Source organism: Argiope bruennichi, chromosome 10 (genome assembly GCF_947563725.1).
Source record: "Argiope bruennichi chromosome 10, qqArgBrue1.1, whole genome shotgun sequence".
Classification (NCBI taxonomy): Eukaryota; Metazoa; Arthropoda; class Arachnida; order Araneae; family Araneidae; genus Argiope; species Argiope bruennichi.
Genome location: NC_079160.1, coordinates 58,666,561 through 58,773,481, shown reverse-complemented (window position 1 = coordinate 58,773,481; position 106,921 = coordinate 58,666,561). Strand labels below are relative to the sequence as shown.

Here is a 106,921-nt window from a genome sequence, read left to right as displayed (position 1 = left end):
AAGCCTCAAGTCATTCTGTTCATTGTATTATGTATGACTAATTTCCTATTTGATAGTGAACTTTAAATTATAGTGAAAGAAATCAATTAATACAGATATTTTTTTTCTGAAACTCGCTAAAAAAAATGAGTACAGGAAACAGAATAATTCAGCATTGATGTTTAATATGCACTACAGAGTAATTTTCATAATATATGTAACATTTCAAAAAAATTATTCAATAAAAATTTCTCTGATTCATCTTAAACTTCAGTTTTACTTTCAATCGAATTTAAACGATGTAAATTTTTTTTTCAGTTAATAAATATACTTAAAAAAAATTATAAAGTATAAATTTTATGCAGTTCTTTGATTTTAAGGAATTATATTCTGCAAAATATTCTTGATACACCAACTTTTTAATAAAAAGTTTGTATCTCTCTCTGATTGAAAAATAAAGTTCTGAATATTTTAAAACAATTAACATTTTCAGAATTTTAAGCTAATTATCTTTGCAGAAACTTGGGTGGAGGATAATTGGCATATCTTCTTTAAGATGATCTATGGCGTGGTTAAAATCACTTCTTTTTTATAAGATAGTAATATTCAAATTTTCATAACACTCAATTTTAGTTGCCATTGAGTGTACCTTTCTTTTTGTTTAAAACTATTCACCTTTAATAACCATTTGGTTCATTGGAATATTGGTTATATTTAATTTTCTTTAAATTGAATAAATATAACATGTCTGTAATCTTGCCAATTTATAAGACATTAAAGCTATGTTATTTTGTCTTTTACATCTGCTTTTTTCATAATATATATGTATATTTCTATGGAGATGTTCCGTAACATCATGGTGCAATTAAAAATGTTAAAAATTATCTACTAAATTCCATGATATTTTAAGTTATTTCAGTAGGTTAACTCGGGTATAAACATCAGATAGTTAATAAAACTATGAAAATGATTTGAACTTCATGAACAATAATGCAATCTATTGTTGGAAATTGGGGAAAAATATTTTTTAAAATACTGCTGAAATTCATCAAAAATTTGAATGACTATTAAATCGGTATTATGAAATGGTGTAAAATTTATTTTTGTGTAATAATACTTTTGAAGTTATTGTAAAAAAAAGACAAAGTTCAGCTTAATTTTGAATTAATTAAAATTCCCAAAATATCGCTCCAAGGTATACATGTTGTTTTCAAATGTTATCGTAGAGTACAAACACATTCATCTTTACTATTAGTATAGATATACACATATATAATTAAATTTTTTTTTATATTATTGAATTTTTTTAAGAAGTAGATTATGTTTGGGAGGAAAGGTAAAAGTGTGCATATCTTCAAAAATTATTGAAGACAATTATTTTGTAAATTTTAAATCTTATTGTCTTATTTTATTATTAAATCTTATTGTTGTAAATAATCCAGATACATTTACATAGCTTGAGATTTCATTTATTATCTGCTTAGACAGAAATATTTTTAACTCTTATATAGTCGGAAAAATAATTAAATCCTTAACTGTATACTAAATGCACTGGTTTGTTTTTAAAATTACTATTGAACTAAAAGTGAAATTGATGAATGATCTTAATATGCAAATGGTTAGGTTTATCAACAAGTTCGACAGTAAAAGGGTGTATAATAAAATTCATATGTAATTTGTTCTTATTCAACACATAATAAATCATAAATTATATATAAAATTTATTTATTCTAAGATAGCTTTGCAAATTGAATACACATATATACATCATGCATAGCATGTAAAAGCACATTTTACAAATCAAACATCTATCACAGCTTATTTCATCTAAAAACAGTAGAGAAAAAATAAATATAACATTTGATCTCAAAATCAGTCAATTTTCATTTTCTGAAGTCACAACGATAAAATTATCTTTGGTCAGTCATAATCTCAAAAAACAACAATTAAAAAAAAATCACAAAAAATAAAATAACACAATTTGTAAGATTTCTGTAGCAACAAGGCAATGTTCTTTTATTAATGAAAATATGACAAGAGAAAAAAATAAGAACATTTCAATATATTTCAGCAATTTTCTGGTGTTCTAAATTTTTATAAGTTGCAAAAATTATAGATATGAAATCCTGTTATTTTAAACTTTCAAATCAAACTGGATATGAATGACTTTTCATAGTTGAAGAATTTTATTTCATGTTTCTTCCCCAACCGAACTCTTAATGTTATTAAAGAATGGGAAGTTGTACATAGAATGTGCAGTAAGATATATTTAACACCTGAAATTTATTTACATAATGGCACTTAAGTTTTATCACTTGACTATTTCTGACAAGATCCTTTATTTAAATAAATACAAAAAGATCTCTTCAAACATTTGAAACTTATCATCCAAATCTTATCAATGATCTGAAATTATGCTCTTAAATATTTTAAAAATGAAATATTTCTTTGAAAATATGCTTTAAATATCTTTTAAACTTAACAGATTTAAGATTTTGGTCAGGAAATTTATTCAATAGCTTTCACCATTTTAAGATAGAAATAGTTAATATTTGTCAACAATCATAATTTTAAAATGATGAAATATCTTCTATCTCTATAATGTAATTCAAGTAAACAGAGATGGAAAGAATAAGCTTATCTACTTTCTTACCATGCATATAAATAAAAGGTACTATTTGAAAATTTTCATGAAGTGTGTATGCTTATTTAAATATACATTACTTTAAAAATAATTTCCCACTTTTAAGTCAATTTTAATATATCAATCCAAAGATACTTGATATTTTTGTCAAGAGATTATATCCATTTATAAAAAAAATAAATGCTAATTTAGGAAATACACAATATTCAAATATACCTTTTCCTTTCACAATGCATTTTAAATGCTTTTGTAAATGTTTTGATTCATGCTTTTTATTCAACACATAAGTGTTTCTTTAGTATTTTTAAGTATATTATTTTTTTAGCACTTTGACTTCAATACATACTAATTATAATAATATACATTCATACATTTATCAAGAAAAAAATTCCTCATCATTTAATATAGAGTGGGTATATTTGAAATGTCAGCCTTTTACTACCCAGCAGATTTTTCCTTAAGAAATAGTAATTTATTCTTCCTTTATTTATCTTCCACATAAAAGGCATAGATTCATAAGTTGTCAATGGAATTAATTTTGGATAATACATATTCGGATCAAGAGTTCATATAGAAAAAGCTAAATAAAAAAAAAAATTACAAAAAATTTGTATTTTCTTTTACATTTTATCTCTACTATTTAAATTTTCAGTTTAAATATTGAAATAAAAATATTAATGCATAATATAAAGTTCTTTATCTAAGACGCAAGAAAAACAAAACAAAATTATTCTTTCCTTTAGTATAAATTAATTTTATAAAATCATTTCAAGATAATATCAAGGAATTCACTTAAAAAATGACTTTACAAAATTTATTCAAAATTAAACCAAGAATTATATTTTTACTCCAACTGAAAAAAAAAAAAAAAAAAAAAAACTGAAATGAAGTAAAGTTCATTTTTTTAATTAAATAATCTACATTTTTAATATCATGATACTATATCTTTTTTGGCCAAATTAGCATTCTGCTCCATATTTTTCAGCACACATTCAACCTTTCATAAATAAGAAAAATATAAATCACAAAAATTAAAAAAAAGAACAAAATAAAATGACTGACTATTAAGTAGATAGTAACTATATCAAAAAGCATAAGTTTGTAGAAGTATTGCAGTCATTTTTTACTGATGAAGCACTGATTTGCAGAAATAAATGACTAGATGAGATGACACATGAATTTTCAAAATATAATGGGTAATCAGTTAATAAACATTTTGGACAGTGAACAAATGGAACAACCAACACCTTTGTGAAAAATTCATATATTTGGTCAACAAAAGTATGCTTGGTTAAGAAAAGAAAAAAATTGCACGGAACATAAGAATTGATAAATTTCAGATAAGTTACCAGAAGCAATAAAAAAAATGGCAGGTTACAAAAGATATGAAAATATGAGAATGGAATGTTATTATGTTGCTAGAAGAGAAAGAAGGTAGGGGAACAATGAGAATGGAAATAAAAGTGAGGAATATGAACTTTTATAAAATCAATGAATAAGTCCATGTGTAAGATTTTGACAACTACATATATAACTTATTTTAGTACTGTTTAAATGATAGGCCTAAAAAAAAGATAATGTCAAGAATTGTGCACACCAGACAAACTAAGCTGATGATATACATTTTATTACAAGTAATGAACTATAAATTTATTTGACCCCCAAGACTAATGAATCACATTCCTATAAAAATTTAAGTATGACTGATTATTGCTGTTTGATCAATTAAGCTGAGAAACATGAACTTAGAACAAATTATGCTCATTAACTAATTACCCACTGTAATGAATAAGACAACTGAATAGCGTTTCACATAACTTTAAGAGCTTTGTTCTACTTTTAAAAACTGCTTTACAATAGTGTAGCAATGGAACAGGCATTTATGATTTTCATTCATAAACATTAAATAAGTCCTTATGTCAGGTCGATTCCTCTTATCCAAGAGGACATATCTTTATCTGTACATTGTCCACTTTTATCATGCTTATGATTTGGATCTGAGTCTGGCTCTAGCAAGAGCTCGGCACATTTTTTACCGGATAAGAAAGCACCATGGGTAGTGGAATAGAAAGAAGAATGTGTGGCTTCCCCAGCAAACATCAAAGCTGGCTGAAAAATGATCATATAAATGATGTAATCACATACATGTAGTGAATAATTTCTAATCTAAATTATTTTATATAATTATAAATATTTTATTTAATTAACTTACACAAAGATATAAATCTCTGTTGGGATTTACATTAAGTATAAAATATAAAGATGTTCCTATCAATTAAAAAAAATGCTTATCACTTCGAAATAAGAAATTCATTCAACATTCACTGTGTAGGAGACACTTTGAATTGGAGTATGAGATGCCAACAACTCAAAAATTGGCATTTAATAGAGAGATAAATTATGATGAAGACTTCAGTAAAAAGATAAATGATATTTTTCTGTATTGATGCATAGAACCTTTATTTGGAGGATCAATTGTATGAGTCAAACCACATCGAATCCATTTTCACTTGAATCTGTCTGATGACATACAAAACTTGCTTTTGTGAAAAATAATGTCTAGTCATACAAACTACAACATATGACCATGACAAAATTTCCTTGATAATAAGACACAATGCTAATGCTTCAAATAACAATACTGAGTTTAAGTAAAAATGTTTGTACTTTTATTCATTAATTTTTCAAGGAATGACATGGATTCATAGCACAAATATTAAGATGCAATTAATTATAAGACTTTGGATCTGAATAAATCAAATTATTGAAAATAAATTCTAAATATTTCTTAAACATTTGATCATATGTCTAGATTTCTACAGAAATAGTTCTTAGTTATACTATAGTTCTTCTCTTTCTGACATTTTTTCAATAAGTTCCAAAAAAAGTACAATTTTGTTTACTATTAATTATAATGTCTAATTTTAAACAAATTTTGCTAATTATTATGACAAACTTTTGTGGCATCTTAAGCTAATGGAATTAAACTTTTTGTGATACATTAGGAAAAATCAAGCTTTCAAATCCCTTGTTCATCTAATATGACTGTATGTTACAATTTTAAAAATTGCAGAACAGATTAATTATTTAAACTTTGCCTTAATTAACAAAGGGATAAAATAGTGCTAAAATAAAAAGTAAAAGAATTTTGTTTAAATAATAAATAAAACATCCAATGACTTTGATTTTCAACATGTTAACATATTTTCTGGAAAAAGTAATCCACATTAAGAATATATATTATTTCAGAATAGGCAAATTTTAAATGACAAATCTTGAAATAAATTAGATGCAGAATTATCATTTTCAGATTTATTATGACACTCAAAATCTTCTCATAATAATTCTACAGAGATCTCATATAAATCCAAAAGATAAAATACTATTTCTATCATAAAATAACCCATATAACAAATGTAAATAATAATAATAATAATAGAATGATTATTGAAATTTCAAAAGTTAATTATTTGTTAAAATTGATCTTATTCATTTTATAGAAATATATGTTGATTAATAAAGAAGATAAATTCAATTAAATAAGGAAGAAAATAATTATGTTGTTGGTATACAGACAGACAATTTAAAATTTCTTACCTTACTATGGTATGGATCAGCATAAATAGGTGTTGCTAATAAATCAATGTCTCTTTGAGATCCTTTTACTCCAATATATGTGTATGATCCTCTACTAAATGGATGGTTTTTCCAGGAAGTACTATAATATGAAGAAAATTTGGAAACACATTTATATGAGGACCAAAAAAATGAATTAATTTCAGAGCAGTTTTTTTTTTTTTCATTTAAAACTACAAATGAAAAAAGTAAGTAATAATATTTCTCATATTTTTAAAATTACATCTGGAAAAAAATAATTCTCAGAAAAGCAAACAGGTATGCACGCACACAAATATCAATATATGGAAGATTACACAACATAAAATAAAATAACTATGTTAAAAAAACTGATTTAAAAAAATGATGTAACTATAGATGCATTCTAAATAAATCAGTTTTAGAAATCCCTTAATAAAACTATAAAAATAAAAAAATCACACATTTTCAATTTCCTAGTATGAAATAAATCATTAGCTGGAAATCTGTTGCAATACCATCAGTTTAATCATAATAGTTACATATAGTTTAATAGCAAGACACGATAAAACAAATTTCATTGAGACATGTTAGTTAAATAGGTGTGTATGTGAAATAATTTCCTTTTAGTAACCATTTTAAAATAATTTAGTAGTTAATTTTTTCGATGGAGTATTTCTAATTAAATAATTTTATATTTCAAAGATTTAAAAACAAATATATAATTACATATCACAGTATGATACAGAAAACAAGATAGGTAAATCATAAATTTCCTAATAATTAATTGGCTTTTCATACAAAACAATTTTAACATGAAAAAATGAATTCTATAAACATTAATAAAGCAAAAATACCAATTGCTTTTCAACTGTATTACTGTTAATTAAACAAAACTATTGAAAAATACAGTGATTCACTCAATGATTTACAGTGAATTTTAATTGAATGTATGTAATTAGAATAATTAAAGTAGTAACTAGTAACTGATGCAATCCAATTAAGTTATTCTGTTAATAAAAGTTTTGCCATTTGATTAAAAAAAAAAGTGGATTGATATCAGGGACATCTCTTGTGTGTAATAAAGCTAAATAGAACAGACTTAATTAAAAATATATTTACAGATTTAGTTGCTTGTAGGTGATGAAGCTTGCTGCCATGTCTAGATGCTGAATTTTAAAATATATAGGACAAACTTGATTAGAAAAATATTTTGTACTTAGATTTTATGACAAAGCTACATCAAATAATTAATAAAAGATCTTGTTTAAACAAATACTGTCTACTTTCTTTTATTCTCATACTAAGTAATATTATTAATTATTATGCTATATTTAAAAGTAACATAAGAATTCTGAATATATTATATAGATTATACAACCATATTTGCTATGTTTCTTTATTATAGCAATAGTTATGTATAGAGATGCAGAACCATCAAGTTTAAACACTTTATTAATCCATTACAGAATGATTAATACTTTCTTGATTATATACATATATTCTTACAGTGTAAGGAGAAGAATTTAAAAGTCTTTTAAGAGTAAAAATCTTTAAAAAAAAATTCTCAATAGCTTGAATATCAAATTTGTTTTAAAACTTGAAAATTTAAACTTCTATAAGCATTAACACTCAAATTGATATTTAAAGATATGTTGCTAAGAAGAAAAAAAAACCTTAGTTAAAAAAGTTAAAATGCATTAAAGAGTAATAAATATATATTTTTTTAAATTAGCTTTACACAGGAACAATCAAAAATATGTATAATAAAAAAATATGTTTAAATTAAAAGTGTTCTATCTATAACCCTCAACCTTTTGATTAAGAATTTTTAAAATCTTTTTTCCTTCATTTTCCATACAAGAGAGAGAATAGGTTTTGACGGAGAATAGATAAATTTTTTAGAAATTTTTATTCAAAATTATTTTTAAGGCAGATGCTCTGATAGGATGATCACCCCCCCCCCAAAAAAAAATATTACTACTAAGAACTATCCAATTAATTTTAAAAGGTTAATGGGATGTGTATGTATCATCTGTAATCAAAAGATTAAGAAAGTAGACACATAACAGCATACACCACGAGCAAAGCAGGTTCTTGTTACATTGTATGTAATGTTAATTTTTATGATTGACTACATATACAATGATATCCAGACGTAATCCTATAAGCCCAAAATCTCAACATGGCCTAGGGATATGAGTGTTTTTCCCTCTCATTCAACATAATCAATGTTAAAATTTTGCCATTTCTTCTTTATGCTCTTTTGTCACTTATGGTACAAAACTAAAATTCCTTCCCAATCCTTCATTTAAATAACATTTTCCTATCCATTTCTCAAATACGGACCAGTAAAAGAAGCAGCAAAGTACTGGTCAGAAATAATAAACTTTATTTTTCATAAAAAAATTGATAATTTGAAAATTACCTTCTTTTTTAATAGAATGAATTTCCTAAATCGTCATGTCAATCTTGTCAAAAATTATTTAAAAATTAGCATAATTTTTAGTATTAAGTGGTGAAAATTATAAATTAATAATACACAATATTTAGTTAGATATGATATTTATTGAGCATTTGGATTTAGATATGATATGTTGAGATGTTGGGCATAGGGATTAAAATCCATTCATCTTCTATTTACGATAAATAATTTTTCTACTTAAAAGTATGGTTGAATTAAATGTGAAATACAATAGTTTTGAAAGAATAACAATCCAGTTTTTTAAAAACAGATTAATGAAACATAGTATTTTCCTTACCAAACAACTTTACATGGTTTTGGAATGTATGGGTCATTTAAAAACTTCCTTAAAATATCAGTGCAGGTATTGCTGACTTGTTCTTCAGACAATGTTTCCAGATACTCAGCTTCATGACCTGAAACCCAAGCTAAAAGGATATTTTCAGTACACCTACGAAAAGAATAAATTTTTCTAAACCAAATTTTACTCATATCTGTCTCTTCTGTCCTTGACCATAAAGTAATAACTTCTGAAATTTCAGCATTTAAAAAAGGTCTATCATATTCTAAATATATCTTATTTACCACACCAAAACTTAAATTTTTTATGCATTCCAACTTGTATTCAGGCAGTTTAGGTTCAAACAGTTCTTCTGCTTTGCATTTTAACACACCTAAAGGAAGAGTAACAATAACATGCTTTGCCAGCCATTTTGAGCCATCATTACATTCTATAGTGATTTGATTACAAACAGTTCCATTACTGCTTGGCTCTGATTCTTTGGTATTTTCATTATCTTTATCTTTCGTTTTCATTTTCCATTTTATCCGTGTTACTTCACAAGGTAGTTTTATGCTTTCTTTTGGCAAAATATCAGCTAAAAAATTGATTATTTGTTGAAAACCACCAGGTACACTAACATTGCCCCCTGGTAGTTCAGAATAGCTACCAAATTCACTAAGACTTGTTTCATCCATTGAATGGCAACCAGTTATGCAGGTTTCACGACATAAAAGGTGATCAAAAACTTTTCTGCGCATGATGGCATCTTCACCTTGGTATTGCTGTAAATAAGCAGATATATCCATCTCTAGATGTTTACCAACACTGTCTATTTCAGGTGGAGTCTGTAAATGAAGTAGAAAATATTCCTCACACCTTTTACTAAACCAAAAATATGCACTATATACTTCATCTACAACAGATATTGGCACTCTTTTCCCATCTTCAGTTGTTGCAACTATTGTATGAGGATCTTGATCATTTGTAAGGCTTATCAGTCCATTTGAAACAGCTAATTCATAAATAGGATTACCAAGAACTCCATGAATCCAAGTAGCACCCAAATCAAGCTGATCTTCTCCTAGATGAAGAGAAATGCTTTCAGTATCTTAATATTCATTGGTTAGACTTGAGAACATAGCACTATCACCAAAAGTTTGTATTTTTTCAAGGAATAATTTGCCAAATTAACAACATCAGCCATCATAATGAATGGCAAATGAAGGAAAAAGATGCCAATGTGATCACAGGGCAGTACAGTGTTCTCAAGTTTCATTGCTGGTTTTTAAGGTATGCTCTAAATTGGTAATTTTCCTGATAATTAAATTAAATATAGGTATTTTGATATTATATGAGCAAACATAAAATTGTCATATTTACTTGTATATTACTTAGATGTTTTTTAAAGTTACATTTGTGTATTTCACATTATTGTCAATAATTAAATATAATAATTATTAACCTTATTAAAAATACAATCTGACAGATTGATTTCTTCAAAATTTAAAATAAGCAGGAAAAAGTGTTATATATATATATATATATATATATATATATATATATATATATATAATAGAATTTTGCCAAATTCTATAAAAAGAACTGACATATTAAAGAAGAATTTCGGAATAAAAATTTGAAACTTACATTATATTTTATTGACAAAATTTTTTAAATATGAATATGTAAATATTTGATAATACAAATAAAGACAAATTTAGTGGGTACAATCAAAGTTTTCTAAAATAATTTTTACATGTAAAAATCTATCTAATACACTAATTAATTTTAAAATCTCAGGAAGAATCTCAGCATAGCTCATTTATTTATTTATAGATAGATTTATTTATAGATAGGCGTGGAATGATACAAGAACAGAAATAAGTAATAATACGGTTTTATAATCAACTCACCCAAAGGTATAGAAATAATTCTGCCGCCTATTCTATTTCTGGCTTCTAGAATTATAAAGTCCGTTTCTCCGTTTTTCACGAGATGATGAGCAGCAGATATTCCTGCAATACCGGCTCCAATTATAATTATCTTATAGCAAGTTGTCGATTGAGTTTTAGTTTCTGATTCATTTTCTTCTGCTACAGCTGCCATCATAACAACAAACAAATTTCTTAGTATTCCTTTGTTGAGTAGAAAAGTAGCTGCTTCCATGTGGAATATATATTTCATAAGTGGAGAAAAGCCAAGGAAAAGTTTAAAATTCTACTTTTTGTATAAAAATATTGATCTTTAAAATTTATGCTATTAAAAATAATTTTATACATTTTACTTGTGTATTTATTGAAGATACTGGAAAATAGACAATTTTATTTAAGAAAGTTTCAGATTTTTTTTTTTTTTTGTACTACTCAACAAACAAATCGGAAATACCATCTGTTCGCCGAAAAATCTTCGTCTGCTGTAAATATGTGAATCATTTGAATGTTATTTAAACAGTTAATAACTCTTAAAACAACTGCATTTCTTGATAGCATTTAAAGTGTGGATGCTAAGTTTTAACTCTGAAAATTCATTACATTTTTAAACTAGTTTAATCTGTTTTTAATAAATTTCTCTTCCAATACAATGTATAACAAAAGTTTCATAACAACTATATTATGTGTAATTTAATTCAGAATTTTTAGTTACATTTATATAATTATGACCCTGAAGTTTCAGAAACTTGAAGAAGATTACCTTTCTTTGTTAGCCGAGGTAGTTTTTAAAATGAATTCACTGCTTATCATAAATATATGTTTGTAATGACATAATTGTTTATGCAGCTATTTATATATAAATATTGACCTGTTATGTTAATGTATAATAATGTCAAATGAATATAATTGGGAACAGTGCGGTACCCGTCTCTAGAATTTAGCCTGTATTAATTTATAATTTATTCTTTCTTCAGAAATATAAGAACTTATATTTTTCGAATTCAGTTCAACACATAACTGTAAGCGTTTCAAATATATGCATTGCAATATCTATTTTTCACATTTGTGTTTTATAATATATGATGTATTTTGTCAAAAAGCTTTAGCCAAAGTTTAAGATTTTAAGACTGTTTGGAATTTTAGAAAATTATTTTTATAAAGTGGCAGGAATTTTATCAAGTAATGACTGTTGCTGAGAGAAATAACAAATGAATACAAGTGATTCTCCTCATTAACATGAAAACATATTTTGGATTTCTACATGCAATATGTCTTGAAGATCTCTTTTTATAAAATTTAAGTATTCCATAGAAAAGTTTAACTTATTTTTATAAATAGTTGAATTTATAGCTGAATAGAATTAGAATAATTCTATTATATATGCTGGTGAAGGAGTAAAATTTAACAATATTTACTATTATTTTAAAAACATGAATAAAAGTAATTACTTTATATTTTTCATAAATAAAACTAATCAGCCATCTTTTCATTGTGTTGAGATATATTTAATTATGCATAGTTTTTATCTTATTTTTCTACTTAATACTGTTACCAATTTTTTTATCACTAATATATATTGTATTTTTATATCAAAAATACTGCATGAAAAACATATAATTTTCTGCTAGCTGTGTTCCAATTATAACCAAGCAAGAATAGGGGCTATTATATTAATCCTAATATTTATATCTTATGCACCTTTTATCAATATGTTAATATGTATATGAACATAGCATCCCTTGTTTGGGCTGGACAGAAATGAAAGATGGATTTGCAATTTTGGGTTTCAATGTAAAGATTTTCTGATGTCAGATTATTATCATGTATACTAAAGAGCCACATGTTTGTTGATTTGAAGGCATAAATTCCTGTGATAATAAAGTTAAAACTGAACTAGATATTTAGAATAATCTTTAAATATTTGATAAACTTTGGAATCTTTATTTTTATGGCTTTAATTGAATTTTAGGTAATTAAATATTATTGTCAATCATTAATTATGAAAAAACCTATCAGCTTGTGAACTGTGGCATTTTTTTTATGCTAATCACTTTAATGCAGTTAGTTTCAAGTATCAATTCTTCTCTTCAGATTTTTCCTGTACTTATTATTTAAAAATTTTTGCATTTTGAAATTTTTTACTTTTTTAACATATTCTGTCTAAAAAAATGTAGAGAAGACATTTTTGTACTAATACTAAAACTCACCTTCTGCGAATTATTATATATTGTTTACTACATTAAAAAATTTACAACAATCATGTAATAATATGCATTTAATTATATAAATGTTATTATGCATTTAAAACAATAAATGGTTTTGAAATATTTGTCATATTTCTGATTTTTCTTATTCTTTTCTTTCCCGTCTTGCCTGTGTTTAGTTTAATACTGTCAAGTGTAAATTGGAATGCAAGACTGATTCTTTGTTGATACTGAGCCAAGAATTAGAAAAATGTCGCATAGAAAGAGATCAGTACAAGCTGATGGCAGATCAATTGCGAACAAGATACAGTGCCTTGAAAAGAAGAGTAGAGGGTTGGGTATGTGAGTTTATTAACAAATAATTACTATTGCCTATGAATTGTTTATAATGAGATTAAAATTGTTTTAGAAGTTTTATTTCTTATCTATAATTTTTTTACTGGTATTTTTGAATTTTTACTGAATTTCTTTTATAAAGAGTAATTAAAAAGTTAAAGATCAATATTGAGTAAAATTACATATTTCTCTCTAGGTTTGCAAGAAATTGAAAAGGAATAAAATATCAATAAAAGCTTAATAATAATTTTATATTCATATTATATGAAAATATATATATATATTACACCATGTCTTCATAAATTTTTTTTCATTGACTTTTTTTCAAATAGGGGAAAAAAAAAAAAAAAAAAACCAATCATTGAATTGCATTGTTTTGCATTCCTAGTAAAATGAATTGGGAAATAATACATTGCATGGAAGAAATTCCAGATCTTAATATTCCTGTTTAAGAAGTGTCTGTGAACTCATACTTTGTTTATTTAACCATTTACTGTATTGGGTACATTGACAAATAAATTTAAAGATGTACCATAATTTAAATCTTTGGGCAAATAATGACTATTGAATTGAAAAATAATTCTGAAATTTATTTAATTGTCAAATTATATTTATTCATTTTTGCTTTTATCTTTTATATAACAATATATGTTGACTTCTACAGGAAATGCAAGTACTTTGTAATTTCTTTTTAATTTCTATGTATGTTAGTTAGATTTATAATGATGCATTTTATTAAAGTAAATAATACAATAACAATTCTGCATAGAAATGTGTCATATATTTTAATGAATTTCTCTATCTCATATATATATATATATATATAAACTCAGTATGTATATTTGTGTATGGAATCTCATATTTATTTTTAGATGATTATGAAAATTTTTATGAAACCTAGTAATATGTTTTGCATTGGCCAACTAAAAATTCTGCAGTCATTTAAATACATGTAATAAATAGAACCACTGACATAAAATTTTATTGAAAAATTCAATATATCAATTAAAAATATAGCAGGTATCAAATTTATTTTAATCAATCTTAGAATAATGGCCACCTTTCAGGCATGTTGAAATACATGAAATGACCAGGGAAAGTTTAATAAAACATCTGCATGTTCCTTATCTTTTAACTAAAAATAATGTAATTAAAAAAAATCCCTTCCTTCTGGTTGGATTAGGACACGTTATTAAAAGCTTTTTAAAAGATAAATGATCAATGTAAAAAAGTATGAAATATAATGTATGCTTTGAAATGCAGAAAAATTATTTTAATTTGGAAATTATCATATTAGTTATTACATACTTTTTTTGCCTTCATAAAAGTGGTCAACAACAAATACTTTGCTAGTTGTTAACACAAACTGAAATGTTGCATTAAATCAGCACGAAATAAAAACAGGTCTGTACATTCAAAGAAATCATCTACTTGACAGGCTTCTAATATATTGATAACATGAAGGCTTATGTCTTCTTTTGTTAAACATGCTTTTTTTTAAAAATCCATTTAATATTTATTTAAAACTATATCATATTGGTCCACAATAATAAGCTGTTTATTAAATAATAAAAAGAAATCTTAGTAATAATTTATTTCATTTAATACTGCCTTATAAATCATGACAATTTTTCTCATCTGCTTTTCTTGAGAAATAAAGATAAACTTAAGAGGGAACCCTTATTTACAATCCTTTTATTTCTAATTGAACCATTATTTATAATCCTTTTATTTCTCATGCGATCACATTAATGATCATCTAAAGTAGTTTAAATATATGTTTTCCCAGTTATATAAATATTATGATTGATTAAAAATCAAACACTTATATATTTAGAATATATTTATGTTTAATTGTAATCATTGATTATCAGTTTATTTTAATATCAATATTAAAATAATTTTACAAACCCTTAATTTTTTTTAATAAAATTAGTATGAATTTTCATTTTATTCTAATTAAATATTTGAATTCAGTTGAAATGAAAGATTTTTTTCCCCTCTTTTCTTAAGGGTCCTTCACTGATGGGTGTATATGATGTTGATGGGTTAAAATGTGAAAGAGAAAAAGTAAGTACTTATTCTTTGTTCTTACGTGGAAGAAACTATGAGGTCAATTTAATTTGGTATGTATAGTTTATTTAATAAATATTAATTTTTCCTTTGTTCATTTCAATTAAATATAGTTTTTATCTTGACATATTAATTAAATGAATAATTTTTTATATAATTAAAGCCCTTTATTCCATCTCTTTGTATATTTACAGGCACTGCAAAATCCTTTTGTAAGTTTAAAATTAATTTAAAAGTTTTTAGTTTCTGTATTTAGTAGAATTAAATGGAAACAGTTGAAAAATAAGAATTCACTGATTTTATTGTTGAATTGCATTGAATTAAAATGACTGATATTATGCTTGTTTTTTTTTATCAAGCAATTTTAATTTGTTTTTAAAATATATTAAAATACCATTTGAAATTTTTAATAAAAAGATTAATAACTGTAACTATAAAATTTAAAATGTCAGTTTTTTTGTAATCAGCTAAACACTGAATTCTGAAGATTTACAACAATTTGCCTTTTTTTAAAAGAGAATTTTAAATAACTGTTTGAAATCTCATATTTAATTTTCTAAATATAAGAACTCAAAAGTGCTGTTGTATTTTTAAAAATTTCTTGTTCATGATGATTTATAATTTTTGTTCTAGAGTTTAGTTCAGCTTTTGGTTGAATTGAAAGACCAAAATAAATTTCTAAAGTATGAAGTAGAAGATTTGAAGCAAAAGTTAGAAGATGCATCTGGAGACATGAAGGTACTGGTGAAATAAAATAACTTTTATTGCTGACTAATTTATACTCAAATTTCACTTTTAATGAAATTGCTTATAAATTTTCATCACTTATGTGGTTTGATTACAAAATCTTTCTTTTCTTTTTTTTTCTTTGGAGATATTATTAAGTAAAATTGAATTTCTGAATTTTGCTTGTATTTCAGTTGATTAATTTTTACACACTGTGTTTTTATCCTGTTATTTTTCTAGTTCCGAATAGTTTCAAACTTGTCCAATAAGGCTATTAAATGAATAATTTTGTTAGTTGTAATATTCTTTAAGCCATTTTAGTACAGCTGAGTTTTTATGTAAATTCAAACAAGCATCAATGATTCATTCTGCATTACTGCACAAATCGGATTTTTATTTCTTAGAATCTAAACATTAGCTTCTTCAAAAGAAACCCATTGAGATGCTATCTCATGTATGAGAAAATCTGTGGTATTGAAGAAGAAGGTAGATGTGTATATCTAGAAAATACATGTTATTGAACTTATGTTATAACATTTAATTTGGCTAGCTTAGAAAAAATTTGTGAAATGCTTCTTCTATTTTGATGTTATATGTTTAAACTATTAAATTTGTAGAAAAAATTTCTATATAAAATCCATAAAAATTATATATATATATATATATATATATATATATATATATATATACACACACACACATTATTTCTGAATACTTTTAGAAAGAAATGTATATGTAATTTTTTTTAAAGGAAAGTTATTTAGAATTATAAGATATTATATAAATATTTGATTTCACTGAAATTATGAAAAGGAATTGTCATTTTTTGTAAGACATTTCGAGAGATATTATTTAATTATATGATATCTTTATTTGTTTGGGGAATAGCATTTATATTAGTAACAATAATCTTCGACTGAATATGATATTACGGAAATATTATTTGGATTCTTTTTCTTATGTGTGTGTGTGACCTGAAAGTACTAAAATTAAATAAGAAAACTAGCTACAATTTTTTTACTAGTTTTTACTAAAGAATGCAAATACATATCTACACAAAGAAAACTAAATTAAAGATTTATTGAATATTTAAGGAATAATAATGCATTGAATTTAATCAAAATATCTTTTCTTCGTTTCAAACCATGTTTGTTTATACATTATTTATTAACAAAAGCATAAAAGAATTTCAAACTGCATTGCATCATAAATGTTGTATGAACTTTCTAAATGATTATATAATGAACATTTTATGTGTAATTTTGGATGTCCTTTGTTTTCCATTAAGCATTCTTTCTGAAATAAAACAAGTATTTTTCTTTTTTGATTAAAGTTTTTATATACATTTTTTTATTAATTATTTATTTTTATGTTTTTAAATTTTTGTTTAATTCCCTTTTCTGAGACAAATTGTGTGAAAATATAATCTATTAGATATTTTTATTACTGAGAAAATCATAATTAATCAAATAGTATTTCTTTTAGAATTAACATTTGGAGTATTATTAAATTTTGTGACCTCATTATTTATAATCTTTGTTTATGTTTTAAATGCTATAATTGTATTTTAATTCTATATATCATATGTTTTATATTCTTTTGAAAAACTGATAACTAATTGATGCTATTATTTAATTATTTCTTTTTCATTATGCAGATTCTTCGTGAAGAACTTAACAAAAAGAACACAGATTGTTTCCAAGAATATTTGTCGCCAAATTTTGTTCCATTTTCTGAGAAAGAAGCTTTAGTAAAACAATTGGAAATTCAGAAAATAAAGGTCGTTAAAATGATTATTTTCTAATATTTTTAAAACCTTGTGATATAGCTTCCTGAATATAATTATTTTTTTAGTTATTAGATAATGATAAATTAATTTGCTGTTTATACTTTAAAAAATACATGTCAAATTTTGTAATTGCAACATCTAGAAAAAGACAATTAATGATATCCAAGGCTCAAAGAGCCATGTGTTTTATATATCACCACTCTTGGGAGAATTGAATAAATGCTGTAAATTTCATAAAAGGAATCAATGAACTGCACACATTCACTTTATCAGTTTTGTCAATTTAGTTATAACACTATCATCCTAATTGAAAGATTTTAAATAAAAGAGCTTGCAACAGTAGAACATATTTATACTGTAGAACTTGTTTATTTTGATGCTGATGAGATTACAGTAATATTATCTTTTCATAGGATAGTTGAATTACTGAATTGTTCTTATGTTACGAAATTTGGCTCATACAGCCTTTCATAAAGATAGAATCTTATCTCTTAGAATAGGTGTCTCTATTATTAGACTGAAGATGTATCTGTAAGAAATAATTACTTTCCAACTTTCTTGAATTAATTTATGCTTAAAGGGTTCACAAATTGCTTTTGGTTTTGTTTGTATTATGAGAAAGTTTCTTAGATGGAAAACCTTATGCAATGAGAAGTTAGAAATTATTTTCTCTGTAACATTCTTCTATTATCTCTTCAACCAACACTTCTTTGCCAGAAAAAAAGTCTTTAAAAAGAAAATGATGTGCTGATATATACTTAAATACATGATAGAATTCCGCTTATTTGATTTTTTCATTTCAGACAGATTATACACACTTTGTTTTTACTTTTTGCTTCTAACATTTGTGAAACTACATTCAGTTTCAATCTAAAGTCTTTACAAGACTATTATCAAGTATTGAAAAATGTCTTGCCCTCAGAAATCTTGAAGTCAAGCAGAAATAAACACAATTTTATTTCAAGACACTATCAATCAGATTTTTAAAACTCTGATGATGTGTTTAATACACACCTGTCATCTTTATTCAGCAATATTTGGGGAATTAGAGTTTTGAATTCTGATGGTAAATCCAGCTAAATGTTGGAAACTTAAGAATGAAAAATAAAAACAAAATATGACTATATGAAACTCATAATATTTTTAATTCATGTTTGTTAATTTTAAATTAATTTCATAAAGTACTGAAATGAATATAATCTGAAAATCTTTTTTCACCTGTGCTTTTAAAAATTAGATTAATGAAAAAAGAAATGAGTTTCTATGATAAAGTAAGCAATTAATCTCTTTTTAGGAAAGGAATGTCATGGCTCTTACTGAAACTAGACAATAGAATTCAATAAGCGAACAATAAGATATTCATTCTAGTTAAAAATACCTACTTAATACTAATAAATATTGAAATGTCTTTTGCTCCTGAAATTCTGTGTCAATTTTAACACAGAAAAGATGTTCTACTAAATTTCCATTTTTGAAAGAAATAATGCAAATATATATTTTTTCAAAAATATATTTTAGATTCTAATACATGTATTTTATATTTCCTGTTCTCAAAAGCTAGTGAGGTCAATACCAAGAAAAATAATTAGATTTATATGTGTTTATAACTTTTCAAACTCAAAATTATCATTCAAATGCATTGCAAATTTTATTTTCAAAATATGCTCTCACTTTTGGAGGACTGATGCTTTTAATCCATCCTATTGTGGCTGTTAGCTATTGTTTTCATTGATTTAAATGGATTTTTTCCCATATAGAATATACGTCAGTTTTTCTAAAATGCATCCTTTTTATTGTATCCAATGTTTAAGAAACATTTATAAATAGCACAATATTTCAATTTTAGACAGAAAAAAAAGTTGTTGCATGCAGTTGCGATTCTGATTTTTTTATTTTTATTTCCATGTTCCTCTAAAAATCTGAATACTAATAAGGTTGAGAAAATATATTTTATAAACAATTAAACAAATTATACAGATAATTTCATTTTGACTTTTGTTTTAAATCTTCATTTGTGATTTTGCACCAAATTTAATAAATTTAGATGTAAAGAGTAGATTAGTATTTGGAGCCTTTTAATCTTGTTCATTTTTCTGCAAGTAAAATGAAAATTCTTCCCTGACTGACCATACCTAAAAATCACAAAATTGATTAGGTCCAGAGTAGCTCATTTTTATAGTGTGAGTCTCTTATCACTCTGATTTCAAAAATAGTTATCAGTGGAGAGGTCTTTTTATTAAGTGGTAAAGAAGAATGGGAAAACAACAGAATGAATTTTGGATTGCCTTTCAAGAGTTTAAGAAATATATAGGTCTCATATGGAAGAGACAGCAGAATCTTGGTCAAGTTTGTCTGCTTTCCATAACCAGAATGTCAAAAATTTATTTATTTATTTGAAAATTAGAATTTAAGGGGAAAAAATTACACTTAAAATAAGTATACGAAAAAAAAATGACAATTTTTAAATGCCATTCAAGATTTATTTTTCATGTTTAAAACTTTTAATAAATAATGCACAGTTAAAAAACAAAAAGCTTTTTGATTTCATTAAATAAATTGTAATAATTATGATTAAAATTTTAATAATTTTTTAAATAATGATTTTATGAATAATGAATTTTAATGAATAAATTATATATGGTATTTTGAATCAAAGTATTATGCAATAAAACTTTGAAATTTGTTGTAATGCTGTCATTTTATGTGTTCAAAGTTCCTTTTTTAAAGTGAGAATGTATTTATTGCTTTATTGATAAAATACATTGTAAGGCAGCAAGTCCTTAAATGAATCATGGATCTTTATAAATTATTCAGTTATGATCATTAAAGGCACCAGTGCACATAATATTTAATTAATACAATTCAGAAATACAAATAATTTTGATAGTTTTTATTTTTACTATCAAATAGACCAAAATAAATTTGAATTATACATAATATTTTAACAAAATAATGATAGGAGATTCATAGGATCAGAGAAGAAATTCAAATTGCTAATGAATTCAAATTAAAGGATTAAAATTTACCAAGTTCTATGTACCAGTATAGCCTTTTCTTCATTATAATTGCTATATAGTTATAAAACAGATTTTTTTTAATACCACAAAATTCTTTTTTATATCTCTGTATTGGTTATATAATTAAATGACATTATTGTTTATATAATTAAAAATCTCTCAAAATTTTTATTTCAAATGGCACAACTGATTAGTATCCTTAAAATTTTCATTGCTTGTTTACAGTGATATTTTTTATTGGCAGTGCATGCAGTTAACTCAGGATTTGGAAGCAGTTCTTGATGAAAAAGAAGAACTAATAACTTCAAGAGACCAATATATTCATAAATACGAAAGGCTAAATCAACAGATGAATTACATATTAAGAGGTGATCAACAGAAACCTGTTGATATTGATGGTGTACTAATGGAAAACAAGTAAGTTCTGATCTTAATACAGATTAAATTTTACTTAAAGATATATAAAGCTAATGTTCTGAATATTCTGCTTTTTCAAATACAAAATTTCTGCCTTTATGAAACTGAGGTTCACTGTATTTCTTGAATTTTGTTTTAGAATCGATATATTTTTAAAGAATTTTATAATGTTAAAATTATATATTTATTTAAAGTTCAAAAGAGAAGCCAAGCTTCTTTTTGTAATTATCACTCTACATTTTCAATACAATATAATTTATTTTTAATTAACAAAAATGCATGTGAAGTTTTGGGTCATTTGATTTAATTTGATTGGCATTTATTGATACTAGATCTTTTAGATTACCCTAAACTTATAATAATAATAGACTTTATTTTTTTAAAAATTAAATGTTAAAATAATGTTTTTATTGTTGACTTATAGTTTGTTTTCTCCCTTTAAATTAAATAGTTTTTTTTAATGAAACAATTTGAGATTTGTTCCTTAAAAATACATTTTTTTATAGAAAGATTCATTATCCTGTTTAATTCAAATTCTTAAGTTGTTGATACACTTTTTTTTTTTTTTTATCTCTCTAGATATCTTCAGGAAAGAATAAAACAAGCAGAAGAGGAAAAAGCTGTCACTGCATCAGCTCTTGCAAAATGCAGAGTGAGAAATTTTATTTTGAAACTAAATTAATCTGTTTTTTTTATATTTATTTTACAATAGGCACTTTTGACAAAATATTTAAGAAATAAATTAAAATTATCAAAAAACTATCCTTAAATAATACAAAGGGAATTTTAATTAGGAATTCAAAAAAAGGTAAAGAATTATTGGAAGGAAAATCACATGTTTAAATCAGATTTATTTTTTAGCATAGATATTTTTTTAGTTGATTTTCCAATGATTAGTTTAAAAGCTAAAACAAACTTTTAAAAAAGTATGTTGGCTAAAGACAAAGTTAATCCAACATTTCCCCCCAGAAAATATTGTGTTTATATTTAAATTAATGCAGAACATTATTAATATTTTTTATTCATTATATTTTATTACTATATTCCTTGTACATTCGCCAAATATCAAAGACAGGAACAAAATATTATTTGTTCTTACCATATGAATTTTAGAGATTTTCTTTTTTCTTAAATGTGAATTTTCAATAAATTTTGTGCTTTATAAAAATAACGAATCTTCAAAATGCCTTAGTTCTAGAGCTTAATAGTGTCTATTTCAAAAATTACTTGCTGTCCATGCATTTTTATATTTTGTCTGTATGCAACAAAAACTTATATTCTTTGTGAGAATTGCTGATCTGCATGATCTTTTAAGAATATTTCTTGCTGGCATTCTGAAAACATCCATCAAGTTCTAACTTTCAGTTGATATGAATACTAGCAATGTGTCCAATATTCAGATTTGTTTAAATCTTTACTTTTAGATTATCCTAAACTAATAGTAATAATAGACTTTTTTTTGTTAGTAGTTCTATAATTTGTGTAAATATATTGATATAAAGGATTACAGAAATAAATAATAAATTATTTTTATTTACTGCTGCTAAATTAATTTCTAAATTTTATTTTGAAGTTTTGCCATTGTCATAATACATTTATGATAGTTTCCCAAACCTAGTATTAGACAAAGATTTTATAATAAAAATATATAAAAATATGAGTTAAATATATCCGATGTTAAGAATTGCTATGTTTATAGTTTGATTAATTTTATACAGGCATTGCTTGAAAAGAAACGTACCAAAGGTGGTATGAGAAGCACTATTGCATCTGGATTGGCTATAAGTGCCAAACAAGGTTTGTTAAATTTATTTTCTTATGTTTCAGAATTAAAAATAAGTGTTTAATAGTTTAATGATAGTTCAAAAGAACATTTGGAAGAAAGTTCACAAATAAATTTAATTCTTTGCAAAAATTAATTTTAAAATAAAAAAGAATGTATTAATGAAATAGTTTAACTAAATTAAGAAAAAATAATTCAAAATTTTCACAAGATATTGTTATTTATGTTTATAAATTTTGGAATAGAGATGAGATTATTGAAAAGAACTTTTTTAATTTGTTGTATTACAAATTATATGCCTAAAATAACACTCTTTTTTTTTACACCAATAGAATATTATATTTCATTCCTTAAATGCTATTCTTATATTAAATCCACTTATAAATTTCAGAATTCGTTTAAAAACCATAAATGTATTCTGTTTTTATAATTAAATTTTTAGATTCCTCATTGATAAATGCTAGAATAAAAATATTAAAAAGCTTAATGTTTGTGGGAAATATATTGGTTTTATATAATTTTTAATACTTGTACAATTACATTATTTTTCTGGGTAATTGGTGATGAAGTTATTTTATTTCAGTTGAGCAGTTGCTGCAGAGTAGTCCTTTCCTTGATCTTACCAGTAAATCATCAAATGTTGCTGAATTTCGTAATCTAGTAATAACATTATTGGAAAATTTAAGTGATAAAAGTATTGCCCTGTCTCATCAAAAGAAAACTAACAAGTAAGAATGAAATTTCTGTTGATTGTTTTTCTAGTTTCTGAGAATTTTCATATTTTTACCTGGATATGTTTTAAAAAATGCTTTTAATCTATAGCTGTTATTCATACTATATGTTATGAAACTAGTAATTTTTAAAAATTGTTGATGGTAACTTTAAGAGGTAATAACCTTATTAGGAAACATATTATATATCTATACAATATTGTTTGATTTTCTGAATATTATGTAATATTGTGAAGACATTGTAACAGATTTATTGGCTATGTTGTGCTAATAGAAAAAATATACCCAGAAAATGCATAGTCATAACTCAAGTAGTGAAGTATAAGAAATGTTTCCTATAAAAGTAGTGGTTTCGTTAAGTTGCTAGCTATTTGGGTGTAAAGGTTTGAAGATAATGTGTCTGCTGGAGTATCATCCTCATCCTTTGACTGCACTTCAAAATTAGAATGCCATCTTAAATAGACTTTGTCATGCTTCAAAACAGAACGTTCATGCTTATCTTACCATTCATCATTCAGCTTACCCTGATATCTCATGTCTGATATTTTCTTTTTAATGATTATGGAAAATCTCTTATTAAAGTGTTGATGACAGTGATGGTTATTTAGGAATTTTGTGACCTTGCACAATATGTATTTTGGGGCCCCTCTTTTTATGAATTGGTTAATTTAATTTTACATTTTAATTTAACAAAATATTATTATTTTTTTAAAATTGGTTAAAATGTGCATTTTATTTATTTGCTTATTTATTATGACTCATGATAGCAAAGCATTTGGGTACATAAAAAATATTTTTTAAATAGACTCTCAGTATATATGTTACCTGCAATAATTAAATGAATGTAATGAAACATATATGTATGAATAATTACACTTGAAAGGGTATTTATAATATACTATCATATAATTCATTGAATTTGCATTTTTTTACAAATTTATTTAGTAAGTAAGCTAATAATTTTTTTCCATCAACCTTGCTGTTGTGGTCCCTGTCAGACCAGCAACCCTAGGAAGGTACATAATCTGCTTAATTGCAAATCTGTGACTTATTGTGATGACAAACTTGTTGCCAGTATTATTGAAACCACCATTTAGGAAATATTTGGTATATTTATTATATTATTTAGTATATTAATGTCCATTGTAGGGTGGATTAATTTTTTTAAAAAATTTTCTTATAAAATTTGTTTTTTAAATTTATCAGTTTTCTTTTAATCTTTCTATCTCCATGTTACATGTATAGAACTCTTTAAGTCAAGACCTCATTGTTCATTTATAGGGCAAAGATAAATTTATTGTTTCAGTCATCAACACTACACTTCAGTCATCATCTTATTTAATCGCTAAAATTGATACATTTATTATTATTATTTAAAAAAAATATTATTTTGTTTTTTTTTTAAATGTTTAGCACATTTTACTATTACTTATTTATAAAATAAATAAAAACAGCCTCAAAAAGAAAGATTTTTTTCCCTTTACAGAATATTAGGTAATCGAGTTTCAGAACTGGAAGAAAGAATAAAATCATTAGAAGTTTCAAATGTGTGCCATCATACTGATCCAAGTAATATATTTTTATATTTTTGATTCATGTATTCACTGTCATTTATTCACTCATAAGGGATGTAAGAGCTTTTATTTTCCCCTCAAAGAAGATTTAAAAAAAGTACAAATAACATAGAATATATATTGAGAATTAGAATAATCAAAAATACAAAAATAGCTTAGACTTTGCAGTCATTGTGACTATACATGTACATCTCCTTTTAAGCAATCAGTCAAATGCAACGAAATTTGTTATTTAAGATGGGGGAAAGGGATGTCAATTTTCTAGAATGCAAAACAATTAAATATTCTATTAATTAAAAACCAATCAAAATTTGCATTTTTTTCCCTCATTGTAAGTTTGAAGTTAATTATCTCTTCTTTTCTGTATTATCTTAACATTCAGTTACCATTCCAATAATACTAGTGTCATTTCTGTACAGTTTTTCTACAATTTTTATTACTTGACCAAAATCTGCTAAACAATGGATAGTTGCCAATGATTTTGAAATAATTAAATTATTAATATTTCATTGCTAGACAATGGGGGTATTTTTATTTTATTTTTTGATATTTCTTTATTATTTTCAAAAATATTTTTGGCAGCAATTTTTATTGGTGTCAAAAATCAATTTGCACAATATTCATATAATAATAATAACAATAATATATACTTAGAAAAATAGAGGATTAACAACAGAGGATACACAGAGGATAACATCAGGAGAAACTTTTGATTTGCTATATTCGAACAGAAAATTAATTATCAGTAATTTTTAAAAACTGTCTGATTCCATTGATATTCACATTAAAATTTTTTTTTAAATTGCAGATAATAAAAGGATTTTGTGTGTTATAATATTATATAATATTTTATACAATTGCAGCTTTATTTACATTAATATATTAGGCAGGAAAACCTGTTACTATGTTAACCATAAGCAATGTCAGATATATCAGTTAGAGTTGACTAAAATGTAATAGTAATTCAAATAAATATTTCTAATAGTTAACATGAAGGACAAAGAACATAGTATAGAATTCAGAATAATGTAGAAAAGACTTTTAAATATAATTTTATATTTGCTTAATGCATACAAATATGAAAGTAATAAAAAATACATCATCATATATATATAAGTATGTATCAAGAATTAGTCTTGCTACAAGCTCTACTGGAATTTTGAAATGCATTTTTTAAGTTTAAGAAGTGTGGGCATGTACTTTTTAATTATTAATCTTAGTTTATTCTGTTTGCTCTTATTTTTAGTACATATGCATTCTTAATAATTTTCATATTCAGTTGCTCAGGATATGCACTTTTGAGATTTGAAAACTTGTTTGATACAAATATAATAAAACGAACTATGTCCAGCACTAAAATGAATTATTAGTTACAAATTAAGAGCATTGGGATTTGTTTGTATCTTTTTTTAAACCTTAGGGATTCTTGTATAAGTAATGTACACAAAAAATAAATATGTGTTTTACAATAATTGTTACATTGCAAGGTTTTACGAATTATTAAATCTTATTTAACTGCAAAAATTCTTTAATATCCATTTACTTTTTATATCCATTTTATTTTTTATAATATTTTACCAATATTTTTTATCTTCCCCTCAAATTAAACATTGGATATCATGTAACTTAAATAAAATATACTGAGAAAATTGAACTTTCATTAGCATAAAAAAACAATTATTATTATTTTCAGACCTTTATCCTTTCAAATATTATTGATAAAAAATAATTTTCATACATCATAATTAGGTGTTAATTCTGGTTAGAGTTGTCTTTATGAATTCGAAATTTTTTTCTATGGTTTATTTTGCTGTTATCTGAATTTCACAAGCATTGAACTGCATAGAATTTTCTTTTTTATATTTGTACCATTATGGAAGTTTACTCAAGATTTGAAATTTTGAGAGATTGTTTACAGTTTGATATTTTTATTCTGGAAAAAATATTATAGTCTTACTGATTTTATATTTAAAATTTATTATTTTATATTTTTTTTTAGAAATTAAAAAAAAATATCTTTTTTTAAAAATATTATAAGGAGGAATTTATTCTTAGATAGTTTTCTTCATTTTGTAATCATCTTAGAAATATTTACATAATGTATTTATCTAAATATCATATTTTTGAAATATTTATAACTCATTCGTTAGTTTTTCAAGGTTTATTATGATTAATATTGTAAATTTTCAGTATTGTGGAACAATGATTTAAACTGATGCATACATTTTTGGAACCATGAACTCAAATATTCAACAAAATAGGGACAAATTAGCAAATTTACAACTGCTTAGTGACCCATAGATTTGAGGAACTTCAATATCTCCAGTTTTTTTTACAGTAATTTTAATGAAATTTAATTTATTAGAATTGTGCATTCCAATTTACTCAAGTATAGTTTAAATTTTGAAACATTCTAAAGTAATTCCTAGAGAATTCCTGTATATAACTTTTTTTATTATATTATTTTATAATTCTTACAAGATATGTTGTTTTGTAATTTTAGAGCTGTCCATTCAGCTAATTGAATAACATTTAAATTGTGTTGAAAAAAGTTTGTCATTTTAAAAACATTTTTATCTACTTTAAATTTTGAATTTTTATTATAAGCTCAAGATACCAAAAAACCAATTTTCTTGAAAATAACCCAAAATTAAATACAGTATTATTTAAGTTTGCTAAAATGCATTATTTTAAAATTTGTGTAGAGGTAAAAAAGAACTAGTAACATAGAAGTGAAAGGTTGTGGAGGAGGGCCTTGCAACTTTCGTTACTTTCTAGAGATCCCTAGATAGGTTGACCTGAACAGAATTCTGAATCCGACCCGGAACAGAATTCTGAATTTTAATTTTAATTTTTAATTACATTTGAGAATCATATTATTTTCAGAACTAGTGTCATTTACATAGTATGAATATTTTTTAATATATATTTTTAGGTAAATTTTCTTTTTTGATACATGCTTCAAAAACTGATGAGTTGCATTTACCTTCAAAATCCTTGCACGATCCCACTCTTGAATCTTCTCTTAGTAATATTGAGAAAAACGACGATTTGACGCAAAATATCTTAGACGATCAAAGTTTAAGGAGTGATGATCAATTTTCAATTTCTGAATCAAGTACTGACATCAGAACTAATTCTGGTTTCAGTGATTTGGATATTCTTCCAACCAAAGATTATCCTTCTGCAGGTTGGTTTATCTTGATTATTTAATCTTATTCTTTATATTTATTATTTAAACTTATTCTTTGTTTATGAAATAAATATTGTTGTGTATTAAAGGCTTTTTATATTGAAGAATTTATTATGTAGCAAACAGATCTGAAATATTTTTTCTGAATATTTTATTTGTAGATTTTCTTTTTTACTTCTTATTCTGATTGAAGAAGGCTTGTTGCTTATCTTTTTTTTTTCTCATACATGAATTATACAAAAAAAAATTCTGTAATTGCTAAAAAATTCAAAATCGAGATTTTGAAAGATAGTATATATTTCAGGCCTCCCTGAATCCAAAAGACATTTTTTGAGTTATGTATCCCTGTTGACATGATGACTAAAAAACGTTTTAAGTTAGATGGGTGAAATTTGGTATATGGTATTTACACCAAATTTGTAAATTTTTTAAAAATCAAATTTGGAAAGAAATCCATTTATGAAAATCTATCTGAGTACAAAAGAATGCAATATCTACTAAAAGTAAAGAGCTACATGGATAAAATTTTGTGCATAATTTTAGCATCTAATGTGCTTAGTTTGCCAAATTTTGAATAAAATTCGTTTAGGGTTGGACCTCCATTCACATATGTATAAACATATAACAAAAATGCAACAGCTTAGATAAAGGATATTTTGTATATGATCTCGTTATTACAATTATATTCTGTATAAATTTTGATTTTAGTTGATAAAAAAGAAAGACTTCAAATCTTCAATTCTTTGGCCATCAACTCTGAAATAGGGTTTTCAGTTATGTGTTTATATGCCGAGATGGGTATCCACTGTAATTTGTAACAGATTGATTCAATTACATTCATTGTTTTAGTCATGTCAAAGAACAAGGTAAAAGTTTAAAAAGTGCTTTTTGTATTAATCGGTGCTAGCCTAAAAACATAATAATGTGGGTGAAAAAGCAGGTAGCCCAAAATGGCTAACTCTGATAAAATAGAGTTTGAAAATTTATGATATGTTCATATACTCTGTATGTTTCATCTTTTTCATGCAAACCGGTGCCCAACATATAAGCATTCTATTGCAGAAATCCAAGATCAGCAGATCCAATCTATTTTATTGATGCTGCTGGCTACTTTGTTTATCATTCTCTAGATAATTCTAAAAACGGATACACTGAGTTTGTGGAAATTATTAATACCGAAATTATGCTAATAAATTTGGATCAATAATTAAAAAAACAACAACAATTTGCTGTTTTCTTAATATATCGCCTAAAAAAGTGGACTTAATTCAAAACTTGCCGTCAAAACCGATCAATAGGATCAACCTGGAGTATTAGTTATATTTAATTTTAGAGAAATTTTTTTTATACCTTTATGTTTACGATTCCATCAAATTGTCTGACATCATAGCCGTGTTATTCTAATTTTCTTAGTCTTAGCACCTGAAACCTTCTAGTGGAGATCAGTTCCATGATATTATGGTACTATTAAAAACATAAATGTGTAATTCATGTTTTTCGTGATATTGTAACTTCACTTTTTTATCCGTTTCGTAAATTACACAGATGCCAAAAAATTTAAAAATTTAGTTTCGCAACAATATTAGAAAATCATGCTATCAATTAGCTGATGGCAACGGCGTGATGTTTTGGAGTTCTGCAGTGTGACAAAATGGTCACAAGCACCTCCAAGCACAAACAGGGCAACAATTTAATGTATTGGTGAAATTTAGGCAATTTTTTTTTAATTGCCAAAATTTAGCAAAAATTCGCATAACTATTATATTGGTACCATTAAACAGACAATTTTTAATATCTCGAAAATATGTAAAATTTATTTCTGTGCAATAATATTTTCAGATGTTATTGCGGAAAAACGCCAAAATTCAACTTAATTTACAACTAAAATTCTCATTAAATTTTTAAAAAATCGCACTGAGGTGCACATTTCCACCTTTTAAAGCATACATGTTATAAATTTGGTAATTGTAAGTTAGATGAGTTGACCTGTAGAGTGTTAATATACGCACGCACACACACACATACATACACACACACATTCGTCTTTATTATTAGTATAGATTAGTTGAAGTAGTTGTCCTGCTTGCATAAAATATTATTACGAATTTGTAATATTTCTTCAATACGCAGTTCATTTTCTGATAAGAAAGATAGTTTTACAGATAACTCTAAAGACTATAGGATGTATTTCATGTCTCTGGCTCCCGGCCTTGATGACATTCTAATAATTTACCGATAAAAATGAATCCAGAATATTTGAGAATATTGATGATAGCTCCATTAGGAATCGGAATTTCTAACTTTATTGTATAGCATTCTAAACCTTATCAGGGTATCTAAGAGGTAATAAAAAGCATAATTCTTTTTACTGGAGACATCTTTAATGAGTTCTCTTTGCGTGTTCCGAGTTATGCGATTATTTAATAACAATTTACTGCTTGTGAGTTGTGGATTTCAGCAAGTGTTATTTTATGTAGGTTTGATCTGTGTTTTATTACTTGTGTTTCGTGCTTTCGTATAGAATAAAGTGCTCTTATTCGTTTCCGAACCTGACGGACTTCTCAGTGTACACCCAAAGAGGGGATTTGATTTCCCGCACAATACCAATTTGTCATTCTGAAATTTATTGCAAGGGTAACAAAACACAAGTATAAGACAGTGCTCTAACCTTGACTTTCCTACGTTTACGAAACATAGTGCACTTTTCTGCTAGCTAAATCCGTGCATTATGGAACTTACTGATTTTTCCAGCTTTTCAATTAGGCCTAAAACCTGATCTATATTACATTTTTGGTCAAAAGATCACATATCAGATATTATTTATCTAAAATTGAGGTTTTGAGTTATCGCATGCTCATACATGAGAATATTGATGGCATTTAGTCCAATATTTCATATGTATTTATAATTTTGTTGATAAAATCATGTATTCAATTTTTATCAATTTAGTTTTGCATTTTGTATTGTGTCCAAAAGCATTTATATGGATAGACAGGCAGATTTCCCTTCGAAGGATTTCGTCTAAAATTTGATAGAAATCGACAGTTTTGGTGTAAAAACCACGCACCAAATTTCATCCATCAGGTCCATTGCTTTTAGAATTAACGTGTTCACAGATAAGCCACCAAACATCTCTAATTAAAAAATATATATAGAGAGAGAGGCCATCGTTTTGGAGGATTCTCTCAAGATCGAATCTTTTGCTGACTACAGTTCTTTTTCCTTTTCGTATACAAGAAAGTAAAAAAAAAAAAAAAAAGAATTAAAATAATTTTATTCTTAGTTTGGTTTCTGTAGTTCGTTGGAAGGCTTTTTAGATCGATTTTGATCACAAAATGTCACTGATCCCTACTCAACTAAAGGGATTTGTTTATGTTAAAAAAATTTGTTATTCCTACATTGCAGTGGTGGGAATGAAGTTATATTATAAGCATGAGCTTGAAGGTATTTCTAATCTTGTATTTATAAATGCCAGCAGTAATGTTAGAACAGCAATAATGCATATTACTGTTTCAGTATTCTGAGACGACCTTTTTTCAACGGTTCTATTACACTAAGGAAGAATTCCGGAATTTACTTTATTGTTAACTGTAAACATCTCCTCCTTTCCTTTCACCCCTATTTTACTGAATTAAACCCATCCTAACGCATGCGCAAAAGCACGGAGGGTTTTAGAATCCGTTAGCAAACAATACATGTTATCGTGTAGAATATTATAATTGTATAAGGATGATTTCGTCTTCACTTGAATGCGTTTTCTATTGTAGTAAACTTAATGTTCTTTTGCACAGAAAATAATATCAGGCTGTTTGACATTTAACAAGAAGTCAAATCATTTCATACCCTACGACGGGAACTATAAAAGGCAGAGTAGTGAGTTAGTAGTTGAATTCATCTGAAGCAAATAGTTGAGTGAATTCTCTCTTTGGAGTTTTGATATCCTGCAAGTTCTTTCTTTGTATTTCGTGCTGTTGCGATTGTTTAGTAACGATTTGTTGCGTGTGTGTTGTTTATTTCTACAAGCGTTATTTTATGTATCTTGTTATTTTTCTTTTGTATTTTTATGTAGAATAAAGTGCCTTCGTCCGTTACCTTGTTAGAATTTTTTACGTGTGCCCACTGGATTATATTTTTTTCGTAACAATATTTTATGGTATTTCCATTCTGTTATTCAACATTTTGAATGTCAGGCAATATCGTGAAGATATCGTAACAATATTATTGAGCACTTTGGGCTAATAGGCTGCTGTTCCAAGGTTAGATTCACACAGAGTGCAGCAGGCAACAGAAACTTAACAATCAGTTGGTAAAGGAATCGTTCCAAAAAGCAGTGTTATGATTGCTGCCAATTTTTCAAGCGAGATATTATGAAAATAACTAAGTTTTTCGATCAAAATTGATTGTTCAATGTTAGTAATTAACACAGTTATATTTTTACTTGTTGGTATAAACTGCATCCTATATATTTGCGAAGTGCGTACATCATGTACCTGTAATTAACATAGAGATTCAATTAAGAAATTTCAACCTTCTGATACTGAACGCTTGTCCATTGGGACACGAATTATTTAAACAGTGAATTAAAACAGTGAAACATACAATATATAAACACGTCTGAATTTTCCAAACTTGCTTTTTCTCGGAATTTTTTAAAGAGTGTGCTTCACAAATTATACTTATTGAAGTCTTTGTCATACCTTGTGAAGGGTTGGGGTATTAATAATTAAAGCACATAACTTTGAATACAACAATAAAAAATACAAAGAATGACAATCAGAAACGGAAATGAAAGTATGATCAATGTACCATTTTTTTCACATAACTGCCATTCATGTTGAGACATTTGTTCCAGTTCTGAATCATTTTGAAAATCCACGTTGTATAGATTGCCGTCGACTGCGAGTAGAGCCGTTGTCACACAGCTCATCAGATTCAAATTTTTGATCGCCGAAAAAGCTGTTCACAGATAGAAACAGATAACGAAATTATATACATTACCGATTGATATCCCCCCCCCATAGACAAAGAAATGATTCTTTGAAGAAATGTAAATAGATTCTCCCTTGTTAACCGTTATTTATTGGTTAATCGCGACTATTGGTACTTAAATGTGTCGAATATTTTTATTCAAGCATAATTTTTGAAGCAGAAGGCAGTTTCGAAGACAGTGAAGAGACTTTCGATTTTTTTTAACTTCGCTTTATTGCATCCTGGGAGGCACGAGTTATGAACAAGCAGAAGCGACGAGCACAACACAGAATGACACAACACGAAATGCGGAAAAACTAATGGAAATTTTATCCCTGTGAATATATACTGTGAGATTTTAATAGGGATTTCTGACACATGTCAATCACAAGTAAGGGAAACACAGGGATCTTTTAATGAAATTTATTTATATCAACAATATTTTATCCCTTCACTCGGAGTGTGGGAACGCGTCGGCTTTTAGCAGATTCAGCAGTTTTAGAATTCATGTTAAATTAATTAAATAGAAAAAGTGTAATGGGATCAGGAAATAAGAGAATATTTTAGAACGAAGTTAATATGGGCTAAATTAAGCTAAAAATTAGGAAATTAATTTAGTTTAGTTTAAATTTTAAAACATCATTACATATATATATGTATATTTAGGTTTGTTTGACCGTCAAGGAAGTATGAGTAGCTGTAGCCATTATAGCGATTCCAAAATTAGCTCAGAATCCTTTTCTCCTGTACATGATTCAAGAACTTTGCACAGCGATTCAGAAGTTACTCCAAGAAAATTTCTGAATAATTCAGTGGCGCCATCTACTGCAGATGATCGTCACGAGTGGTCATCATTGGATGTTGACGATTTGCCTCCTAAACTTCAGAAATTTGTGGCATCAGCTCTTGCAGAAGTGGATAAAAATTCTGAGAATGACACTGTTGTTAAAAGTCCTCTTCACAAGCAAAAAACGTCATTAGCTTCTGTTTTGAAATATGACCCTGGATGTTGATCCAAGGTGAAGTTCTTTCAAATGATGGTATTGTTAATTACATAATGTGATATTTATAAATCAAATTGTAATTATTCATTGTATTAGCTTAATAATCATTATCAAATCATGCCATTATTATTTTAACTTTTGAGAATAATTGATTTATTCCAAATATTTATAATTTTTTAAAAGTATACTTTTTTGAAAAATTGGATGTGTTAACAACAATGTATATATTTCCTTACTGTTAGAAAAACAGTTATGATTAATTCATTGAAAAAAAAATATTTACAATACTTACTAATGATAAACAGAATATGTATATTCAAGTGTCCTTTCTAATAGTTAATTTGACTGAAAGTTAATTTTTAAATCTGTAGAGATAACTTGGAAAAATGCTTTAAATGACATTAAGAATTATATTTTTATGTTTTTCAAGTCCATAAATTTACTAATGAAAATGCACTCTAGAATACAAACTATTTGATTTAAAGTTATGAAATTGAGCACAGATATCTGTATGTTGGAAAAGGATCTCGATTTGATTTATTTTTTGAAATTTTAATTAGTTTGGTAAATTAAAAATTTGTGATAGTTTGGCTCCCCCCTCCCCAAAGTAATCCCCGAAAATGTTACTAAATAATATTAGACAAAACTGATTTTTTACACAATTTAAAATTTGAACATTAGTTTTTCTAATGATGTCAGTTTATTTATAGTGGAAATTTTTGAAAAGAAATTTTAATTTTCTACAATATCTTTCATTGTTGCGATGAAATCCAAACCGTTTTTACTGTTTCTTGAAAAATTTCATCGCATGATTTTCATCCATTATTAGTAGCATTCATTCTATCAAGAAGAAAGATTTTATTTGATATCTGTATAGTTTATATAAGAAATAAGAAAGTGAAGCTATAATTTTGAGATAGTTAAAAGATAAACGAACCAGTCACAAAATGTTTTTATAGCATTATGATATTATAGGAATCGAATTCTTTAGGAAGGTTCATCTACATAATAAACAGAACAGGTGTAAGGCTATATAGATATGCTTAAAAATTTTGACTCATGGGATCATGAACTTCAAATTATGCATGATTGATTTAATTAAAATTAACCTCAAGCAATGAACCAGCTGATCACCAAAGATGACTGGTAATAAAATATTCTTAATATAGTAGCATTTTTAACAACAACAAAAGGAAAAGTTCCAATCTTCTGTGACTAAAACTGACCAAGTTAAGAAACTTTGAATATCAGCTGTAAGCTGATTCAAAATGTATAAAATATAATTCTTTATGCCATTTAAAGCACTTTTCACGTGAAATTGTCTCTTCTAGAACTGGAAATTAATTTTTTGAAAAGTAAAGTTTTAGCTATTGGGTATAGTTAGTGTGTGCATTTGCATTGCATTCTGCAGGTGTAATAACAGGGGACTAGGTATAGATGCCCCAATTGTCAGTCACAGAGAAATGGCTTTAAAAATAAGCAGTTAGTGTCTTCCTGTCATATTCTAAATCAAGTACATTCAAGGGTTAAAAAAAAGTTCTGTATGCTATTTGTATTTACATTGATGCTGAATGGAGGAAGAAAAGATATTATGCCCAAGATGTCACCATTCCTCACTACACCACAGACTGTATAATAATCCATGAGTAACAGACACGTCTATGTCTCTAGTCATTTTACTATGGCCTTGTATCACGTTCATTGATGTCATTGGTTTGTTAAAAGAAATAGATGTTTATACTATCTACTTGTTATGTATTATTGATATTATTATCATTGTTAAATGAGCTTTCTATTACAATATCTATGCAAATAAAATGAGATAAATATGCATGGTAGTAACGGATGAAAATGCATGTTGGAATGTTGCTCAAGAAAATTTAAGATATGGGTTTTGACAATTGTGAAAAGCATGTAGAAATTTAAGTAATGTATACTTATATTATTTCATTTTGTGAGATTTTACCATGCATTTTTTTTGTGTTTGTGACTTTGAAATTTTTTATTATTATTATTATTTTAACTTTCTATCAGCAAAAATGTTTACCCCTGAAGTTTTAACGTCTGTTATTATTTATTTCAAATTACTAGAAATCTAAAAATATTATATTCAGAAAATATTGGGAGTAAATTATTTAATTATATGAAAGTCTCCAAATATGGTAGGATTTTTATATTTATTTATCAAACTTTTGAAATATTTTTAATGAATTTTGAATTTTATTCTCTGCATTTAGTAATTGCATTTTATTTAAAGAGAGGAATTTTACGTTTTTTCAAACATTGGTTCAATACTAGTTTTATGTTGTTTATTTTGCTTGGAATGTGTGTGCGTGCGTTTTTGATATATATTTTTAAAAATTTTCAGTGTGTTTTCATTTTGCCAATTTCAAATTAATCTAGTCATTTATTGTTGAACTTTTAAAAAACATTGCCTATTTTTATGGCCCAATTTCTGCATTCCAGGATTTCGCCGTTTAAAACAAACAACACCATCTATCTCAATTTTTTAAAATTATACCAGAGGACCAGGAAATAGAATTTTTTTAACCAATCTCTCCTAATAATAAAGATGAATGAGTGTGTATTTCGTTTTTGTATTGGTGGACACAGTTAATTGAATCTAATTTGGCACACATCTACCTTAGAAAACGAGAATGTGCACATCGGAGCTGTATTTTTTAAAATAAACTTTAAGGAAAGAATTCCTTAATTTTAAACTTAAGGAATTAGTTAAAAATTAAGCTGATTTGGGTCATTTTCCATGATATGATATTATTACGCAAAAAAGGAATTTTACACCCTTCCAAAGCTTAAAAAACTATCTTTTTAATGATGTTAATTTAATAGTCATCCAAAATTTACCTGAGTTTCGGCATTTTTTAAAAAATTGCACTGAATTTCAATCTATTTTCATTGTTTCATGATCTAATTAATCGCATTGTTCTCTTCAGTCGCTGTAATCTAAAGATGAAGGATTCTGTTTAATATCTGTATAGTTTAGAAGATGAATAAAAAAGAAATGGCAGTCTACCGAAATTTAGAAGATAGATGAATCGCACATTTACATCTTCAAAAATACCGTGATATCATGGGACTGGTTCACATTGGATATAATCATGTACACAGTGAACATAATATATCTGAGTCAAATAAACATGTCTGAGAGTTTGACATAATCTTAATAATTTAATAGATGGAAATAAATATAATCGATATAAACAGCTAGTCGCCAAAGGCGACGGACAACAGATATTTCAGCTCAAAAAATTAGAAATATTCGTTTTTGAATGTGGATAGTTCAGTTTCTTGTAAAATTTGGAAAATTCAAATAGATGGTGTTGCTTGTTTCAATTAGAGAAGATTCTTATATACTATTAGAATGCATATTTAAAGCTTTGCAATATAATCTAGTCTCATGAAGTTCATATACAAGATGCCTCTTATTGCCTTTGTTTTTAATGCTTTTGCCAAGATGCCTTTATCAAATGCCTCTTTTTATATTTTTGTGACTTTAATGTATGCAATTCGAAAATGGAACTGATAATATTATAAATGACTATTATTCAATCAAATGTTAACGATTTTTGTGAGGACGACAGTAGAATTTTGATAATGCATTCAGGGTTGTTGTTTTTATATGTTTTATGTTGTATTATTCATTTCTTACTTTTTGATTTTTCGAATTCCTATTTGACAGGATTATAGATTTTACTACAATTTAATTTCCTTTGCAGCAACAGGCTACATTAATTATAACTTTCTCCTCTGTGTATATCCATAACAAAGTACAAGGTTTCATATGTTAATGATAATAATATGCGAACGACGCAACGAAATTGTGTTACGATGATAGTTAACACAACAAAAACAGATTTTGCTTTGTAGCAAATATGCAACATTTTGAATCAGGTACAATCTGAATCCTTCTGAGAATTTTATGGTCAGCAGGATTATGGTGGCATGGAGATAGATTCTCAGATTCGAGTTCAAAAGATCCTACTCTCCGATTTGTAGCAATGATACGTTGTATATAAGGTTGATTGTCATCGTGTTATTTTGGTTTGGATGATGAAATGCTTGCGTTGATATCATCATCATCGTATTAGGAGGGTTTTTGCCGAATATTTTTCTAAACAGAATGTTAATCTTTAATGTTCAGTAACAAATGCGGTTGATTATGGACTGACTCGTTTTATAATTTAATATTATTTCGAAAGTGTTCAACAGACTTTGATTAAATAAATTCATAATTATGCTAGCAATAAATTAATAGAAGTCGTTCATTTACGTTTACGTTCATTAAAATTGAGTCGTTGTATTATAGATAAATTTTCTTTTTTACTTTCTCGTATACGTAGTATAGAGAAAGTATAATAATCGTCAAAAAAAATTCGAACTCGAGATTTTGACGAATCTCCATGTTTCGGAGCTCCCTGAGTTCGGAAAACACATTTTTTGAAAATATCCACCTGTCTGTGACAAAGATAACTCAAAAACGCGTTGAGCTAGACGGTCGAAATTTGGTATACAGCCTTTATAGAAAATTTCTTCCAAATTTTGAGTAATATCTCTTTTGAGTAATATCTGCTGATCAAATATAAATTAACTCGGTAATTGCAAAATGAAGAGAGTTGGATAGATAAATTTCGATGCACCGATTTAACAGATTAAATCTATGGTGTAGACACCTGTCTAATTCTGAGCCATATCCAACAACGAGTTGATTGTCTGTCGGTCTGTACTTTCAGAAATATGTAAACGCGATAATTCAAAAACAAATAATTTAAATATATGAAATTTGGTATGTGTTATTGCGACTACAAGTACACTTTCATGTCAAATCGGTTGAGAAAAAACCGCGTCTGAAATTCAAGTTTAATTTTCGGATATTTTTAACCGCATGCAAAACACTCTTCAATGGTGACACGATAGATTCAATAAAAATGTTAAATTCGCACAAAAAGTTAATATTTAGTAACTGTTGTCCAACAATGCCATGTAAGTTGTTCTCTGGCATCATAAATTTATTAGAAAGTACGCGAGAAAGTTTTCGGAGACCATTGCTGCTGGTCATATATAGAGAATTTCGTTGCTTCTCTGCTCGAAGGTGTTAATGAACATTTAAGGTCATTTTGTTTCATTATTATAGCTTAATTATTATAATTATGTATATTTCTATTATTCTGGATACTTAAAAAAAATATCAAATTTCGGGGATTTGTAGATTTAATTTTTTTAATGCAAAATATGAGCTTCATTTTATTGGATGAATGACCTAATGGCCTTTATTCCTCTTCAAATTATAAAATAAGATATAAAACTCTCCAGTGAATATCGAAGCTGGATGCTATTGGTTTATTATATTTTAACAGATTGATCAAAGAAATGAATGTGCGAAAAGAATTGGCAAGAAAAAAAATTGAATGAGTTTTATCATTCATGTAAACAAGACAAAACTGTTTTGATCCTGGTACTCAAAATAGAAGCCAACGGATATTGCCATTGCTTAAATTAGAATTGTTATTCAGAGATGATAGCATACTGGAAAACTAATGAAGCCAATAATTACGCCAACTAATGAAGCATCACGCCGTCTGATAGGCCTTTTAAGTGTAATCCATCGATAGTACAAGATGGCTTATTGAAATTTGAAAAAAAGGTTTTTCCTTCTCGAATGGGAATTTTTATGATAATTGAAATAGATTATCTTAATAAAATTTTGTCTGTGGCATTATTTGGAAAATATAAATGTGCTTAAATTTTAGCAAGTTTTATGTATTACTAATTTATTCAATTGAGAGTGGAGTGTTAAGGATTTCTAGGTTAATCTGTCTGTTTTTCCAAATTATGAATCGGCAAACGATATTTTTGAAAGCAGATTTCGAATGACGATCGAAGGAATCTGTCTAAAAATTGTATTAGTAATTGTAAAAATTGTATTCCATTTTCGGATTGTTATATTCTATGCATTTAAAATTCTTATTTATTATTTACTTTTACTCTTATGTTTTTTTTTTTTTTTTTGTTTTTTTTAATTTCATCAAGGTATGCACTTTTAGTCATGTATATATTCCAGATAATAACTGTTGTTTATTTCAGGATTCATGATATTTTTAAATAGTTGAAGATATGGAGTTTTATAAATAAAAGTCTTTAATTATCAAGTTCCAGTAAGTTCTTTTTTTGAATGTTTCTGTTTCATATGTTTCTGATAACATTGTCTGCTATAATTCTGCTGACGTTAATTTAGAATCAGACTAAAATAGGCACTGATTAGGTTGTGTCACAATTCAATTCTACGATGTCCACCATCAATGTTCTACAAATAACTTCAAATGACATTTTTCGAGCAAATAATGTCAAACCAGCCGCTTTTGGCGACCAGCGTGTTCTTTCAGATTATTCACTTTTTAGCTTTGAAATGATTAATATGGAATGTATTTTTTTTTTTAATTTCAACGTGTTGTTTGATAAAACTGAAAAACATGAATTTAATTGAATCCGTCTGCTATAAATTATCAGAGAGCAAGTTAAATATTGTATATCTTGCAAATAAAATCGGAAGTAAAAAAATCTTAATTTGTAGGTAGCGACCGAAGAAGGTAACTTTTTCATCTTAATTTTAACATTGCAAAGATATACGATTGAATGTTTTAATGGAAGAGTTTCAATTCCATCATAATTTTGTTTCTTATTGAAGCCAAACTAACTTTAAAAAGAAGATATTGAAAATAAAGAAAAAAAAAATTGTTTGGAAATGAAACAGATATCATTAAAAAAAGGTAATTTTTTAAATTTTAAAGTGATGCAAAAAGCATTTCTGCGAGGCAATACTTTCGAAAGGTATGAACATCAGTTTCCATAATAAAGTCATAACGATTATCCATCTACGACGATTAAGCCTAGTTTCGCATTCGATTAAACTTTTGACGCTTACTTCGATAATCTTGATCTCTTTGCATCTTCTTTCCTTCTACTGCATAGTGCATAGCACAGCAAGTCCACAAATGGGAATTTATAGTAGTAATTTGTAGCTCCATTAGTTAAGTGTTGGATTAAGTACAATTTTAAGGACGTTCAATAAAGCAATCAACAAATTGTATGACATTTTGTTCACATTTGACTGTTGTCAATCAACAATAAATAAGAGCATTTCTGTGCTACGTACTTTTGCATTTTATAAATAGAGATTATCTACTTTCATTTTAAAAGGGATTTAACTTTTAACACGTTGATTGCCTCATGGTTCGCCTGTGGTTTACACCAACTCTATAACTGTGCCGAATCAAATTAAATGACTCCTTTTTTACTTTCTCGTAATTATTTTTGGTATTATGTTTGTCTGCCCGTGAACATGACAACTCAAAAACACTTTGAGCTAGATGTTTGAATTTTAGTGTAAGGAGTTACGGCCAAACTTGTAGATTTCTGTTAAGTCCATTCTCAGGATGTCGGTTGTTCGAGTGCAACTTCACTCCATAATTACAAAACGCAAATAGCTGGGCAGATGAAATTCGTTACACAGGTTTAGCATCTAAAACATAAATTCTTCTCAAATTTAAAACTAAATCCTTCTATTGGTCTGTATTTTCGTATGCATGTAAATGTGATGACTCATAAATGCAATGACTTCAGTCAGTGAGATTTGGCATGTCATCTTGCGATTACAATCATTGTTTTGATCAAATTTTAGTGTTTGACCCAAACAACAAACGGCCGGCAGAAAGACGCCAGGAAAACTTTTCTCGTAATAAATTTATTAAAAATGCTAGATTGTACACCGGAGATCTATATTTCATTACCAGTTCGCGAATGCCATTTATATTTCATTACCAGTTCGTTATTTATGGCCTTATCCAAAGGGAGAAAGATAAAACCTTTATTTGAAAGTTTGCGAGTGTTTCGGGGATAGAACTCCCACTGATTCGGTATTGTAAATATAGATAATATATATATATAGATATAGATATGAGCCATATATGAAATATAATATAGATATGAGCCAAATATAATAATGAGCCTTAATCAATACAATAGTATTGTATTGTATTGATCTGTATGTCTGCTGGTCTATGAATACATGCAACAGGCTTAGAAATCAAACGTCAAAAATGCAACAAATTCTGTTGGCTTTCGGTTTGTGCGTGGAAATTGTTGCAGAATTTTTTTTCAATTGTTGAGAGAAGTCTGTATCTGTGCATGTGAACATAATTGTGCAATAATCTAGATAGATGAAATTTTGTTATGGAATTATCATCAGCAATTTATTCCTGCAGACCAAATCTGCTGAAGGAATTTGTGGTGTGTCGGCTTGTATATTCATGTTAGGTAAACGTGTTTAATTCGAAAATGCAATGATATAGATAAATGAAATTTGTTATACGGCCTTTACTGCTAAGCATATAGATATGAGCCAAATTTTGGACAAATTGGTAAAAAAGAAAAGAAAAAAAAAGTGTCCACATCGTGTGTGTATATATATATATTTCTCTCCCCCTCCCTTTTTACGCATGAAGCACGAAAGGCGCCATTTTGTGCTTATAAACAAGAAGCTGAAGAAAAGATGGCTTCTTATTTATTAAAATTTATTACAGTTGAGATATTAAATATGTAATATTTTTGAATGTAACTAAATTATGTTTGGAGAGTAATTTTTTTAGCAGTACTGGGTGAAAATACTTTCACCTTATAAAATTATTAATTAAAATTTGCCCCACTGAAGTTTAAAGGAGAAAGACATATCACTTAAATTGGCGACAACATGTAAGAGAATTGCATTCGAATATACAGTTACAGGATTGAATTGGAAATAATTTTGAATAATGGAATGGTTGATAACTAGTTGACAGCATGATTTCAAATGTTTCAAAATAAATTGAACTTTGAATTCATAAATAGAAAATAACATCTGAGGAAATATTGTTATAAAGATGAAAGAAATAAGTAAACACTGATTGAATTCAAAGAATTTTTATTTCTTGCTTTTGATTTTTTAATGAAAATGTATCCAATTGAGTATCTTAAAAAATAATACTTATTGAAAAAATATTAATAAAGTTCAAAAATATAGTTGAATTACATTTTTTTCACTTAAAAAAATACATAATCAAATAACTGTAAAAAAAAATAAGAATAACATTTCCGCCATTTTTTGATTTGCCATTCAAAAATAACTTTTTACTTAAACTTTTATCCACCACCATGAATCATTTATGTAAAATTATAATTGCAAAATAAGTATAAATTTGAATTCACAAGTTAAAAATAAAAGATTTAATGAAATATTATTATTGTAAAAGTAAAAGAATAAGTACACACTGATAGAATTCTAATAAATTTATTTATTGCTTTTGATTTTTTTAAATGAAAAATCGATTTTGCAATCAATTATCTTAAAAAGAACATTTACTGAAAAATTGTTAATAAAGTGCAAAAATACAGTTGGATTAGATTTTGTTTCATTTCATTTAAAAAACATATAATCAAATAACTGTAAAAAAGAATAATAAAAAAAAACATTTCCGCCATTTTTTGATGCACCGTTCAAAGATAATTCTTTGAGTAGACATTTTTTTTATCACCAGGAATCAATCAACTATGTAAGATTATAGTTATGGTTATGATTACGACATTCACTCATAGAATTCGTATGCAGAATTCGATGTCTTTGGCAAAAAATGGCAGCAAAACTACTCGGAGTGTACGAAATTCGCCGAGAACAACCAATGATTCTTAACACACCAAATTGGTCCACCACAGAGTTTGAATAGAATGCGAGTATATCCAAAGGACGGATTTCTGAGATCAACCGCAACAATAAAGTACATGAGAAGAAGGTTGTCCCAATCACTGCGCCATTTCTTTCATAGTCAGTATGAATGGATAACAGTAGATAACCAGAATGAATACAGGAAAGTAAGAAAATTCTTTCGGAAATCTTGATTGGAAATTATTTTTTTGTAACTCATAATCTAAAAATAAAGGTAAGTTCGTTCACTTTACTTGTTGATTATTATCGCCTATTATTTTAGACGTTAATTGCAAACATCAAGAAAAAGGAAGACACAATGACGGTGTGTGCATTTGACCCATAAGTTTTTCTGCGACGTTAATTACTTTCCTCTTTCATTATGATCGTTTTCTGTTTCCGTTTTCTAAATTCGATTTACTTGTGATAATTCATCTGTTTGATTAAAATTCTTTTTTCAAAATGGTATTTGATTTTTATTTAGCCTTTTATTTTTTTCCCTTTCTTCTTTTTCAAGGTTTGCAATTCAGTCTTTTGAAAACTTTACTGATGCCATTCAATACATTCATCATATTTATCTGATTATTATATGAATTTATCAGAATATGTTGTTAAAAAACACATAAATATACCAATAATTTTTCCATTGGAGTCCTTCTAAAAATGCTCCAATTTTTTTTTATTTTGAAAAGAATTTTGGGAGATATAAAATTGCAAACTCAAATATGAATACATATAAATATATTTAATTTTGAGTAAAAACCTAGACTTTTAACTTGATCAGGATTCCTTTTTTTTTTTTTTTTTTTTGCTTCTTTAAACACAATTCAAACCAAATCGATTGTTAGTTATGTTCGGAACTTTTAAAAAAAATCATTTCATTCTGAAATAATTCAGAAGTGGTACACAAAAAAAGAAAAATTGTTTTTCATCCATTCAAAAATTGTTCATTCCAAGAGTTTGATGCATCTTTTCATTCGTAAGCCACACACATTTTTTTTTCCACATTTTTCATAAATAACAGCACTCTTGCAAAGTCAGCAGCACCAACAACAAAAACATAAATACGTATCGAAGCTTAAATGAAAAAAATAAGGATTATAGCTTCTGATTCGACTATCATCACTTAATTTTGACACATATGATATCACTTTCATAAATACAACGCTGAATTTGGTTCAGTGAATAGGGAACAGTTTGCCAATAGGGCTGGTACATTCCAGGCCCTTTGTACTCGTGCTGCTACGTGGGAACTCAGACAGTTGCTGCAGTTCAGACGCAAATGTTCAGTGAGTCTTAAGTTCATTTTTCAGTCAGTAATGCTGTGTTCCCGCCTTAACTGACGGGTTATTAAATTCCGGTTAGGATCCTTGATGTGTTGGGATATCTTAAGGTCTTCCAAGTGTGCAGTTGTAGACTTGTGCAGAGACGTAATCGAAGTGAACGATGCAGGTGGCGGCGTTGTTGTCATAGGAAAGTTCTGAAACTTTCAATTCAGGGTTTACGGATACCTGCAAAAGAAAATCGAAATAAGTTCCGTTCGTGTCATAAAAATTGTTTAATTTACAAAACAAAAGGAAGAATAGAAGAAAAAAAAAGACTTAAAAATTATTTATTGAAATTGGACTAAGAAAAAATATATACGATTTTATGGGATTGTAAAATAAAATGCAGGTACACTCCCGAGTATCCGGCTTAATGTGGCGGAAGGGCAGACTGGGTAACAAAAAAGCCGGATAGCCCGGGGTTTTATGAACTTACTTCTTACCCACCAATACCAGAAGACAAAGTTTTTATACCAAAATTTACTGTTATAATACGTATTTCCTCACTTCATATTGAGTACTAAGGCCTCCATTTAACTCAAGTCACGTAGAATGTGAACGCGGCCCGGTAAATCATAGAAGCAATTGCCTGTAACGTGTCGAGTTAAAATAGAAGGCTCTGTACGGGTAGTTTATATATGTTTATAAACATATATAACATATAAACACGTTTATAAACATATATAACATATATAATTTATAAACATATAAACACGTTTCAAAAATTTAAGAGAGAAAAAGTAAGTTAAAGGATATAAACTGTTCACATTTTAACATAAATTTAGGAATGCCTGACTTAAATACAGGAAACATAAACAAAACGTTAAAGTAAATCGTAGGCCTAGTTCTTAAAAAAAATTGACTCAAATTGATTTTATTTTTCACTGATAAATGATTACACCGATATGGAAATATAACCCTAAGATAAAAGTCAAAACTTACAGTTTTTAGTTTTTGAAAATATCCTAAATCCTCCTTTAATGTCATTTCTTTTCTCAAAATAATGTGTGAAAAGATGCGTAAGAGAAAACAAAAAAAGAAAAGGAAACTTTTCAAATTATTTCTGATTTTATGTTGGTGATCCTTGTTTCTGTCCTTCTGGGTTGTATTTATTTCAATTAAAATTTCTTGACATCATTTTTCTACATAGAATAAAGCGAAAACTAAAAAAATAATTTATGTTTTGTTAAAACATTAAGATAATAATAATATATTTATCATGTTTTAATCAAAAATGCTAAGTGAAATAATTTACTGATTCTTAATAATCATACACTTCTTTAGCATGAAAAATAGAGAAATAAAATAGAAAAAAATAGAAAATTATCACTTTGTTGTGGCAAAGATAAAGCATTAAAATAGACGCCTAATTGAATAAAATTACTATTATTTTCAATATTGATACATCTGATTTCAATCGTGAACTATAGATAGAGAAAAAAAACTGCAAAATATAGTCAATCTTGCTCTAAAATGTTGCATATTAAATTATTAAAATTTCAACTTTGCTTTTAAAAAATTACTCGATATGCTATTTGGTTTTCCAGAGTTATTTTAACAATTCAATCTGGATATTAAAAAGAAGATTGCAATAAATTCTTTCTATTGTAATATTATTTATTTGAAACGGAACTTAATAATGCAGTTTAAATAGCGAAATATTTCATTTCTTTTGATAATGACTGATAAATTTGGGCGTATTATCTGACAAAGAATTTTTGAAAGGTAAGTGACCTGTTTAAAAAAGCACAAAAGCATTACATTTTCCGAAAAGGAATGAAAAGAAAAATAGTATTTTATATCAAAAATCTGAATTATCTTCCATTGGGAAAGTCCGCGCACGATTATTATATTATCCTCAATCTTCCCAATGCCGGAAAAACTTCGAAACTGCATTAATTGTTTTCGACTAAACGGTCATTCCAATTTCCCTTTTCGCCTAACCAGCCAGAATCATATCCTTTCCTTATAGATGAAACTTTCACCTTTAACAATTTTTATTGTATTCTTGCATACCATCTGTTGAAAATTCTAACTTTCACCTTTTCTCATCATTTATTCTACCTTTGATGATAGTTCTGTCAACGAAATTAAGCTCTAGCGAACAATAGCTGCATTTTCATGACCCAGATCCCTTGTTAGATTATACTCGTTGCCAACTTGGAGTACAAATTGTTGCTGCGGTTTTGTGAACGATTAAACACAGATCGATGAAGCTTAGTGATGTCGCTCTTCTTCGTGATTCATTGTTATGCTCGGAGTTGTTAGTTTTGCATACTGATTTTTGATGCGCTCTTTTGTCAGTAGGGCACGATTTTATTCTTCTTTTTAATTACCTAAAATGCGGTAACCGTGTTTCTAATGACATCGGCAAAAACTTCCGGGTATTAGAAATTTCTTTCAAAAGAAATATCGTCTGCACAACTGTCATGGAATCAACTTCAAATGAATGAATTTAAAAATAATAAGTATTCCGTAATCTATTACACTGAAGTTATGTTATCCATAACATTTGATCACATTTTCTTTTTTGAATATGTATCTTCATCACGTTTCGCTTGTTACGACTTAACAAAATGTCATAGTTTATCTATTTCATTACTATTGGTTTTAATAAGTATAAATTAGGATTGATTGAATTGAATTGCAAGCTATCCATTAGTGATTTACCATTCAGGTTTTGAAAGTATCTATTTTGAATTTTCAATTATTTTTTTCCGTATTTATGGCAGTAACATAACCGCAGAATAACTCATTGTTTTTGAACAAAAACTGATTAAATTTACTAAACTTTTCCGTGATGAATTTTGAATTGAGTAAGTCTCTCGTAGAAATTACCGAGGTGTCATTATGATTTATATGGATTTTTTTTCTTCAAAATTTTATATTCGTTTTTTCATATATTCATACGACACGGAATTTGAACTGATAAAACATTTAGAATATTGACTCCAGTTTTTGGAATAAATTACTGTCATTGATGTGGAATGTTTTCGCACATATGTTGATTCATATGTTTGAGGCTTTGTGTTTTTTATTGAAGTTTAAATGCTCATTAGAAAACTTAAATTCGAAGAATAACTTAAAACTTTACCAGTGTATTTTTTAATGAAATTTTGACAAAACTTATTTAATTCATCTTTGAATAATAATAAAAAAATGATAAATCGAAAGTAAAATGTTTTGTTGTGATATTTTTAATCTACTGTTATATTTTTTATTGTAATTTTTTAATTTTTAATCATTAAATCTGTTTGGTTCTATTACATTCCAAATATTTTTATAATACTATATAATGCACTAATTTAAAAATTAAGTAGTATTTAAAAAATTTCATGAAACCAAAAATATAATGAGATGATTGTTCTTTTATTATAAAAATATACTTTTCTAAAAATGGAAATGTCATTTTGAAAATTCAATCCACGAGTTAAGAGTACATTTCTGATCGTGCATTGAGCAACGTTAAGTAAACAACCAAAGAGAAATAATGTATGTAAACTGATAACTTGCTTCTGTTGAAGAAACAAAGGTTAACGAATCCATGTTGAGGTGAAAGAGCGGAGAAAGGTAAGCATCATTAAGTACTATTCGAACTTAAATATATTTCAATCCATTCCACAGGTCAGAGAAAACTAATCGGTATCCAGACTAGCATTAGGCAAGAAAAAAAATAGGAAAAAGATCAAACCGAAACAAAAGAAAGGAATCATTATTATAGCTGTCAGAAGCAAAAAAGAAGACAATGAAAAGAACCGAAAGAAATAAGAATAATAAAATAAATAAAACCGCTAAAAAGATTTCTGACTTTGACAATGAAAAGAAAATGCTTAGTAATCAACAATCTCAACTTTCCCTTTTAGCTGGTGAAATACGAAACAAATAAAAACATCAGATAGAGTAGTTCTTTGTTAATATTTGGTAAAATGGCCTCGTATTTGGCCTTGGCATATTGTGAAACATTTGAGATAGAAAGTATCTAAGATCTTACTGAGGGATTCTTTTAATTCTATGGGAGTACGCGAAAGAATAAAAATTCTATTTCCTTTTTTTTAATAAAATGGGTTTTTTCACGTCCTCGCTTTTGCAGGGTTTTTTTATTCCATTGTTTACCTTTGTTAAAATTTGATTAAGAGATTAAACTCTCTCACATATTTGTTGGAATATGGTAATAGTTCTTTTTTCTCCTCACCAATGTCATTGACTTTAGAATAAAGAGTTTACCAGAATGAAAAAATATAATACATTTTCCGCAGCGGTTGGCTATTTAAAATAGGTTAGTAAGTCTAGTTCAAATGTCTATAAAATACCTGTAGAAATTTTTTTATTATACCATGAAATATTTGTAAATCCAAAGACAATGGAAATATGAATTGGTTTGCATTTAATTGAAAGAGAAAAGAAAAAAATGAATCTAATTCAATACAAATCTAATTTAAAATTAATCAATCTACTGCAAATTGTTCTTTTCTTTAGATTATAAAAAAATTATATGAGTTTTAAAAGATGGAATTTGAACAATAGTTTTTTTTTTCTATCATAAAATTTCTATAATTTTTACCACTTTCTATTTTTGTTAATAAGTAGTGACAGTGATGATGCGTGCTCAATAACATTAATGTTTCGAAACGGAATCAGTACAACTTATTTTATGATTTCATTTGAAGTATATGAATTATTCTAATTTTCAGCATCTGATTGTTTAATTTAGTCTTAGAGAAAGTGTAATAATGTACTTCAAATCAGTTATCCTTTATACTTCTGTATATTTTATACTTCTTTAATCAAATATTTTATAGTCCTATTTAAAAAAAAAACACGCTGAAATGACCTATGGCTTTCAATGTTTTTTTGTATAACAGATTGCAATGTGCAACAAAACTGTTTCTCAAATATGTTGCAACTTTTCAAGAAGTACGCGTACTCTAGTATCAGAACCATTAATATACATAATTAAAGAGAAACCTCCCAAAGGAATATCTGTGGATATTTACTCATCGTATAAAATCGTTATTTGCATGCCATGCTTTTAAACTAATAGTAATAAAAAAATTTGCAATTTATAAAAATACTGAATTGAAATTATTCTAGATGTTACGCTTCCTCGAGATCTTTAAATTACCAAAAAGTTTCTAAATACTCAGTTAGCTATACATTTGAGCAAATGTTCTGTTCTGTTTTTCTACTATCAGGATCAGCTGAAATTCATAAAAAGTTTAGAACTTCTAGGACCACATCATTATTTACGATGTAATACATATTCCTACAAGTTTTAATGCCACAGAAAAACACAATTTATTTTTAATTTTATTAGAATAATATTTAGTGTTATTTTCTTAGGCTTTATGATACATATATCGGTATAGTTTTTCCTTTACTCTTTACTGATAACTGCCATAGTCAACAATTATAATGCTGATAATAAATATATTTTCCTGGCATAGGGTTAGCGCGTCTTCCCCGTGATCTGGGCGTCCCGGGTTCGAGTCCCGGTTTGGGCATGGTTGTTCTTCTGTTGTTCTATCTGTGAGATGTGTGAATGTGCCCTCCTGTAAAATGGGGTTGTGCAAGCGAATGAATGATGCGTGAGTGGCAAAGTCGTACTCTTGGCCCTAGTTGGCGCTGCTATAAAAAATAAGAGACGTTCCCCCTCAGGCTTAAATCGCTGTCTTCGTAACAGCGGTTTAAGCCTGAGCCTGAGTTAAGCCTCGCTTGTCAGTGGCAAGTGCCATAAGAAACAAACAAACAAACAAACTAAAACCAAACGATAAAATTTTACATCTTGTGAAAAAACATTTCCTCAGCGAAGGAAATTTCAAAATTAATATGATTTCCTTATCATCGACATCTGATATATTTCGAGGACAGCGGAGAGTTTCTTTTGTTGGAATATGGAGGCGTTCAATTTCCTTCCATCTAGATAAAAGAGAAATGAAAAGTGGACAAAAACTGACCTTGAAGTAGTAGGTTCCTGGTCGAAGGTCCGTGATGTCTACCCACTGGCAGTCGATATTATGATGGTAGGTGTCCACACATCCCACAGAGATGCCCTGATCTCCGTAGTTGGCGCAGGCGTACTTCTTCGGGATGTTAGTGTGGCACTCATTGTCTTCCAAGCAGAAGCTGGCCTTGTGTCCTTCAGCCACTTTTGTGCCACGGGAATCAATGATATCAAAATGTGCGAAGACTTCCATGCTGTGGTAGTGCCTGGGGAAAAGGAATGTATCATATTAGACTGGAACTGTAGTCCAATATATTCTTTCAATTTTTATTGCAAATTGCTAGATAGTGATGATTTTTTTAAAAAAATTTCCATATTGATTGCTATCTTTATAAATCATTGTTTTCCTAATTACACAAGATGCTCTACAACACTGTATAACATTCAGAATACCGAATAACGTCTGGAAATATATAATATCTTAAATTAATAGTTTCACCAGTATTTAATTCTATATATTAAACATCATATTGAGCTATTTTATACTCTCATAACACACGTCACACTATTATACAGAGTAGATTTAATTTTGTAGTCAGCTGCGCGTTTGATTATGTATGTGACTTAGCATAAAATAATTCCAAATTAGATTTTAGATGATATGACTTTTACTAATCGTTTCTTGAATTTATTGCACTGATATTTTGTTTATGAGTATCCTTGAGAACTAATGGAGAAACTTAAAGCTGTTGTATTTTATAGAAACAGTAATGCTCAAATTAATTCAAATACATACCATATATTCATTAAATTTCTTCAAAATGAAATAAAGGTTAGTGTTAGAAAAGACCTTACTATGTTGATTAAGATTTTTTTAAAAATATTATAAAAATGCGACCGGCTATTAATTATTTCTTTAAATACTGAATATCAAATATCATTATTTAAATGAATAAGTTAATGAATTTTTATTTTTAAAATCTTTAATAGTTTAAACAAATAATTTTAAATTTGCTGATAATTAAATTGCGAAGCACAATAACAGTTGCAAGAAATTGATAAATGTCGGTTTTTAACAAATGGCATACATTTATTAGTAATTAATAATAAATTTTCATTCATTTTAAGTTTAATTTTTAGTGAGGAACATATTTAAGAAAAGATATGTGTCAAACAAAGAATTCCCATATGTGATGTGAAATAATTGCTTGTTTGTATGCAATTTTTTTATATCCTCCCTCCATAAATTTCAGAACTTTTACATAATTCAGTACTTTTTAAGAAAAATTTATTATTACTGATTTTCAAATCATCATTTTATAAGCTAAGTACGATTATTTTATAAATCATTCAAATAATTTTAAAATGATGCATAATATATTCATTATTTAAAATGTTATTCTTTTCAGTTTAGATAAAAATAAATTTAAAAAGAATATAAATATTTTAAATGTATGAATAGAAATAAATAAATCAAACTTACAAATGGCAAGCATGCCATTGCCAAGATTGTTTGGGCAAAAATGGTCGGAAATCAGTAGTTCCAAAGTTTCCAATCCTGGCGGTGAAACGGAGAACTCTTCTTTGAAGGAATTGCCATCCTACAATAAAAGCATTTGTTTGTAAATGAAGTGAAACAATACGAGTTCAAAGAATATCTCAGAATGAAAATAACAAAAGAAGAATCAAACAATGTGAACCATTGCTTTAGAGATTTAAACAAAGTGACTTTTTTTTCCATGCAGTTTTATTTGACCAAAGACTAAATAGAACAAAGAACATTTGTAGAATTAAATAATACGATGTTTTTTCAGCTGCTTTGCAATGGTGAATGAATGGTGAAATAAACGATGCAGTGCTTAACACAGACAAATCATTTGTGCGAAACAGAAATAGAATTGGAATTGTTTTGAATATTCCCACTGATAAATTTAGTTGAATAAATAAATGCAACTTTCTCTTGGGAAAATCAGATGGGAAATTTTACTGGCCATTGATTCTTTTTTGTTCTTTTATTCTTAAATGTAGCATCTTTCATACAAATGAAATTCTCACAATTCATTTGTTTCTAAATTTTATATTCTGTAAATCAATATTATTTTTTTAAAGTATTATTCTAAATAAGGATAATTTATTTTTTTAAAAAAGAATATATTATATGTTGAATTCACCATAGAATATTTATGATTTTTTTTTTATTTAAGTTGCATTTATACAAGTAAAATAAAATTTTGTTTGAAAAAGAATTTACTGGCGAAATTATTATTCGATAATACAAATCAATTTATCGTTTTCAAAAAATGCATGAAGCGCTATTTTAATTAGGTTGAAAAGTTATGTAGAAGCCAATTCAATCTCTATTTAGTAAATATAATTTCGTCGGAATATACCCTGTGTAAATATTATTTTTGGTACTTTTGCATTTGTTGTTATATTCATTATACTATTTTAAATTTAATGGTTGTTCCAATAAATATTGTAGAAGATAGGGTCAGAACGGTTACTATGTTGTCTGGCTATTAGAATTATAAATCATAACGTTTTATTGATATATATTTATCCACATTAGGGCGCAGTTCTTTTTATCTAAAGTTTCAGTATTTTCTGCATTTTTTTTTTTTTTTTTTTTTTTTTTGCGTTTGAACTTATTATTTATAAAGAAGATATTTATTTTTACACTTTCATTAAATGCCTTAATAATAACATGAAATTTTAAAATTGAATGAGTGAAAACTTTAACCACAGTAGTTTTCAGATACTGCACAGTATAAAATGATATCGTACAATATTTATTATATGATATTGTATAATATTATGTTATATAGTACAGTATCGAGCAATATAGTATAATATCGTACAATGTTTTCGATATTGTGCATTAAATATATGCTGCTTGAAAAAACAAAAATAAATTATGTATTTAAAGATTATGAGTGACTTAAGCCGAAAAATTAATTGCAGTGCTATGAATACTGTTCAGTAGTTCTTCAATATTTAAAAAAAAAAAAAAGAAATGTCATGACATTTCATTATTGCAATCTTCATAAATCACATTCTTAATTCATACTAAAGTATCCATAATTTACAAAACTGGAGAAATAGTTTTAAACGTTAGTCATAACTTAATTCAAGATATTTACATTTATTCAATAAAAGTTCATTTTACTGAACTTGAGTTAATTATTTAATATTTTAATGCATTTAATGGAATAAAAAAATTGATTTGCGCTTTTATCAGCAACATTAAGAGTTTAACTAAGATAAACTGTTTGAAACTGCATAGTTAACAGCAGATAAATATTTACTAAACTCTTAAGGGCTTTATTAATGTTTTACTATTTTAAAGATAATTATTTATCTACATTTGTAAAAATTTAATGTAGTGTATAAAATGACGGTATTTGAAGTTCAGAACATTTTATAATAAACAAAATTTACCTGGTCGAGTTCTATCGTAGGCGCTAGAAGATAAACAGTTTTCTTCCAAAGCACATTGCAAATTGGCCATTGGAATGTTATCGATGTAAGATGTCCTTTCGATTTCCTTTTCATCCACAACTAAATCAGGCAAAGCTGCAAAATGAAAAGATGTTAACATTTTTTCCCTCTAGTTCAAAAAACTTATTGAATTATTTTGAAAAAAAAGTATATAGAAAAATGCAAATTATTAAAAAATAATCGGCATGTATGCTAAAATGATAATCTAATATATTATCTCAAAAAAACAGTGAACGTTAACTCTTTCAATACTAAAACATTCGAAACGCCCGCTCAAGAAAAATACGACAGGCGTCCAAATATCCGAAAATTTTAATATTCTTTTACTGAGAAACTGAGATGTGTATTTTTCTTATTAGAGTAACACACTTAAAAAAATGGAAGAGTTAAACTCATTTCCTTATACATATTCTTGTAATAAGAATCGATTAAGTTAAATCCTTTTATATACCTATCCTTAAGAATTTGATCTGTCATTGCAGTTTTTGAGGCAATAGGGAATGTATTAGGAGTTCCTTTCAATATTTTGAAGTTCAATGGCTCTAGATCTTTTAGGAATCTGAGGGTTAAACTGATAATCGAGTAAAAGAAAACTTGTTGTACCCGATTACTATCAAAAACTTCACAATGCAATGGCAGTAATATTCTAGTATTAATTAGATAAATGAAATTCAATCACGTTCACGTGAAACATGTCAAAAATGCATTTAGGGTTAGGTGTCAGAGAAGGAAAATGGGCATTTCTTCAAAGCAAATCTTAAAACAATATGCAATCAGAAGGCATGCGCAGTGGCTTTTGTATTGCTAATCGAACTGATTCGGTTTTTTAAAATTTACATCATGAAAATTAATTGCGAATCATATCGAACATCAAATTAGCAAAACCTTTTATAAATAATATTCGTATTATTCATTGAATAGGAATTCGGAATTACGCGAGAGTAACTACTTAAAATTTATTAAGTTTATTATAACAAAGATTCTTGATATCAACTGAAGTTAATTGGAAGGCATATCTATTTTATGCCTTTGAATCACAATTATTCGTAGAATTAAAAAGAAATTTAAAATGAAGAAACAAAATATGACAAAAAAAAATTGACTGAAATGTCATAGAATTCTTAAAATATTATTTCCTTGTTTCCTGCTTGTTTCTTTAAGTATCAGTAAGATATTTATAATTTTAGTTTGTTAAATATATTAATTTAATTTTACTAGGGAAAGTATGTTTCTATGCCAAGAGTTCATAAACAATTTCCGCTGGAACTTTCACCCTCAATATTAGTGTACAGCATAAGCGATTCAAAATTCTTATTATTCGGTTCAAAGTGCAAAATATGGATCATTATCAGTATGTAGAATCAGTATCAGAAACAATGAGGACGTTAAAAAATAAAAATTAATGATTTGTGGACAGGTATACGATTAATTTGTTTATTCAGTAACAAGTTTTTTTTTTTTTTTTTTTGCAAGCAGCGTAGATTAATCAAACCAGATCATTGGACAAAAATAAGATAGCATCATCTGCAATATTTCATATTCATAATTCATTTTTTTTCTCTTTTTCTATGGGTATCCATAATGGGTTTTATAAAATCGATAAAGATTTCCTCTTTGAAAGTTAATAAATCTTTTTATATTCATCCTAAGGAAACGATTATTATTCTTTTTTTATTTTAGTTCTTGCCTTTCTTTGTAAAAATAGAATTTCTTAATCAAATTTTCATTCATTTCTCGATGTTCTAGAATTTTAAAGTTTGGAACATTTATGTATTCTTAATAATAATACACTATTTAAATATTTTCAGAAATTAACTGCCAATTCATTGATTAATTTAATTTAATTTCAAATGAATTACGAATAGCACCGCTTTGTAACGGTCCTAAGATTACTGATTCCAAGATTTCAGATTATTGATAATAATGAATTATAAATTAAAGATTAAAATTATAAAATTTAATTAAAATAAATTATTTTAAGTTTCTACACATTAAAAAAACGCGCCTCTGAAAAACAATTCTATTAAATTAGTTTTTATAATTAGATCCTAGTGTGTATGAGGACTTAATAGCTCAATAAGCTGGATACATGAACTTTGGAATACAGTATTATACCAAATTTGTAGATATGTAAAAAATAGACAAAAATCCATTAAATATTTATCTAAAATAACTACATGATTTTCTTCAATACACTTTACTCTCCAATATCCTAATTTTCTTTAATATACTATACTCTCCAATATTCTATATCCTATCATATGTTTACAAAGATGTTTTTTAGAATTAATTATTAAGGGCAACACACGTTGCCACTATCATTTAACAAAATTATTTTAAAGATTTAAAAATTGCATTTATTTATTATTGCGCTTATTTATTATTCACGCATTTATTCTTTGCTTATTGAAAATATCTGATACAGGTATTGTTGTATGTATCACTTGATTCACATTGCAGTAGTTAAATATGGTCTATAAAAATTTCAAAATTAGCAAAAGAGCAAAGTTTTTCAATTGACCTAACTAAATAGACACATTTTTCATTTTAAAATAAGGGCATTTATTGTCAAATAATAATTTCCAAAATTATAATTAATTATTATAATTATAATTTCCAAAAATACAAAATCGGAAAAAAATTTTGTTTTATAAAAATAGAGTTTCTTGAATAAACAATCATTTTACAAATCGGTTTGTAAATGAATTCATTTGTCAAATATTTTGATGACAAAACGTCAACAACATGGTAGCCTCATTGCTGTTGCAAGCAGATCTTTTAAAAAGCAGACGATTTGCATAAATTGAAAGTTCTTCGTTCGGTGAAAAGCTTCAATTACTTTTTTTTTAAATTTTAAATTAGCGTTTCTTTCAAAAATGCAATCCTTTAAAAATAAGAAAAAAAAGTATAAAATCCATCTTGTTTTGAACTTTGGAATGAAGATCGGTTGCAAACTATTCCATTCTGTCGCTTCCTTTATTGTTCAACTTATTTCAGACTAGTTTTAGCATCCTGTTTAGGCTAAAAGCCATCATGAATAAAACATGTTTTTTCCTAAAACAAAAACGAATTTTTCAACGTGTAGAATTAACCTGACCTCAAACATTTTTTATTTTTATTGGTTTGATTGATTGATTTTGTGTTCTAGATATTTCATTTATTTGGAAATTCTCCACATTTTATGTTTATTTTCAAATTTGTTCCGATTTCATGGCCATATTTTGTTACACAGCTGATGAGGAAGCTGAAAATATATTTCGAGAGTTCTTGAACTTTTTAACTCTAATTTAAATAGTCTGAAATTGTAGAATATATAATTTACAATTATATAATTTATCTTATATATTTCAATTCTGAAACGTTTTTATTTCACATTTACTATTTGCATCGGTTTTTGTCTTATTTTTACTATATATTGACAAACGATAATCTGATGTTTTTTTTTATACTTGTTTACTTTTTGTGATATTTGTTTTTTTGTGAATGGCAGTAACGTAAAATTTTCCATTAGTCTAATAGAAAAATAAAATCAGAATGCTTTTGTTTAAATTATTTTCAAGATTCTGTGTATTGCTGATATGAAAACAACCAGATAATTTATTAATAGTGTAATCTTTGAAAGAGAAAATGAAGTTTACTTTCTAAATTAACTTGAATAATAACCTGGTAAAAAGAAATTCCCGATAGTTTGTTTTTATTTTTGCTTGGAGAAAACAATTCTATTTTCATACATTATGCGGTATTGGGTAAAGAAAATGTGCACCATATATTTTTGTTTTATAAATAATAGCATTACAAATTTAAGTTGAAAAAAGAAAAAGTTATATTGTCTAAAAGAAGGTGATTTTTTTTTTTTTTTTTTTTTTTTTTTTGCTATTAAAATCGTAAAACCGTTTTGGCATTTTGCAACATTTCAAAATTATTTAATAATTATTGTTCATTTCATATTTCATATTTTGCATTTCAAAATTATTTCTGAAACGGTCCGCTATAGGGTTGATTTTATATTTTTTTTTACTTCAAGCTAATGTAGATCAATCAAATTATCAACAATGTTATACATAGCGGCGACTTAGAATTTCAATAACTAGAATTCATTTAATAACACGAATTAAAAACTTCCGAACAATACACATCCGTGCTCCTTTTCTGTGACTTCATCATTTAATTTCCTTTTCTTTGTTATTTTTCTTTTAATTCCCTGACATAATCAGGTTGATATCGATTCTTCCATGATGTAAAACACAACAACGTCCGTGTTTCTCAATTGTGTTGTAACAGCACTCTCTTGACACCTACCCATTACGAATTTCCATTTGGGCAAAATAATAACAACAAAACACCCCAACTAACGCTGTGGAATTTCTCACCGGCGGGTTGGTTCGAAAACAATTTCACGTAACAAAAACAGCACTTCCCAACCCTTTTGCCCTACTTGAAAGGCAGGGATCAGGGAATTATCGCGAGTGAAATTGTTTTTTGGAGACGCTGGCCAAACAGCCACAGTAGAAACAAAACAAGTGAAAATGTCCGAAACTGGTTTCTCCTTATAAGAAGTACTTATTAATTAGAATATTCTTTGAAGCTGAAGGGCTTTTCGGCAACCGGAGCGCAACCACACCCAGCTCGTGTCAATGTTGGGTATGTCATGCGCTGGTCACTCAGATTTTGGTGGAAAAAGTGTTAGGGACGCTATTTATTTCAGGGTTACTTTCACAGATTTTTTTTTCCATGTGGAAGCGTAAACATAAAGTTCATATTAGAAATTTAAAAAGTGCTAATTGTTGAAAAAGTGTTAAATTTTGTTTGAAACGCTTTAAAGATTAATTATTTCAGGATTATAGTTTAAATATTTTTTCCACGTGGTGTTTGTCTTTCATATTAAAGAGACATCAAAAAGGTAATAATCAAATTTGCTGGGAAAATATTATGAAGAGTATTTATTTCAAAATTATTCTTCACATGTTTGCTTCCCATGTGGTGGTATCAACGTGTCGTTCTTAGAAAAATGTGCTTTGATGAATTTGTTGGAAAAATAATTGCGTTATATATTTCAGGCTTATTGATTTCAAATATTATCATCTCTGCTATTATTATTAGTGGTGGTGTGAACATAGCGTTCTGGCTAGAGAAGTGATATTGTTCTACAAGGTGTTCTGATATATAAATCTCTGATTTTGTTGATAAAAGAATGCCATTGATTTCACCTTTATTATTCACAGATTTTTTTCCCTCGTTGGTAGTATAAACACAGAGTTCATCAAAAACTCTTCACCAAGGTTTTATTGGGAAAAATGATTTTTATATTTCAAAGTAATTTTTTGTAAATTATTTTCCATATGATGATGATTTGGAAAAAACGCACAATATAATAATCGCGATGCCTTTCAAGATTATTTGGGTCATAAACGGGGATGGAGCATTTATTACACTTTGCTATCTCGCGTTACGTATCTGAAGGACTGACACCCTAAAATGCTATAATCGTAATCATCATTTGGTAAGGAAAATATTATTAATGTCATTTATTTTAGAATTTCTAAAGTTTAAAATGTCAAATAAATTTCATTCTTTAAATTTGTGTAATGCAGTTAAGGTGTATTTGCGAAAATTTCCTTTTCATGTAAATTATCGTAGTAAGGTCCCAAATAATTTATATTAAATAATTGTTCAAAATTTAGGTTTGAAAATTTTGACAAAATAATAAAGAGGATTTACAAATCATTTTATCTAGGGAAAAATATTATGATGTTTGTTTAAAATATTCTTCAAAATTCACCGGCAGTAAAATTGAAAAATTGTTCACACTATTAATTTATTATTCGTCACTTTAAATAAAAAATAAGTAAAAGCAAATATTAAATTTATGATCTAGTTTCAATATTTACTTTTTTTATGAACAAAATACAATTCATTATTAACATCCATAAAATCTTGTCAGCTTATTCAAATCATGTTAGAAGATTATAACTTCTCTTCATCAAAGACTTCACTTCACTTCAGTCATGTTACGCATGTAAATATTAGATAATATTTAGTTGAGTGCTAACATAACGCATGTAGAAATACATCAAAACAGCTGTTTTTACTAAAATGTAGTTCAGAAATAATGTAGGTTTGGGTACCTTATTAATATCATGTCTGAATATTATAACATCTTTTTCATAAAATTAAATGTTAATTTGACAACTATTTAATCGTAGGGAAATTTTATAATCAAGCACCTGGTTTGAATTCCATAAAAGTATTTCTGAAAAGATTGTTTTTGGAAACACTCACCTGCTGAGCAAACAACTCCAGCTATATTTTCTTCGCCTGGGCAGAACACTTGTCCCATCTTGTCATGTACGCAATCTGCAACATTGTGTTCACTACCCTTGCATTTCACACCACTCAAGAACATATTCTTGTGGTGACCACCGTAGGTTCCGCTCTGAAATAATATAAAAATAATTTGAAATAATTTGAAATAAATATAAAATTATGCATTAATTTCTCATATATAATATTGAATTGCAGCTACTAATTTGTCTTACTGAATTCGAATTTTTTAAATAATTAATACGTTGATGGACAGTACAACCTTGGTGGCAGTGCCTGCCGAGACACTACTAAATTTCATACATTGCCTCTAGGCATAACGCATAATTATAAAATTATGTGATATGATAGAACGGATTAAGCAGTTTACGTCGTAATTCGTTCGATCATATCATTTTCATGAGCTTGACGCCTGAGGACATACTGTCCATCAACATATTAAAGCTCCATTATGTTGTTTTTCAGTGGTAAGCCTGTTTAAAATGATAGAGTGGATGGTGAACTTTGGGAAAGATAATAAACATCCATTATATCGTATAATAAATTAAAAATATATTAATCGATTTCTTTTAATACTTTGAATGCACATAGCTACCAGAGCAAAAAATCGATTAAAAATTTGAGAATTGTTTTTCAATTTAAAAAGCAAATGGATATTATCGTAACTAGGTTTTAAATGAAATTCCAGTCAATTAACATTAAAATTTCTTCTTAATGAATCATAATATCAATTATTTTATCATTAAAACTAGAAAAAAATGGAATAAATTAGAAATGACATGAATTCGCCAACTCACCTGTACTGAGGCTTTGGCATGGCCCAGTCTTAACTGGTTGCAAACAACATTAGCTTCCATAATGCTCCAGCCGTCACCACAAATGAGACCCCAACCTTGGGGCATGCGCACTTCGACTCGGCCTTCTGTTGTCGTTCTGCCACCAACTAATCGAATAGTCAAATCTTTTTCAGTTACCAGCTAAAAAAAAAAGAAGAAATTTCAATTACTTAAATGATAATTTTGGAAAATTATGAGGTAATCAATCAAATGTCTGAATTTTACTCCGAATTCAATAGCAATACTTGAATTAAGTTAAAATTAAATTTGCTATGCATATGAATAGAAGACAATGTTTAATTAAGTGCTAACATAATGCATTTAGCATTACATCAAAACAGCTGATGTTACTAGTATGTATTTAGAAATATCGTAGGTTTGGATGATACTGTATCAGCCTGGTACTTTATATCAGGCACGCGAAAGGATCAAATACACATAACTGATACAGACTAAGAGAATCAAGTACTCGGTATCAATTTTTAGATTCGATTGATAATCCGATCATATTCGTTTCGATCTGGTCATACTATATCAATCTGTTACAAAGTATCAGGTTGATATAGCATAGTTTGCAGACCTACCTTGGCAAAGCTCTTGCCATGCAGGATTTTTTTAACTGCATATTCTACCATTTTACCCATGTAACATAGCACATCATTGAGCTATTCTATTTTAACTATATAAACAAAACCTTTCCTTTTCTCTTTTCACATTCGTTAATCGCTGTCAAAACAAAGATCCCGACACATCATCATTGTTACCTCTTTCGAAGAAACGAAATTCGAATTTGGTAGATTAATATGCCTATCAGTACTGCTACCAGTTTCCTCAAGTGCGAGAACTGATATCCACAGAGTACCCGATTTCAATTCGACGGGAAGAGGATCGATTACTGGCTATATCAAGTACAATAAAATGTCGGTATCTTCCTCAATTTTGCTCATTCGCTATTTGATACATTAATACCATCATATCTTAAAATATCGATTATATCGCGTCAACTAATGGATTAGAGAGTTTTAATTTATAAATACGAATCATCGGAACAAAGCTTTGAATTCTATTCAATTTCTGTTTTTCATAAGAATTATTCCAAAACTGGCAGATTGATGTGCGTATTAACATTTATTCCACTTATTTTTTTCTTTACTTTAAAATTGCGAAATCAGATGTGCCTATACTAGCTTTCTGCTTCATTTAATTAGAGATTTAAAGGAAATGCCGTGTAAAATTATTTGTCTTAGAAAGTTCCAGAAGCTACTGCATAATGTATAAATTTGAGCTTGTGCTTGAATATCTTTGAATATATTTTATTATGGTATTTATGTCTGAAGCTATTTTTGTTTTCTCTTTATTTCGCATTTTAAAATAAATTAAATTCTCTTATGAGATTAATTTTCCTTTTTGACGATATTTAAAATAATCAATGGAGAATTTTTGTCCTAATATAATGAAAAGCATCATAGAATTGTTAAAACATAAGTTATATAAGAAAAATAGCAAAATAAGTGCTTCGTTTTACAATTGCTTTTGTTCGGTGTTATATAGTGCTATTTCCATGATAGCTTTGTAATCAAAGGACAACAACTGAGTTGCCATCTCATAAACAAAATTCTACAAGAGCATCAGTGTCTTATTCATTGCCAGATGTCTGTTGATTTAATCCAAGTTCACGTTTCTCTTAACATTGCTAAAAAGGCCTTTCTAATAATACAACATTTTGAGAGGGCGAGGGCAGAATTTTACATATGAGTTAACAAAATAATATAGTCATAAAATGATTTATTAATTCACCATAATAATTGCACTGTTTTCAGAATTTTTAATAACTGCAGCATAATGTCATAATGCATGAAAATGTTAACTATCCCTTTAACATTTAAATTCAAGAAAAATATCTTTTTAGAATAGAATTTTAGGTGATAAAATATGGAAATTATTTCTTTCATTTTGAATCAATTTGAAGATGAAATAGTTTCTCCTTTTTATAACGTGAGATGAGAATTATTTCCTTCGCCAAATAGCAATGAATCTTACCGTAATACACGAGATTATATGTAAGATAGAAGAGTAAAATTATCAGCGAAATAATTAAAGTTGAAACAGTTTAATTTCGTTTGGGTATTTAATTACATTTTAGCCACTAATTTATTGCGGTGTTCTCTTCTGGTAACTTATTTAAAATACTTTATTATTTATTCAAAAATGTACAGAAATCTGATCTTTTGAAGAAAAAAAATTCGTTTGGCACAATATGAGCTATTTGAAAACTCTTGAATGTAAAGATATTCCTTTTCTGGAGTTGTTTACATTCTAGACTAAAAAAAACTGACCAATGCCTGGTTCTTTATTTAAGTTGTAAAATATTGTTTTCTTATCATGTCCAAGTTCAACACCATGATCCTACGCAAAACAACTTTTTTACAAAAATGAGAGAAAAAAATAAACAAAGCTGTTCCATTTTGTCTAAATTCCATTTTAAGCAATGGGTAGCAAGGACATTTTTGCCAGCTATTCACAAATTTTTATTCCAAAATTAATGAGTGCTGACGGAATGACAAATGGAAGCAAAATAATGAGTTTTCAGATTATTGCGATTTCTTTACCTGCCTTTTATATCAGAGGCCAGAGGGCGCGGTTTTCTATGATTCAGTACGTGCAACAACAATAGTGGGCTGATTTATTTGTTAATATGTCATGACAGAAAATGCAATTGCACTCTTTTTTCCACACAGCAGTATGGCAATGCCTTTTAAATGCTATTGTGTAAATGCTTTTAGTGAAAAACATAGCTTTCATTGTAATTTTGATATACTGATAAAGATATTTTTGTAATTTTGAAAGGAAAATGATTGCTCCCAAATTTGATTTTGATCTGATAAAAGCACCACTGATCTAATTACCTTGACACGTTGTATGGGGGTATATATTACATGTCAAGGATTATATTGTAGTCAATTGTGTTAAATGCTTGTCATATAACAAATAGATGATTAATGTCTTGATAAACGCTTTCTTGTGATATCAAACGTTTCGGAATTAAACCGTTTTTAAATAGATTGTTCTGAAATCAAACCCCATTCTCTTTCGCAACATATTTATAAATTTTTCTTTTGAATCGAAAAGGTGAAATTCAACAATAATTATCATCTGAAATATGAAAGAAGTGAGGTTTACTTTATGTATTTGCTGAGTGCTCAGAAAGTCAGTTATTGCACCATATCCCGTGTTAAAAAGTCCTTTGCAAAATATACATTCTGTAGTATTTAATTATTTTTATTAGCTATACTGAGTGTATTTTTTTCTGGCCATTCATTGGAATCAAGTAATGTATGATGTATAAAGTTCGTTATGGATAAAATATTTTTCAATATTATATAATATTATTGCTATTGACGATACTTTATAATATTTTATAATACCTATGTACTTGTGTACAGTTGATCACTCCACCACACTGATGTACTTACTATGCCCTAACTATGTACTTATAAACTAACGGGGAAGTAAAAAATATTTATTTTAATATCTGAATCTTTTCAAATGTTATCATAGTTGTTTTAAAATTTTTGTATAATATCTAATATTTTTCAAGCTTATTGAATGATATCTAGTATTGTCCACTTTTATGTTCAGTTTTCTCAAATCGATTTCTGCGTAGAAAATACGAAAAATATTTACTCAGTAACTACTAGTATGAAAATAAATATGATTATTGAGGATCACCCTTGAAAACTTCAGTCACTTTAAATTAGACTAAATTAAAGAATTTTTCATTGGTGGAAGCATCATTTGATCTTTTATTCATCCCAATAGAAAAAAAAATCAAGGGGAAAAGTGATTAAGAACAGGTCTAAAAACCTTCTCGAGATCCGTTCTGTAACCATATCAATAACATATATGTGTAAGAATTTCCATAAACAAGGAGCCAAATAATGTAGCAAATATTTTTCGTTGGATATAATAAATGAAACTCCAGAACATCTTCCTCAAACTTTCAATTATTTACTTGCAGATTTATGACTCTTCAAATTAGAGTATTATTTCTTAACAGTTCCGCTATTTAAGAAAAGTATATATAGTAATAATGAAGGACCCATGAATATGGCTATCTCATTTATTATCGTTTTTCTCAAAATTTTACGATCGCATTTTAGACATTTTTTAACGAAATTGTTGATTAAAAGAGAAATAGCATGAAAAGTAGCCGCTAAATATTGCAAAAGGAATTTGATCTATACAAACTGTCAAAAAAAGAAAAAAAAAAAAAAAAAAAAAAACTCCCAGATCTAAATACTGCTTTCTTTGGATTTGCGGACATCCGCTTTAATATAATATTTGTTCCTATACAGATCTCTATTTCTTCTGCTTCTCAACAAACAATTTTCGAACTATTCATTTCATGGGGGAGGGGGGACCTCATAAGTGAGGATGAGAAGCTTCCGGTCTCGTGGTTGGTTTTCGCCCCCCTGGTGGATATACGAAAAGTTGGGAATCTGACTCCTTCCATCGAGGACAGGACGTACTTCCCAAAGGTAGAGTTGTACAGTGGTCGCTGATGGTCCTTAGGACTCGACCACAATTCCTGCCAGTGTTGCTGTTGTGGCGGTCCGGTCATGCAGATTTTCCGTGTGCCTTCGGGCTGGTTGGAGTAGTCAATATAAGGTTACATACCCCTTACCATCATTCCTTAGCTATAATTTTTTTAGAAATACAAAATAAAGTAAAGATTTTGAAAAAGATTTATTCAAGATATATTGCCTCACCCTGATAACTGTCTTCTCTGCTGCTGCCGGTATAGCATTTGGTGACACTTCCGGTGTACCTTGCGCAATAGCTCTAGCCCTCTGTCCATCACATACAACACCTGCTGCTTCAGCGTGATTACAGTCGTGTACACCCCAGCCGTCAAACCTGCACCTGTCAAGTCTGAACTCCCTGCCAGTGCAGAACATGTTGTCCATCCAAATAAGATCTATAAGGAAGAAAAAAAATTTTTTAAAACAGATTCATTATGAATTAAAACATTTCTTAAGCATCAATGTAATTTAGTGTATATTCAAACTATTAAAATACCTTAGATCTCAAAACTTATACCTATGCAGGTAAAAAATTCAATATAGAAAGATAATTTTGAGTTGCTGATTAAAAACTACTTAATTTTAAAAAAGAATCGATAGCCAGCACTCATGTATTTTCAAAATACCGTTGCTTATGTAATAAATTATGCAATCATAGGTTCAAATTTTGAAGAAATATGCATATCAGTATGAGATAATTAAATCGTTTTCCTCTTCAAATCACTCTAATTCAAGTCACTCTATGCAGAACTCAATCGAAGCTATTAAAAATTTCTTAGCTTCTGAGGCTTTCATAAAGTCCTCCTCTTTTCTTTAGCACACAGGTTACAGAAAAACGCGTTGACACTGTTACTCAAACGAATATCTACTTTAGAAAGATTGAAAACCGTATTATATATGTAGTGGGAATTTAATTGATTCATTCTTGTTTTAAATTTAAACTGGTGACAATTTTGATTTTAAAAAATGATAAATAAAGCAGATCATGGGCACAAAAAAAGTTTAGGTTTTGAAATTGACAAGAGGGAATGCGGAAATAAATGGATTCTGATGTGCAAATATTAGCATATAGCCTTAAAAAAATTAACAAATGTTTGCAGTAAAAAATGTTATTTTTTTCCTTTGCTCTTAGAAAGTTGAGAATGAATGTCCAAACAAAAGTTTCAGACTCTGGAATAAGTACCATATTATTTTTTCCCCTGTAACACATCATGTTTTACGATATTTTACAACATTGTTTGTTTAATATTACATATTATATAAAATTATTTAATACTGTAAATATTATTTAATGTAATAATATACAATTTTTTGTGCAACTGGGGATTGAACAAATCAAAATTTTGCCCTCTATGAAAATTTTAGCTATATACAGCGCAACCGATGTTTGCCTCCTTCTCAAGTATGTTGCTTTTGCTAATAAGATTTCTGTAATAATGGATCTTAATATAAGCTGTTATTGAATGCATTATTCATCAAAAAACCATTGAATATATTATTCATCAAAAAAATATTGAACATATTATTCATCAAAAAACTGTTAAATACAACATTATTTGTAAGCCTGGCAATTATTAAAATTTTTCTCTTATGTTTATGCCTGAATTCTGAATATGTCTTCAAAGGTTTTGATTGCATTTTTTTTACAAAATGCAGACCATTTTTCTTTCTTTTAAGTTTCAAAGTCATAATTAAATAACAACTATTACTATTTGAAATTATCAGAAATCGATGGCAATTTAACTTATGGATAGTTTTAAGTTGTTGTCAAATTCATCATTCTTCAACAAGCTATTAAATACATCGTTCTTTTTATTTAAAAAGAATAAAAAAATATTTGGCATATGCTTGTTCCTCAATTCTAACGTGGTTTAAAAACGTTTCAGTTGTATTTCTACAAAAAAGAAGTTATTCATTCCTTTCAGCTTCAAAAAGTCAGAAGTTGCGAGACACTTCTGCTTTCAAGTATAATCAAAATATATAAGCTTTCCACTTGAGATTCAGACAGATATTCTCTGTGTCATTTACGCCAATCAATTCGATGATTATGGAGATGAATTCATAGGTGAAAGTTCTTATCATACGTCCTTTACCATTTACATATATTCATAAATTCATAAATCTTCGGAGCAGCGTAAAAATTGGCCTCAACACATTTTCCAGAGAAAGTGTAAATAAATGTCATTTTTACTTCTGCATATTTCTTATCTGTTAATCAATTCGAATTTTAAAAGATTTCCAATATGTATTTTTTTAAAAGAGGAATAAATATGTTACTTAATCCATGAAACTGACATTACTTTTACTCTTTTTATTGCCATTTGAATGAAGCATTTTCATCGTTACAAAACATCCTGAAAACAAATAAGAAATGTTTTGTGAAGATAATAAAACACCCTATCCTTGCGAACCGGAAACGATTAATACTAAGTCATGTTGGCATCATTTTATTCTTACATAAGCTAGCAGTTACAGTTTGTCACTTAACGATTGGATGCCATTCGGATTACGAAAAAAAGCCTTCTTTGCTTATTGGCTCTTTGACCTTAGGTTACGGTTTGAGAGATATTTTGTTTTGGGTTTTGACATAAACTTCGAACGGGGGTGATAGCGGCCTAGTTTTTTTTATTTTTTTATATAGAGTTGACGATGATTGAGATGCAGTGGGAACTGGTAAGATTAACTCTTAGAACCTAAGGCCATGGAAAACTGCTTCTCTTTTCACTTGTAGAATGAAAGAAAATTTTACGACGTTCCGTGTCATAACCCTGAAGGTTACTACACCCAAGCTGATCTATTAGGAATTTCAACACGGTGTGTTTCGTGTTGCCAAATTGTTGTATAGAAGTTTTATGACTCTTAGGTGTTTGGTTGCGATGCATTGTGGAATCCTAGATTTTACAAGGACTGCCAGTAGGATTTGTGTCTTGTTTGAAACCAGGGCAGTAAGTCAGTAAATCTCAATATAAAAGATGAAAGAGAAAGGATTTCTCTTGCATAAAATTAATTTGAACATAATATGAAAAAAATTTATTTATATGTTGTTGTCATTGTTGTACGTAAAACGGAAAAAGAAATAGATTATTAACAATCTAAATAAATCAGCTGGTAATAGCCTCTAAAAATTTCATTTTAGTAGATGATTTTTTTTTTCATTTCTTTTGGGTGAATGGATAATATTCAATTTATTGACCTAAAAGTATAGGCATTAAAAAAATATAAATCATATTTAAAAAAAATTGAAGCAATATTAGATTATTTTTTTCCGAAAACGATTGCGATAAGTCTTATACATATAAGATACATATGGAACTCCTTTTTTTATCATTTAATGAATAGCGCAATTAAATGAAGAGAAACTTATTATTACTGAATAATATAGTTAAAGAACCTCTGTTAAAGAGGACAATTGAAGATAAAATTAGCATAATTATTTTTATAGGGAAAAAAATTGTTTCAAATGACAAAATTACATCACCACTAGACTAGGTTTCTCCTCATTCGTATATGTTAATATCATGTTAAAAATGAAATATCTACAAAATAATATTTGGATTAACATGACATGTAGGGTGTTCTGTATACACGAGAAATATAAGACAGGTAAGCGAAAGTAATACTTTGAGATGTGAAAACTGCTTATAACTACGTGATCAACCTCATAATTAGCATCTGCAACGTATATTAAGTTGAGATAATTGCATTCGATAACCCGAAGCTGATTTTTTCCTTTCAACCTTCACATTTTTCAGCTTGCAGACTCTGATTGCTACAGAAACATTATTAATCACCGAACCACGTGCTGGATAGGCTCTAACTACGCTTGAATCGGTGTTAAACCAAAACAACAAAAAATAACGGACAGTAAACACTTCAACTCAACATCAAATATCCACAAATGAAACAGAAAATTCCATAAATAACCAGAATTGAACTGTAATTGTATTTAAGTTCCGCAGAAAAAAGAATTCTCGGAAAAAGTAAATTCTTCTTTTGAAGCATGTCTTCGAACAGAACAATGCATTTTTTATCTCCGTTTACTGACCTAAAAAGGTACACATTCTCTTCCTCATGTTCTCTTCCAGCAACATTCGCAGACTTCGAATGTCAAATCAATTTTCATTGAGCACTTTTTCCCTCCGCCGTTGCGGAAAAACCGTTAAAGAAAAAAGCTATTTTCTTCCGAGAGGTTGAAGTTGAAGTTCTTTTCCTGACCTCTGTCACATTTGCGTCAACGCCGGTCACGTGTTAGAGGTATTTATTGCCGTAATAATTTCGATTTCAGCTCCGTCTGAGAGATTTTTTTTTCTCTCTCCCTTTATTTAAATTACTGTTTATTCCTACATATTCAAGTATTGTGCTTACGAACTGCCCTCGCAGCTTGAAAGATTTCACATAGTAAATGAAATTCTTTCAACCCACGTTTTGTGGCTAAAGATATTTATTTATTTATTAAGTAATCGGAATATCTCTTATCATGAAGTTAATTATATATTTTCGAATAATTCGATGATTCATTAAAAATTTCAAAATTTACACATTTTTATTAAAAAATTTTATAATAAATTGTTAATTGTGCAATGACCATTACAGGTTAACGAATTAAGGTCGGAATTTAAATCATATTTGAAATATGTTGTGACCAAGTTTCATTTGTCTTGAAAAGACGTTTCTTCAAGTATTCCAAAAGAAACAATATATAAATGTGTAAATTAATCCAACAGAAAAAAAATATCTACAATATTTTTCCATTCGTTGATCTTAGGCATACACATAATTTAGAAATACGTCTATGAATTATAAATTACTGGTTAGCAATACGAACGAGAATTATTTCTCCTTTGAAATGTTGAAGAATCAGAATAACTTTGCAAATGTCTTATCTAGAATTCTAGAACAATGAATTATCTAGAAGTTATCCAGAATTCATGCACACAGTTAAAATAAGATTTGTTTTTATATAAAAAGGAAGTAATACTTACTTTTTAATTTGAAACATTTTGAGGTAATATTTCAAGTTAAAGAAAGTGATTTTGTTAAAAGTTATTCTGAAGTTTTACAAAAGAGATATTGATAATCAAAACTGTTTCTATAACAGATTGAAAACAACAATGTCGCAATGAGAATAATAATACTACGCACTCAATGGAAATTACTTAAATAAATAAAAAGCAGTAAAATTTATTTCTTTGATAAACTACTGTGCTTATGAAAAGTGTTTTAATTAGATTGTAATGAGAATTTTTTATAAGAAACAAAAAGAATCTAATTTTATATATGTGGAAAATATACAAATAAATAGCAAGGATACATTAGAATTATTGGTTAAAAAAAAGCACAGCCTACAAAGTAATGAGAAGCTAAAAGAATGAGCAAGCGATAACACGATGTCTGTTACATGAGAAGCTACTGGAGAAGAGAACTGATCTATATTCTGCAGATACATTCATTAAAACAATGAGTAAAAACAAAAGAGAAGCATAGGTCCACATTCAATCACTAGCTACTTCTCACCTTCTAAAATGTCGAAAAACTTGTTTCGAAAATGAAGTCGCAAGCCGAAACTGGTAAATTGGCCACCACCGCATCGATTATTAAGTGGTTTCCTCCTCTCTCCCCAACCCCTTACCAATCTATATAGGTCAAGACTGCCTTGTCCATGAGATGCTTCTCGGAGCTTATTCTTTGGGGCGAAAAAGTCAGTAGAATTTTTTAAATAATTTTTTTTTTTTACTGAAAATATAAATTATTACGATTTTACGCATTCCTTAACTTCTTGAGTTTTAAGAAATTGCCCCTAATATAAGAATGTTAGCTGGTTACAGTCCTTTTTTTTTTTCTTTCTTTTTTTTTTTTCATAAAAGCTACTGAAGAAGTTACTGCTTCAATAAAGTAAACAGAAAATTATCATCTTAAATAGGAATGGCATGTGATTTAAGTAGCTCAAGGAATTTGCGAAATTAATTGGCAGTCATCATTATGCATTTATTCTACATTATTTTGTTTTATTTGATGACATATTTTATTCTTTAATTTTTTTAACCATATATTTTGTTAATCATGTGTCCTGCAATGGATGATATTTTAATGAGATAAAATCAGATGCTTTGCGTTTAAAAAAATCATATTATAATCTAGAGTAATAATAATCAAATTTTTCTTCAATTATACAGTCTAATAGTTTCTGAATAGTTATCTTTTTGATGTAAAAATGTTCACCACGATTCTATACTGAATGATTATAAATAGTGCTTAACTGGAAAAAGTAAAAAAAGATGACTTATAAGTTATTTTATTGGTATTAATTACAATTTGTAATTATGAGCAAGAAATTTGCATTTTTATTTACTACATTTGTAAAACTACATTTTATTTTTTTTTAAATATGACTTGTAATTTAATTTTTACATGACATATTTTTTTATCATTCAATAAAATAAGCATTATGAGTTTTTTGCTTAACACTTGATTTAAAATAATATATGAAAAATACGATGTAATCATATACGTTTTTAAAATTAAAACTAATCAATGCATCATCAAAGGTCGAAATACAATAAGATAAGGGAGTTTGTAATTTGATAATACAGAATTTTGTCGAATTATAAAAATTTTTTTGTTCTAATAGTAATCTTTCTTTCAAGTTTTATTTTTGAAAATTAAAAAAAATATATATACTAAATGAAAAGATGGCTTACATTAGTACGTAGAATATTCTTTCATATTAATATCAGATCAATATTAAACATTTTTCTAATCCTGAGAATTAAAAAAAATATTTATGGATTTTTTTTGTATGATGTTCAGCTCTGAATGGATCTTATAAAACAGATTTATCGCATTGTCTAACAATGAACAAAAGAGAAGTTTAGTTGTATTTATTGTCTTTTTTTTATATACTTTCGTATTTCTGCGCTTTATAGTACTTTCCAGGAAACGATATTTACTTCCATAATTGTTACTCACTTTTTCAAGAGATTATTGATAGCATTTTTTATGAATGCTGAAATCAAATTATACTGCTGCCAGCAAGTAGTACTGGTCTATAAAAACCTATTTTCTAAACGTTTTCGTGAGTTGCTGTTCTGTTTCGTGAAAAATAACAACAAATGTTTATTCGAAAGACAGATTTGCGGTATAGATATATCAATTCGGTCACAGTTAAATTTACTTTTTGAGAAATGCATTCAGTAAAATGGAGTTTATAGGTCAATGGTTTATTTTTAAAGAAAAAAAATATTTGATTTACGTAGTAAATAAATACGATTATTTTGAAGTTAGCTTGATGAGTTTAAAATTTATAACGTCTTCATAATGTTGATGAAGGCTGGCATTATTTTTTGTATAAAAAAATTCTAATCTATTACATGATTAAAGTTTGCATTTCATCATTTTGCTTTTGTTTTATCGAAAGCAAAATCAATTTTAGAACAAGATTGTACGAAAAATTTCTCTTGCTGAATAATTGTTCTTTAAGGTATTTGCTTCTATTTTAATTTTAGAGCATTCGAACCATTTGAAGAGATTTGCAACATTTTAGATGAAATTACCTTAAAAAGAAAGAAAAGCCTTTTACTATTATTAATATACAAAAAGTAAAGTAAATAATGCCGAAAACAAATCTATAAATTATTTCGATAACATTAGCATTGAGAATATTGAAGGTAAATGCCATTATTATAAATCCGTAAATGGAAACATCTTCATTCTTCGTCTGGTCTGAACAAACCAATATAGTGATGAATTTTTAATTACTAATGGAACTATGCATTAACATTTACGCATCAAAGGTCATGATCGAAAACATCTTTCTTGTAGTTTTATTTTCATAAATGATTGTACATCTTATATAAAAGGCTAAAATGACCTCTTCGAGTAAATTAGCTTTTGCTTTGAACTATAGCTCTTCGCTGTAGATACAATATATCTTCCTTGTATATTTATGCAAATTGATCATCAAATATCAATTGCTATTAATACAATTCACAACCATTAAACTCATGAGGAAGTTCATTTATACCGTATCTTCTCTACCGCCTTTAAAAACACAAACAACCAGAATGGTTAAGGTCACAGATATCATTAATTTAAGTAGTTCCACTGAAACAAAAGTTGGAATTTTTCGTACACAAACAAAGATTCCATCATTTGTGAAAACCGGAAAACACCTTGAATCCAGTATTGGAAGCAAAACATAAACAAAGGATTCGACTAATTGCTGGTTGAAGAAGACCTTCTTCAGACAACATTCTTGGATCTCCTCCCTGCTGTTGGCTTTTTGCAAGGTCGTCAACAGTGGGATGGAGAACCTTGGGAATCATTAGATGCTCCAGAATTTTATCCATTTCTTACTGTTGTGCCATCATAAGAATAAAAAGAATCTGATTTTAACGCGGATTTCATCGAAGGTTAGTTTATTTTTTTTTCCTTATTGGGGGAGAATGATTATTTATCTTCAGACGACATTGAAGTACATTAAGAAGGAAATTCTAATTTCTTCTGAAATATGTACTTTGATATAAAAACAGTGGCAATCTGAAGGTCACTATGATTACTTTATATTTCAATGATTTTTCAAAAATAACTACAAAAATATGTAGGTTTTAAAAATAATTTATTTAAACATGCGGATTTCCAGAAGAAATGATTTATTTGCATGTATTATTTGAAAGAAAAGTTATCAGCAATGTAATTTTATGAATCTATTGAGAAATTAATTCAACTTCAACTCTATTTTAAATATATAATTATTTTGAACTCTTTTCTATGACTTTAATTTAAAATTGACGGTTTAGGATAATTAAGTTATATATACAAAACAAATTTGTAAAAAAAAAAAAAAAATCGATAGTAACAGTATAAAATAATGGGAAGCTCTTCAAAAAATGCAAAAGCAGATAAAACCCCCATAAGCCAGAATTCTTCTTATACTACCCTTAACTTTAACCACTAACAATTAATTTATTATAAACAGTCAATGGAATAGCAATTTGGATTTTAATTTAACAAATTAAGAGAATCGAAATTCTTCTCCTTTCAGGTTTAATATAAAAATAAATATAAATCAATTCGACGTTGAAAGAATTCCGATTAAAAAAATAAAAATGAAAGAATGAAAAACATAGAAAATATTTTTTAATTAATCGTCTGTTTTACGTTGAAATTTATCGTCTTCTTATTTAAATTTATTTTAGTGGGTCACATTCTTTTTCGGAGAATGGCAATCAAAAATAAATATAGTTTTCCCTTCTTTACTTTTTATTAGATAGAATTGTTGTTTCTCTCTATTTTGTTCTCTTTTAGTTATCAGATTTTAGACAGATAAGTAAGTTATTTTTGCAAAATTTCCAATTGTTTTAAAATTATATTTATCTAGACTGTAAAATACTAAAAGAATCTAGTATACTATTTTTATATCTTATCCATGACAAATTTTGTAGTAATTCTAAAACTATTTTATTTATAAAAATTATTGCATTTTTTGAAATATTGAAATAGTAAAACAAATTTATACAATGTAATGACTTTTTAGCCTTCTCTATTTGAATTATTATCGCAAAAGTTTTAATTCCATATCATATATTTTCATTTTCTTGTTATTGTGACCTCAGTAATTGGTCAAGTTGAGGTTTTGTTAATATCAAGATATTCAGATTAGATCTGTATAACAGTCTACATGTTATAATTAAAATTCACGGAAAAAATTCCCCGTTTTGAAGTATTAGAACCTAAAAAGCCATCATGAAAAATTCGTGATAACTGTAGGCGTGTTTGGAATTTTCTTTATCTTCTTATAAGAACGAAAGAATCTTGTCTCAGTATTGTTCTCATCGGATTCATCAGGAAGTTGAAAGGCTATTTATAAAAATTATGGACAAAAGAGAAAGAATCTGGTTATACGTTTTCGTTATCGTTTTTTTTTTTTTTTTTTGAGCGTGCGTTTTGTGATTAAAGAAACAGGTTTTTCCTTTCTAAAAGAATTCATTATAAGAAAGACTAGTATAGAAAAGGGATGAATTAGTTGCTATTTTAGACTCAAGCGGGAAAATAGTTGTGCAATCGTTCTTTTATACTAAAAAAAGGAAAATTTGCGAAATAAAAAAAAAAGTTTAGAAACATTTTTAGTAATATATTTTACGTACCATACATTTTTCAAATTAAATTTTAATCCATAAGCTTAAGCACATTTAGTTTTAAAGAAATACTTAATAAAAAATGGGTCATGGCGTAACAAAATTCACTCGAAATTCCGAAATGTTAGAAAAAAAATTAGATGCATAGTTATGCTTAAAAGTTTTTATTAACTTTAAAGGCACAGATAAAAAAATATGCTAAACAGCAAACACAGATAGATATTATCACTATGGCGTATAGCAATATCAACAAATTGATATCTCAGAAACATTATTGGTAATTCCTAATCATATTCGTATGGAATGCACTCAATTTAAAAATGACTGAATTTTAATTACTTTAAAATCTTTCATTGATAATTAAATTTTAAATATTTAAATTTGAGATTCATTATATAAAGATCATTATTATTTAAGCATTTTAGAGGGCTTTACTTATTTATTATTTTCTTCTTTTGTAAAAGATAATAAATTTTTAAACAATTACACTTTTCTTCGAATTATATTCCTTGTAGTATTTATAAAAAAATTGTTAGTTGCTTAAAATATTTTTAAAAGCTATTTGGTTTAAGTAAAGATATTATGAATCTGAAATTATTATTACATATCTAAACTTAGGTGTATTTGTATTGCAAGAAGCGTATCTAGTTAAATATTTAAAAATATTCTTTTTTTCAAATTTACTATAAAAATATTTTAGATCAAGAAATAATTATTTCAGCTTTATCTAAAAACTCATTATTTGTAGCATCAAAAGTTACATTTTCATGTAAAAGTTTCGGAAAAAATAATAACTTTCTTCCCTGTGATGCTTTATAAAAGCAGTAATGATTTGGAATATTTAAATCAATTAAAAATTATAATATAATATTTTAAGCTTGAGACTAGTTTTATTTATTTCATTTAAATATAATTCATACGTTTAATGTTGGAATACTGACCATTGTGATAAATTTAAATAATTTTTTTAAAAATTTCTTATAAAAGTTTTGTGAAATGAAAAATGTTAAACTGCGTACTGATAATAGAAATTAAAAGATATCCAGGATAGTCTGGAATGTTTCTAATACTTGATTTCCAAATTATCAATTATTTTTTTCTTTTAACGTGCGAAACTAGGTTAAGTAGGTAACTTATTTATGTGAAACCGTTAATCAATCCAACCATGTTTACATAACTTACGTGATATAGAATTTCATAATTTGCTCATATCAAGAAAATAATATTTGCTAATTTTCCTCAAGTTTGTTTATTTTACACCAAATACACGGAAGGGCCAAAAAGCATTTCCTATCTGTCGGCGGAACTGACAAATATATTAATAACTAGTTATATTTCGTTTACTTCACGAACCTTCTGTAAAAATCATGAAGTTTCATCAAGCGTGTCAATAATGCACGCTTCTATGTCAAACATACTATGTCAAGCGTTAAATAGATGTAAGACATTAATTTGGAGTATTGTAACTTTAAACGATTGCTTCAAGGCATTTAGATTTTTAGCACGAGTTGCACAGCTTGAGTTAGGTGTCAAATTTCCAAAAGGAGACGTAGTTTACTTTTAATCCTTGATAAGACACATCTCTGAGGAAAATGATTATACCTTTTTATCTTCCGCCTGGTCGAAAAAATTATCCGTCTGTCTTAATATGGAGAAATTTTCCTCCTGCATGCTAAGCACGCAATTTTTTAATTACATTACCGAGTTGTAACGAGTTAAATGTACAATGTATGGCATGGAATCTAAAGTAAAAGCAAAAAATGATTCTGAAACTGTGTCAGCCTGCTTACATTTTATTATCAAGGAATTGCTCTTGTATGCGAAGATTAAGATAACTTTTTTTTTTATTTGAGAAGTAGTCAAAATAACTGAAGAATTTCATGTTTATGTTTGTATTTAAAGAGAAAGCTTATATCAAATGTTTACTTTTAATAGTGTGCCGAATTTGAAAATGTTTAAGTCTTTGAATGCATTCTTGAAAATTAAATATAGATAGTTTCAAAGAGTCTGAAAAATACTGAAAATTAAAATCCCATTTTATGATGATTGAAATTGAAAGAAAATCTTTTCATTCGTCAGTTTTTTTTTAAGGAAATAAAATTGATTATTATTTCAAAAGAGAAAAATTTAAAAGTTTATAAAGATAAACATAAAATTAAAATCAATTTTTGTAAGTTGATTTCAAATAATCAATGTTTTATCTAATGTGCAAATAAAAAAAAACGTATAGCAATTGATTGCTACGACTCTAAATGGTTTTGTAAAATAATTAGCATTTAACCTTTAGTAGAATAATGTATACATGGGCTGGTGTTTCTGAAATTTGATTATTTTTTTTACTTTGCTGTACTTTGGATGTTAATGCACTGTTTAGTAGTAAAATACGAAAATAATATTTATTAATAGTTTACACACAGAAGGGAAGATTTATAATTTTATTAATTTAAAATTATTGTAATTAAGCATTTACAAAACACTGAAAGAATGAGTGAAGCTGGAACTGTAATAATACTGAGAAATTAATTGTACATAAAATATTAAAAAAATTATGCTAGTTTCATTCAGTAATTGTAAAATAGATTGGGAAATATACTTTGCATTACATATTAATTAATTTATTTCAAAAGTGAAAGATTTGATATTTCAATCATCCGTAATTTCTTTTGGTAAATTTGGTCATTTCTTTTTTTTATTTATAAAAAATATGATTAACACTTAAATAGTGACATAATAATATTTATTAATGATAGTAATTTTAATACATTATTTGCCGTCTATAGTGAAAGAGGTTGAAAAAAAAAAAAAAAAAAACCTTCCAGATGTTTTAAGCATAGTTTTTAGATTTCTCGCTTATAAATATTACCTATCAAAATTCTTAAGTTAATTTAGGACAAGCGGGGACCTGTCATAATCATTACTTATATAATGACTGTGGTAAGAATAACCTAATCCAAACTACAATAGCAATAAGACCTTTTTATATTAATATAGCTTTTATTCTCAAAATAAGGAAAAATGCTTATCTATTAATCACTTTTAAAAACTAAAAGTCTGTCATTTCCTTTCGATTAACGTTATGTAGAGAGGTGTGTCAATCTTAAAAAAAAATAATAATCTAAAATTATTCTTCTCTGTGTTTTCAAAAACAAACCCACACCTACCACACCTGTGGCGTAATCGCTATCTAGCGCAAAACCTACTTTGCTATTGCAGCGGCGAAATTTTTGGATCCGTTAGTTCCCTTAGGCGCTGTTGCACAAACCCCTAATGAATTCAACGCATCATATGGCCTAAAAACGGCATCTTCAGAAGCAGCGTATTTCCTGTAGAAAAATATTCTAGGTTATTCCCCGAGATGTTACGTCATCGTTACGTCACAACCAGCTGAGCGAGTGAAGGGACGTTCACATTGGACAATCACGTGGACCTCCAACGTGTAGGAGCTGCTTGGAAATGCCCATGAAAGGGGAACTGACACCTCACCTTTGGACAGTTATTTTTAGATTTAACGTGCGAGACAGGTGACGGAATGAGAACTTGCTCCTCGATTCCTCTTCGGTTTGGAAACTATTCAGCTGCAAACATTTAACTGTCTGGTTTTAGATGCATTTATGTGTGGGTGTAAAACATCTGCATGTTTATTGATTATATTTGTAAGAAACTGAAACCAATAACAAGATGTGAAATCATGTTTATCTAATGCTACATGAAGTTCCAGTTTTGATTTTATGTGTTAGCATTCCTTCTTTGATGTTGGAATGCAAAAACCTATTACATAATTGTAGGATGGTGTTTATAATTCTTAAAAAATTCCATGTATCATTAATAATTCTGAAGGATAACTTACGATCTATCCTCTATCTGGCCGATTATCGAAATCTTGTACGTAAGTAACCTATTAAAAAGGGTTGTATTTTAAACAGAAACTACCTACTTAAATTTCGGTCCTATTTTTTATTTTTATTCTATAATGCATTCATCAGTAGTGAAATTATTTCATTAATCGTTGATGCATTTGTATTTGATGATGTATGAAAGAATAACAGACTTTTTTTTCTTGTAAGGAGGTATTAAAAAAAATGGAAAAAATAATAGTTTTTTTTCTTTATAAGTTGAAAAAAATAAGTTAATCAACAAAACTGTGCATATCAAATATTTCTGACAAATTCTTTGGAGCGATCTTGTAAAAATATGATATAATTTTCGCAATTTTTTTCACCATGCATCTGAAGAAAATGACTCAATAAGAATAGAGTAATAAAATACTCGATGAACTAAAATAAAAGAAAATCAGTATCATTTAAGAAATAATATTATTACTTGAGAGCGATTTTCCCCCCCCAGTAAACGAGTAAGTTGTTTTTTAGTGCCTTTATTTGAATTATTTTTGCATTATTTTCCTACAGACATTTGCATTCATTAAAACTAATGATGTCGGAAGTTGGGAGAGAATTTTATAGGGCAACATTACGTAATAGAACACTTACAGTTAGTGAAGAAATTGAATGCGTTTCCGATGGTAGGCAGGTATTATGGAGCAAATAGTCGTTAAAGGATAAAGAATGTCTGTCTCATCCAACTCCTGCTGTGAAATCGCCTACATTTGTTGTTATCATTAATAAGCATCTAGATGTGCGCAAAGGATAGCAGCTTGATATGCGATATTGAAAGGCACAAATTATCTTAAAAGCATCATTTCTATTCCATTCATTCCCATAGTGAATCTATTAGACCTAATTTTTTAGAGGAATTAAAACTGGATGATTCCAGCGTCATCAACAGGAAACGGCAATCATGGTTTAAGCGTCTCGTTGAGTTAATTCAATGATTTTTTTTTTATCATTTGCTTTAAAACGTAATGTTTGAAAATATATACTTAGTTGTTTTATTACTGTAGTTAAGTTGACAACTTGAAAAATACAAAATATCAGTTGATCATTTTTTACTGGTAATTCTGGATAGTTCCATCCCCTATTTTCAAAGTGAGCAAAAACGCAAGAAGGAAAGGGAACTATTTAGCAAATAAAAAGTTTCTCTAAATGATTTCATTGTCATTGTTTTTGCAATTACCTGAAATAAAATGTCGTCAATATAAAAATGTCCATTAAAGAGTTTTTACTTATTACATACAAATTATTATCATGAAATATTTAAGCAATTGACTTTATTGAATAAATAAATAAATGAACTTAAATAAAAAAAAGTCATCAAATAAATCATCAATAATTAAATTAATAAATAAAAATCCTTAAATTATTATTAATTATAATTGCTAAATATTGCTTATATTCACGGATTACTAATCTTTTCAAGTAGTATTTATGCATTCTTGAAAACGGTGGTATTTCTCAGTCGAGTCAATTTTAAAATAATACCTCCCCCCCCCCCCAAAAAAAAATAGAATCGATGTAAAAGTTACCCTTGACAAAATCAGTAAAATCACTTAAAGATTCAGAATTATGAAACCACAAGCTCAAATGAGTAAAAATAAATTTTTCCAATGCTTCAAATAGTTTAACAACGGTGTATTTACCTAAATGATTGTATTCTTATTGAAAACAGACGACTCTTTTAAATCAAGTTTAATACAATCTTTAAGAAAATTAATTACAATCCAAAACTTTTTTAAATGAATACAGTAACCTTAAATTCGTGCTAATTTTTAATAAAATAGCATAATGATAAAAAGTGTGTGCTACTGTGGCTTCAATGTGTCACTGGGTACTGAATCAGTAATTTGCAATTCTTGCAACAAAGTTACTCGCTACTATCTCCATTCTTTTACTATTGCATAAAAACCTTCATTTACCATTCACAATAGATCTCAATTTCACTTAGTTTCACTTCTTTTAAAATTCTGTTTTTCTCCCCATCACCCATAGCACTGTTCTGAATTGGAATTGTGTAACAGGTGATGTAACCGGAGATCCTGCAGAGTAGTAATGTTTCTTGATGTAGGCGTGATATTATTTCTAAGTTTTAACGTCTTTCCCACAAGATTAAAACTACAAATTCGTTTCTCCAGTCCGTTTTCGATGGTTTTCTTTTTTGTTCTTTGGCGAATATATGTTACTATGTCAAGAACGGGTTTCGTGCAGAATAGCAAGTGATAGTTATAGGTGGCACAATGCGTCTTGCTGATGGTCCAGAAAGCTTGACAAACGCAGAGTATGAATAAGTATGCAGGAAAACAACGTACAAGAGAATTTTTCTGCGGTTTTTTACAAATTAGGTCTATGACCGAACAAAGCACTTCTTAGAGGGGATTAAAAGTTATTTTAAGATTGTTTATTTACTTGTAACATGAAATCATTCTTTTATTTTAGTGCATGTGATTATGCAAAATATCATGATGCTATTTCGGATGATCAAATATGATGTCAAAAACGTTAAATACTTTTTAAGCAATCGTGAATAAATCTGTGGCAGATTTTATTCAACAACTCTCAATTTCATAAAAAAAAAATTCCTTTATCTTTTATTTTTAATTTTTGACTCCGTAAATTTTCCTAAATTATGACCTATTGCACATTCTTATCGAATATCTAATTGAAAAAAAAAGTTTAAAATAAGGTTAAAAAACCCTTGAAGATCCTCCCCCCGTATTTTTAGCTTATTATTTCTCATTCACAAAAGAGATTATATTTATTCCAGAATGTTCTTTTCTTTTAATTGAAATAATAAATAATTTATAAGAATGAAATTTTTGAAGAATTCCGAAGTGAACAAGTCACCAGCAAGTGATAAATGATCATTTTTATATGAAGTTCAGTGGTTCCTTATGGGAAAATTATAAAAAAAGTGATGATGAATGTAATTTAAATTAAAATGATAGTTAATATTTTGTTATAATTCAGTGATCAAGGTTTTGAACAATGATAACCTAGCATGTAACATAAGTTATAAATTTATATTACTTTAAAGGCACATGTCTATAAATTTTTATAAGTATGAAAGTGATCAATTTAATTTTTGGAATATAATTAAATATTATTATTTGCATAATTTTCATGAAATATTTCAAATCAAAATGATTCTTTGAATTGTTTTTTGATACTAATGCTGAAGAACTTGACAAATCTATTTTTCTAATTTAGTTTTCAGTCATTTGTCCTTAAAATGTTTTTAAGGTTTTTTGTTTGTTTGTTTGTTTTGTTTTGTTTTGCACATTTTTGCATTGCTTTCTGTTTTTCGGGAACCGATAATTTCATAATTCATTGATGCCAAACCATTGAATTGAATTTATTTTCATAGTTACATAATTTCACAAAGCTAATTGATACGATATTTGCTATGAGATCATAAAACGTTTGAAAAAGAATAAACAACTATTTTAAACTTTTTCAAATATTTTAATATTTTTCTCTGAATATTAAATTTAGAGAAACTGTTCCTCGTCAGAGTTTCTCTGAATTTAAAACAGAAACTCTTACGAGATCTGTTAATAAATTATGGTAATGATGAGTCTTTTAGGAATCTAACAACACCAAAATCATCCACTATAAGAAAGTTTCTTTGTTTTGTATTCATTTGGGAACTTCAGATTGGTAAACTCTTTACTTAAACCAGTTTGATTACTTTTCATTTAATACTTTTTAAGAAGTTGAGATTGCAATTGATTGCACAAATCTTCTTCTTGCCAGCCAATCATTACCCTAAACACAACCACGAAATTAAAGTGGGTGTTAATGCGCAAAGGATTGCTTTCGAAGCGTTTTCGTTGCGGATGCCGCAAGCCGAGTTCATTGCTAAGGTTACTAGGATACAGACAAACGTAAACGAGATTTTACGAGTTGTCCTTACCTACATAATTGGAAGGTTTACATGTCCCTCCCAGATCTCCTCTTTTCGTCCTGCACTTTGCTCCTGAAAATTGTGTTTCTGCGGAATCGGAAGACGACAGCTCGGTTGTATGGAACGATTACTTGTCCTTATTATTTTATTGACCTAATTGTTGATTTCGGCAAGGTGTGGATAGGAAGTAGAAACTATAAATTTGTTTTGTACGTGAAAGGCTATTGTAAAGTAGGTTGGTATTTTAGAACGACGCATACATATTGCTGGTAATTGAACCTCATTTATTTAATAAAATAAAAGAAGTTCATCAGTACAATTAAGACTTAAATCCGTTTTATAATTGAACAGTGAAAAAGTTTAAGAATTATATTTATTTTATAAATTTTGGGGATCATCTTTATCTTGAATCATCTTTTTTCCCTTAAAATGTACCAAATTTTTGACCTGTGTCATTTTGTTAGGGAAATCTCAAATTCTACAGCTTGTGCTATTTGATTCATATTTGTCATTTACAACTGCTTACTAATTAGATGATTCTTTCTTTTCAATCTTTAAGAGCTAGTAAAGAAGGGGGGAACGTTTTTTTATATATGTAGATGAAATTTAAATCCCTAAGGTCATGGCTAATGAAGCAAAAGAAAGTTAATATTTGGTATAAAAAATTCAAAATCAGATTATATTCGTCGTAACCATGTGTCTTATGAAATAGTTTCGGATAAAGAAGATGAAAATAGGCGGTATTTTACTGAAAGACAAAGAATGGTAAAATAATACCCTATTGTGATATTAAAAAAATTCGCTTTCGTGACATAACTGCGCAATAAAGGATCAAAAATCATTAAAGAAACATTACAAATATTTTATTTTTATTTTAACTTTAATAATTGTTAGCTATTAGCTGAATAAATAACCAACTCATATTGTCTTTGCATGCGAAATAATAGTTTGAGAATTGCAGATTTCGCCCTATTAGTCGCAATTGTCACAAAACATTGTGTTCTTGACCAAACTATTTGTTTTATTATTTATAATAGTGTCCTTTCCCTCATTAGTTAATATGTTTTTCTTAGAACATTTATTTTCCTTCCACGCAATGAAAATAATTGTTGAATAATTCATTGTATTTATATTGAGTAAAGAGCTAGAACATTCTGTTTTATTAATGATTAATTTACGTGGGAGAAGGATGGTTTAAAAACCTTGCATGCTTTGAATTATTATGCTGTCGATAATTTAAACTTCTGTAAAAATAAATAAAGAAATAAATATAAAAAGAATTAATGTATTCACGTAGAGTTATGAAGAATTTCAAGTAAGATAGGACATGAACTAGAGTATTTCGAACAGTACTGAGTACTGCTCGAATGAAATGAGTACTGAGCAAAGAGTAATGAAGGACATTTTCAATACAATAAATACATATTGTTATATTAGTAATATATTATTTAAGACCTATATCGCAGTAGTTCTGTGCAAATTTATATAAAAGATTTTTATATAAACTTGTAAAGCTCAAATTATGGATTATAGATTCAAAAGTATATAAAGAGAAAAAAATTAGCATTGAAAATTTTTCACTCACACCAGGATTTTGGTTAAATTTATAGATCCAAAAAAAGAGGAAAAAATCTTGATTAGTTGAATTATTTAATGCTAAAATTTCTTTTGCAGAGGGTTAAAGGAGTTTTACACGTATTGGGAAAAAAAACCCTGATAAAACGCTAAAATTTTTGCATTCAAGACTCCGAAAGTAACTAACTGCACTTCAATCTCTATTTTTAATAGCCAAAAAATAAATTTATAATTTATAATTTAAAATTAATAAATTTTAAATTTATAATTTGTTTCATCAATTTTTCGTACAATAGTTGGAAATACATCCTGTATTCGATGGATGAATTGCGATGTGAATAATTACTTTAATTCTTCCTGCTCTTTAAAAGGTCGCAGCCTATAATGGCAACCATAACCAAAAACAAATCATACAGAAAAACGTCTAATGAAAAAAACACACACTACTATTTGTCAAATTCTCAGAACAAGCTTTGGCTTTAAATGCGTTTTATATCTATATAAAGTCTTGGACAATTTTTGAATAACTTGATGGGACATTCATAATTTATGCTACTATAAAACGATTTATTTTAAGAAACCAGAAACCGAAGGCAATTTTGAATAATTTTTAGAAAAGGACAAACGAAAAGAAAACGCTGTGCCATAAATCACGAAAAACGGAAGCCCTTTCAATAATTCCCATCAGTTGATTTATCGAAGGCATTTCACCTAGATAGTGTAATCCACGGAGTGTGAAATAAATACGGAACGGTTGATGCGAAAGGGGTTTTTGGAAGTATCTTCCTGTCCACACTTCCGCGAATTGTTCCTTTCATTCGAATTCAGATCAAGGATGATTCACAAACCATGGACAGTAAACTGTTTGTCATTTGCATAATGAATGGGAAGAGATAACGTAATCGTGTTCTGCAAATAAATTTACAAAAGTACAGGGTTGTTCGAAAGTCTTTCGATGTTATTTGAATGTATAGCTAGAGACATAAATTGGATACAGGATATTTTTGATTTGTTGTCTATCTTTTAGTAATCCTAATTTCTCTCTGAAAAATATGTTTCTTTAGTAGAAATATTACGGAATGGAGATTATAGGCCCTGCAGCTCAGGCTCACCCCATGCATGTTTTATTTGAAGTGTCTCTTTCATTCGAATTCAGATTAAGGATGAAACACAAAAATTAAATAGTGAATAAACTGTTCGTTATTTGCATAATGAAGAGAGATAAATAACGTAACCATGTTCTGTAAATAAAATTGCGAAAAATAAAGGCTATTCGAAACTTTTTCTATGTCATTTTTTAAAAATAACCAAAAACAGATTATAAATTGGAGGAATATTTTTGATTTACTATCATAATTTTTTCCGGCTCCAATTTTCCTCAGTGCAATATATATTATACTATGCCCTTTCTGCAGATAATATATGGAATAGAGATTACAAATCTTACAATTTATGCTTTTCTCATAAATGTTTCAATAATAACTTGTTTCTTAGTTCGAATAAGTTCAAATTTATCAAATTTCGTGACGTTAAATAAAGGTATATTTTATTATTTTTTTCTGATGAAATTCTGTCTTAAATTTTTGATATAAATATTTACAGAGTTTAATTATTAAAAATTAAAATGCGTTGATTCTTTTATCCATAGTGCAATAATTAAATTCACAATTTAACCCTTTTTATTGAAAATAAAATTGTTCTTTTTATATTTTCCCTTCTGTTTTTGGAAAATGAGTCAAATTTAAAATTGCTGTAACTTAAAGAATCGTTGTAATTTTGTCGTCGTAAAGAATTTTATATACTCTGAAATAATTATTTCCATCTTATATTAACTTCTCTGGTCAAACATATTGCATCATTTCTAACTCCTTAATTTTTTCCTTCCTTTTTTAATTAACTCCTTAATTAATTATACGCGGTAATTCTAAATTAACATATAAATATATCATGAAACTGAATATTACTGATTTTGCCATCTCAATAGGAAATTAGGTTTTGAAATACCATCGATATTTCCATATTTACTTGCTGAAGAAGTCTGAAGGAAGCCAATCGTTTGGAAAAGTCTTGACAGTATGAATGTATCGTAAACTATGCCGATCTGCCTGAAGGTAAAAATTTAAGGGGAAAGATGATGACCACACTGTACACTTCAGCAATTTGACTTTTGAATCTTACAGCTGTTAGGTTGGAGGAAAAATATATTACTCTACCTCCAAATGAAGCTTTTTATGGGCAAAAATAGGGGGAAATCAGTTTCATTCATGGAGTAAAATTGACTTGCCATTCATCTCCACATAAAGAGGTTAAATTGATTCGGTTAAATATTTTGAAAGAAAGTTAGATCGCTTACTATCATCTCATTCAAAATACATTGTCTGAATCCAAAAATAGAGAAAATCGGCTTTAACCGTACGAGAAGAAATTAATTTTCGGTTGTTCACAATACTTCTCGAGTCTGTTTTCGTTGCTCAAGTCAGGACAGTGACCCATTTCGCATTCGAGGTTAAGGAAGGTGGCGGTCACGTGGCGAGGTCACAGTATGGCGGGTGATTTCAAACAGTGTTTCCTGAAAGTGTTTTCGGTTTTGGCATTTACATGAGTGAAATGTTTGTCTGCTCCCACACAACGAGTGAAGTGTGACTCGGAAACTATATATAGTGCAAAATGAGTCTATGGACTTTCCCTGTGCTTTTACAAAATAGTCAGTTCTAAATGCAAATAGTGTTTCCAAAACCGCAGGTGTACTACCGCTAAAGCAATTCAGCATAATGGGAGGTCTGACTAAAAATATATTCGAGTCTCGTGTCCATAAAAATAATTTTTCGTATTTCTTTTTCTTTTATAACTAAAGCATGGCCCTTACTTGAGTATTAGATATGACTAAATCGCATGCTGTTTAAATAAATTTAGTGAACTACATAATAAACAAGTCCGTATAAGAATAAACTTACATAAAGTAATAGTAATTTAAATGTTAATGTTATTGAGGAAACCAAATAATATATTTAGCATTATTTTTGCTGCTGTTTTGATTTGATATGATAATCCATAAAATACAATCTGTGATGAAATTTACTATTGATTAAAAGATACTATAAAGCCATATGTAAGTTGACGAAAAAGTATACAACTTGTCTTTTAATTTTACGAAAAAAACCCCTTATAAATGAATTTTTCTTCACTTTTCTATTTCAGACTAATAAACAAGCATCTTTTTCTATTTAATATATGTAAAATAGCACTTGCAAAATGAATTTTTTTCATTACATTTTACTTTTAGTGAGTCTTTTTAGGACGATGCAGCAAAACAAATGGAATGAGTTTTCAAGTAAATTATACTTGCACTTCTGAAAGAAATATCAGGCTATTTTATCAATATAGTGATGAAAACATGTTGTAGACAAAAATAAATTCAATAGATATGAACATCATTTAGTACAAAAATTCCTAGTAAAAAATGCTTCAAAATCTTAAAATTTCTGATATCATTAATCATTAAGAATTCAGTTTTACTTCCTTGATCAAGTGGTATATTAGAAATATATTCCAATTATTGGAATTTACCAATAGAAAAATGTTATTTTCATTCAGAATAGCGTAGAAATGCTAATCAATCTATATTTTAATCAAAATTTTAAATTTAAGGAAAGATAAAATATTGATGAGAATAAATGCTGCCATAAAGACTTTACTGAGAAAATAATAAAATGCAACTACTGTTACATACTTAGGAACTGCGCGGGTTTTTGTTTTGTTTTGTTGTTGTTGTTGCGTCATGTACCTTTCATTTTTCTTGACCCTGTTACGAATCCCGCTTTGGGCCCCTCTTTGTTTGAAAAAAGAAATTAAATGACACATGTTGGAAACACATATTAAAAAATACATGGTATGGTGCAATAAAGCATCCAGAATTCACCGAAAGAAATCTTAACGTAAGTGTTTGTTAAAACCTATTTCAGCTTAAAGATTGCATAACTTCATTCAGGAAACTTTTAGAGTGAAAGCCCCATCGAAAGTTTATAATCTTGAAGAGCCAGGATAATGGGTGGGTAACATTTCCCAACTTGTCGTTTTAGAATATTTTGGTTTACAAAGAATCTGCACAATGGAATGATGAATAGTCAAGGCTTCTTCAAAATCGCCTACGCTAGGGGAGTCACGTGAATTTGGGAGCAATGTTCTGTAAAGGCCCACCTCAAGGCCAACGGCCTATATATAAGGCGGAATAACGAAATGCCGACTTGTAGAAGCCGACATATCTAAAGAGGCTGGTCAAGGGGGAAATTTTGATTTCAAAAGTAGGGCGGATGCCTTACTTAATCTCTTTCTTTATCGTTTTAATTGGTGGAAACAATTCGACGGCTCCTAGTTTAGAATTCACTGTCACTGAATTAAATGCGATAAGATTGTCTGTCTAATGTCTATGTTTTCAAATTTAAGTCTTTTCAGTCAAGGTTTTAATTGTTTCATGTGTGGATTTATGAAAGATCGCTTTATCTGTTGAATACTATATGAGTGAAAGTTTAAAGTTGTCAAATCTGTTGTTGATATAGTCGGTTGATGAAACGCATTTTTTGTATTATTTATTTACAAATGTAAAAAAAATTATATGTTAATACATTGACTGGAATATAAAGGGAATTCAAGGATTATTACTTGCATGACTTTCATGTACAAACTTTTCTTAATATGTGAATGAATAAAAATCCAGTTTTGCTTTTTTTAAAAAAAATAATTTATTAATATTAAATTATTTTTTAAAGTGAGATTTTTAATATTAAGTTTTTAAAAATGTATAAATAAATGGAAAAGAAAACTACATAACAATTTAATTTATTTAAAAAATTAAAGCTATTTCGTTCTGCATATTATTAATTCATTAATTGTTTTGAAACAATTTATTGAATTTAAGAAATATTTTAAAATATTGATAAGGGTAAGTAATTCAGAATTCTACCTTTTATTCTTTCACATGCACAAAATCTTTTACTTAAAAATGAAATACGAATTAAAAAAGAAATCCCTTTTTTTTATTTATACAAATAAAGTGATTTTTTTTATAAGTTTTGGGACATGATGTTAAAGAATAAGCGAAAAATATGTTAGCATTTTTTTCCTTTTACTATTCAGTAAAAGTTGAAGTTATTTATTTTTGAAAGCAAATTGCTAAAGAGGTAAAAGTTGTTACGCGGTTGGAACTTAATTATTTATAATATCATATCATTTCAAAAACGTGTCATCACGATTTCATTTTGAATACCCGGAGGAAGGAAAACTTAAACTTTCAAGAAATTCAAACTATATTAAAAATATAATTATATACAACAATAAAAAAAACTTTCAGTTCTATTTTTCAGAAATACCACAGATTTTCCAGACCCAGTTCACTTTATTTTCTCTTCTTACATATATACATCTTTAGAAAGCACATCGGAAGATGAAATAAGGAAATGAAAAAAAGAAAATAGAATTTTAAAGCGAAGTAGGGCATAATTCAGGACTATTAGGTTAAAATCAGCGGCATTCGGAAAAGCTTCAGGCCCACTTGGCTGTTATGAAAAAGAATCACCTATTCTTTAAGAATTTACAGGAGATTCTTCCTTTAAAAAAATCATTCAGCTTTTTTTTTTCTTGCTCCTCTCGTAACCTCATTTAATATCAGAATGGTGAGAACAAAGCAAAATGTGATTGACATCTTACGGAAACTGGGGTCTAAAACGATGAATTGTTCTTCTTTTTTATTTCATGTGAGATACAGAAAGGAATAGTCACGATGGGAGACTTGTTACGTAGCAGAGAACAAAAGCAATTATGTGCCTCATCTTTCCCTTTTTCTCAAAGCTGAAACATCCCAGTATTTATTCTTTTTCATCGAACAACAGAGCAACAACATTTTCTTTAAAAACAACACATTGTTTTCACTAAAAACAATCAAATGTATTATTATGTCTTTATTACCGAAAACAACTTGCTACAAGTTCAATCCATTGTAGTGACTAAATGGTTTTCAGTAGTTACGCAAATATCGTTTGTATTAATATTAATGGACCCAATCTTTTGTGCAATTCTACAAGCTGAGATGATGCAATAGATTTCGCTTGATTGAAAGAAAAAGTGGATAATTTTCTCTTGGGAGTTTTACAGTCGAACCAACTTCTTTTCAAAAAACAAAACTACCAAAATTCTGCTTTGAAATAATCATTCCTTATCAGTCATAATCAGGATTGCTGTTTTATAGAAATGTCTCGCTGTGTTGGAATAATGGATATTTAAATTATGGAGCCCCATTTGATTACTAAAATATCGCATTTAAGTTTTGAATTAAAATTTGTATAGTTATCATGTTTAAGGATTTAAATTTTACTTTATTAATAGAATTAAGTCTAAAACATTAATTTTTTTGGAGAGCAAAGACATTAAAATTATACAAAGCAAAAAAAAAAAAATTAACTGGGCAAATAACTGATTTCATGAAATTAAATGAGAGAGCACGTTTTTAATTGGAATTCTCATTTTTATTTTTCAAATTATGACTAAGAGAAATCTTTAATTTTTAAGATGTGTATGACAAATTCCTGATTAGAACTATGATCAGGCATTGTCATAATTCTAATAGGAAGGCTGAAAAAAAAGCGATCGTGGGAAAATTTTCAGAATTTATTTTGCTTCAGAGCATAATTTTGCAGAGAATACATTTTTGGTTTCAGTATGGAAAACTAAGAACCCAGGCAATTCAGAAATTAAAGTAAAGCTCGAGTTTGAGTGAATTAAAAATAAGTATTTATAGAACACACATAATTATATATATATACATATATATAATTATTGAAGGCAGAATAAAATTAATTAATTTATCAAAGGAAACCAAGGAATTATAATAATTAAATGGACGTTCCATTCCTTCGCAATTGATTCATTCATAAAGTCACGATTCGAATTTCCTGAACTTTACAGTTTTTCCTCGAATGAAATTTAATTCTCTGAATCCTCTGGAGGAAAGTTTTCTGTAACGGATACTTGCCTTTTAAAGAAAAGATCCTGAACAAGATTAGACCTGAACAATTTATAAGAAATATTAGACAACCCAAACCGTGCTACATTCAAGAAAAGAAAGCTTCAAAGATTTTAACTTTTTTTAACGTACTTTCTTTTTTCTTCCGATTTCGCTTTGTATTTTTGTTAACTGCAGGCTTCATTTAACATAATGATTGGGCAACATGTAATCGACTTCACTTTTGTGGCAATTTTCACTGCTTATAGTTAATCCGATTAAAAAGCCGTGAATATAAGAAGTTATTTTAAGAAGCTATTGTGAGGGATCATCATGCAACTGAAGATGCTATCTTCGCTTTAGAGGGCTGTTAAGCGCACGATGTTCTTATTGGAAATGATAGCGACTTAAGAATGATGTTTTGCATCGAGGATCATTGAAAACTGGGTGCGAAGTTATCTTTAAGTGCGTCTTATTTTGCGGTGGTAATAATGTTCATATACTTGATGCAATCGTAGGTATCAGATAGATGCTGTGAAAGCAGAAAAAGTTGAACAATTATGTTTTGCTGTTTCTATATTTTTATTATTATGAAAGCAATTTTTTCTTCGAAAAGCTTGAGCAGTTACAGCAAACTTTGCTTTATAATCTTTCTACCATTATTCTATATAATCATAATTACATCATTAAAGCATATAATTATGTTCGAAAGCTAATTTGACAGTTCAGTTAAAGTTTCTCTTTGAAGCTATTTTAGGATGGACCCACTAATATTGAACTATGGTCAGATGGTTAGGATGCTACTTGAACCAGAATAAAATAATCGGCTTCAAAACAATCAATAACTAATGGGTCATTCCAGAATCAATTCAAAATTTTTCAAAACATAAGTTAAGGAATTTTATTACATTTATAAAAGAAACAACTCCTGGTTTTGAAATTGTTCAAGAATGTGGTATGAAATGTTACATTACATAGTCTGAATTGTGTGGAATAAATATAGCAATATTATGTGGTAGTAACATTGTAACGTATGAGTTCATTATAATGTGGTATGAATACTGCTTCAGTAACTTATTTCTTTGCTTATTCCCGGAATAAAATCAACATGACTAAAAGACTATCATCAAAAAAACACAAATAATGTCCGGGATACAAATTTTAGTAAACCTTAAGAGCATAAACAACCATTTTGGATGTGGAAACAGTTTCTGAATTGCTGAAGTGGAACTAACAGAAGGAATTCGGACAGCACTCTCTTAAACATTGATGCACAACTTCCTTAACGGAAAGGAATTCAATATCTAAATTGCGTGAATTTTTACTATTTCGAATCAAATGAAAACCCAGAAAATAGGTGTCAGACTGATATGAATTACGATTTTAATTTTGGCCTGGATGAATATTTATGATCGGCCAAATCTAGACATAATCTAAAGATAGTTTGTGTAATGATTCGTGACTATTATAGTAGGTAACATTAAATAAAAATTTTAATATTGAATGTTATTATACTTGTAGAAAAAGAATGAATTGGGTTTACAACATCTGAAATGTCTAAGTTGGGATTTAAAATCAATGATATTTCTTTGCTTTATTCGTCAATTTTAACAGCAATGGTGTGTATGAAATTTAATATAATAAGGGAATAAATTCAAAATAGAATCACTTAAAGAATAGTATGAGTACATGGACTTCATGATTTGCTTTTAAAGAATTGGCATTGACAATAAATATTTTTTGTGCATGCTTTACAAATTTTATCAAGGAAGCAAATCAATGAGAAGCTTAAACTTAGGACAATTATTGTATCAGTGGTTCAAACATTACCAATTGTTGTAAGAATTCTTATTTGAAATTTCAATCACTTTATCGGCTATATAATAACATTTAAGTAAACAAATTATAAAAATTATGAAATCAGTAAAAAACATTTATTGGAAAATCCTGTAAATCTAAAGGAAAAGAGCTATAACGTTCCCTAAGAAACAGCTGTCAAAAGTTACCATGGTTCTTCAATGTAGCTAATTTCCTTTTGTAATAACTGATTAGTTTCTAATTTCTCAATGTAAATAAGTAGATAATATGTTGTTAAGTTGTCATCAATTTCACTAACAACGGCCATTCGACTCATAATAAAGAAGTCAGCGTGTGCCACTTATCCGTATAAAATGCCTATTCTTCTCTTTAGCTTCAAGCTAGATTCGCTGGTCATTGCCCTAAGTAGAAGATGGTCAATCACAAAGAAAAATAAGAGTTTTTTTTTTGTGAATGGATTCCTTTTGCTCTCGCTGCTATTTAAGAATTGGCGTTCTCTTTATATTCGGAGCGCGGTAAATGCAGATGATTCTATAGACGCTTTCCTACTGTCCAAATGATAGCTCAAAAAAAAAAAAAAAAAAAAAGGTGGAATTATTTTTTAGTGACACAAAATTTGTTAATCTATCTATCTATTTTGTAATTGAAAAATCGATATACTTATGATAAACTTTTGTAATTAAGAACTGTTTAAGAACCAATAGAGTTATATTCATATGTATTAATGGATAATTTCTTCTAAAAATAATATTCAATTAAATGTAGCACTTTTTTTATCATCAAACTATTGAAATCTAAGTATAAACTTCAAAGAACTAATATCCTTTGAAACTGATCTGCGCAATCAGCCACTTGTATAATTTATGAAGGAATCTTACTAAATTTCACTTTACAAAACATGCATTTTACTTGATATACACAATTGCCAATTCAAAATTTCCACAATTTATGTATTTTACTATCCTTAAATAGAACAAGTACGATTGTTAAGAATAGTAAAGGCGTTAAAACATTCATAAAATCTTCTGCTGACCTTATATGTACTTAGCTACCCGTGAAGGCACTGGCCTAAAATTCACAGCCATAAAACATTTCAAATTTTTAAAGCCGTTTAAATATTACCAACCTTGAATATGGGCAAACTTTCTATCGTTCTAAACAATCCCCCCCCCCTCTTCTTCCCTTGTTATCCTGACTCATGAAGTAAGAGTAAAAGTTCCGTGATGACTAGCACATGTTTTACATTTCTGTTTGCATAATTCAATAAAAAAAGTGCTTTCTTTTCCCATAAAAAACAATTCTGAGGTCGCAAAAGTTTTCATATCAGCTACGGTGTGTCAGCGTCACAGCCTCTGTGTCGGTTACAGTTGGCCACTCATCAGTCGTGTGAGGAAAATAATGAGTGAATAAAATGAAATTGTCGAAATTCACGTGTCGTCTGCTATGTATGAGATCAACGGTGTGTGCCAAGGAGTGAAATTCATTGCTACATGTACAGCATTTTCTCAGTATAGCAGTTTCCTCAACCTTATTATCAAAATGCATACAATAAAGGATTTTCAGATGATATCATTTGTATTTCAAGAATCAAAACTCTAAATAGACGAATATTTAACGTTAACTATTATTTGATTTTTACATTTTTTGTTTAATAATTTTTGACTTAATGTTTCTTATTATTTTGATAATCAAATGTTGACCTGAAATGGAAAAGTTTATCTAGCTTGTTTTCAGGGGTTAAGTTTCATCTATTTTCCCCTTATTTTTAGAAAGATGCGGACTACTTTTGTTCTAAATGGAAACGTATTATATCTCGAAAATGTCTTTTTAAAATATTCAAAAATTCTTTTTCTTAAGAAAATCACTCGTCAACATAAATCTTACAACTTAAAATTGTTACTATATTTCATGACCATCGTTAAAGCAAGTTAAAATTCTTTTAAGATATCAAATAAAAATTCAAATTCAAATTATATTTTTCTAAAACTTAATATTAAATGGAACATTACTATACGCGCCCAAATAAAAGCAGAATTCTTTCTAAATAAGAAGGTTCTATTAATTTAAGATGTTGCGAACAAAAATGAATATGAAATGAAATAAAATTTAATAATAATGAACATTTACAAAAAGAAAAAAAAACTGCAATACTATAAATCAGTTACTACAAAGTAATACTTTCAAGTCATTAATTTTGATGAAGTGTATAATTCCACGATTCTAGAAAACTCCAAAAGTTAAGCAATCCATTACTCCAAAAGTAAATTTCTGATACTTGAGCATCTCTTTTATAGCGAAGAAGTGTTAAAATTATTAAATCTTAAAAAGGAAATCGAAAGAATTCCTTTTTAAGTTGAGTTTAAGTTATACTTCATCTGATTTTTTACCTCTATGGTATAAACAGTGGATTTCAGACACATTTTATAAAAGGCAATTTTTTAATTGCAGGACACAATATGTTTTTTTTTTTTTTTTTTTGTAAAGCATGACAAAAATTAATCGACCACAGGATCTTATACTATTTTTTAAATGCTCAATAAACGTTCTCACGAGATTTTTTTTCAGAACTTTTATTTTTAAATCATTTGCCAAGCTTGAGCTGAATTAGTGTTCTGTCTTTCAGTTACAAGCTAGTTTGTCTCTGTAAATTTCACGACTGTGGAATTCCATAAAGATCGTCTCAACCGCAGTGCAATAGGCCGGACGAAGGTTACCTGAGCAGTAAAACACCCAGCGGAGAAATACCACACTTTTTTTTTTTTTACATTGCGTTACAAGGATTTCTTCCGCTTGACGTAGCCATGATATCTGCTGTTCAACCTTACTTTCATCTTCGACCTCGCCAAATATGATGACGTCATTTTCATGTCTTAGACTTAATCTCCAGAAATGACCTGATGTTTTTGGTTCGTGAGAGTGATTAGACTGCTAGGTAGATCTGTTTGTTGGTCGACATGCCGGAAGGTTTGAGTATGTAGGCGATTAGTTCAGTAAATCCGTCTGAATGAAAGTTGTCTGTAGATTGGTGTTATGGCCACGGATTTTTCTATTCATTATCAACATCATGAATAGCACTGTAAATCCTTCTGAATGGATGCTTTTAGTCTGCGATGTTATGGTCATGGCTGTTTCTTTTCGTGACCAATACTGTTGAAAATGAATAGTTTTATAAATGCTTCTCAATCAGAATGATTTTTGGGTCTCACGCATGTAATTCTCAGGCGGAAATTTAATTATTAGCAACGTAAAAAGAAAAAGAAAAAAGAAAATGAGTTCAGTTTTCATGGTCCCAAAAGAAGAATTATAAATTTGCAGTACTGAAATTTCAGTAGTTAGGTGCATAGCGTATTATAATTGCATTTATTATATAAAGATGTGGAGATGAGGATATCAAAGTTATGTAGAATGTAGTAAATATGTATTGTAGTCAAATGTTGTCTTAAAATGGAACAAATAATGTAAAAAAGCAGGTGCATGATTCGATTTCTTATATTGGCTCCAAAAATTATTCTCAAATGTAAATATTCATTATAGAGAATCGATATCATAAAAATTGCAGTTTCAACACTTCAAATAATAAGAATAGTTTGATATACTTAAAATTAATCCTATTATAGGAACAATTTATACATTAATTGTTAATAATACTACAGAAATATCTTTGCATGCTATATTTAATCTTTCACTGGTTTGTTGGAAAGATATTATTTCATGCTCCGTAAATTACAAAAAGGTGCTAAGATTCTGTATTCTATTTTGATCAGATATGATATATAAATAGATTGCTAAGATAGCAGTTGTGGATGTGTTAATTTAATGTAGCCAAATAAATATTAAAAAGATTATACTATTAAATAATATTCAGCCTTATCAATAGAAAAGAAGAATCCCTAAACATTTAAGATTTTTCTTGATAACAAGGGCACAATTTAAATTGAACTGGATGCCGTAGCCATAAATTGAATACTGATTCTGTATTTATTATGTGATTAAGAAGGTACCTGGCTGAAGGACTTTCTAATTTAGAAATTAAAAAAAACTTTAAAGTAAAGAAATATTAAAAATATTCCCTTTATGCAATAAGCCGTAAAAAGAAAACAGAATCAATGAAAGAGGTCTTGAGGGTTGTATCCAGAGATAAATACTTTTTAATTTCTATGATATTTAATAATTCAAATTTAGTTTTTGAAAACTAATATGAAAACTGATTGAAATTTTTTTTCGAAGCAATAAAAAAATGGAGATCTTAAATTTTTTAAAAATACAATAATTAGTTGGTTCCTATTGAAAACTGTTATTCCGTTATTTTAACTATTAATTTAATAGTTATTTGATAAATCAAAAATAATTATGAGCCTATTTTATAATTTAAAAAAGTCTCGTTTTGTCTGAAGGGGTTTTTACATAAACATTGGTTACTTAAGAGATTTTTCAGCTGTATGCTTGGTCAGTAAAACTGAACTAAGCAATTTTTGTTTGCATCATAAATATAACTCTAATATGAGAAATATTTATTTGAAAAATTAGTTTTTCCTTTTAATTAAACCCATTAAAATAAAAATGAACTTTCTTGAAAAATTTTCGTTATTTTCATTCAAAACAAGTATAGAAAAATTATAAAATCTGTCATAAATAATTACCTCTTAAGTTTGTCCGCACTACATTTGTGTTTACCTTAAAAACAACATATTTTCCAATGAATTAACAAAATTTTATATTTTTTATGTGAATATTTTTCTTTGTCAAATACCACATTTTCATGCAGTTATTTGGTAAAGAAATCGATGTGTATGAAAATTGGGTGAATGGAAAAAATCGTCGTAATTTTATTGCCTCATAAACATAATTCCGTCTGATACATTCAGTGGGGAAACATTATTAGGAAAATTTAATTAATTTTTATAATTTAATATTATAAAATAATTCTTTGATAACTCCATCTAACTTATAATGCATGTCAATACTATAAAACTAATCGAAAATAAAAAAGGTAATAATCTTATTTGCACCCTAAATACAATTATATTTTACAGCTAAAATATAAATATTTAAAAAAATTATCTATTAATAATTCAAGCAATTAAAATAATATATATATATTTTCCTTATGTCATTAAGGCCAATAATATAGAAAAGCTGACAAAAAAAAAAAAAAAAAATAGACCGTCGTTCCTATTTACATCCAACATAGAAACAGAGGGATCCCGCGATAACAAAAATGAAAAACATGTCAAGGGTTTTCGATTTGCGTATCAAAAGAAGAAATAGCAAGTGAGGAAAGAGCAAAATAATGATGAAGAAGCTGAGCCCGTGGCACGCTATCATGATTGTTCTCCCATGCAGAAACAATTTATATTCACTTTTTTTTAAAAAAAGGAAGTTAGGAAGTACTTTTAAGCATCTTCGTCGCGTGCCTGACAGACAGAATTGCGTAGAAAGTTCAATAAAGCGTATAATGAATATAAGAAAGTAGTATTCTCCTATTAGTTGCGAAAAGTTTTTAACAACTGTGGTTAGAAAAGAAAAGTGGCTTGTTTTGAGTTGTTTTGTAAAGATATTTAACTTAATTTGTAATTTTAACTGTGTTTGAACTTGTGATGTTGTAAACAGTTACAACATATTTTTAGACATCATGCAACGACAAATTTTTTAAATTATTGATGTCGACACAATTATTTGCTGAAGACTTCTTTCTGAAATTTTAATTGTTTTTTTTGATAAAATAGTTTTATAATTATTTCCACAACAATGAATATTTACAATTTCATTACATTAATAAGATAATTCTCTTGAGAAAAAATAGATGGTGTTATGGTTTTTTTTTTTTTTTTTTTTTTTTTTTTTGCAAACTTCCTTATGGTTTCGATAAATGCAGATTAAAAATAGTGATATGAAATTCTAGTTTAGTATTAATTTACCTAATTAATACAAAATAGCAATTACCTAATTAATAATTATTTCACAGTTTAGTATTAATGCAGTTTTACTTGATTTCATTTGAAATCATTAATTTTCATTTTCAGCATTAGAAATACATGTATTTTTCTAAAGTAGTCCTTTATAGAAATCTGCAAAAATATTACATCCATTTAAAGCTTAATGTCTATTTTGAATTTAGAATGTACATACACTGATAATCAAACTAATTCAATTTTGCAAAATATGTTATTACTATTAAAATAAGATTTTGGACCATTTATCTTATATTCTGTGATTTTGGTAATTATTTATTTAAAAATTCATTCTATATATTGTACATTTATTGAAGCTTGATGAATTGTAGCATTCCGTGTCATGTGAAATAGGCATAACTTGAATGCGAAATAAAATACCGCAATTTTTTAAATTCAGGTTTCAGCTAATTAAAATTTTAAGGAACCACAGATGATTTGACTATCATCTTTGTCTAGCACTTTTTGAACATAGTCAAGATTCCATGTTACAAACTGTTTTTCAATAAATTAAAAAAAAAATGAAAAAAGACTACATGTGGTATCTCCTGGTGTTTTGCATTTTCAATTATATTTTCAGTTTAAAACATTTTAATTAATAAAGAATTATTATTAAATAATATTTCTTTATAAACTAAAATATATTAAATAATTATGGTAACTCCTTGATGTCTTGAATCTTCTGTACATCAAATATATTTTAGTTTTTAGATCTAAATCAGAGATATAGTAAATATCCTCAATTATCTTCCTTTATTATTTCCACGAAAATCGAACAATTTTATAAAAAAATTAAATTGTCTCAAAAAAGAGGTATTTTGATACGTTATTAAATATTTGAAATAAATAAGTAAATTTCTAATTAAAAAAAATTCTTTGAGGATTTTATCAAAATTTACTTAAAACCTACAGTAGGTATTTTGACTTTCAAGAAGCTCTATAAATTCAAAACATCATTTATGGCTAATTAATCCGATATTAAGCTGTTTAAGATCTATCCCTATCATAATGTTTAGATTGGGTGCTATGAATTACTTTCACATATAGAATGGAAAATAAGGAAATCAAACTTACCCCTTCCTCTTCCAAACTGTGAGTTAAAGGTGGCCCTCACTGCCCTGTTGTATCCTAACATTTTGCAGACGATATAGGCCTCTCGGATGTCCCACTCGTCGTCGCAGATGGAACCCCATCGTCCTCTGTAATGTACTTCCACATTGCCTTCGGTCGGGTTCCTGCCACCAACCAAACGGATTGAGCCATCGGGGTACACCGGACTTTCCTGTGCCCAGACCGTGGCTACGATCACCATCAACAAGAGCATCGGCACCATTCTGTCTCTCCTTCTTGAGATCCTGTCGAATTAGAAAAATTTGCAATCCTGAGGAATATTACCGTTAAATCAGTCGGTATCTGTAACGCAAAGGGCGCCCGTTTGAATGAATCAGAATGCGTGGAGGCACCTTCTTGGTGCAAGGGTTCCTCGTGCCGAAGACGAGTGAGCTTTAAAGCAGGACAACTACCTGCGAGAGTCGATGTGAATAAAAGTGAATCCGAACCACCACTGGCCTAGAGACCGAGCGAGAAAGACAGATAGTGAGAGAGAGAGCGAAGCAACGAGCCGTTAACGCACGTAACCTATTTCCCCAGGAATCAGCTGGACCGTCGAAAGCAAGCCGGTTGGGTTGAGGAGGTTTCTTTTCTCTTTTAGACAGAGAGAGAGAGAGCTCGTAGCTGCTTGCCTTAAAAACTAGGGCTGAGCAGTAAATAAAACAACATAAAAGTAGCAGCAGAGGGAAATAGATGTAATAACCAGGTCTTCTGGCCGCCGCGCTATTCCTAACCAAAACAACAACCACTCTAGTGAAAGTGTTCGATAAAGTCTCAGGTCCGGGTTTTGTTGTGTCGGAGCCTGAGAGAGGACTGCGGAGATGGTTGAGTGCCGGAGAGTTTTGTGTATGGGGGGAATATTCCTCAGGTCACAAGAGACAACACAGGCATATCAAGAGCGGAGAGATACTAACGCCGCGACGACTGTTGATGGGTCTTTTAAAAGCGCACCGCTTCCCAGATCTACCTGTCTGTCTGATCCTACCCTTCCTCAGGCCTCTCTCCTCTCACTCTCTCTCATCCCACTCTCCCTTTCACTCCTCCCCCTCCTCTTTGGACAGGATTCCCCGCCTCTGAAGAAACTGGTCTCCCCCCTTCTCCGTTATGAACTATTCATTCTTCACGAAACACCTTACGCACAATGTGCTGTTTTTGTTTAATCGGTTTTCCATTTAAATTTTTTTTTAAAAAAATTTATTGGAATTTATTTTATTTTGAATCTCTGTTCTCAAGATCATGAAGGGGGGAGGATATGTGACGTGAAGTCCAAAAGTACCTGTGGTTGGATGGTTTCAACTTCGTCACGTGGGCACATTCACTCGCGCGCGCACGCACACTGGTTTTTTCGAAGGTTATCGTCGGCAATAGTGGGTTCTCTCGGAGCAGTTTGCTGCCCACACCCACACCGAAACATGTTCGTCTCGGATGAACACCTATTAATTTCACCAGTTCGAACTATAGTTTTACAGAACAATAGAATTTTGAGACTAATAGAAGAACTGAAGTTGATTCCATCAATCTGAAACTGGTATAGTCCAAAGGAAATAAAAGAGTAAAATTTGCCATAAGGTTATCAAGATTATAGTTAGACGTTCAGCCTGCAATATTTTTGTTTGGCAAAGGATTAAAATGCAAATGAATTCCATGTGAGGATTTATAACTATATCAAATAAATTTATTTTGTACCATTATTTAAATAAAAAAAATTTGTTCCTAGATAATATTTATCAACGAATGTGCCCAGTAATCAAGTCCAATTTGCTAGATAATAAAATATCAAATTGTTCTTGCCGCTTATAGAATTAAATAATCAACTTAACGCTTACATTTGTAAAAAGGCAAAGTAAAGTTGAATTTTTTATGTTATTATCTTTATAACTTTTTAGAAAAGTGAATAAAAATGATTTCGAATTTAATATTTAAATATATTAATCTGAATCAGATACGTTCGAATCGTTTTAGCAACAATTTATTTGACCATGTTAACTTTCTTATAATAAAAAAAGAATAGTTAAGATTCCAAAGAAGACATGTAGTCCTTTATCAAACTGAATATCGCCTTTTTAAGACTGTTTAGATTCTTTAAATAAATTTTTACCATTATTCAAAAAAAGTTTGATGTTAAATACGGTGCCACTTACCTCGAAGCAATCGCTACTTTTTATTTACCTGCTAAAAGCAGTTTTTGGTTATTATTTAGCAAGTTTTGATAAGATACTTTATATTAGCTTACAAATTTAGAGCATTTAATAAAATAATATAAATCGGTCCAATAAAGTTGACAATGTTGTGATCTTTAATAATAAATAAATATATATTTGTGCTTAAGGCAATGCAGATTGGTCACTATTGGACATACGACTACCGAAATTGAAACATCGTATGTTGCCCACGATAAAATCGGTACAAATTTTCGAAATACTAATGTAGTTTAATACTATAAAAAGTTTAACTTTTTAGAATTATTTTAATGTTATCTAGAAATCGAGAAAGTCTGTTTTTCAATTGTATCCATTTGATGGAGCAAATCGATCTTTCCTTAAATTTCAAATTAAATTTTAAAAACTTCCTGCAATAATACTTTCAGTTTAAGTTCAAACTTATCATTTTCATTAAAATAATTTTCGTTGCATTAGGTAATTATGTAATGTGTTTAATAAGGGTAATTACCATATCGAGGTTTTTTATTTATATGAGTTAATTAGTAGTTTTATTACCCGATACCATGTTCTTGCTATTCATAACTTTAAGTGCCATCTACTCAGTCAGTGCAGTTGAATTGTAGTCAGTCAGTTTGTGAACGGCAATTTTCTCTCCGTGCATCCTTTCTATTAATACTGATTGAGGTAGCAACTGTAATTCGTCTCTGTTAATGCTTATTGAGCCATTAATGTAAAATTCATTACTGGTAACGTTACTCACTACTACGTTAAAAAAGTTTTCGGGCTTATTTTACTAAAAAAGGATAATACAGATAGAGAATCTGTTAATTTAACGTTTCTTTCAAAGCAACTATTCTGGAAACTTCGTATTTTCGCCATCTTTCGTACAAAGTTGTAAAGTAAATGGTACCTTTTGCACCTACTCCAATGTTTTGTCTTTGTACTCTTAAGAAATTTGGGAATTGCGGTCCTTAAAACAAATTTTTTATTCAAGGAAGAAATGACACAGATTGGAGTTGGAAAAATATGCGCAATTTGGAAATAACGGAATTGATGTTTTGAGACCTATGAACTCTGTCATTAAGAAACAACCATGATGGCAAATTTCAAAAGCCTATTATAGTTGAGCTGCACGCATTGGAATTGGATGAAACTTGTTCTGACTATTCGGTCATATTATATCATTGTTTGTTCTATTGATGCTGGTATAATTACTTTACTTCGGGGAAATATTTTTAAAGTTCCAGCACTTTTTAAATAGAGTAGAAGAAAAAAAGTAACCTCATCTCACTGAGCAATTTTAGGCAGAAAAATTCTAGATCACCAGGATAATTCTGCCTGGTACCTTTCTATCGAATGTTTTGCATAACTCAGAATACAAAAGATCAAATTGTACATTGAAATATTTTTTTATTACTTTTCTAATTTTAAGGAAGATATTTTCTGCGGTAATCAAATTGGTTGTTCTAATAAAGAGACGAATCACCAGACAGATACATCGTAAAGGATACATATACCCTTTTCTTACTTATATAAGATTCTGGTTGAAAAAATATGTTCTTTTTCGATTTAATTTCCATTTTGATGCAACATTAATTTTCAGGAACAGAAATGCAAAAGCTTCTGTGCTTCAAGGGCATTTACGGCAGCATTTGAAAATGCCACAATATTCATTTACTATGAATCATCATTCGGGAATGTGGGATTTTGCAAAATTAATCACAATACAATTTCTAATATCCTTATGCAATGATATTTAAAATTTTTAAACTTCTTATTAAAGGAGACGGGATAAATATTCAGTGCACTTTAATTTATTGATTTAAATGGGAAATACAAAGGTGTTATCAAAATATACCGGTAATAATCTTTTAAAATCTCAGAAATTTATATATGCACAAGGTTGTGCGTGCTGTGATAATAACCTGCTATTTTGATAAAGTAATGAGACAAGCAATCAAGTAACATTATTGTTAGTTAATTGATTAATCAAGTGAATGTAATTGACCTAATTTCTGGCTATCAAATAGGTCTGACCACAAATATTCCGCATTAAAATCTCCAGCAATTTTAACACAAAAATTTCACTTTAAGTAATACTTGGATTATATTGTTATAAAATGAAGAGAGCCAGAAATCTTGGCTGAAACAGAACAGACAAGTTTTCTAAATCTTTGTTCTGATTTTAAAAAATAAATCACACCTGCATTTTCGAAATATTGAAATAAAATGTCCCAATCTGTTTTGTTGTTACTTTTAAATAAGTAGTTAGTATGACGAAATGTTCTTAAAAAGATCAATTCAGTTAAAAAGAATTTGCTTTTGAAAATTTTTCAATTTTAATTTTGTATAGAAAGTTATAACTGCATTTTAGTCAAAAATTGCAGTAGCAAGTTGTACTTATTAGAAGTGCTTCCAT

At 27.9% G+C, this 106,921-nt stretch overlaps 3 protein-coding genes across 4 annotated transcripts; 1 reads left to right on the top strand and 2 right to left on the bottom strand.

Moving 5' to 3' along the window:
* Positions 1 to 3,479: 3,479 nt before the first annotated feature.
* Positions 3,480 to 11,130, bottom strand: LOC129987548 (peroxisomal N(1)-acetyl-spermine/spermidine oxidase-like). The gene is made up of 4 exons (XM_056095515.1): positions 10,878 to 11,130; positions 8,980 to 10,045; positions 6,221 to 6,341; positions 3,480 to 4,732 (listed from the first exon to the last, which is right to left on the bottom strand). Exons 1-4 carry the CDS (start codon positions 11,128 to 11,130, stop codon positions 4,538 to 4,540), a joined length of 1,635 nt encoding a protein of 544 aa, XP_055951490.1. The 3' UTR covers positions 3,480 to 4,537.
* Positions 11,131 to 11,360: 230 nt separating this feature from the next.
* LOC129988243 (coiled-coil domain-containing protein 149-like) lies at positions 11,361 to 40,859 on the top strand. 2 transcript variants are annotated; one of them, XM_056096420.1, is made up of 12 exons: positions 11,361 to 11,673; positions 13,279 to 13,437; positions 15,449 to 15,505; positions 16,142 to 16,246; positions 17,892 to 18,014; positions 21,285 to 21,457; positions 22,037 to 22,109; positions 23,176 to 23,254; positions 23,824 to 23,968; positions 25,458 to 25,540; positions 28,481 to 28,735; positions 34,373 to 40,859. In XM_056096420.1, the coding sequence occupies exons 1-12, from the start codon at positions 11,620 to 11,622 to the stop codon at positions 34,717 to 34,719; spliced, it is 1,653 nt and encodes a 550-aa protein (XP_055952395.1). In that variant the 5' UTR covers positions 11,361 to 11,619; the 3' UTR covers positions 34,720 to 40,859. The 2 variants fall into 2 exon arrangements, with proteins under 2 accessions (XP_055952395.1, XP_055952396.1); XM_056096421.1 differs by lacking the exon at positions 28,481 to 28,735.
* A 2,808-nt stretch (positions 40,860 to 43,667) lies between these two features.
* Positions 43,668 to 103,327, bottom strand: LOC129988110 (lysyl oxidase homolog 2-like). Its single transcript, XM_056096236.1, has 8 exons — positions 102,305 to 103,327; positions 67,152 to 67,360; positions 62,344 to 62,523; positions 61,505 to 61,658; positions 55,166 to 55,300; positions 53,211 to 53,328; positions 51,741 to 51,993; positions 43,668 to 45,972 (listed from the first exon to the last, which is right to left on the bottom strand). Exons 1-8 carry the CDS (start codon positions 102,561 to 102,563, stop codon positions 45,850 to 45,852), a joined length of 1,431 nt encoding a protein of 476 aa, XP_055952211.1. The 5' UTR covers positions 102,564 to 103,327; the 3' UTR covers positions 43,668 to 45,849.
* Positions 103,328 to 106,921: the final 3,594 nt, after the last annotated feature.

Coding starts and splice junctions, on each gene's coding strand:
- LOC129987548 (XM_056095515.1), bottom strand. CDS start 11,130: ATGGAAGCAGCTACTTTTCTACTCAACAAAGGAATACTAAGAAATTTG. Junction 10,046..10,877: donor AATTATTTCTATACCTTTGG/GTGAGTTGATTA, acceptor CTCTTCATCTAG/GAGAAGATCAGCTTGATTTG. Junction 6,342..8,979: donor AAACCATGTAAAGTTGTTTG/GTAAGGAAAATA, acceptor TTCATATTATAG/TACTTCCTGGAAAAACCATC.
- LOC129988110 (XM_056096236.1), bottom strand. CDS start 102,563: ATGGTGCCGATGCTCTTGTTGATGGTGATCGTAGCCACGGTCTGGGCA. Junction 67,361..102,304: donor ACAGTTTGGAAGAGGAAGGG/GTAAGTTTGATT, acceptor TCTTCCTTATAG/ATCTTATTTGGATGGACAAC. Junction 53,329..55,165: donor CTACGATAGAACTCGACCAG/GTAAATTTTGTT, acceptor CTTTTATTGTAG/GATGGCAATTCCTTCAAAGA.
- LOC129988243 (XM_056096420.1), top strand. CDS start 11,620: ATGACCCTGAAGTTTCAGAAACTTGAAGAAGATTACCTTTCTTTGTTA. Junction 13,438..15,448: donor AAAGAAGAGTAGAGGGTTGG/GTATGTGAGTTT, acceptor TCTTTTCTTAAG/GGTCCTTCACTGATGGGTGT. Junction 25,541..28,480: donor GTGCCATCATACTGATCCAA/GTAATATATTTT, acceptor ATATATTTTTAG/GTAAATTTTCTTTTTTGATA.